Source organism: Oncorhynchus nerka, linkage group LG20 (assembly GCF_034236695.1).
Source record: "Oncorhynchus nerka isolate Pitt River linkage group LG20, Oner_Uvic_2.0, whole genome shotgun sequence".
Classification (NCBI taxonomy): Eukaryota; Metazoa; Chordata; class Actinopteri; order Salmoniformes; family Salmonidae; genus Oncorhynchus; species Oncorhynchus nerka.
This window is the reverse complement of record NC_088415.1, coordinates 8,143,679-8,287,857: the sequence shown is the minus strand read 5'-3', so window position 1 is coordinate 8,287,857 and position 144,179 is coordinate 8,143,679. Positions and strand designations below refer to the sequence as shown.

The window sequence follows — 144,179 nt, the reverse complement described above, 5'->3', positions numbered from 1 at the left end:
GTACTGCATCGTCTTCTGCGCTTCTGTCATTAGAAGGAAAAGTTTCCCGAATTACCTAGTGGATATTGACAGAATACGGTCGGGAGACAGACTAGGGAGTCGGGATCAACATTCAACGACACAAATGTTCATGGTATGTTCACAGTCAATTATTATATTTAAAAAGAAACATGGGAATGGGCATAAGGTAAGGAGAACTCCACCTATAATAAAACCATAATAAAACTCAGTCTTCATCTTTTGTGTCTTCATCATATAAATAAATATGTATGTGTGCATCATTATAATGCAACTCAGTGTTCATATTTTGTGAATTTGTTATATTTGCCTTCAAATACCTTCATTAATGATTATGGCGACTTATTCTTCTATTTGCACTGGGTTTACAAAATACCCTTTCATATAGGCCTCAAAATACCCCATCCATACAATCCATTTGGGAAGTTTTCAGACCCCTTCACTTTTTCCACATTTTGATACGTTACAGCCTTATTCCAAAATGTTTAAAAAAATCTAAATAATAATAATCTCATCAACCTAAACAAAATACCCCATAATGACAAAGCAAAAACAGGTTTTTAGAAAAATATATATGTATATATATATATATATTTATTTTAGAAATATCACATTTACATGAGTATTCAGACCCTTTACTCAGTACTTTGTTGAAGCTCCTTTGACAGTGATTACAGCCTTGAGTCTTCTTGGACATGATGCTACAAGCTTGGCACACCTGTATGTGGGGAATTTCTCCCATTTTTCTCTCAAGCTCTGTCAGGTTGGACGGGGAGTGTTGCTGCACAGCTATTCTCAAGTCTCTCCAGAGATGTTCGATTTGGTTCAAGTCCGTCTCTGGCTGGGCCACACAGGGCCATTCAGAGACTTGTCCCAATGCCACTCTTGCATTGTCTTGAATGTATGCTTAGGGTTGTTGTCCTGGTGGAAGGTGAACCTTCACCCCGGGCTGAGGTCCTGCACACTCTGGAGCAGGTTTTCATCAAGGATCTCTCTGTAATTTGCTCGGTTAATCTTTCCCTCAATCCTGAATAGTCTCCTAGTCCCTGCTGCTGAAAAACATTCCCATGCTGCCACCTCCATGCTTCACCGTAGGGATGGTGCCAGGTTTCCTCCAGATGTGATGCTTGGCATTCAGGCCAAAGAGTTCAATCTTGGTTTCATCAGACCAGAGAATCTTGTTTCTCATGGTCTGAAAGTACTTTAGGTGCCTTTTACTGAGGAGTGGCTTCCGTCTGGCCACTCTACCATAAAGGCCTGATTGGTGGAGTGCTGCAGAGATGGTTGTTGGTGGTTGAAGATATCCCTCTAGTGGTGTGGGGGCTGTGCTTTGGCAAAGTGGGTGGGGTTATATCCTTCCTGTTTGGCCCTGTCCGGGGGTGTCCTCAGATGGGGCCACAGTGTCTCCTGACCCCTCCTGTCTCAGCCTCCAGTATTTATGCTGCAGTAGTTCATGTGTCGGGGGGCTGGGTTCAGTTTGTTATATCTGGAGTACTTCTCCTGTCCTATTCGGTGTCCTGTGTGAATCTAAGTGTCCCAGGACTACCTGACATGATGACTCCTTGCTGTCCCCAGTCCACCTGGCCATGCTGCTGCTCCAGTTTCAACTTCCACCTGACTGTGCTGCTGCTCCAGTTTCAACTGTTCTGCCTTATTATTATTCGACCATGCTGGTCATTTTGAACATTTGAACATCTTGGCCATGTTCTGTTATAATCTCCACCCGGCACAGCCAGAAGAGGACTGGCCACCCCACATAGCCTGGTTCCTCTCTAGGTTTCTTCCTAGGTTTTGGCCTTTCTAGGGAGTTTTTCCTAGCCACCGTGCTTCTACACCTGCATTGCTTGCTGTTTGGGGTTTTAGGCTGGGTTTCTGTACAGCACTTTGAGATATCAGCTGATGTACGAAGGGCTATATAAATAAATTTGATTTGATTTGATGGTTGTCTTTCTGGAAGGTTCTCCCATCTCCACAGAGGAACTCTGAAGCTCTGTCACAGTGACCATCAGGTTCTTGGTTACCTCCCTGACCAAGGCCCTTCTCCCCTAATTGCTCAGTTTGGCTGGGCGGCCAGCTCTAGGAAGGTCTTGGTGGTTCCAAACTTCTTCCATTTAAGAATGATATAGGCCACTGTGTTCTTGGGGACCATCAATGCTGCAGGCATGTTTTTATACCCTTCCCCAGACCTGTGCCTCGACACAATCCTGTCTCGGAGCTCTACGGACAATTCCTTCGACCTCATGGCTTGGTGTTTGCTCTGACATGCACTGTCAACTGTGGGACCTTATATAGACAGGTGTGGCTTTCCAAATCATGTCAAATCAAATGAATGTACAATAGGTGGACTCCAGTCAAGTTGTAGAAACATCTCAAGGATGATCAATGGAAATAGGATGCACGTGAGCTCAATTTCAAATTTCATAGTGAAGGGTCTGAATACCAAAGATTTTCTAAAAGCCTGTTTTTGCCTTTTTCATGGTTCTCAATCAGAGGCAGGTGTCATTAGTTGTCTCTGATTGTGTAGATTGATGAGGAAATTGTTGTTGTTTTTTTTTAAAATCTATTTTAGAGGAAGGCTATATAGAAACAATGTGGAAAAAGTCTGAATAAAGCACTGTATACACCTCTATATATACACCTCCATATACACACCTCCATATATACACCTCCATATATACACCTCCATATATACACCTCCATATACACCTCCATATATACACCTCCATATACACCTCCATATATACACCTCCATGTATACACCTCCATATACACCTCCATATATACATATCCATGTATACACCTCCATATACACCTCCATATATACATATCCATATATACACCTCCATATATACATATCCATATATACACCTCCATATATACACACCTCCAAGAGGACCTCCATGTATACACCTCCATATATCCCATATCCATATATACACCTCCATATATACACACCTCCATATAGCCTCCATGTATACACCTCCATATATACACACCTCCATATATACCCCTCCATATATACACTCGCATATACATATATACATTACATTACATTACATTTAAGTCATTTAGCAGACGCTCTTATCCAGAGCCTTACAAATTGGTGCATTCACCTTATGACATCCAGTGGAGCAGCCACTTTACAATAGTGCATCTAAATCTTTTAAGGGGGGGTGAGAAGGATTACTTTATCCTATCCTAGGTATTCCTTAAAGAGGTGGGGTTTCAGGTGTCTCCGGAAGGTGGTGATTGACTCCGCTGTCCTGGCGTCGTGAGGGAGTTTGTTCCACCATTGGGGGGCCAGAGCAGCGAATATATATACACACCTCCATATATACACACCTCCATATATACACACCTCCATATATACACCGCCATATATACACATCTCCATATATACACCTCCATATATACATCTCCATATATACACACCTCCATATATACATCTCCATATATACACCTCCATATATACACCTCCATATATACATCTCCATATATACACACCTCCATATGCACACCTCCATATATACACCTCCATATATACACCTCCATATATACACCTCCATATATACACACCTCCATATATACACACCTCCATATATACACACACCTCCATATATACACACCTCCATATATACCCGCCATATGTCCACATCTCCATATATACACCTGTATACATCCCATATATACATCTCCATATATACACACCTCCATATATACATCTCCATATATACACCTCCATATATACACCTCCATATATACATCTCCATATATACACACCTCCATATGCACACCTCCATATATACACCTCCATATATACACCTCCATATATACACCTCCATATATACACACCTCCATATATACACACCTCCATATATACACACCTCCATATATACACCTCCATGTATACACCTCCTCCCACATGTATACACCTCCATATATACACCTCCATCTGTCCCTCCATATATACACACATCTCCATATATACACACATCCATATATACACCTTCATATATACACCTCCATGTATACACCCCTCCATATATACACCTCCATATATACACCTCCATATATACACACCTCCATATATACACACACCTCCATATATACACCTCCATATCCATATATACACACCTCCACACCTCCATGTATACATATATACCCACCTCCATATATACCCCTCCATATATACACCTCCATATATACACCTCCATATACACACCTCCATATACACACCTCCTCCATATACACACCTCCATATATACCCTCCATATATACCTCCACACCTCCATATATACACCTCCATGTATACACACCTCCATATATACACCTCCATATATACACCTCCATATATATATATACCCCTCCCCCTCCCATATATACACCTCCATATATACCCCTCCATATATACACCTCCATATATACCCCTCCATATATACCCCTCCATATATACCCCCCCTCCATATATACACCTCCATATATACACACCTCCATATATACATCCATATATACCCCTCCATATATACACCTCCATATATACCCCTCCATATATACCCCTCCATATATACACCTCCATATATACACACACCTGTATACACCTCCATATATACACCTCCATATATACCCCTCCATATATACACCTCCATGTATACACCTCCATATATACACCTCCATATATACCCCTCCATATGACCTCCATATATACCTCCTCCATGTATACACCTCCATCTATACACCTCCATATATACACCCCTGCATATACGCCTCCATTTATACGCCTCCATGTATACGCCTCCATGTATACACCTCCATGTATACATCTCCATGTATACACCTCATGTATACACCTATATACGCCTCCATGTATACCTCCATATATACACCTCCATATATACACCTCCATATACACACTTCCATATATACACCTCCATATATACACACCTCCATATATACACACCTCCATATACGCCTCCATGTATACACCTCCATGTATACATCTCCATATATACACCTCCATGTATACACCTCCATATATACACCTCCATGTATACCCCTCCATATATACACCGCCATATATACCTCCCCCTCCATATATACACCTCCATATATACACCTCCATGTATACACCTCCATATATACACACCTCCATATATACACCTCCATATATACACCTCCATATACAGTGGGGCAAAAAAGTATTTAGTCAGCCACCAATTGTGCAAGTTCTCCCACTTAATGTATACCCCTCCATATATACACCTCCATGTATACCCCTCCATGTATACCCCTCCATATATACCCCTCCATATACACCTCCATGTATACCCCTCCATGTATACACCTCCATATATACCCCTCCATGTATACACCTCCATGTATACACCTCCATGTATACACCTCCATATATACACCTCCATGTATACCCCTCCATGTATACACCTCCATATATACACCTCCATATATACACCTCCATATATACATCTCCATATATACCCCTCCATATACACGCCTCCATGTATATACACCTCCATGTATACACCTCCATATATACACCTCCATATATACCCCTCCATATACACGCCTCCATATATACACCTCCATGTATACACCTCCATCTATACACCTCCATATATACCCCTGCATATACGCCTCCATGTATACGCCTCCATGTATACGCCTCCATGTATACACCTCCATGTATACACCTCCATGTATACACCTCCATATACACGCCTCCATGTATACCTCCATATATACACCTCCATATATACACCTCCATGTATACACCTCCATGTATACACACCTCCATATATACCCCTCCATGTATACACCTCCATGTATACACCTCCATATATACCCCTCCATATATACCCCTCCATATATACACCTCCATATATACCCCTCCATATATACCCCTCCATATATACACCTCCATATATACCCCTCCATATATACACCTCCATATATACACCTCCATATATACACACTTCCATATATACACCTCCATATATACACACCTCCATATATACACACCTCCATATATACACCTCCATGTATACACCTCCATATATACACCTCCATATATACACCTCCATGTATACACCTCCATATATACACCTCCATGTATACCCCTCCATATATACACCTCCATATATACCCCTCCATATATACACCTCCATATATACACCTCCATGTATACACCTCCATATATACACACCTCCATATATACACCTCCATATATACACCTCCATATACAGTGGGGCAAAAAAGTATTTAGTCAGCCACCAATTGTGCAAGTTCTCCCACTTAATGTATACCCCTCCATATATACACCTCCATATATACCCCTCCATGTATACCCCTCCATATATACACCTCCATATATACACCTCCATGTATACACCTCCATATATACCCCTCCATATATACCCCTCCATGTATACACCTCCATGTATACACCTCCATATATACACCTCCATGTATACCCCTCCATATATACACCTCCATATATACACCTCCATGTATACACCTCCATATATACCCCCCTCCATATATACCCCTCCATGTATACACCTCCATGTATACCCCTCCATATATACACCTCCATATACACACCTCCATGTATACACCTCCATATATACACCTCCATATATACACCTCCATATATACCCCTCCATATATACACCTCCCCCTCCATGTATACACCTCCATATATACACCTCCATATATACACCTCCATGTATACCTCCATATATACACCTCCATATACACACCTCCATATATACACCTCCATATATACACCTCCATATATACACACCTCCATATATACCCTCCATATACACACCTCCATATATACACCTCCATATATACACCTCCATGTATACACCTCCATGTATACCCCTCCATATATACCCCTCCATGTATACACCTCCATATATACACCTCCATGTATACGCCTCCATGTATACACCTCCATATATACCCCTCCATATACACCCCTCCATATATACACCTCCATATATACACCTCCATGTATACACCTCCATATATACACATCCATGTATACCTCCATATATACACCTCCATGTATACACATCCATGTATTCACCTCCATATATACACATCCATGTATACCTCCATATATACACCTCCATATATACACCTCCATATACAGTGGGGCAAAAAAGTATTTAGTCAGCCACCAATTGTGCAAGTTCTCCCACTTAAAAAGATGAGAGAGGCCTGTAATTTTCATCTGACTAGGTCTTTCCCTTTACTAGGGAAGGTGTTATTACTACCCTATATTCAACAAGGTATATTCAAATTCAACTGTTTAATTATCAAGGGTACAAGTATGAGTATCCTGAGAGATTATTGTCTTTGGTCACCATCCTTGCTTGTTTGCACTGTGGAAATGTCGTGAAAAAGAGAGATTCTGTGGGTTGATAAAGACCTGAGACATGTCTGTAGACCCTACAGCCTACTTGCCCGGTATGGTGTTCTAATGCCTACAGCCTACTTGCCCGGTATGGTGTTCTAATGCCTACAACCTACTTGCCCGGTATGGTGTCCTAATGCCCATAGCCTACTTTCCCTGTAGGGTGACCAAATGTCTACAACCTACTTGCCCTGTAGGGTGACCGAATGTCTACAGCCTACTTGCCCTGTAGGGTGACCGAATGTCTACAGCCTTGTCTCGGGGGAAGGTTGATCGACTGTCTGAGACTCACCTGCCACAGAGATGATGAAGGAAGCATCCATGGCATCTATACCCAGGTTCCTGGCCCGGGCAGACAAGTGGAAGTAGGGGATGAAGTAAGCCAGCTGGCTGAATACCACGGACCAAGTGTAGATGCAGAAGAAGGGGTTCTTCAACAGGGAGAAGTCTAGGACTCTGTTACTTTTCACAGCTGGTGTGATGTGATCATCCACAGTGGTAGAACCATTAGGTGAGGAGAACCCAAACACAGCGGAACCGTTTAGGCTAATGGTACCGTTCTGTTCCATGAGGCTGGGGCTGTCTATGGTGGCTGTGGGAGGGGATGCCTCCTGAACGTGCCTGTTCACGCTGTTTTGTACCAGCTTGGTCAGTTCAGGGTTTGGTGGAGGTGGGGGGATGTAGTTGCTCTGACCCAACCCATGTGTGGAGACCTTCTCTGAGGTCTCAGTGTCCCAATGCAGGGGTTGTGGAGTGGAAGAGAAGAGTCTGATTTGGTGATGCCATTGGTTAACATTGTGGATCTGTTAAAGCAGCATCCATTCTGAGGGCGGGGCTTCTCCTTCTCTGGATCTATCAGAGGGCTTTTTTGGATGGATGAAGATGAAGATGAGGAAGGGGGTGGTGCAGGCTTAACGTGGATGGGTCTTAGCAGCATCCCAGAGGCCACCAGGTTTAACATCAGGCCTCCTAGGATCAGCAGAGCTCCTATGGGAGGAGCATAGGGGTGTTACGGGGTCATTCCAGAAGAGCATTATGATATGCCCTTAATAATTCAATCATTTTCACATGCCAATAACAGATGTGTGTATATATGTGTGTGTGTATATCTGTGTGTGTGTGTGTGTCAGTACCTTGCCAGGCATACTGATCCAGCAGCAGCTGAGTGAAAGGGGCGAGGGCAAAGGTCAAGCCCATCCCAGACCGCCCGATGGAGTATGCCGTCGCTAACCTCTTACGGAAATATGTTGCCGTGACAACAGAGGTGGCTTGGTACAGGAGTGCAAAGCCCAGGCCTGAGAGGAGATACATGACATACAGTATATAGACAGCAGTATGTTGACACCCCTTCAAATGAGTGGATTTGGGCTATTTTAGCCACACCCGTTGCTAGCAGGAGTATAAAACTGAGCACACCGCCATGCAATCTCCATAGACAAACATTGGCAGTAGAATGGCCGGTACTGAAGAGCTCAGTGACTTGGGCACTGTCATAGTTTCCAACAAGTCAGATTGTCAAATTTCTGCCCTGCTAGAGCTGCCCCAGTCAACTGTAAGTGCTGTTATTGTGAAGTGGAAACGTCGAGGAGCTCAGCCACAAAGTGGTAGGCCACACAAGCTCACAGAACTGGAATGACAAGTGCTGTAGCGAGTAAAAATCGTCTGTCAGTTGCAACACACACTACAGAGTTACAAACTGCCTCTGGAAGCAATGTCAGCACAAGAACTGTTAGTCGGGAGCTTCCTGAAATGGGTTCCTTGGCCGAGCAGCTGCGCACAAACCTAAGATCACCATGCCAAGCGTCAGCTGCATTGGTGTAAAGCTCAACGCCATCGGACTCTGGAGCAGTGGAAACGCATTCTCTGGAGTCACAATTCACACTTCAAATCAAATTTTATTGGTCACATACACATGGTTAGCAGATGTTAGTGCGAGTGTAGCGAAATGCTTGTGCTTCTAGTTCCGACCATGCAGTAATATCTAACAAGTAATCTAACAATTTCACAACTACCTTTTACACACAAGTGTAAAGGAATTAATATGTACATATAAATAAATGGATGAGCAATGGCCGAATGGCAAAGGCAAGATGCAGTAGATGGTATAGAGTACAGTATATACAGTATATACATATGAGATTAGTAATGTAGGGTATGTAAACATGATATAAAGTGGCATTGTTTAAAGTGACTAGTGATACATTTATTACATCCAAGATTTGAGTCAGTATGTTGGCAGCAGCCACTCAACTTCACCATCTGGCAGTCCGACGGACAAATCTGGGTTTGGCGGATGCCAGGAGAACACTACCTGCTTGAATGCATAGTCCAAACTGTAAAGTTTGGTGGAGGAGGAATAATGGTCTGGGGCTGTTTTTCATGGTCCGGGCTAGGACCCTTAGTTCCAGTGCAGGGAAATCTTAACGCTACAGCATACAATTACATGCTAGATGATTCTGTGCTTCCAACTTTGTGGCAACAGTTTGGGGAAGGCCCTTTCCTGTTTCAGCATTACAATGCCACTGTGCTCAAAGCGAGGTCCATATAGAAATGGTTAGTCGAGATCGGTGTGGAAGAACTTGACTAGTCTGCACAGAGCCTTGACCTCAACCTCATCAAACACCTTTGGGATGAATTGAAACACCGACTATGAGCCAGGCCTAATCGCCCAACATCAGTGCCTGACCTCACTAATGCTCTTGTGGCTGAATGGAATCAAGTCCCCGCAGCAATGTTCCACAATCTAGTGGAAAGCCTTCCCAGAAGAGTGCAGGCTGTTATTGCAGCAAAGGAGGGACCAACTCCGTATTAATGCTTATGATTTTGGAATTAGATGTTCCAAAAGCACATGTCCACATACTTTTGGTCATACAGTGTATTTATGATAATGTATTTTATGATCATCACAGATTCAGACACAGATTCCTATTTTTTTTCCATTAAAAACATGATTTGTCACCAAATACCCAAATAAAAATGCAAGACAGAAAAAAAAACACAGTTCAAGTATATCAGATACCTAAAGACAAGTACTTTCAAGTATTTTACACATATTGGACTCCAGCCTGGTCTGCTCTGTAGCTCTTTTAACCTCTTTTAACCTCTGATAACTTACCCACAATCAGCCCCATGCTGATGTATAGGAATACCACACTGGTGGCAAAGACACTCATGAGGAAGCCAACACTGACCAGCACAGCCCCAGCTATAGAGGTCACTCTGTTCCCCAGCTTTGCACACGATACAGCGGCCAGGGGACCTAACACAGGAACAAACAGAAAAACATGAAAATGTATCCCATAATTCATCCATTCACAAAGCTCTTAGTAGGACAGACAGGTGTCAGATGTTGTCAGTGATGCAACACAAGAGCCAGACCCCCAGACCCCAGACCCAGAGGGAAGAGTGATGTGGTCAGACTTTGGTTTTATGTGAACTCTGACCTCACACACACACACACACACACACACTGCACACATCTGAATTAAACATGCGTACACACACAGATACAGTACAGTGGGAGCTGCTGAGGAGAGGACGGCTCACAATAAGGTCTGGAATGGAGTAAGTAAATGGAATGGCATCATACACCTGGACACCATGCGTTTGTATTAGATACCGTTCCAATCATACACCTGGACACCATGCGTTTGTATTAGATACCGTTCCAATCATACACCTGGACACCATGCGTTTGTATTAGATACCGTTCCATCATACACCTGGACACCATGCGTTTGTATTAGATACCGTTCCAATCATACACCTGGACACCATGCGTTTGTATTAGATACCGTTCCAATCATACACCTGGACACCATGCGTTTGTATTTGTTCCATCATACACCTGGACACCATGCGTTTTAGATACCGTTCCAATCATACGCCTGGACACCATGCGTTTGTATTAGATACCGTTCCATCATACACCTGGACACCATGCGTTTGTATTAGATACCGTTCCAATCATACACCTGGACACCATGCGTTTGTATTAGATACCGTTCCAATCATACACCTGGACACCATGCGTTTGTATTAGATACCGTTCCAATCATACACCTGGACACCATGCGTTTGTATTAGATACCGTTCCAATCATACACCTGGACACCATGCGTTTGTATTAGATACCGTTCCAATCATACACCTGGACACCATGCGTTTGTATTAGATACCGTTCCAATCATTCCTCTCCAGCCGTTATCACGAGCCCATCCTCCCCAATTAAGGTGCCACCAAACTCCTGTAATACAGTAGTAGTCTGAGTGTTTTCATGTCATGTGAACGCTGACCTCCAGAGAGCCGCAGGCTAGACATGATCGAGCCGATCCAGCTGATACTCTCTGCCGACCCTCCGAACTCATCCTGGAATGTCACGAAGAAGATCCCAAACGTCTTCAGGGTCCCCATCACCAGCACATTCACCTGGAGTCAGACAGAAAGAGGGAGGCAGGTAGGCAGACGTGTACACACACACACACATGATCTGCCACACTACAAAATGCAGGGTTGGGGGGTCAGGGGTCGGGTCAATTCCCTTTCTATTGCAGTCAATTCAGGAAGTACACTGAAATTCCAAATTGGAATTCGGTTTACTTTTACGAATCGATTGGAATCTAAATTAAATTGACCCTAACTCTGCATAATTGTATAACATATGAACAATTATATATAAAAAATAATAATAATCTAGAAACATGTCCAATAGATAAACATTTGGTGAACCTCCAAACACTCAAAGATGAGGAAAGAAGAAGTCGTACCAGGAAGCAGTGAAGTACAACCATCCAGCCCCAGCCACCATCTGGGGAATCCTCATAATGAATCTCCTTCTCTTTATTCTCCTCTTTCTTCATACAAGCATTCAGGGCGTTATTTCTGTTGAACAGGCTGAGCTTGGCAGCCTTGGGCTCGCTGCAAACATACCACAACAATGCAACACTTTTCAAAGTAAACAATAGCTATGGAACACTTTCAAAGTAAACAATAGCTATGGAACACTTTCAAAGTAAACAATAGCTATGGAACACTTTCAAAGTAAACAATAGCTATGGAACACTTTCAAAGTAAACAATAGCTATGGAACACTTTCAAAGTAAACAATAGCTATGGAACACTTTCAAAGTAAAATGTTACAATGTAATGCTTACAAAAAAAACATAATGGAACACTTTCAAAGGACTGTAAACCACCACATCTATGGGCTTAGTTACTCAGCCTAGTGGGCTCAGCATTCTGATAATAATCCTAATCATGAGCCATACAGTAAATCTCAGCTAAACGCTTGATGAGAACGTAAGAAAAATGTTCGGTATAGAATTATATCATCTACTGTATACTGTACTGGTATATATTGTACATGAAAAGCTGTGGTCAGAAAAGCACTTTATTTATTTTATGAAATAAGTCATACTCCAAATGTACTGTATGTAATCAATACAAAAACCTCAAAGTAGTGGCTCATTTGATCTAATTTGACCTCTACTGACAAAGCTTTAGTTGTACAGTAGCTACCAGAGACATTGCAATGTCTTCATATGTTAAAGAATAGTTTTAAAGTAATCAACCGTGGCTACTATTTCATTTTTTCCCCCCACTCCGGTTGGTAATAGTGATGGATAAGGACAGGTTACTAACTCCTATTGGTTAGTGCAGACAGAGCCCCTGGGCAGATTATTTCAGGGTTGTTAACATTAAGGCCTGTGACGATACCAGTACCATATTATTTTTTTTCCATGGCAAAAATGGAAAAACACAAAGCAGACCAAACTCTTTGGTCCTTTAAAAAAGAAACTTCTGTATGTAACATATTGTGTTCTATAACCTGGAAAATAAATACATGTGACTCTGGATGACATCATAATGTCTGGATGACATCATAATGATGTTTGTTTGCCAACAATAGGGATGTTTCTTTAAGAAGTTAAGTCCGCTTCGTGTTTTATTTCTTTGCTAAGATACTAACGAGTATCGCGATACTGGTATCGTCCCGGCCCTAGTTAACAGGTTAACAAGCACTTTAGTGGTTTAGGTGTGTTTACAAAACGTGGTCCGACTGTCTGTGGGTGAATTTGAAGATTTCACACTCGGACCTATAGAATGGTCTAAATTAAAATGTGTAAACTCCTCCCACCCAGGGAACTCGGCCTGTATGTCGCAGCACACGTTAATATTTCAACACGCACCATCTATAGAGTCCCTTGAGTAAAAGCGCTGTCAGCAACACTATACTTGTCCCAGGATATTGTACATTTCCTATAGACACTGGCCAAGTGCAATGCTACTGACAGCGCTTTACTCAAGGGACTCTATAGATAGAGAGTTAAGGATACTGAGAGGTTGGGAGTTCTTCTTAGAGACTGTAAATTATCATTTATCACCCATCTAGCTACACATGATTTTATGTGTGTGTCATGGATCACCAGCAAGGACAAGGTCCCAGCTTTGTGTGTGTGTGTGTGTGTGTGTGTGTGTGTGTGTGTGTGTGTGTGTGTGTGTGTGTGTGTGTGTGTGTAAGTAAAACCCCAGCTTTGCTAACATGAATCCGTAGCCTTGTGTCGTGAGGTTCTCCCTGGAATTAGGAGTGGTTGAGGAGATTGACTTGTTCATGACTCTTTAAATCTGTCTAAGCCAACTGTGGGGTGATAATGACTGCCAGCCAGCTGTGGGGTGATAATGACTAGCAGTGCGTCCCAAATGGAGCCCTATTCCCTTTGGACCAGTGTACTATAAAGAGAATAGGCTGACATTTGGGACAAACACCCAAGCCGGGACTTGGTCACTCCATAAACCAGACAAAAAACACTTTAACATGCGAACAAACTTGACCTGAAACCAGTACCTTCCAACTACTTTGCAGACGCTGCATTGTTGGACATCCGATTGCTACAGATATAGGATCTTAATTTGATCACCCTGTTTCAGGAGAGCTTACCTGAGGTTTAAAAAGGCTTCTGAACTATGACATTTTACCCATTTTACCTATTTTACCCCTACAAAAATGTTGCTTAATTAAATTATAATCCACATTTTCTGTTGCTGCATGATTATTTTCTTGCTGTAGCAACCTGGCTCAAATTCAGATCCTACATCTGTATATCATATGATGTGGTTAGCTGGTATGTCAGTCTGCAATGTAGGTCAGCCTGGCCAATGTTTGGTTGTGTTGATGAAGCTCTGTAGATTAATCACAAAAGCATTCCAAGAAACACCTCCACATTTCCAAGATTCCTGCCAGCCCAACCCAGCTGCTAACAACGTCCTTCCTCAGGAACATATATCCCAGTTAGACAACAAGTCCTCAATAGCACCTAGCAGTTTGCACTTGTATTTTCTCACTAAATCAAATAAAATTTTATTGGTCACATACACATGGTTAGCAGATGTTAATGCAAGTGTAGCAAAATGCTTGTGCTTTGAGTTCCGACAATGCAGTAATATCTAACAAATAATCAAAGAAATTCACAACAACTACCTTATACACACAAATGTAAAGGGATGATATATATATATGGATGAGCGATGGCCGTGCGGGATAGGCAAAGATGCAGTAGATGGTATAGAGTACAGTATATACATATGAGATGAGTAGCACTAGCACTGACTGCTGCTTTATTAAGGAAAACATTTACTTACTGCCATTAATACAGGTAACGAGTGGAGGACAGAGGAGCCTCTTAAAGAAGAAGTTACAGGTCTGTGAGAGCCAGAAATCTTGCTTGTTTGTAGGTGACCAAATACTTATTTTCCACCATATTTTGCAAATAAATTCATTAAAAATCCTACAATGAGATTTTCTGGATTTTTTTTCTTCTCATTTTGTCTGTCATAGTTGAAGTGTACCTATGATGAAAATTACAGGCCTCTCTCATCTTTTTAAGTTGGAGAACTTGCAAAATTGGTGGCTGACTAAATACTTTTTTGCCCCACTGTAAGTGATGGATACTGTCTGATCCCTGACCACACTTCCTTTTGGTGTCTGTTGATCTGGGTTGGTACTTTGCCTCATGCGACCCTTATATAATTCAAGGCACTTTGATGAATAGACCATTTAAACACATTTTATGGAAAGGTCAGGACAAAAACGACCTGACGCATTACAGTAGTTAGGCCTAGGGTAAAGATATCCTATGGAGGGCTTGGTTTTTAATCATATGAAAGGGAAAAATATAAAATAAACATACACACGCATCCCTACTTGCAAACTTCATTTGGCTTGGTCAAGTATCCATCCCTACTTGCATGCTTCATTTGGCTTGGTCAAGTATCCATCCCTACTTGCATGCTTCATTTGGCTTGGTCAAGTATCCATCCCTACTTGCATGCTTCATTTGGCTTGGTCAAGTATCCATCCCTACTTGCATAGTTCATGTGGCTTGGTCAAGTATCCATCCCTACTTGCATAGTTCATTTGGCTTGGTCAAGTATCCATCCCTACTTGCATAGTTCATTTGGCTTGGTCAAGTATCCATCCCCATCAAAGAGAACCTCTCAAAATTGGTTACCAAAGATGCGCTTCTCCAAAGAAACACATTTGACTATTACTTACAGTACATTTGGAAAGTATTCAGACCCCTTGACTTTTTCCACATTTTGTTACCTTACAGCCTTATTCTAAAATGGACAAAAAAAAAATTCCCCTCATCAATCTACACACAATAAGTCATAATAACAAAACAAAAACATGTTTTTAGATAAAAAAATAAAAAAATGTATTAAACATACATAAGTATTCAGACCCTTTGCTATGAGACTCGAAATTGAGCTCGGGTACATCCTGTTTCCATTGATCATCCATGAGATGTTTCTACAACTTGATTGGAGTACACCTGTGGTAAATCAAATTGATTGGACATGATTTGGAAAGGCACCCACCTGTCTATATAAGGTCCCACAGTTGACAATGTATGTCAGCAAAAAAACTAAGCCATGAGGTTGAAGGGATTGTCCGTAGAGCTTCAAGACAGGATTGTGTCGAGGCACAGGTCTGGGGAAGGGGGCAACAAGTGGCCTGGCGGGTAGGAGTGTTGGGCCAGTAACCGAAAGGTGACAAGGTAAAAATCTGTCATTCTGCCCCTGAGTAAGGCAGCTAACCCACTGTTCCCTGGTCGCTGTGGATGTTGATTAAGGCAGCCCTCCACACCTCTCTGATTCAGCAGGGTTGGGTTAAATGCAGAAGACACATTTCAGTTGAATGCATTCAGCTGTACAACTGACTAGATATCCCCTTTCGTTTCTTAAATGAAAGAAGTTTGAAACTACCAAGACTCTTCCTAGAACTGGCCGCCCGGCTAAACTGAACAATCGGGAGAGAAGGGCCTTGGTCAGTGAGGTGACCAAGAACCCGATGGTCACTCTGATAGAGTGCAGCAGAGATGGTTGTCCTTCTGGAAGGTTCTCCCATCTCCACAACAACCTCTGCAACACTGTGTATGCCTTTTTACTGGGTACTTCAATAAATGTCATATTTCCTTTTTTATTTTTTTTTATAAATGTGTAAAAATGTACAATAACCATTTTTTTTCTCTGTCATTATGGGGTACTGTGTGTAGATTGATAAGGAAAAAAACAATTTAATACATTTTAGAATAATGCTGTAACGTAACAAAATGTGGAAAAAGTCAAGGGGTTTGAATACTTTCCGAATGCACTGTATACAAAATACTAGGCTCCTGTATTGTTGCCTATTTTTGTCCCCCATTAATATGGCATTATAGGAGGACTGAATAGTTTTAAGGAGCATATCTTTGGTAATCGGACGAGGGGCGCTCTTTGAAAATGGGGATGGATAACCTTCTTGAACAAGCAAAACCTTTCAAATTTCAAAGCACTTTCAGTAGACCATTTAAAACCCCTTTATTCATAGGCTACTTTCCTAATTTTGATGTTTTTGAAATACAACATCCACTTCCATGGGCCCTGTGTGTCACTGCTGGATTGGCTGCACTTCCACTCTCAACTGTGTTACCGTTAAAACCTGCTTTTTGTGAGTCTTAAAATTGTCACTTTTGCGATTGTTTTTAAGGACAAACCTCAAATATTACCGCCCCTCCCATCTCAGTACAAGCGAGCTGATGTAAATTGACGAAACTATCCAGGGTGTGCCAGTTTTTACATGACGGAACGGCAAACTAATGTGCGTTTGACACTAGCGCCTGAGCACCAGCTGAAAATAGAACCCTTTAGTGAGAGAGAGAGAGAGAGAGAAACAGAGAAAAAGAGAGAGAGGGGGAGAGAAAGAGAAACAGAGGAGAAAGACAGAGAAAAGAGAGAGAGAGGGGGAGAGAAAAAAGAGAAACAGAGGAGAAAGACAGAGAAAAAAGAGAGAGGGGGAGAGAAAGAGAGGAGAAAGACAGAGAAAAAAGAGAGAGAGGGGAGAGAAAGAGAAACAGAGGAGAAAGACAGAGAAAAAGAGAGAGAGGGGAGAGAAAGAGAAACAGAGGAGAAAGACAGAGAAAAAAAGAGAGAGAGAAAGAGAAACAGAGGAGAAAGACAGAGAAAAAAGAGAGAGGGGAGAGAAAGAGAAACAGAGGAGAAAGACAGAGAGAGAGAGGGGGAGAGAAAGAGAAACAGAGGAGAAAGACAGAGAAAAAGAGAGAGAGGGGGAGAGAAAGAGAAACAGAGGAGAAAGACAGAGAAAAAAGAGAGAGGGGGAGAGAAAGAGAAACAGAGGAGAAAGACAGAGAAAAAAGAGAGAGAGGGGGAGAGAAAGAGAAACAGAGGAGAAAGACAGAGAAAAAGAGAGAGAGGGGAGAGAAAGAGAAACAGAGGAGAAAGACAGAGAAAAAAGAGAGAGGGGGAGAGAAAGAGAAACAGAGGAGAAAGACAGAGAAAAAGAGAGAGAGGGAGAGAGAAAGAGAAACAGAGGAGAAAGACAGAGAAAAAGAGAGAGAGGGGGAGAGAAAGAGAAACAGAGGAGAAAGACAGAGAAAAAGAGAGAGAGGGGGAGAGAAAGAGAAACAGAGGAGAAAGACAGAGAAAAAGAGAGAGGGGAGAGAAAGAGAAACAGAGGAGAAAGACAGAGAAAAAAGAGGGAGAGAAAGAGAAACAGAGGAGAAAGACAGAGAAAAAAACAGAGGGGGAGAGAAAGAAACAGAGGAGAAAACAGAGAAAAAAGAGAGGGGAGAGAAAGAGAAACAGAGGAGAAAGACAGAGAAAAAGAGAGCGCAAACAGGTCGATCAAGCTGATCAGAACATGACGCTGGTTGAGCACGGGCGTTTCCTGTCTATAGGCTGGGAGAAACAAAATGGAGTCATGTTCAAATTTGCCGGAGGCAGTGCGGGGAGGGCTTTGTATGCATCACAGAAGTTAGAGTAGCAATGATCCAGAATGCTAGAGGCTTGCGTCACGCATTCGATATGCTGATAGAATTTAGGAAGTATTGTTCTCAGGTTAGCTTTGTTAAAATCCCCATCTTCAATAAATGCAGCATCAGGATGTATGGTTTCCAGTTTACATAGAGTCCAGTGAAGTCCTTTCAGGGTCGACTAGGTATCTGCTTAGGGGGGGGGTTACACGGCTGTGACTAATCAAAGAGAATTCTCTTGGAAGATAATGCGTCGGCATTCGACTGTAAGGAATTCTAGGTCAAGTGAACAAAGGGACTTGAGTTCCTGTATGTTGTTGTGATTACACCATGAATCGTTAATCATAAGGCATACACCCCCGTCCTTCTTCTTACCAGAGAGATGTTGGTTTCTGTCGGCGCGATGCGTGAAGAAACCAGGTGGCTGTACCGACTCTGACAACATATCCAGAGTGAGCCATGTTTCCATGAAACAGAGAATGTTACAATCTCTGGTGTCTCTCTGGAAGGCAACTCGTTCCCTAATTTCATCCACCTTGTTATCTAGAGATTGGACATTGGCGAGTAATATGCTCGGAAGCGGTGGATGGTGTGCTCGCCTTCTGAGTCTGACCAGTAGGCCGCTCCGTCTGCCTCTCCTGCGGCGACCACGTTGTTTTGGGTCAGCCTCTGAGATAAGATCCCATGTCCAGGGTGAAGCTCAGATGGGGCGGTAGGGTAGCCTAGTGGTTAGAGCGTTGGACTAGTGATTGAAAGGTTGCAAGTTCAAATCCCCGAGCTGACAAAATCTGTCATTCTGTCCTTGAACAAGGCAGCTATCCCACTGCTCCTAGGCTGTCATTGAAAATAAGAATTTGTTCTTAACTGACCTGCCTAGTTAAATAATGGTTAAAAAACAAAGGATCTGCTTTGGGAAAGACCAGTTCCTGGTTGGTAAGGTGACATCACTTTTATATCCAATAGTTCTTCCCGGTTGTATGTAAAAACATTTGAGATTTTCTGGGCTAACAATGTAATAAATAATAAAAAATAAAAAAATAAATAACTGCATAGTTTCCTAAGGACCTGATTTATACTGTTTTATACATATTATTATTGGTAATTAGATTCATTAAAAGCAGCCATAGGATCTCTACAGTCATTAGTGGGTACAGGTACAGATACAGGCGGAGGTGTCATTTTACCTGTTGTGTTCTTTAGGTAGCATGGTGAAAGCAGCAGCAGCAGAGAGAATTCAAAAGATCTGTTGTCTACTGTAGCGTCATCCTCTGGTGTGTCTGGATAGGGAGATACATCTACAGCTGTGTCAAGGTTAGCCTTGCACCTGTAACAACATACACACAAGTTAGAAATAACTTGAAAATCACCCTAGAAAATGTTTAACCTCAAGGTCTTTTATGGTTCGATAAAAGCTAAATGAAATGAAATTCATGGCATCCGTGTGACTTGTCTTGAGAGAAAAACTTTCCCTGACTGAAGTTGAAGTTAGCAACCGTTGTACACAGATAACCACCCATCAAAGCGTGAGCACGAAGACACAGTATTTAAATGAGATCCATTTGATTGAGTTCTCACAATGACCACCTTTGCAGAATGATGCAACTTTCTTCTTGCCTTTCCAGATTCCTTTCAGGGAGATCAAATAGATTTAACAGATCACGAAGGAGGAGACGGGGATCAGGACGAACTAGTCTTGAGATAATAAACGGGGCAAGAACCCCGTTTTCAAAAACACTCGGCTGGATGTCAACGATGACCACTAGCACAATGACCATCTTTCTTTGAGAAACTCTGAAAAAGCAGACATCTCTGGACAAACAGACAGAGAGACAGACATAAGGTAGGCGAGGGGGACAGACAGATCTAAAGCAATAGTCTGACCATAGCACTCTTTCATCAGCCAAAAAGGTTGGAAAATGATGATAATCTATAGATTGTGTTTTGTTATATTATTCAAATCAAATTGGAGAGTCAGTTGAAGCTGTCCTACAAAAACTGTCATGTCATTACAGTGCATCTTAATATTACTCTACATTTTGCTTTAAGAGCGCGAGCAGGTTCAAACTAGATCATGCCGGATTGGATTTCCTTCCTGCAAGCCAGGGCTGAAGTAAGCTAAATGTCACCTCTGGCATGCATGACATGTATTGAACCACCACAGACCTGGTGCTCAGTCTGTCGGGTTATACCAGGGAGGAGCTGTCTGTGTCAGGTTATACCAGGGAGGAGCTGTCTGTGTCAGGTTATACCAGGGAGGAGCTGTCTGTCAGGTTATACCAGGGAGGAGCTGTCTGTCAGGTTATACCAGGGAGGAGCTGTCTGTCGGGTTATACCAGGGAGGAGCTGTCTGTCGGGTTATACCAGGGAGGAGCTGTCTGTCGGGTTATACCAGGGAGGAGCTCAGAAGCAGGAGGATGAGCTATTGTGGGGGTGGGACTGTAGGGTGTGTGTCAGGGGTTTCCAGCCCTTATCATTATCTCTGAGTTTCTATGCAGTGCTAAGGGCCCTGATGTGGAGGCTGCTAGTATCTCTGGCCCTGAGCAATGCTAAGGGCCCTGATGTGGAGGCTGTTAGTATCTCTGGCCCCGAGCAGTGCTAAGGGCCCTGATGTGGAGGCTGTTAGTATCTCTGGCCCTGAGCAGTGCTAAGGGCCCTGATGTGGAGGCTGCTAGTATCTCTGGCCCTGAGCAGTGCTAAGGGCCCTGAGATTGAGACTGCTAGTATCTAGCAGAGCCCCATATAAAGCCCCATATACTACCCACCATTGCGACCTGTACGCTCTCGTTGGCTGGCCCTCGCTTCATACTCGTCGCCAAACCCACTGGCTCCATGTCATCTACAAGACCCTGCTAGGTAAAGTCCCCCCTTATCTCAGCTCGCTGGTCACCATAGCATCTCCCACCTGTAGCAAACGCTCCAGCAGGTATATCTCTCTAGTAACCCCCAAAACCAATTCTTTCTATGGCCGCCTCTCCTTCCAGTTCTCTGCTGCCAATGACTGGAACGAACTACAAAAATCTCTGAAACTGGAAACACTTATCTCCCTCACTAGCTTTAAGCACCAACTGTCAGAGCAGCTCACAGATTACTGCACCTGTACATAGCCCACCTATAATTTAGCCCAAACAACTACCTCTTTCCCAACTGTATTTAATTAATTAATTAATTTTGCTCCTTTGCACCCCATTATTTTTATTTCTACTTTGCACATTCTTCCATTGCAAAACTACCATTCCATGGCCTTTTTTTGCCTTTACCTCCCTTTGCTCCCTTTGCTCACATTGTATATAGACTTGTTTCTACTGTATTATTGACTGTATGTTTGTTTTACTCCATGTGTGACTCTGTGTCGTTGTATCTGTCGAACTGCTTTGCTTTATCTTGGCCAGGTCGCAATTGTAAATGAGAACTTGTTCTCAACTTGCCTACCTGGTTAAATAAAGGTGAAATAATAAATAAATAAACATCTCTGTCTCTGAGCAGTACTAAGGGCTTTGAGGTTGAGGCTGCTAGTATCTCTGTCTCTGAGCAGTGCTAAGGGCTTTGAGGTTGAGGCTGCTAGTATCTCTGTCTCTGAGCAGTGCTAGGGCCCCTGGGGTGGAGGCGTGCTAGTTATTGACACATACTATAGTATGTCACATTATACGCCACATAGCTAGCTGTGTGCTATGTCTGGACAGCTACCATATCAATCTTCTGTGTGAAGAGCTAGCATGTCTGGATAGCTAAGTTAGCATATTAATTTCCTATATTAAGACCAAGGGGCTCTGGTCTCATCTGTCTATCTATATAAGAACCCTATGATGGAAACCTTCAGGTCAGCCAAAATGTTAGTTAGAAGCTTTCTCGCTGGGCAGAAACTGGATGAATCGCTGTTGTTTCCACGTTGTTGTTTCAATTAAAATTCTATGTTTTTTTTCCTGAAAAATAAATTGGATATACCAAAAAGTCATCAAAGTAATCTCATTTCAAGAATTGTTAAAAAATCAAATAAAATTAATCACCCAACTTTTAACCGAAGTCCAATGATATGATTGGCATTTTTATTGCCTTCACTTTGTAATCACATAGACGTCGAGTTGACATTGGCTATGCCCAGTGGGTTCAATTACAGCATCCAACTCCCTTTGGAGTGTTGCGTCAACAATGGCTTAACAGGCAATTAATTACAATGAATTACTAGGCATGTTGATTGCTTTGTCCTGGAGTAGATCAGGTTGAAACAGGATATTGGTCAGGCGACCATAAAAGTTCAATTAAAAGAACAAAACCTGTTGAACTCATTGTTTCGTTGGAAAATGAAAGATTCTCTCATTTCAGAGTAATTGTTCTCATCTCAAGGGTTTTCCAATATTTGAGAGCAAACAACTCAAATTAAGATATTTGATCATTGTATGTTTTGAATAAAATAGCTTGAGACAATGTATCAGTTTCCTTTTAAGGATTTACTGTACGAACAAGCTCTGTGACCACAGATCTGTAGCCACAACTACTGTAGCTTTGCCTCCCCATATAACTCCATATTATAGTAATACAACACAATACTAATAGCAAACTCTCACATTCTTGAATCCGCATTAGTTATGAGGAATGGTGAGATTAAGTTGCTAAGAAGCTGCTTGGTGATTAGGTGAAAAAGATTTTGGCTTAGTTTATTATCCCTGAAAAGGAGAATGGAACGACCACACACCACAGTATTGTGAACTCATACGCCAAAGTATTCAAGTACTATTTGAAATCTTTAAAATACGTTGTGTTTGCATGTCCTCACCGGGGTTGCCAATTGGTCAGGGTTTTATATTGGTTCCACTTTTAGCGGCAGGTAGCCTAGTGGTTAGAGCGTTGGACTAGCAAGATCAAATCCCCGAGCTAACAAGGTAAAAAAAATAAAAATGGCCTTCTGCCCCTGAACAAGGCAGTTAGTATTTTTTTTAAAGGCTGTCATTGAAAATAACAATTTGTTCCTAACTGACTTGCCTGGTAAAATAATTAAATAAACTTGAAATGGGAGAGTTTAAAAAAAAAAAAAACGATTTGAACCGAGGTCTGGACCATACACCTCCGCAGTATTGTAAATATAAACTCATAGAGAGGTATCTTACCATATACAAATCTGCTGGACCAGTTGCTCTCTTTTAGATCAGAGTTTTATTGTTGCATTGTGGCCCCTCACTCACCCTACCTACAGTCACAACTCTGTTTGGGGGAGAAAAAAAACGAGATAAATCACTATCCACTAGCTGTTTGAATTCAGTTCGAGAAACACACAGGTCATAAACGTATGTTTGAATTCAGTTACAGTAACCTTATAACCACCAGGTGACCAGGTCAAGAACACAGAAATTAACTGAACATTAAATGGGCAATCTGGGATTGGCACATCACTTTTGGGACTTTTAAATTAATGACATTTAGACAGATCCCAGATTTCTTCATTAAGTTACTATGTAAGACCATATGAACATATATTTCGCCCCCAAAGTATTTCACACAAGATGGATAATCACGACTAATTGTCACCGCTAATTAATTTAATAAAGGACTTATGGGTTAATAGATTCGATCAAACTACATCGGCGCAGTGCCCGTGAACTCCAAATCGCACAAAATTGAAATTACAACAAATAAAACGTAGTGTGTAGCAGCAATCATTAATAGTAGGCTACAGCCAACAAGAAAACAAAATAGGCTAATATAAATGATTATGTATTTGTGACTTTTTTAAAAACAATATAACCATATCCCCAAAGCCCTATAAAAATAAATACAAAAATGCAAAAACACTTTAGTATAGAACACTTAGCTATTGATTCATGAAAACTGAAATTACCGTATTTAACATACTTATATGCATACCTTAATCTTCCATCAGATGTTGAAGTATTTTCCTCTTGATCTCCAATAGTAAGAAATATCGATGGTGTTCTGCGCTCGAAGAGCTAGATGGGAGATTCCTACATTTTAGGTGCACACTGTCCTTTTGATAGTGCACTTAATAGGCTGCTTCTACTTGAAGTTTCCTTGACATATACATCGACATAGCAGGACCCGTTCCTTTGAGGATGAATGAGCCATAACTTTATTTAACTGTGTGTATTCCCCCTCAGAGTTCAACAGAACATTTGCGATTTATTGAGAAGGGTCGCGTGAACCAAAGTCGCTCTCACAGGGGCTGACACGTGACTGGCACGTAACGATCGCCCTGAAAACCTCCCAAAGGGGTATAAAAACGTCCCACTGCTCTGTCAAAACATCATGTTAATAAAGGCTAAAAAATTGAGAATGAGCACGAACAATGTTAAGAGTTAGAGATTATAGAGATGATCGGAGATAGAGGTCTTTCTACAGGTTGACAGCCAACCTAGGCGTTATCGCTGACTGCAGTGGTCTCGCCGCATGTAACGGGACATCCCATCCACTGCAGAGGATCTTTGGCGCAAGGTCTGTATGACCTGAACTCCAATTGTGTAATGAGAGATTATTAAAATGGTATAAAACCATATAACGACTAGGTTTTAAAACTAATACGTTCCTTCCACACTTTGGCCTATTATTTGCACAGAATTACCTCAGGATGCCAAGAGAATCTAAAGGAGAAAATAATGGACCCATGACACGAAGGTCAGAAGATTAAACTGACCGGATCCCAGTTAAAGTTTAGAAATGCATTGAACTGGAAATGCGTTCACTGAAAGCATGTGCACCTGCTGGGACAGTGAAGAGATACACAGTTCACATGTCTGCTCACTGTAGTAAAACATAGATCGAATTAAAACGAGGGAGATAAAAAGAGCGAATGCGAGAGAGCTAAATGATAAAGCAGACCCATCTATAAACATCTCACACACAGAGGCATCATGCAACTCATTTTATGAAGGGAGCACGTGACCAAATTCCATCTGTTAACTCGGGGTAAATATTTTCTTTTTTCCAGTATTTGAATATGTAAAACTACAGGGAATGTGATGCATCACACACACCTAAGTTAATTCAGTGAGCAGTGTGCTAGTCAAGAACACGTTGTTCCAAATAGCGCCCCAGTGAACAACTTTTGACCAGGACCCATTATATAGGGAATAGAGTGCTATTTGGTACAGAGACAATGAATCACTGACAATGACCTCTGACATTAGCTGCATTAAAAAGGTCAGTGTGTTCCGAGTCTAGGGTGGCCTTTAGATTGGTGGGAGGTGAGGGTGGTGTAAGTCTTCTGGCTGTAATGGGGACTGGAGGCTTGGCCCAGAATCAATGTTCAACTCCTGTAGGTTTGTAGGTCATATTTACTTACTGGAATTCTTTGCATTTTGGTAGATCACCTGCCTAATGGGCCAATCACAGAGCAGGTTCAACTTGTATGACCACTAAGCTCACTTGCCCCAGGCAATAGGTGCAAACCCTTAATGTCAACCCTTTAGTGGGGGAACTGGAAAACTGACAAGACCAGCATCGGGGTGGGGGCAACTTATCCCTACAGTTAAAAATCCGAGAAGACTCAGTTCAGACATACCGTACGACACGAGTCCCCCATTTGACTTTACATTTAAAAACCAGATACTGCAGTACAATATAGAAGTACAGAGTAGCAACTACCACATTCGGCTCCTCTAGGCAAAGTTTACTGCAGTATCCCACGAGCGTGACATTCTTCATTATACTTGAAAACATACCACACTAAGAGTTTAAGTCCAGACACGCACAGTACAAAACAACCAAGTCCCCCCCGACTTTGCAGAAAACATAGACACCATTACAAACTGTGACATTGCTTTTAATATGAACATATACAATATTTCTACATGGATTGAAAAATAAGACCTGATTTCAGATGTCCAAAAAAAAGTATTAGCCAGTTATTGAATAAGAAATAAGTCACCCCCCAAAAACAGATCAGACCCTGTTTAACATATACAAAACACAACTCAAATAGTATGTAGGTACTTGACTTTTAAATATGACTCTTGGCCAAACGGTGAAAAGAAAACACACAAAAAAAATCTTCTGCAACTTCAATGTGACCTCTTAGATCCAGACTTTATATTGGGTATGATTCTTTAGCATTAGTGAACAAACAGATTTACAAAACAGCCTCGTCTATCTTCATTAAGTGACCTCATGACGCCATCTTGTGAACAGCTACGGTGATGGCTCCATGTGTTCTCACTAGAATATTCCTGTGTTGGGGGGGGAAGAGAAACAATCAATGAAAATGTTTACCATAGTAAAAAGCCTGTGGCCAATCAATTGCATTTCAAATCAAGACATGACTAAATAAAATAATGCAATATTCAAAATCACTAACCAACAAAAATACTCAACAGTATGCAAATAAACATCACTATTAAAAGCAGTATAGTATTACTACCATTCGCATTGTTTTAGAGATGAGGAAACAGTTGCCACAGCTAACATCTCATGTGACCTGCCTATGGTATTGAAAGACCAGGGCCCATATTAATGAAGAATCTTAAAGTAGGATAGCAGCTCCCACCTGTCCATTAGCGTTGCACAGTATAGCGAAACATAGGTACTTTAAAAACTGGAATTTGTTTTACGTTCGGTATTGCTGTTAAATGTCTCACGTGATTGAGAGGTTAGTCTGTCAGCACAGCCTCTTTATAGCGTGAAGAGCAAAGTGCCTGCTCCAAGTACTAATTTATTGCTAGAGTTGTCGGCGCTGCATTAGCTCCCCAAGTCCACTCCTGCAGCACAGCATCTTTTAATTTAATTTTAATTTAACCTTTATTTAACTAGGCAAGTCAGTTAAGAAAAATTCTTATTTTCAATGACGGCCTAGGAACAGTGGGTTAACTGCCTGTTCAGGGGCAGAACGACAGATTTGTACCTTCTCAGCTCAGGGGTTTGAACTTTCAACCTTTCGGTTACTAGTCCCACGCTCTAACCACTAGGCTACCCTGCCGCCTCTACACTCTAACCACTAGGCTACCCTGCCGCCTCTACACTCTAACCACTAGGCTACCCTGCCGCCTCTACACTCTAACCACTAGGCTACCCTGCCGCCTCTACACTCTAACCACTAGGCTACCCTGCCGCCTCTACACTCTAACCACTAGGCTACCCTGCCGCCTCTACACTCTAACCACTAGGCTACCCTGCCGCCTCTACACTCTAACCACTAGGCTACCCTGCCGCCTCTACACTCTAACCACTAGGCTACCCTGCCGCCTCTACACTCTAACCACTAGGCTACCCTGCCGCCTCTACACTCTAACCACTAGGCTACCCTGCCGCCTCTACACTCTAACCACTAGGCTACCCTGCCGCCTCTACACTCTAACCACTAGGCTACCCTGCCGCCTCTACACTCTAACCACTAGGCTACCCTGCCGCCTCTACACTCTAACCACTAGGCTACCCTGCCGCCTCTACACTCTAACCACTAGGCTACCCTGCCGCCTCTACACTCTAACCACTAGGCTACCCTGCCGCCTCTACACTCTAACCACTAGGCTACCCTGCCGCCTCTACACTCTAACCACTAGGCTACCCTGCCGCCTAACACTCGAATAAAGCTACATGAAATGTTGAAACAGTTCGCAAAAACAAAATGTCCATACAGGCTGGAACACTTATATAAATGTAAGACAATACCGGTAGCTAAGCTTCCAGCTTTAAAATTGTAGGCTAACTTTCCTTGCTAGCTTACAGTTGAATTCACTACCTAGTAATACTTTGTGATAATATGCAAACCATAGCGCATATAATACGTTGATTTCAAACCTGACCGTCACCAAAAACTGCTTCACTTGGTTTTCCTTTGCCTCGCGTCTGGTTTCCACTAGATTCCTTTATTTTTAGCTCTTTTTTTAAATTGCAGAAAACAAAGTATACATACAGGAAGTATACAAACACTAGGGGGGGGGGGTTACAAATGACTAACTATAACAAATACCTTAAAAGATGCACACACTGATTGGTATTTAACAGCTTTCTTATTAGAAGATCGTAGAACAGTCAAGAATATTAGCAATGATAAAACTATGAATATATTTCCATAAATTCTTTACATGTTGAGCAGGTATTCCCAAACTGGGGGTACGTGCAATACCATATTTTCTTTCTTCACATTTTCAAACAGTACATTTATATTTGCCAGTGGGGGTATACATTTGGGCGAGGTCCCCCCCCCGACAAGGCAGTTAACCCACTTTTCCTAAGCCGCCATTGTAAATAATTTGTTCTTAATAACCTGTTATGGCAAGGCAATCCCCGAGGGGAACTCCACCCCCCCCATTCAGCTGAAAAGGTGGCACAGAGAATTTAAAAAAATAAACATCTTGTTCATCTACCCATCATGTCCAATTTTTAAAATGTTTTACAGCGAAAACCCACTTTTCCTAAGCCGCCATTGTAAATAATATTTTGTTCTCTAACTGACTTGCCTAGTTAAGTTTAATAAATATGAAGCGGTGCACATACTTATGATATCCACAAGGTGGAAGCACAGTCAATGAACTGGACAAATCTACATTTTATTTGTCACATGTTTTGCAAACAAGTGTAGACTTAAATTTAACTAGGCAAGTCCGTTAAGAACAAATTCTTAATTACATTGACAGCCTACCGGGGAACAGTGGGTTAACTGCCTGGTTCAGTGGCAGAACGACAGATTTTTACCTTGTCAGCTCAGGGATTCGATCTTGCAACCTTCCGGTTACTGGCTCAACGCTCTAACAACTAGGCAACCTGCCGCCCCTTAATATTCATTTTGACAAAGAGACTGACTCCCAAGGACATTGAGTTTATGAATATTTTCAGCTCTATAGATTTATCCAACATGTTACTGGGCCCACCCTACCAAGGGGCTTCCATTGTTTGATGTTGCTTTATCTGATCACCACTGTGGATTTATTTTACTACCTTGTTGCCAATAGCACAGGGTAATACTGAACACGTTAAATGCCAGCTTACTTCTGAAGTTGCTACAGACTTGAGTATGAACAATACTCCATCACCTATTCTACCTTCCTCTTGTGATGATTTAGTTGATAACTGTAATAGCAAATGAAAGGCAACCATTAATGCCATAGCTCCAGTAAGGTTGAACAAGTCCACATCCAAACAGAGAGGCCCTTGGATGAGTGAGGAAACAAATAAATTAAGAGGGAAATTGTAGAAAGGCAGAGCGGAAGTGGAGAAAGTCAAAGTCGCAGGTCCATTATGATATTCTGAGTGAGCAACTTGGCGTATATAGCAAGTCAATTAGAAAGATTAGCCTGTCTGGCATATCGAACTGAATCACTAATAATCACAATAATTTGAGTGTGCTTCTCGACCATGGATAGCCAGATAAAATTCTACCACCGCAAACCTATTAGACAAACATTAGGCTGGGTATCAGTCAAACAAGACCTTATGAGAGGTTTAATAATGTCCTAACCTACCACGCAAAGGCACTATGGATCCCCCCCTCCCCCTGGTTGACACAGACATGCTCAGGAAAGTTATATCACAACTTAAGCCTTCAACTGCCTTCTCTATCCGATCCCCACCACCATATTCAAAACAGTTTTTATTTGCAAAACAGAAGAAGCGCAAGCTATTGTTCTTCAGCTCTTAACAATTGGTCGGGCAATCTCCAACCTTCCACTATATAGCAAAAATTCTAGAGAAACTGTTTGAACCAGTCTTTCTCGTAACCACCACAGCAAAACTAAAACGATTTTTTTTTAAATAGTCTGAGCCAAAGCAGAGAATCTGGCCGTACATTCACGGGCAATAAAGATAAAACACCAGCTAAAAAAAAACCTAGGTGTCATTTTATATCCTGGACTCAAATTTCAAACACCACATTAGGAATGTGACCAAAATAGCTTTTTACTCCCTGAGGAACATTGCCAAGGTGCAGCATTAAACTACTGTAATGTTCTCCTGTCTGGTCTACCAAAGAAAGCCATTGGTCAACTGCAAAACACAGAATGCTGCAGCACGGGTACTGACAAAGACCGGACGGAGAGCACACATTACACCGGTTTTAAGGTTTCTGGACTGGCTGCCTGTTAGAAGAATCTTAAAAATTCAAAACTATTGGTTTTCAAATCAATCCCAGATTGCACATCCCGATACATGTCAAGACATGCTTTTAAGTTATGTACCCAGTAAGTCCCTCAGGTCCTCTGGCACTGGCCTTTTAACTATCCCACAGCCCATGCCCAAGAGGTATGGAAAGGCAGCCTTTAATTATTACACCCCCAGCCTCTTGAATAGCCTGCTAGAGAACATGGTCCAAAACTGTGGACATCTTTAAAGATCTATTTTAAAACACCTTTTTAGACATTGTTTGTATTGTTATTATTTTGTTTTTAAATCCTCATGTTTGTTGTGTATTTGGTTTCTTTCTGTGAAGCACATTGCATTCCATGTCTGAAATGTGCTGTATAAAAACTTGATTTGATGCATTTACCACCCCCCAAAAAATGAAATACTAAATTAACTGCTAATGTGGCTGTCATCCTGAACTACAAATCCCATGATGATCTTAAAGTGAAATCCCACCCACCCGGGGCACCAAGCCATGCAAAACAAACTTGCCCTAATATTAACTGGATGTGATTCCTCACCCTGAATCTGACTCCAGGCACACTGTGGGACTGTCTGTAGGGTCTCTGGTGAGAGAGGCTGCCTGTCTGGCCAGTACAGATACCACTCCCCCATGCTCATCAGACAGAGAGCCACGACCTGAAATAAACACAAGGAGACAAAGTAGACTCCGATTCAGTCATATGGAAAGTCAAAATGTAGGCTGTTCTTGTGATAAGTTACCTAGTATCAAAAGTGGACCTGACAATTGCTAGGCATCACCAGAGAACAGGATTTAGCTCTAGCAAGCATGCTATTATTTGATGTGTTGCATTGTCTAATATTTGTTACTGTTGCCATTTCAAGGATATATTTTCATAGTTTTCAAACATTCAGTTAGTCTTCTGTTGAAGTGTTAAATGTTAGAGGCAGTTACCAGACACAGGCTGCAAAACAGTTTAGCTAGCTAGCAGCATTTCCCCAATGACGAATGATGGACTACTAGCTATGGAACCCTGAACTGTTCACCGGATGTGCTACTTAGTACCTTGTCCTGGAAGCCGACTGACAGTTACTCCTGAGGTGCTGATGTGTTGCACCCTCTATAACCACGGATTATTATTTGATCCTGCTGGTCACCTATGAACGTTTGAACGATCTGGCCTTAATGGCCATATACTCTATCGCCATAGCCTGAAAACGATTGGCCACTCCTCGGGGCCTGGTTCCTCTAGGTTGCTTCTAGGTTGCTTCCTAGGTTCCTGCCTTAATAGGGGGTTTGTCCATAGTCGCTGTGGTTCTCTGGGTATCTCTGTATAAGCACAGAGACAACTGCTGATACAGGGCATTGTGAAATAAATGTTATTGATTTGACGACGACTGCGTGTGGTCGGTCGGTCGTCAGTTAAACATTTTGTCTGCTGATTAATCAGATGCATAAAAAGACATCAACAAGAAATTAGGACTTTACTTACAGCCTAGAATATGTCCTTGTTGGTCCGTGCAGAGAACTCCGACAATGGCTGGATTCTTCATGCTATCATATCAAAACAACATTTGAGGAATATATTCACATAATTTAACGATTTGGTACAATCAAATAAGTTTCGATCAAATAATCACTTACGTATCATCCAGATGTTGCTCGAGAGTCGACTCCATGGTTATGATAGTGTTAGCTGCAATTAATAACTGGGACATTTGCCGATAATTTGTTTGTGATTGTCTGCTTTCTGACTTTTCTCTAGTCAGTCAGCTGATGCGCATTCCTACGGAAACCATCGAAGGCTAAATTACACCAAACGCGATTCCTTTTGATTTTTTTCTGGAATGGAAAGGAGGGTGAAGAACACAACTTTACAAAATAAGAACAGTTGCTTCTCTCCCAAAAGCAATAGACATACAACCACTTCTCAGCTGAACAAAAAAAAATCTCAACAAGCCGGCCTCTCGTGATCCTCACAGCCTTCACTTTACCCAAAACTCTCTCCACCTGTTTGGGTATATCAAATAGATTCTTCAAAATTGGTAATCCAATCAGCTGCTCCTCATTAAGAAAATGGATTCCTACGGGATAAGAAGGGACATTATCATCACTGTATGCTAATTGCTCAGTTTTCTAATCTTTTGGACAATATTCCAATTCTCCTTGATTACCCCGCCATTATATTCACGCTCCACATCACCATCCGCTTCCGTCATATTTTTCAGTCTCACTCTCCTCAGTCAGGATCCCCCAGCCGTTCCATGTATTTTATCTATTCCAGAGCTAGCACACCTGATTCAACTTGTTACCTAATCATCAAGCCCTTGAATTGGTGAATCGACTGAGCTTGTTCAGGGCTACAACAAAATTGTGAAAAGTCTGAGGCTCCCCGAGGAGAGGTTTGAGAACCAGTGAAGATTGATATCCTTTACCAACTAGGCCTTAAGTGATTGATAAATAAACAACATTTGCATACATCCCAGAGTGATTCACCCAGTGAAAATGATTCCAAACTCAAATTTGACCCTTTTTATTAAAATAGATAAGCATACTGTGTATATCCCACGCTGAGTTACAGCCTCGCTGACACTGTGCATTTAGCTACAGTAAGCAAAACAAGAAGAGCACTCTGGGACTGCAGTGCCATCAGCCACCCTGATGTATCGACTTTAGCCTAGGGGAGAGTGGGGTAAGATGAGCAAAATTTTCAGTATCACACCATCAAGGGAAATATAGTATTCTCTCCAAAAAAAATACATCTATAAATATTTCAGGATGTTGTGTATCCCTGGAAATAATCAGAATTCATGTAAACATTACAGTTTCGAAAATATAGCTTGTTCAAAAAAAGTTCTCTCTTGGCACAACTTATGGGGAAATGGGGAAAGTTGAGCCACGGGACAGGGTAAGTTATACCAACTACACTTTTCTGCACAGAAGGGAATATTACCACTACTTTTTTAAAACCATGTTTATCTTTATTTCTCTAACACAATTCAACACAATTATAATGGCTTTTTAAAAACGTTTAATCATCGTAAGCATCTTTTAACACAGGTTTAATTAGGTGATAACGCCCGAGAAGCCAGTGTTTGTAGGATATATTGGCACGGGTGTTATTAGGCCAGAGACGAAGTCGAGGGTCGGCAAACTGTGTCAATATATACTCCAAACACCCCGTTTTCAAGGGCATTATCACTTTCATACAATGGGTTACCAACATATTCAAATAATGATTGACATATCTTAATTAAAAATGTTATTTTGATTAATTTATTCATACTATTTCATTCTTATGTAACAGTGTAGACTTTATGCCCGTCACCCTCGCCCCGACCTGGGCGCGAACCAGGGACGCTCTGCACACGTCAACAGTCACCCTCGAAGCATCGTTACCCATCGCTCCACAAAAACCACGTCCCTTGCAGAGCAAGGGGAACCACTACTTCAAGGTCTCAGAGCAAGTGACGTCACCGATTGAAACGCCACTAGCGCTAACTAGCTAGCCATTTCACATCGGCTACATTTACACAAGATATAATCCCGACACAAATCTAGGTTTGCTACCCAAGCCGGCTGGTTGTTCGTTCTATCGGTTTGGTTGCCAGAGACGTGACCCAGGCGCTCAGTCTTTTTGTTCCGTATCTATGGACAAAATGTTCCATTGCCATACTGGCTTATCCCTTGCTTGCTAGCTAGCCAATTACAGCTAACTTACAGTCACATCAAACAGTGCAGACAATAACAACAGTAGCTTCATTTGTTTAAGCTGTTTTCTAGTGACATTTATTTGGATACATCCATAACAATGAGCTAATAAGGTGTGATTTAACCTGGCATAGAAAATGTGCTCTCTCATCAGGACACTGTTGTTCAGAGGAGCTAGCCAACATCACAGAAAACACAATCACTTCAAACTGAAGCTGGAAAGACTGCAAACTAGCTGCACTTCGTTTCATTTGACCTTTATTCCATTTGACCTTTTTCATTTGACCTTTATTCCAATAGACATTTCTTTGTATGTATCCATAAAAATGATGCCTTCAACTGGCTGAGAAAAGCTGCCTGCCTGTCTGTCTCGTCCAGACTCCCGACACTCTCGTTACTATGGGACAGCTAGAGATCGAATTTGAAAATTGAAACAATGGTGCAAATGTTGGAGCAACAGACAGCAAGATTTATACAAATCTCTGCTGTTGAAAACTAAATGTTAGTCTAAAATAAATATGAGATAATGTCCAAATGTTTTTATAGTGGAGATCAAGTTTATAAATTGCGACTGATGAGACAGTGTATTGCGCAGTCAAATGGAACAGAGCAAATAGGTATTTTAACGGAATAGATTTAGTCGGTGGTAACTTGTGGAATAGACAACGGCTGGAATGCGATTTTGACCAATCAGCTTTCAGGACTAGACCCACCCGTTGTATAACACCTAACAAACACTTTGTACTTAAAAAAAGATGTTTAACATAGGCCCTATTGCTAACCCATATCCCAGCGATAATGCATTATATTACGCCTGGGAAAAAAACACTTCAATTTGCTCAACTTGCTGTTTGCTCAACCATTGGCTCAACTTACCCCAAGGCAAACATTTTTACTATATTAGCCCACACAGCTACAAGGATGCACTTTCATGCTAGGTTTATGACCTTATAATGAAGCTTATAGAGACCCCAACTGATGTATAGAACAATCTTAAAAATATCTACTTTGGTTTAGATACAATCATGAAACCTCGAACACAAATACATTTGACTTGGCGAAAATACTTTTTGGGGACTTGAATTGCTTACCACTTTTCCCATGTGTTTTCTTCCTTCACAGACTCCATGAAATGATGGGCTCTTCCTAAATATTTGGTCAAATCAAACAAGGGTGGCTCAACATATGCCTTTGGCTCAACTTACCCCACTCTCCCCTACATAACATATTTCATTTACACTTATTTAATGTTTTAAAGTCTTCTCTCAACAAATCAATCTTTCAACATGACATGTGCATAATTATTTAGCCTATGTTTGGTGAGGGTGTAAAAATATCACCTGTGTTTGGCGAGGGAGGAAAAATATCACCTGTGTTTGGCGAGGGAGGAAAAATATCACCTATGATAGGCGAGGGAGGAAAAATATCATCTATGTTTGGTGAGGGAGGAATTATCTTCAACTGATGCTCGACAGGGCTTTTAGGTACAGGTAACTGCCAAAATAATGGAAACACTTGAGTAAATGAGGAATACAAAGTATATTGAAAGAAGATGCTTCCACACGGGTGTTGTTCCTGAGTTAATTAAGACACTTTATGTCGGTGTTTCCTTTATTTTGGCAGTTATCTTCTATGATAGGATCATATCTGAGCCACCACCAATCTGTGTCCTTATCATGGTGCTATAAAAACACATATTCTATTCAACTCAACAGAAGTGTCTGGTAAATATTTGAAAAGGGATGTTGATTCTTATCTGCAATCTGGACAAAGCCGGCTGGCCAAGCTAGCCAACTGCTGTGACACAGCCTGCTACGTCAACAATGTCTCTCTCTTTGTGTTCACTTACAGTATAAGCTCACACTGAAGAACTCTCATCTCAGGATTCAGGATTCAGCCTCCCTCAGATAATGGGATCTACATTAAATAATATAAATATATTGCTATTTATGAAGTCAATATCCATATAGGCTTTGCAAATTGATTCATGCATTCATGAGTAGCCTATAAATATGCAACAGTACTGCTATGCAAGGTTTCAAATCATATCATTCTTCCTGTAAAGATTGCGTCGACGGAGAAGAGCAACATTTCCACCAGGCTTGGGCTAGTTAGTTACTTTTTTTTCGTGTTTATCTTTACTTTTTACAGAAAGTTGTCCAGAAAGATAGGAGACTTTTGAACAAATCTCAGAATTGAATTGAAAGATTGAAAAGCTGCAATATTAACACGAGGGCCCATCAAATGTATTTTCAGTCCCCTCCTATACTACCTGTTCAGCCACGACTGTGTGGCCACGCACATCATCTAGTTTGCTGACACCACAACTGTGGTAGGCTTGATCTCCAACAATGATGAGACAGAGAGGAAAGAGATGATGAGACATGATGAGACAGAGAGGCCTACAGAGAGGAAAGCATAGACTTAGTAGTGTGGTGCCAGGACAACAACCTCTCCCTCAATGTCAGCAAGATCAAGGAGCTGATTGTGGACTATAGGAGAAAGGATAGCACGCCCCCATCCACATAGACAGGGCGTTAGTGTAGCGGGTCGAGAGCTTCAAGTTCTTTGGCATCCACATCACTAAGGACTTAACATGGTCCACACACCCGTGAAGAGGGCACGACAGCGCCTCTTCACCCTCAGAAGGCTGACAAGATTTGGCATGGGTCCTTGGATTCTCCAAAAAAATGTATACAGCTGCACCATCGAGAGCATCTTGACTGGCTGCATCACCGCTTGGTATGGAAAAGGCACCGCCCTCGACCACAAAGAGTTAGAGGGTGATGTGGCAGCCCAGTACATCACTGGGGCCGACCTCGCTGCTATCCAGGACCTTTATATCACGCGTGCCGAAAAATTTACAAAGACTCCAGCCACCCAAACCGTAGACTGTTCACTCTGCTACAGTCCGGCAAATGGTACCGGAGCATCGGCTCTCGGACCAACAGGCTCCGAGACAGCTTCTGCCCCCAAGCAATAAGACTTCTAAATAGCAATAAGACTGCTAAATAGTTAATTAAATGATTAACTGGACTATCTGCACTGACCCTATCTTTGCAAAGACTCTATGCACACTCACAAGACTATATATAAACACTATATTCACAGTCATTCACACACATACTACACTCTCACACAAAACACTAGATTTGCACACACACTTTTACACTCATCATACAGTGGGGCAAAAAAGTATTTAGTCAGCCACCAATTGTGCAAGTTCTCCAAAGATGAGAGGGGCCTGTAATTTTAATCATAGGTACACTTCAACTATGACAGACAAAATGAGAAAAAATCCAGAAAATCACATTGTAGGATTTTTAATGAATTTATTTTCAAATTATGGTGGAAAATAAGTATTTGGTCAATAACAAGAATTTATTCCAATACTTTGTTATATACCCTTTGTTGGCAATGACATAGGTCAAACTTGTTATTTAAGTCTTCACAAGGTTTTCACACAGTGTTTAAAAAAAAAAAAAATTTTAACCTTTATTTTACTAGGCAAGTCAGTTAAGAACAAATTCTTATTTTCAATGACGGCCTAGGAACAGTGGGTTAACTGCCTGTTCAGGGGTAGAACGACAGATTTGTACCATGTCAGCTCGGGGTTTGAACTTGCAACCTTCCGGTTACTAGTCCAATGCTCTAACCACTAGGCTACCCTGCCACCACACTGGTGCTGGTATTTTGGCCCATTCCTCTATGCAGATCTCCTCTAGAGCAGTGATGTTTTGGGGCTGTTGCTGGGCAACACAGACTTTCAACTCCCTCCAAAGATTTTCTATGGGGTTGAGATCTGGAGACTGGCTAGGCCACTCCAGGACCTTGAAATGCTTCTTACGAAGCCACTCCTTCGTTGCCCAGGCGGTGTGTTTGGGATCATTGTCATGCTGAAAGACCCAGTCACGTTTCATCTTCAATGCCCTTGCTGATGGAAGGAGGTTTTCACTCAAAATCTCATGATACATGGCCCCATTCATTGTTTCCTTTACACGGATCAGTCGTCCTGGTCCCTTTGCAGAAAAACAGCCCCAAAGCATGATGTTTCCACCCCCATGCTTCACAGTAGGTATGGTGTTCTTTGGATGCAACTCAGCATTCTTTATCCTTTATCATCTGACCATATGACATTCTCCCAATCTTCTTCTGGATCATCCAAATGCTCTCTAGCAAACTTCAGATGGGCCTGGACATGTACCGGCATAAGCAGGGGGACACGTCTGGCACTGCAGGATTTGAGTCCCTGGCGGCGTAATGTGTTACTTATGGTAGACTTTGTTACTTTGGTCCCAGCTCTCTGCAGGTCATTCACTAGGTCCCCCCGTGTGGTTCTGGAATTTTTGCTCACCGTTCTTGTGATCATTTTGACCCCACGGGGTGAGATCTTGCATGGAGCCCCAGATCGAGGGAGATTGTCAGTGGTCTTGTATGTCTTCCATTTCCTAATAATTGCTCCCACAGTTGATTTCTTCAAACCAAGCTGCTTATCTATTGCAGATTCAATCTTCCCAGCCTGGTGCAGGTCTACAATTTTGTTTCTGGTGTCCTTTGACAGCTTTTGGTTTTGGCCACAGTGGAGTTTGGAGTGTGACTGTTTGAGGTTGTGGACAGGTGTCTTTTATACTGATAACAAGTTCAAACAGGTGCCATTAATACAGGTAACAAGTGGAGGACAGAGGAGCCTCTTAAAGAAGAAGTTACAGGTCTGTGAGAGCCAGAAATCTTTTGCATGTGCTTAGCTCTATTCAGATGATTTTGTTACAAAAACAAAAACTCATTATCTTTGGCAAGCATACCCACAACATGATGCAGCCACATCATGCTTGAAAATATGAAGAGTGGTACTAAGTAATGTGTTATGTTAGATATGCCCCTAAACATAAAGCTTTGTATTGAGGACATAGAGTTCCCCATCCAAAGTGTAATTAATAACTTCACCGTGCTCAAACGGATATTCAATGTCTGTATTATTTTTATTATACATCTACCAATAGGTGCCCTTCTTTGCGAGACATTGGAAAACCTCTATGGTCCTTGCAGTTGGATCTCTGTTTAAAATTCTTATTTAGGCTTGCCATTACAAAGGGGTTGAAAGCGTCTTGACTCAAGACATTTCAGCTTTTCATTTTGAATTCATTTCAAAACATTTAAAAAAAACATAATTCCACTTTGACATCATGGGGTATTGTGTGTAGGTCAGTGACACAAAATATACATTTAATCCATTTTAAATTCAGGCTGTAACAACAACAAAATGGGGAAAAAGTAAAGGGGTGTGAAAACTTTATGAAGGCACCGTACCTAGTCACTTTAACATGTCTTTATTTACATATCTACCTCAATTACCTATTACCTAATGGGGCAGCAGGGTAGCTTAGTGGTTAGAGCGTTGGACTAGTAACCGGAAGGTTGCAAGTTCAAACCCCCAAGCTGACAAGGTACAAATCTGTCGTTCTACCCCTGAACCCATGTTTCCTAGGCCGTCATTGAAAATAACAAATTGTTCTTAACTGACTTGCCTAGTTAAATAAAAATACCTGGAATTGGTACTCTGTGTACGTAGCTCCATTTGTGTATATTTTATTTTATTCCTCTTGTATTCACCGTTTTTCTTTTTATTATAATTTTTTAAACTCTGTATCATTGGATCGTAAGCAAGCATTTTACTTTGAAGTCTACACTCGTTGTATTCGGCTCATGTGACACATAACGTGATTTAATGTGTCATTTCATTGAGTTGACCCATATAGTGTACACATCTCCTTCCGATTGATGTATAACTTTAATAAGCAATGATAATATATTTTTCTCCTGTGTCCTGTGAGAGTACTACTAAACATTAACCCGTAGAAGCCTCATCTTTGAAAATTATAAATTCATCACCAAGTCTTTGTTCATGCATGCCTATCCATTGGTTGGTTGGTTCTTCACCTTGTTTGTTAGAGATCACCCATTATGTCACGTAGACACATTCTGAGAAAAGTCACCGTTACCCAAGTTGAACCAGATGCTTTCAGGCAGACAGATGTCAACGTGCAGGGAAACAGACTGATGATTAGCGGCTGGAGTGAATGGTGATTGAAAAAAAGTACAACACATGATAATACACTTTGACCTCCAGCAGATATGTCACACGTTCCCCCATCAGATATCAGTTATGTTGGATGGTCAGATAGCTGGTGTGTCCATCCACTCAAGATTGAATGAAAATGTAGGACTTGAAGCTAAAACACTTATAACATGGGATGAGTCACTGGAGTTCAGTCAGGACATGAGTATATCCCGACTCCGCACATAAAGTCTCATAACAATGGTGAACAGTTTTCCTATCTACAAGTTTTATCTAACTATTCCCTATCTCCAAAATGCATGTGTTTGGCCTATAGTGTATAGCCTACAGCAGTCTATAGTGTATAGCCTACAGCAGTCTATACTGTGTAGGCTGCAGCAGTCTATAGTGTATAGCAGTGAAGGCTCTTCAGAGGAAGAGGGGGAGGACCATCCACCTCCGTGAATTTCATAAAAATAAAAATAGTGAAACATTAAAGTTATCCTTTTTAGATAAAACTATGCTTAATATTTACACATCACCAAATAATGTATTAAAACACACTGTTTTGCAATGAAGGTCTACAGTAGCTTCAACAGCAGTCTGTAGGGTAGCACCATTGTGTAGCTGGAGGACAGCTAGCTTCTGTCCTCCTCTGGGTACATTGACTTCTGTACAAAACCTAGGAGGCTCATGGTTCTCACCCCCTTCCATAGACTTTCATAGTAGTTATGATAGGTTGGAGGAAGTCCTCCAACCTATCAGAGCTCTTGCAGCATGAACTGACATGTTGTCCACCCAATCAAAGGATCAGAGAATGAGTCTAGTACTGAAAGCATAAGCTACAGCAAGCTAGCAGTGCATACATGTATTTTTAATTTTTTAATTTTTAATATTTTTATTTAACTAGGCAAGTCAGTTAAGAACAAATTCTTATTTAAAATGACATCCTACTGTAATAATTAAAATGTGGTGAGTAGTTGCCTCAAGAGAGAGAATGACAATTAGTCGAACATTTTATAACAAATTAATTTCTTCCAAAATTAAGGAAAAGAGAAGGTGAGAGGGAGAACTAGCTATATTTTGTAGTACTGTATATATACAGTTGAAGTCGGAAGTTTACATGCACCTTAGCCAAATACATTTAAACTCAGTTTTTCACAATTCCTGACATTTAATCAGAGTAAAAATTCCCTGTCTTAAGTCAGTTAGGATCACCACTTTATTTTAAGAATGTGAAATGTCAGAATAATTGTAGAGAGAATTTATTTCATGTTTTATTTCTTTCATCACATTCCCAGTGGGACAGAAGTTTACACACACTCAATTAGTATTTGGTAGCATTGCCTTTAAATTGTTTAACTTGGGTCAAACGTTTCGGGTAGCCTTCCACAAGCTTCCAACAATAAATTGGGGGAATTTTTGTCCCATTCCTCCTGACAGAGCTGGTGTAACTGTGTGATCACAGTCTCCGTTAGCTGATGTGAGCAAGACCTTTAAACAGGTCAACATTCACAAGGCTGCGGGGCCAGCTAGATTACCAGGACATGTAGTCAGCGCATGCGCTGACCAACTGGCAAGTGTATTCACTGACATTTTGACATACCTACATGTTTCAAGCAGACCACCATTGTCCATGTGGCCAAGAAAGCAAAGTTTTTTTTTAATTATTTAACTAAGCAGGCCAGTTAAGAACAAATTCCTATTTACAATGACGGCCTACCCCAGCCAAACCCTAACCCAGACGACGCTGGGACAATTGTGCGCTGCCCTATGGTACTCCCAATCACGGCCGGGTGTGATACAGCCTGGAACCTAACCAGGGTCTGTAGTGACGCCTCTAGCACTGGGATGCAGTGCCTTAGACTGCTGTGCCACTCGGGTAACCTGCCTAAATGTCTACTGCCCTGTAGCACTCATGTCGGTAGCCATGAAGTGCTTTGAAAGGCTGGTCATGGTTCACATCAACATCATCATCCCGGAAACCCTACACCCACTCCAATTCGCATACTGACCCAACAGATCCACAGATGACGCAATCTCAATCACACTCCACACTGCCCTTTCCCACCTGAACAAAATAAACACCTATGTGAGAATGCTGTTCATTGACTACAGCATAGTGTTCAACAACATAATGCCCACAATACTCATTATTAAGCTACGGACCCTGGGACTAAACACCTCCGTCTGCAACTGAATCCTGGACAACACATCTGCCTCACTGATCCTCAACACGGGGCCCCTCAGGGGTGCGAGCTTAGTCCCCTCCTGTACTCCCTGTTCACCCATGACTGCACGGCCAAGCACGACTCCATCATCATTAAGTTTGCTGACGGCACAACGATGGTAGGCCTGATCCCTGACAACGATGAGGTAGCCTATAGGGAGGTGAGGGACCTGGCAGTGTGGTGCCAGGACAACAATCTTTCCTCAATGTGAGCAAGACAAAGGAGATGATCGTGGACTACAGGAAAAGGAGGGCTGAACACACCCCCATTCACATCGACATGGCTGTAGTGGAGCGGGTCGAGAGTTTCAAGTTTCTTGGTGTCGTCATCACTCACAAACTATCATGGTCCAAACACACCAAGAAAGTTGTGAAGGGGACACAACAATGCCTTTACCCCCTCAGGAGAGGGGCATGGGTCCCCAAGTTTTACAGCTGCACCATTGAGAGCATCTTGACCAGTTGCATCACCCCCTGGGTATGGCAACTGCTCGGCATCCGACCGTAAGGCACTACAGAGGGTAGTGCATATGGCCCAGTATATCACTGGGGCCAAGCTTCCTGCCATCCAGGACCTTTAAACTAGGCGGTGTCCCAGGAAGGCCCCAAAAAAATGTCAGACTCCAGTCACCCATGTCATAGACTGTTCTCTCTGCTACCGCACAGCAAGCGGTACCGGAGCACCAAGTCTAGGTCCACGAGGCTTCTAAACAGGTTCTACCCCATAAGCCATAAGACTGCTGAACAACTAATCAAATGACCACCCAGACTATTTGCATTGACCCCCTGTTTTATGAATAATGACTAAATGATGTGTATATTTAACGTAGAACTATAGCTAAACAGAATACTACTCTGTCACTGTATGAATGTATGAATCTTATTATAATCATAACACTGAATATAATGTGTGTAGTTTTAGTCAAGAATTAGAACAAGGACTTTATATTCCTTGTTAGAAACTAATGGAGCTATCATCAGACCGGCTGGAATACTGTGTTCCTTATTCTGTCCCCACCCAGGGAGGGGAGAGACCTTGGACTTGTAGTATTAGTAGCTATTGGCACATTTTTGGTGGCTCTCTGTCCATTTTATGCAAATAAGAACCTTACAAATTCTTAGAAACAGACAGAGTGTTTTAATGGAATTGGTTAATGAACACATAAGAAATCAATTCATCCAACACCCCCCTTTGTTTTTACACTGTTGTCACTCGCTGTTTATTATCTATGCAAAGTCACTTTACCCCTACCTACATATACAAATGACCTCGACTAACCTTTACCACTGCACATTGACCCCTGTATACTCCCTCATTATTTTTATTTTTTTAAACTGCATTGTTGGTTCAGAGCTTGTTAGTAAGCATTTCATGGTAAGGTCTACCTACACCTGTTGTATTCGGCGCACGTGACAAATAAAATTAGATTTGATAAACATACCTGCATTTGTCCAATAGAAACTGTAGTTTGCAACTGTTGGACTAATGATTACAACCAAGATCAAATTCAATACCTGCACAGGCACCTTGATTACTCCATTTTCCTCGACCTGTGCACCTACTGTACGTTGTAGACTTTCATTCGTAGGCTTGGTTGTAAAACTCATTATTATGGGTTTAGGGAACATTTGAGTGTCATGTAGTAGCCTAAATCTATTGTTGTGACATTGAACTGGGTGAATGGAATATGAATTACAGTCATCCAATATGTTGTAATGGAAATAAAGCCAGGGTCATAATTTAAAAAACAAATGTCAGTAACATCTTCCTCCCTCGTCTTAAATGGCACCAAACGCCACTGGTGTATAGCCTACGGCAGTCTATGCCTCATGACTCAGTGTGTAAAGCATTTTGTTTTTGTCTAATCATAGCACTGTGTTTTTGCTATCGAGGTAGCCATTAGCCTTTAGGCAATGATTTGTTATGGTGATCCCTATCCTTCCTGTTATTCGACCTCTGCTCATATTGCTTGTGTTTACCCAGTAACCAGGACGACAGGGTTCACGTCTCTGGATGATTTCTGTTATTGCTGCGTTTTTCCTAAAGATAGACAGAGAGAGAGTATCCTTTCACCTAGAAGTCAGAGGGGTATCCTACGAATCAGTTTTGATTAACTTTTTATGGCTGCAGGGGCAGTATTGAGTAGCTTGGATGAAAGGTGCCCATATCAAACGGCCTGCTCCTCAGTCATAGTTGCTGATATTTGCATATTATTATTGGTATTTGATAGAAAACACTCTGACGTTTCTAAAACTGTTTGAATTATGTCTGTGAGTATAACAGAACTCATATTTCATATTTCTGTAGGGTTTCTGTACAGCACTTTGAGATGTCAGCTGATGTACGAAGGGCTATATAAATAAATTTGATTTGATTTGATATTGGCAGGCAAAATCCTGAGTTGAAATCAAAACAGGAAGTCAGAAATCTGAGCTTGTATGTATTCACCAGAGTCACCAATGAAATCCCCTTGAGATATGAATGATGTTGCACTGCCTAGGGGTCAACCATCAATAGAAATTATAATGAGGCTTCTATGTTGTTGTGGGAGTGAATGAGAGCAGAATATATCAGATGTCCATCAAGCAGCCATTTTGTGATAGCACTTTTTACTCATGGCTCACGAAGACAAGAAGGAATAGTCCGGTTGGAACTTTATTGAAGCTATATGTTAAAAACATCCTAATGATTGATTCTGTACTTAGTTTGAAATGTTTCTTCGACCGGTAATATCACTTTTTGAAGTTTTTGTCCGATATAACGCTGACCAGAGTTAGCGTTTGGATATGTATACCAAACGCGCTAACAAAAGAAGGTATTTGGACATAAATAGCGGACATTTTCGAACAAAACAAACATTTATTGTGGACCTGGGATTCCTGGAGTGCTTTCTGATGTAGATCATCAAAGGTAAGGGAATATTTATCATGTAATTTCTTGTTTATGTTGACGCCATCTAGCACTGGGATGCAGTGCCTTAGACTGCTGTGCCACTCGGGTAACCTGCCTAAATGTCTACTGCCCTGTAGCACTCATGTCGGTAGCCATGAAGTGCTTTGAAAGGCTGGTCATGGTTCACATCAACATCATCATCCCGGAAACCCTACACCCACTCCAATTCGCATACTGACCCAACAGATCCACAGATGACGCAATCTCAATCACACTCCACACTGCCCTTTCCCACCTGAACAAAATAAACACCTATGTGAGAATGCTGTTCATTGACTACAGCATAGTGTTCAACAACATAATGCCCACAATACTCATTATTAAGCTACGGACCCTGGGACTAAACACCTCCCTCTGCAACTGAATCCTGGACAACACATCTGCCTCACTGATCCTCAACACGGGGCCCCTCAGGGGTGCGAGCTTAGTCCCCTCCTGTACTCCCTGTTCACCCATGACTGCACGGCCAAGCACGACTCCATCATCATTAAGTTTGCTGACAGCACAACGATGGTAGGCCTGATCCCCGACAACGATGAGGTAGCCTATAGGGAGGTGAGGGACCTGGCAGTGTGGTGCCAGGACAACAATCTTTCCCTCAATGTGAGCAAGACAAAGGAGATGATCGTGGACTACAGGAAAAGGAGGGCTGAACACACCCCCCATTCACATCGACATGGCTGTAGTGGAGCGGGTCGAGAGTTTCAAGTTTCTTGGTGTCGTCATCACTCACAAACTATCATGGTCCAAACACACCAAGAAAGTTGTGAAGGGGACACAACAATGCCTTTACCCCCTCAGGAGAGGGGCATGGGTCCCCAAGTTTTACAGCTGCACCATTGAGAGCATCTTGACCAGTTGCATCACCCCTGGGTATGGCAACTGCTCGGCATCCGACCGTAAGGCACTACAGAGGGTAGTGCATATGGCCCAGTATATCACTGGGGCCAAGCTTCCTGCCATCCAGGACCTTTAAACTAGGCGGTGTCCCAGGAAGGCCCCAAAAAAATGTCAGACTCCAGTCACCCATGTCATAGACTGTTCTCTCTGCTACCGCACGGCAAGCGGTACCGGAGCACCAAGTCTAGGTCCACGAGGCTTCTAAACAGGTTCTACCCCATAAGCCATAAGACTGCTGAACAACTAATCAAATGACCACCCAGACTATTTGCATTGACCCCCTGTTATGGGATTTTTATGAATAATGACTAAATGATGTGTACATTTAACGTAGAACTATAGCTAAACAGAATACTACTCTGTCACTGTATGAATGTATGAATCTTATTATAATCATAACACTGAATATAATGTGTGTAGTTTTAGTCAAGAATTAGAACAAGGACTTTATATTCCTTGTTAGAAACTAATGGAGCTATCATCAGACCGGCTGGAATACTGTGTTCCTTATTCTGTCCCCACCCAGGGAGGAGAGACCTTGGACTTGTAGTATTAGTAGCTATTGGCACATTTTTGGTGGCTCTCTGTCCATTTTATGCAAATAAGAACCTTACAAATTCTTAGAAACAGACAGAGTGTTTTAATTGAATTGGTTAATGAACACATAAGAAATCAATTCATCTAACACCCCCCTTTGTTTTTACACTGTTGTCACTCGCTGTTTATTATCTATGCAAAGTCACTTTACCCCTACCTACATATACAAATGACCTCGACTAACCTTTACCACTGCACATTGACCCCCTGTATACTCCCTCATTATTTTTAATTTTTTTTAAACTGCATTGTTGGTTCAGAGCTTGTTAGTAAGCATTTCATGGTAAGGTCTACCTACACCTGTTGTATTCGGCGCACGTGACAAATAAAATTAGATTTGATAAACATACCTGCATTTGTCCAATAGAAACTGTAGTTTGCAACTGTTGGACTAATGATTACAACCAAGATCAAATTCAATACCTGCACAGGCACCTTGATTACTCCATTTTCCCTCGACCTGTGCACCTACTGTACGTTGTAGACTTTCATTCGTAGGCTTGGTTGTAAGCAACCTCATTATTATGGGTTTAGGGAACATTTGAGTGTCATGTAGTAGCCTAAATCTATTGTTGTTACATTGAACTGGGTGAATGGAATATGAATTACAGTCATCCAATATGTTGTAATGGAAATAAAGCCAGGGTCATAATTTAAAAAACAAATGTAAGTAACATCTTCCTCCCTCGTCTTAAATGGCACCAACCGCCACTGGTGTATAGCCTACGGCAGTCTATGCCTCATGACTCAGTGTGTAAAGCATTTTGTTTTTGTCTAATCATAGAACTGTGTTTTTGCTATCGAGGTAGCCATTAGCCTTTAGGCAATGATTTGTTATGGTGATCCCTATCCTTCCTGTTATTCGACCTCTGCTCATATTGCTTGTGTTTACCCAGTAACCAGGACGACAGGGTTCACGTCTCTGGATGATTTCTGTTATTGCTGCGTTTTTCCTAAAGATAGACAGAGAGAGAGTATCCTTTCACCTAGAAGTCAGAGGGGTATCCTACGAATCAGTTTTGATTAACTTTTTATGGCTGCAGGGGCAGTATTGAGTAGCTTAGATGAAAGGTGCCCATATCAAACGGCCTGCTCCTCAGTCATAGTTGCTGATATTTGCATATTATTATTAGTATTTGATAGAAAACACTCTGACGTTTCTAAAACTGTTTGAATTATGTCTGTGAGTATAACAGAACTCATATTTCATATTTCTGTAGGGTTTCTGTACAGCACTTTGAGATGTCAGCTGATGTACGAAGGGCTATATAAATAAATTTGATTTGATTTGATATTGGCAGGCAAAATCCTGAGTTGAAATCAAAACAGGAAGTCAGAAATCTGAGCTTGTATGTATTCACCAGAGTCACCAATGAAATCCCCTTGAGATATGAATGATGTTGCACTGCCTAGGGGTCAACCATCAATAGAAATTATAATGAGGCTTCTATGTTGTTGTGGGAGTGAATGAGAGCAGAATATATCAGATGTCCATCAAGCAGCCATTTTGTGATAGCACTTTTTACTCATGGCTCACGAAGACAAGAAGGAATAGTCCGGTTGGAACTTTATTGAAGCTATATGTTAAAAACATCCTAATGATTGATTCTGTACTTAGTTTGAAATGTTTCTTCGACCGGTAATATCACTTTTTGAAGTTTTTGTCCGATATAACGCTGACCAGAGTTAGCGTTTGGATATGTATACCAAACGCGCTAACAAAAGAAGGTATTTGGACATAAATAGCGGACATTTTCGAACAAAACAAACATTTATTGTGGACCTGGGATTCCTGGAGTGCTTTCTGATGTAGATCATCAAAGGTAAGGGAATATTTATCATGTAATTTCTTGTTTATGTTGACGCCATCTAGCACTGGGATGCAGTGCCTTAGACTGCTGTGCCACTCGGGTAACCTGCCTAAATGTCTACTGCCCTGTAGCACTCATGTCGGTAGCCATGAAGTGCTTTGAAAGGCTGGTCATGGTTCACATCAACATCATCATCCCGGAAACCCTACACCCACTCCAATTCGCATACTGACCCAACAGATCCACAGATGACGCAATCTCAATCACACTCCACACTGCCCTTTCCCACCTGAACAAAATAAACACCTATGTGAGAATGCTGTTCATTGACTACAGCATAGTGTTCAACAACATAATGCCCACAATACTCATTATTAAGCTACGGACCCTGGGACTAAACACCTCCCTCTGCAACTGAATCCTGGACAACACATCTGCCTCACTGATCCTCAACACGGGGGCCCCTCAGGGGTGCGAGCTTAGTCCCCTCCTGTACTCCCTGTTCACCCATGACTGCACGGCCAAGCACGACTCCATCATCATTAAGTTTGCTGACAGCACAACGATGGTAGGCCTGATCCCCGACAACGATGAGGTAGCCTATAGGGAGGTGAGGGACCTGGCAGTGTGGTGCCAGGACAACAATCTTTCCCTCAATGTGAGCAAGACAAAGGAGATGATCGTGGACTACAGGAAAAGGAGGGCTGAACACACCCCCCATTCACATCGACATGGCTGTAGTGGAGCGGGTCGAGAGTTTCAAGTTTCTTGGTGTCGTCATCACTCACAAACTATCATGGTCCAAACACACCAAGAAAGTTGTGAAGGGGACACAACAATGCCTTTACCCCCTCAGGAGAGGGGCATGGGTCCCCAAGTTTTACAGCTGCACCATTGAGAGCATCTTGACCAGTTGCATCACCCCCTGGGTATGGCAACTGCTCGGCATCCGACCGTAAGGCACTACAGAGGGTAGTGCATATGGCCCAGTATATCACTGGGGCCAAGCTTCCTGCCATCCAGGACCTTTAAACTAGGCGGTGTCCCAGGAAGGCCCCAAAAAAATGTCAGACTCCAGTCACCCATGTCATAGACTGTTCTCTCTGCTACCGCACGGCAAGCGGTACCGGAGCACCAAGTCTAGGTCCACGAGGCTTCTAAACAGGTTCTACCCCATAAGCCATAAGACTGCTGAACAACTAATCAAATGACCACCCAGACTATTTGCATTGACCCCCTGTTATGGGATTTTTATGAATAATGACTAAATGATGTGTACATTTAACGTAGAACTATAGCTAAACAGAATACTACTCTGTCACTGTATGAATGTATGAATCTTATTATAATCATAACACTGAATATAATGTGTGTAGTTTTAGTCAAGAATTAGAACAAGGACTTTATATTCCTTGTTAGAAACTAATGGAGCTATCATCAGACCGGCTGGAATACTGTGTTCCTTATTCTGTCCCCACCCAGGGAGGGGAGAGACCTTGGACTTGTAGTATTAGTAGCTATTGGCACATTTTTGGTGGCTCTCTGTCCATTTTATGCAAATAAGAACCTTACAAATTCTTAGAAACAGACAGAGTGTTTTAATTGAATTGGTTAATGAACACATAAGAAATCAATTCATCTAACACCCCCCCCTTTGTTTTTACACTGTTGTCACTCGCTGTTTATTATCTATGCAAAGTCACTTCACCCCTACCTACATATACAAATGACCTCGACTAACCTTTACCACTGCACATTGACCCCTGTATACTCCCTCATTATTTTTAATTTTTTTAAACTGCATTGTTGGTTCAGAGCTTGTTAGTAAGCATTTCATGGTAAGGTCTACCTACACCTGTTGTATTCGGCGCACGTGACAAATAAAATTAGATTTGATAAACATACCTGCATTTGTCCAATAGAAACTGTAGTTTGCAACTGTTGGACTAATGATTACAACCAAGATCAAATTCAATACCTGCACAGGCACCTTGATTACTCCATTTTCCCTCGACCTGTGCACCTACTGTACGTTGTAGACTTTCATTCGTAGGCTTGGTTGTAAGCAACCTCATTATTATGGGTTTAGGGAACATTTGAGTGTCATGTAGTAGCCTAAATCTATTGTTGTGACATTGAACTGGGTGAATGGAATATGAATTACAGTCATCCAATATGTTGTAATGGAAATAAAGCCAGGGTCATAATTTAAAAAACAAATGTCAGTAACATCTTCCTCCCTCGTCTTAAATGGCACCAACCGCCACTGGTGTATAGCCTACGGCAGTCTATGCCTCATGACTCAGTGTGTAAAGCATTTTGTTTTTGTCTAATCATAGCACTGTGTTTTTGCTATCGAGGTAGCCATTAGCCTTTAGGCAATGATTTGTTATGGTGATCCCTATCCTTCCTGTTATTCGACCTCTGCTCATATTGCATGTGTTTACCCAGTAACCAGGACGACAGGGTTCACGTCTCTGGATGATTTCTGTTATTGCTGCGTTTTTCCTAAAGATAGACAGAGAGAGAGTATCCTTTCACCTAGAAGTCAGAGGGGTATCCTACGAATCAGTTTTGATTAACTTTTTATGGCTGCAGGGGCAGTATTGAGTAGCTTAGATGAAAGGTGCCCATATCAAACGGCCTGCTCCTCAGTCATAGTTGCTGATATTTGCATATTATTATTAGTATTTGATAGAAAACACTCTGATGTTTCTAAAACTGTTTGAATTATGTCTGTGAGTATAACAGAACTCATATTTCATATTTCTGTAGGGTTTCTGTACAGCACTTTGAGATATCAGCTGATGTACGAAGGGCTATATAAATAAATGTGATTTGATTTGATATTGGCAGGCAAAATCCTGAGTTGAAATCAAAACAGGAAGTCAGAAATCTGAGCTTGTATGTATTCACCAGAGTCACCAATGAAATCCCCTTGAGATATGAATGATGTTGCACTGCCTAGGGGTCAACCATCAATAGAAATTATAATGAGGCTTCTATGTTGTTGTGGGAGTGAATGAGAGCAGAATATATCAGATGTCCATCAAGCAGCCATTTTGTGATAGCACTTTTTCCTCATGGCTCACGAAGACAAGAAGGAATAGTCCGGTTGGAACTTTATTGAAGCTATATGTTAAAAACATCCTAATGATTGATTCTGTACTTAGTTTGAAATGTTTCTTCGACCGGTAATATCACTTTTTGAAGTTTTTGTCCGATATAACGCTGACCAGAGTTAGCGTTTGGATATGTATACCAAACGCGCTAACAAAAGAAGGTATTTGGACATAAATAGCGGACATTTTCGAACAAAACAAACATTTATTGTGGACCTGGGATTCCTGGAGTGCTTTCTGATGTAGATCATCAAAGGTAAGGGAATATTTATCATGTAATTTCTTGTTTATGTTGACGCCATCTTTGCGGCTGTGGTGAAGTCCTATGAGTGTCATCTGATGAAGATAATTCAAGGTTAGTGATACATTTTATCTTTATTTCTTGTTTTTGTGAATGCTACATTTTGCTGGAAAATGGCTGTGCTTATTGTGGTTTGGTGGAGACCTAACATAATCGTTTGTAGTGCTTTCGCTGAAAAGCCTATTTGAAATCGGACACTTTGGTGGGATTAACAACGAGAATAGCTTTAAAATGATATGAGACACATGTACGTTTTAAGAATTGTAATTATGCGATTTCTGTGGTTTGAATTTGGCGCCCTCTATTTTCACTGGCAGTTGTCATAACGATCCCGGTATCGGGATTACAGCCATAACAGGTTAAGTACTTTGCTGTTGATTGTTTTCAATTAAAATGGTCAAAAGAAACATATCTTCTTAGCAAAGAACAATTTCTCAAACAAGGACTGTCTGAGTAGGGAGGGAACAACTGAAAACTAGCTGTTGGCAGAGAGGTTTGGAACTTTTTCTTTTTTGTCTATTTAACAATTTACCACCTGGTGATGTCACCAGGCAGGCCAAAACTCCATCCCACCACAACAGACTGAAATTTCAGCCGTCTTCTCGAACAGCATACACTAAAAGGCCATTATCATCGTCATTATTTTCACAATATCACAGGATTATTCCATCCTCGTAGTGGAAATATTCATTGAGTGTACAAAACATTAGGAACACTGTCCTAATATTCAGTTACACCCTCTTTTGGCCTCAGAACAGCCTCAGTTTCGTCGGGGCATGGTAGGCCGTCATTGTAAATAAGAATTTGTTCATAACTGACTTGCCTAGTTAGGTAAATGTTAAATAAATATAAAATAAATGCAAGGAGTTGAAAGCATTCCACAGGGATGCTGGCCCATGTTGACTCCAATGCTTCCCACAGTTGTATCAAGTTGGCTTTATGGACCATTCTTGATACACACAGGAAACCATTGTGTGAAAAACCCAACAGCGTTGCAGTTCCTGACACACTCAAACCGGTGCGCCTGGCACCTACTACCATATCCCGTTCAAAGGCACTTACATCTTTTTTCTTGCCTATTCACCCTCTGAATGGCACACATACACAATGCATGTTTCAAAGTCTTAAAAATCCTTCTTTAACCTGTCTCCTCCTCTTCATCTACACTGATTGAAGTGGATTTAACAAGTGACATCAATAAGGGATCATAGCTTTCACCTGGATTCAGCTGGTCAGTCTATGTCATGGAAAGAGCAGGTGTTTCTAATGTTTTATACACTCAGTGTATATAAAACACAGGCACATTTGGTTTTTGACTCCATTGGGAGTTTACAATTTGTATTAATCAAATGTTTTTTTTGTGTGTTAAAAAATTCTAAAATGTTAACATACCTATTACATTATTTAATAATGACAGAATGCATTTGAAACTTCATGCACAGTAAAACGTTTGTATGACAAATACAATTATTATTATGATAAAATTATTTTAAAACGACAGGAGGGGGAAAAACAAAAGGTGCTCGTGCTTTGACAAGGAGACAGAATGAACGATAAGTCGTCAAATAAAGCCAGATAACTTTTCTTTCATTTTCATTTCTCCTACCAATGAACATGTGGCACTGACTTACCCAGGGATTGATGTTTCAGCATTGTCTCAATGAAAAGTTCGTCGTTCGACTAGCCACGCGCGACATGCATACGCAGTTACAAGCAAAGTTCCCCCTCCTTTTTTTCAGCACTTATCAAATGTCAAACTTGAATGTTGTGAAAATTCTGTGCAACTTCCAGCGCACGTTTACTGTGAACACTGAGGCTGTACCTGCTTTAAGTTACAGTTTTACTGTGAACACTGAGGCTGTACCTGCTTTAAGTTACAGTTTTACTGTGAACACTGAGGCTGTACCCACTTTAAGTTACAGTTTTAACAGTGGCCAAGTAGGCTACTGTGGCTATTTGGTCATAATGTAGGCTTACCAGAGTGGCATACCATCAAAAACATTGGAGAAAATGCATCCCATAACATTTTAACATGGAAATAGCTGTTCTATCATTCAGCCTACAGTAGTAGCCAATGTGTGCTGTTCAATGTAGGCCTACATTCCATGAGACGTCTGGAAAAAAAACATGCAGGGCTTGGCATTAATCTGTTTATCCATGTGTCCTTCAGACAAGAAGAAGGCTTTAAATATTGTTGTTTGATGCAAAAAACTATTACAAAATAAAATGCATTATGATTCCCATAGCTTATTCAAGCCTGTCTCAAAATACAAGTGTCCCTTTAAGACAAAAAAAAAGCTCTTAGCTTTTCAAAGATGTTCGGAAATGTACACGTTTTGTGCTCTTATGGGGGAAGCAATCACTCAAATCAAATCACATTTTATTTGTCACATACACATGGTAAGCAGATGTGAATGCGAGTGTAGCGAAATGCTTATGCTTCTAGTTCCGACAATGCAGTAATAACCAACGAGTAATCTAACCTACCAATCCCACAACTACTACCTTATACACACAAGTGTAAAGGGATAAAGAATATGTACATAAAGATATATGAACGAGTGATGGTACAGAACGGCATAGGCAAGATGCAGTAGATGGTATCGAGTACAGTAGATACATATGAGATGAGTAATGTAGGGTATGTAAACAAAGTGGCATAGTTTAAAGTGGCTAGTGATACATGTATTACATAAAGATGCAGTAGATGATATAGAGTACAGTATATACATATACATATGAGATGAATAATGTAGGGTATGTAAACATTATATACTTTTGGTTTTATTAATTTATTGCCACCGGGGCCCAGTGGTGTAAATGTTAAACTGCTTACTGACTGCACACTGTAACGTTACTGCATGATTGTAGCAGGTTTACTAACGCATTAGTTCTATTAGCTATGTTGACTAGGACGTTACTTTAGCTAATATGGTGACAACGAAGCAGGTTTTTTTCTGATATTGTGCATTGAAGTCCACAAGCGACGGAGTGAAAAGGTGAGAGAAGGAATACAACGTGGCTGCTAAGAAAGTGAAATGTGTTTCACACGTGATCATGGGTCATTCCACCGATTCTGTTGAAAAACGTTTCTTAAACAAATTCAAATTTCTTAAGCAAATGAAACGGGGATAAAAAAAAATACCCGGAATTTGTTTAATAGAAACTCTCTCTGTTGGATTAATGATTACACACAAATCAGCTAGATGCAGGCAAGAGTGTGCAAGGCGGTATTGAATGTGTCACTCTCTGTCCATGTGTCACTGTCTGTCATCTCAAATTTTTCTCTTGACTTGTGTGTACGTTGTAAACTTTCATTCATAGGCTAGGTTGAAGCAACCTCATGATTGGTATTGGGAAAATACTACTACATGAGTATCATGTAGTAGCCTAAACCTATCAATGTTACATTGAACTGGGTGAATAGAATATGAATGACAGTCGTCCAATATGCTGTAATAGAAAAAAGGCCGTGCTTGTGATTTTTTTTGTTGTTGTCCTGCCTCATCATAAACGGCACTTTTTATTTTACCTTTATTTAACCAGGCAAGTCAGTTAAAGAACAAATTCTTATTTTCAATGACAGCCTAGGAACAACTGCCTGTTCAGGGGCAGAATGACAGATTTGTACCTTGTCAGCTCGGGGGTTTGAACTTGCAACCTTCCGGCTACTAGTCCAACGCTCTAACCACTAGGCTACCACTGACCGCCACTGCCACTAATATAATGAAACTCAAAACCTGTCAGTCTCCTGCAATAGGGAAGAGGATTTTGTGACAGATTACAATACAGTGTATACCAACTGTCATGACGTGGCCCTTTCTGCGTATAGATCGTGGCTTCCCCCTCTCTCTCTCCTACACCCAGGTTCTGTTATCTCAGGCCGTAAATTCCTGGAGGAGACTCTCTCCTCCTGGCCATGTAGTATAGAGAAAGAGAGAGTTTCACAGTAGAACAAAGGAACTTCTTCTACATCACAGAACTTGAGAACTGAACAATATCCATGTTTTGGAGAATGTGTAAACGGTCGGTGGAAAAGCCAGCTACGACTCAGTCCATTTTGTTTCATGTTTGTGACCTCATGAAGGACAATACAGCCACATTACCATAACTCTGTTTATACAGGTGCCTCCGTTATGAGGTTTGCATCTAATTCTTGTATAAAATGAATGAGTAATGATGAAACTATTTGTGAAATGATGTAAGGTAATGTTAAACCTTTGATGAAAGAGAGTTGTATTCCCTTTAAAGTTGAACCTAGTCATTGGCCCACCCCCGTGAGCACAGACATGATCTGGCGTCATGGAACAGCCCTTTTCCACTGTTACTAATAAAAAACCCTCCTGAAGAAATCCTCTTCAGACCACGCGTACCTCGATGGACACCGATGGGGCGCAGGTTGAGTTCAGACCACAAAAAAAATCAATGTCCGCTAAGGTTACAATGGTAGTTGAATTCCTAACCATACCACGTGGAGCATTGGCTACACAGGTGGAAATGGTTCAACTCTGAGACTATCAATCCCAACAGAATAAGAGCAAATCTTAGATACTAATTAAAAGTCTGCAGCTAGAAATGATGTCAACCTGGGATGCGAAGACCGACAACCGCCAAAAGTTATTCTATGAGAACATTTCTGAATGGTACTCTGAAGTATCCGTTCTAACCACGGAAATACTTTTGATCTTCAGGGAGGCAGAGAGAGAGAGACGATGATGAACTGACTCTCCAACAGAGATCATGACATATATATATTATTATACCCGAATGAGTGAGCGTTCATGTGCAAAGGATTAGCATTTCAATTAATAGAATTATCAACTGTGTAGTGACTCCTTCTGTACTTTCCTGCTTTTTCAGTCCACACCCACTTACCTTTGTCAACCAAGTCGTCCTATCGGCTTAGCCCACTAGGGAACCTCCCCTATCATTTCCTTGTAACCATATCTACTGTTTGTTTATGCATTTCTGTGATTATTTAGTTAGTAAATAAATGATTAAGACAATTGATGTATGAATGATTCATAGTAAAGGCTGGGTTCGTGCAGATAACCAACAATTTACAATGTTTGGAATGAGACTAACGTGAGGTAAAGAATAATTCATTAATAAGAATAATTGATCAGATATTAAAATATCTGAATAGTTATATTACGAAAATTATTACTTTAATCTGAAGATTTTCCTTGGTGCCTCGACTTCCTAGTTAATTACATTTACGTGTTTAGTTTAATCACGTAATATGAATTACAGAGAATTGATTTGATCAAATCAAATTTATTTATATAGCCCTCCGTACATCAGCTGATATCTCAAAGTGCTGTACAGAAACGCAGCCTAAAACCCCAAACAGCAAGCAATGCAGGTGTAGAAGCACGGTGGCTAGGAAAAACTGAGTATAGCCCACAAAGATCTCTGCCACGGCACAACCCAAGGGGGGGTCGCCAACCCAGACAAGACGATCACATCAGTGACTCAACCCACTCAGGTGACGCACCCCTCCCAGGGACGGTATGAGAGAGCCCCAGTAAGCCAGTGACTCAGCACCTGTAATAGGGTTAGAGGCAGAGAATCCCAGTGGAAAGAGGGGAACCGGCCAGGCAGAGACAGCAAGGGTGGTTCGTTGCTCCAGAGCCTTTCTGTTCACCTTCCCACTCCTGGGCCAGACTACACTCAATCAAATGACCCACTGAAGAGATGAGTCTTCAGTAAAGACTTAAAGGTTAAGACCGAGTTTGCGTCTCTCACATGGGTAGGCAGACCATTCCATAAAAATGGAGCTCTATAGGAGAAAGCCCTGCCTCCAGCTGTTTGCTTAGAAATTCTAGGGACAATTAGGAGGCCTGCGTCTTGTGACCATAGCGTACGTATAGGTATGTACGGCAGGACCAAATCAGAGAGATAGGTAGGAGCAAGCCCATGTAATGCTTTGCAGGTTAGCAGCAAAACCTTGAAATCAGCCCTTGCCTTGACAGGGAGCCAGTGTAGGGAGGCTAGCACTAGAGTAATATGATGCATTTTTTGGTTCTAGTCAGGATTCTAGCAGCCATATTTAGCACTAACTGAAGTTTATTTAGTGCTTTATCCGGGTAGCCGGAAAGTAGAGCATTGCAGTAGTCTAACCTAGAAGTGACAAAAGCATGGATTAATTTTTCTGCATCATTTTTTGGACAGAACGTTTCTGATTTTTGCAATGTTACGTAGATGGAAAAAAGCTGTCCTTGAAATGGTCTTGATATGTTCTTCAAAAGAGAGATCGGGGTCCAGAGTAACGCCGAGGTCCTTCACAGTTTTATTTGAGACGACTGTACAACCATTAAGATTAATTGTCAGATTCAACAGAAGATCTCTTTGTTTCTTGGGACCTAGAACAAGCATCTCTGTTTTGTCCGAGTTTAAAAGTAGAAAGTTTGCAGCCATCCACTTCCTTATGTCTGAAACACATGCTTCTAGCGAGAGCAATTTTGGGGCTTCACCATGTTTCATTGAAATGTACAGCTGTGTGTCATCCGCATAGCAGTGAAAGTTAACATTATGTTTTCGAATGACATCCCTAAGAGGTAAAATATATAGTGAAAACAATAGTGGTCCTAAAACAGAACCTTGAGGAACACTGAAATGTACAGTTGATTTGTCAGAGGACAAACCATTCACAGAGACAAACTGATATCTTTCCGACAGATAAGATCTAAACCAGGCCAGAACTTGTCCGTGTAGACCAATTTGGGTTTCCAATCTCTCCAGAAGAATGTGGTGATCGATGGTATCAAAAGCAGCACTAAGGTCTAGGAGCACTAGGACAGATGCAGAGCCTCGGTCTGATGCCATTAAAAGGTCATTTACCACCTTCACAGGTGAAGTCTCAGTGCTATGATGGGGTCTAAAACCAGACTGAAGCATTTCGTCTACATTGTTTGTCTTCAGGAAGGCAGTGAGTTGCTGCGCAACAGCCTTTTCTAAAAATTTTGAGAGGAATGGAAGTTTCGATATAGGCCGATAGTTTTTTATATTTTCTGGGTCAAGGTTTGGCTTTTTCAAGAGAGGCTTTATCACTGCCACTTTTAGTGAGTTTGGTACACATCCGGTGGATAGACAGCCGTTTATTATGTTCAACATAGGAGGGCCAAGCACAGGAAACAGCTCTTTCAGTAGTTTAGTTGGTCCAGTATGCAGCTTGAAGGTTTAGAGGCCATGATTATTTTCATCATTGTGTCAAGAGATATAGTACTAAAACACTTGAGCGTCTCTCTTGATCCTAGGTCCTGGCAGAGTTGTGCAGACTCAGGACAACTGAGCTTTGAAGGAATACGCAGATTTAAAGAGGAGTCCGTAATTTGCTTTCTAATAATCAATATCTTTTCCTCAAAGAAGTTCATGAATTTATAATAACAGCCTTCACTTTAATGATACCAAAGACACAACATACTTAAGAATGTGTGTGTCTTTAAATGATATCTTTAAAACACATTGTCAGGGACTACCTCTACACTGCCAGACATTATGTTTAATGAACTGATAACCAATGCCTGATTACAGACCAATTGTTCATTAATGACTTGTAGATACCTTTGTGCTATATTTGATCGGTCAATATATTTGTTAAGTACGCCTCTAGGAAGAGGGAACGCAACACCCTGCTACAACTCAACTCCCCGTGGAGTGAAAGAGGTGTGGGATTGTAAGTGACAGTAAGGATGACAAACGCAGAGAATTACCATTTACTGGGAATTTATTACTGCACATGGTAAATTTGGGGGAAGGGGGCTGAACGGAACAAGCAAAGAAAGTAAATATCAAAGCCCCCTCTTCTACTTTACCTGCCTACCCACTACTTATCTAACTTAGCACCACCTGGTGCGCTAACCAAAATACAGGGGGTGGTTTGCCCAGGTCTTACCTAGTGTGCATAGACAGTGACTACTACAGGTTATGTATGCCCGCGCGCCTCTTGCCTAAGCACTCCCTAGGAGCCTTCACGCCCAGGAACAAATTAAACACAATTTTCCAAACAATTTAACAAAAAAACAACACAGGTCATGAAATAAGTTCTATCTGACTGAGCAGCAAACTAACAAAAAACATAACCATCAGCTCTTCTCAGCAATAACTAGCATAGTACATACCAAATCTCTTTCTGAGAAACAACCAAAACAGGCTATCACCCTCAGCTCTATCTGAGAAACAACCAATGCCTCAGCTCTCTCCTAACAAAGGAACACTGGCTTTTCTAGCTTCTGAATGAGTCTGTAATTACAGACAGCTGTATCAATTGACGAGAGTGCGGGGTCAGCTCCAATTAGCAATCAGCTGCTTGAGGGAATTTCAGGAATCCATCCTGAAACACACACATAACAAAACCATAACACAGAAACTGGGGAACGTAACAATACTACATATTGTCTGGGACATTTAGGCCTAGCGCTAAGGCAATAGCAGACACTGGCATAGCACCAAGGTAAAATTTGTTTTATATTGGATATTCGGTTTTCTCTCGTCAATAGCTATTGAACCAAGCCTGCAATGACTAAGAAGATGGTATATTCTGAATTGGGTGGAACGAGAAAAATCCACCCAATTTTTTAAATAAGATTTCAGATTTTAATCTTCAATATCTCTTGCACAAAGCGCACCATGACTATGATAATGATATATTGTGAATCAGCGGAGGATGGACAAAATCAACAGCTTTTTTTTTGGGGGGGGCTTTCATTCTTCAATAGCTCTTTGACAAGCGTGCCATGACTATGAAAATGACAGAAATCCACTTTTATATCGAAGAACAACATATTTTAGGCATACAATCTTATAATCTTGCCATGACTATGAAAATGAAGGATAAGGCTGGACAAAATCCACTTATTTTTATAAAATGCATCATTTTCATAGACAGCACGCTTTGTGTAGGAGCTTATGAAGAGGGAAAACCACCCTAAAAAAAAATAATAGAAATGTCAACATCCTCCCCTGATTCCGAATATAACGTTTTCATAGTTATGGCACGCTATTGAAGAATGAAAGCTTTTTAAAATTTTAACAAAAGACATTTAAACAAATTAAGAGGATTTTTGTCCATCCTCCCCTGATTCAGAATATAGCATTTTCAGAGTCAAGTCTGGCTGGATTCAATAGCTATTGACAAGAGGACTGAATATCCACCAAATATCCAATATAAAACCAATTTGACCTCAGTTCACGTAGCTAATGTTTTGGAGGTGTATCTGCTTGAATCTGTCAAATCGTTAAGCAGCTGTGCTTGATCATTGTCGGGAAGCCACACCCGTCCAACTCACATAGGTTCAGAATGAGCAAGTGTGGGCTATAGGCCAGGGGTATACAACTCTTACTATGCTGGTTTTTTGTTCTACCTGCTTTGCATACACCTGGTGTTCTAGGTCTGAATCATTCCCTGATTAGAGGAGAACAATGAAACAATAGCAAAAAAAGCAGTGGAACTGACTTCAATGTCCAGAGTTGAATTTGAGGGCTTTAGACCTATAGAAATATTGACACTAAGATTGAAAATCATTAAACAAAACAATGAAGATTTCTGTCAGCCTAATCAAGGTGTAGGTTACATCTCACATTCTGCATGTTCCGTGCAGCCAATGGCAATTATTATTATTATTATTTTTTAACCTTTATTTAACCAGGCAAGTGAGTTAAGAACACATTCTTACTTTCAATGACGGCCTTGCCGGGGGCAGAACGACAGATTTGTACCTTGTCAGCTCAGGGGTTTGAACTCGCAACCTTCCGGTTACTAGTCCAACGCTCTAACCACTAGGCTACTCTGCCGCAATGTCCGCTTTAGGTATAGTGTCAGGAGCCGCTTGTGGATTTGACGGCAGTTCCACCTCCGACACCACCGAAACAACCGCCATGCGGATGTCAGCTACAGCGGATCTGATTTGAATAGAGCCCTAACTTTTTTTTTCATATGTTGATTGCCATGTTCTTGTGGAATGCTGTTATTAAATAACTTTGGCGATGGCAAGCTAGTCTACATAGTTTCCAAATGGAAACATGGGACATTTTGATAAGATAATGCAAACGGTCCACCTTTATAATAACGTGTTGTTCTGACAAGCGATGTCATTCGTTGAGTACTATGGGCGAGTGGGGTATGTTGAGCTATTCTTAACATTCAGCATCACTGAGCATAGGGCCACATTTCTAACACTTAGTACTTTTTAAAAACACAACATCGTCTCAGGCCCTGTTGTTACCTCATATCCCAGCGAAAAATGCCTTGCATTACGCCTGGAAGAAAACACTTGGCTTTTCATAATTTGAACCTGGCTAATCACACGAATGGGAGGTGTCTTCAAAATAGTATGCATAATATATATAAAATTGTCAAAATGTGATCATTTGTATGCGGTATACTGATTAGCCATTGGCTCAACTTGCCAAACAGCTACAAGGATGCACTTTCATGCTAGGTTTAGGACCTCATATTGTATCTTATAGAGACCCTAACTGATGTATAAAACAATCTTAAAACTACAATGCCTTCATAAAGTATTCACACCTGTTGACTTTTTCCACATTTTTGTGTTACAAAGTGGGATTAAAATGTATTTAATTATCTTTTTTTTTGTCAAAGATCTACACAAAATAATCTATAATGTGAAATTAAAACACTATATCTTGATAAGATAAGTATTCAACCCCCTGAGTCAATACATGTTAGAATCACCTTTGGCAGCGATGACAGCTGTGAGTCTTTTGGGGTAAGTCTCTAAGAGCTTTGCACAACTGGATTGTACAATATTTGCCCATTATTCCTTTTAAAATACTTCAAGCTCTGTCAAGTTGATTGTTGATCATTGCTAGACAGCCATTTTCAAGTCTTGCCATCTATTTTCAAGCTGATTTAAGTCGAAACGGTAACTAGGCCACTCAGGAACATTCAATGTCTTCTTGGTAAGTAACGCCAGTGCATATTTGGCCTCGTGTTTTAGGTTATTGTCCTGCTGAAAGGTGAATTCCTCTCCCAGTGTCTGTTGGAAAGCTGAACCAGGTTTTCCTCTAGGATTTTGCCTGTGCTTAGCTCTATTTTCTTTTTTTATCCTAAAAAACTTCCTAGTCCTTGCCAATGACAAGCATACCCATAACATGATGCAGCCACCACCATGCTTGAAAATTTGAAGAGTGGTTCTCAGTGATGTGTTCTGTTGGATTTGCCCCAAACATACCGCTTTTGTATTCAGGACAGAACATGCATTTCTTTGCCACATTTTCTGCATTACTTTAGTGCCTAATTGCAAACAGGATACATGTTTTGTAATATGTTTATTCTGTACAGGCTTCCTTATTTCACACTGTCATGCAGGTTAGTATTGTGGAGTAACTACAATGTTGTTGATCCATCCTCAGTTTTCTCCCATCACAGCCATTAAACTCTAACTGTTTTAAAATCATCATTGGCTCCATGGTGAAATTCTTAAGTGGTTTCCTTCCTCTCCGGCAACTGAGTTAGGAAGGACGCCTGTATCTTTGTAGTAGCTGGGTGTATTGATTTACCATCCAATGTGTAATTAATAACTTCACCATGCTCAAAGGGATATTCAGTATCTGCTTATTTTTTTTACCCATCTACCAATAGGTGCCCTTCTTCGTGAGGCATTGAGAAACCTCTCTGGTCTTTGACTGTGCTTGAAATTTATCACTCGACTGAGGTCCTTACAGACCTCGACTGACGGACCTTACCGTATGTGGGGTACAGAGATGGAGTAGTCATTCACAAATCATGTTAACCACTATTATTGCACACAGAGTGAATCCATGCAACATATTCTGTGACTTGTTAACCCATTGGCACAACTTACCTTACTCTCCCCTACATATACAGTATGTATAGAAAATTAAGTTATATTTACATGTGAAAAAAACCCAAACATGGAACACACTTTGGAATATTATTCCACTGTTTATGTTTTTGTTAATTTGTCCCTAAGACTATTTGATGATATACAAATGTAATTTTTGTTCAATTACGAAACAAGGGTGATGGTGACTCAGACTTGTATCAGCTATTTCCCAAGATTAGACAATGACTGTTCATTAACATTGTTCCAAAGCATATTTACTTTTTGCTACTAAGGTCTTTTATGTTTGTAACCATTGCACACTTTTCTTATCTGAAGTTCTGTTATCGCTGTGTTCCAAATGGCACCCTATTCCCTATATAGTGCACCACTTTAGACCATAGCCCTATGGCACCCTATTCCCTATATCAAATCAAATGTATTTATATAGCCCTTCGTACATCAGCTGATATGTCAAAGTGCTGTACAGAAACCCAGCCTAAAACCCCAAACAGCAAGCAATGCAGGAGTATATAGTGCACTACTTTAGACCAGAGTCCTATGGCACCCTATTCCCTATATAGTGCACAACTTTTGACCAGAGGCATATGGGTCCTGTTCAAAAGTAGTGGAGTAAGTTGGTGATAGCGTGCCATTTTGGGACGTATCCATTGCGTGATATTGTTTGCTAAGGGAAGTAATGGCATGGACAATTGGCTGTGGATTTGAGTCTTTACTGGCTGTGGATTGGGTCCTGGTGTACAGGATAACTGTATATAAGGCCTTGGTTCTCCTACTTCGCTCTCTGAATCCAAGAAGAACTAGAAGCACCCATGATGAAGTGGGCTATCGTCCTGTGTGCCATAGTGTCCCTCTCCGAGTGTCATACCAGGTAAGTCCTGTTCCTCTCCGAGTGTCATACCAAGTAAGTCCTGTTCCTCTCCGAGTGTCATACCAGGTAAGTCCTGTTCCTCTCCGAGTGTCATACCAAGTAAGTCCTGTTCCTCTCCGAGTGTCATACCAAGTAAGTCCTGTTCCTCTCCGAGTGTCATACCAAGTAAGTCCTGTTCCTCTCCGAGTGTCATACCAGGTAAGTCCTGTTCCTCTCCGAGTGTCATACCAAGTAAGTCCTGTTCCTCTCCGAGTGTCATACCAAGTAAGTCCTGTCATACCAAGTAAGTCCTCCGAGTGTCATACCAGGTAAGTCCTGTTCCTCTCCGAGTGTCATACCAAGTAAGTCCTGTTCCTCTCCGAGTGTCATACCAGGTAAGTGTCATACCTGTCCTGTTCCTCTCCGTAAGTGTCATACCAGGTAAGTCCTGTTCCTCTCCGAGTGTCATACCAAGTAAGTCCTGTTCCTCTCCGAGTGTCATACCAAGTAAGTCCTGTTCCTCTCCGAGTGTCAAACCAGGTAAGTCCTGTTCCTCTCCGGGTGTCATACCAAGTAAGTCCTGTTCCTCTCCGAGTGTCATACCAAGTAAGTCCTGTTCCTCTCCGAGTGTCATACCAGGTAAGTCCTGTTCCTCTCCGAGTGTCATACCAAGTAAGTCCTGTTCCTCTCCGAGTGTCATACCAGGTAAGTCCTGTTCCTCTCCGAGTGTCATACCAAGTAAGTCCTGTTCCTCTCCGAGTGTCATACCAAGTATGTCCTGTTCCTCTCCGAGTGTCATACAAAGTAAGTCCTGTTCCTCTCCGAGTGTCATACCAAGTAAGTCCTGTTCCTCTCCGAGTGTCATACCATGTAAGTCCATGTCAAATTCCTAGTACATGTAATTGTAGAATAACCGTGATTCAGATTTTGATTGTGTGTTTTCAGGATTTCTCTGATCAAGGGGAAGACTGCCAGAGAGACCCTGATGGAGAAAGGTATATGGGAGGAGACTAGGCAGAAGTACCCCTACAACCCTATGGCGAAGTTCATCCAGACTGGTGCAGATGAGGCAATGACCAACGATGCTGATGTAAGGCAGAGTCAGGAGCAGTATGGTCATATTCTGCATTAGCCTGGTGACTGATCTGTTTGTGCTATATAGCCAACGACCATTGGAGTTATATACCATTATATACAAACAGATGTGGTACCAGGCTAGTCACAAAGGCTATATTGTAGGATTCTTCTGATTTATACTGAACAAAAATGTAAATGCGTCATGCAACAACTTCAAAGATTTTACTGAGTTACAGTTCATATAAGGAAATCTGTTCATTGAAATAAATGCATTAGGCTTTAATCTATGAATTTCACATGACTGGGAATACAGATAAGCGTCTGTTAGTCACAGATATCTTTTTTTTTTAAAGGTATGTGCGTGTATCAGGAAACCAGTCAGTATCTGGTGTGACCACCATTTTCCTAATGCAGCGCGACTCATCTCCTTTGCATAGAGATGATCAGGCTGTTGATTGTGGCCTGTGGAAGGTTGTTGTCCCACTCCTATTCATTGGCTGTGTGAAGTTGCTGGATATTGATGGGAACTGGAACGCGCTGTCGTACACATCGATCCAGAGCATCCCAAACATGCTCAATTGGTGACATGTTCGGTGAGTATGCAGGCCATTGAAGAACAGGGACATTTTCAGCTTCCAGGAATTGTGTGCAGATCCTTGTGACATGGGGCTGTGCATTATCATGCTGAAACATGAGGTTATGGCGGCGGATGAATGGCACAACAATGGGCCTTAGAATCTCTTCACGGTATCTCTGTGCATTCAAATTGCCATCCATAAAATGCAATTGTGTTCGTTGTTCGTAGCTTATGCCTGCCCATACCATAACTCCACTGCCACCATGGGGCAGTCTGTTCACAACGTTGACATCAGTAAACCGCTCACTCATATGACGCAATACAGGTGGTCTATAGTTGTGAGGCCGGTTGGATGTACTGCCAAATTCTCTAAAACGATGTTGAAGGAGACATTTGGTAGAGAAATTAACATTAAATTATCTTGCAACAGCTCTGGTTGACATTCCTGCAATCAGCATGCCAATTGCATGCTGATCCACAACAAGGGGGCCCCTCAGGGGTGCCTGCTCAGTCCCCTCATGTACTCCCTGTTCACTCATGACTGCACGGCCAGGTACAACTCCAACACCACCATTAAGTTTGCTGATGACACAACAGTGGTAGGCCTGATCACCGAAAATGATGAGAGCCTACAGGGAGGAGGTCAGAGACCTGACAGTGTGGTGCAAGGACAACAACCTCTCCCTCAACGTGATAAAGACAAAGGAGATGATTGTGGACTACAGGAAAAGGAGGACCGAGCACGCCCCCATTCTCATCGACGGGGCTGTAGTGGAGCAGGTTGAGAGCTTCAAGTTCCTTGGTTTCCACTTCACCAACAAACTAACATGGTCCAAGCACATCAAGACAGTTGTGAAGAGGGCACAACAAAACCTATTCCCCCTCAGGAGACTGAAAAGATTTGGCATGGGTCCTCAGATTCTCAAAAGGTTTTACAGCTGCCTGGTATGACCGCAAGGCGCTACAGAGGGTATTGCGTACGGCCCAGTACATCACCGGGCCAGAGGAAGGCCCTAAAAATGGTCAAAGACTCTAGCCACCCGAGGCATAGACTGTTCTCTCTGCTACCGCACGGCAAGCGGTACTGGAACGCCAAGTCTAGGTCCAAGAGGTTTCTCAACAGCTTCTACCCCCAAGCCATAAGACTCCTGAACAGCTAATCAAATGGCTACCCAGACCGTTGCATTGCCTAGCCCCCACGCTGCTGCTACTACTCTGTTATATCTATGCATAGCCACTTTAATAACTCTACCTACATGCACATAATTACCTCAACACCGATGCCCCCCACACATTGACTCTGTACCGGTACCCCCTGTATATAGCCTCCACATTGAGTCTGTACCGGTACCCCCTGTATATAGCCTCCACATTGACTCTGTACCGGTACCCCCTGTATATAGCCTCCACATTGACTCTGTACCGGTACCCACTGTATATAGCCTCCACATTGACTCATTGACATTGACTGTACCGGTACCCCCTGTATATAGCCTCCACATTGACTCTGTACCGGTACCCCTGTATGCCTCCACATTGACTCTGTAGTACCCCCTCCACATTGACTCTGTACCGGTACACCCTGATTATAGCCCCGTTATTGTTATTTACTGCTGCTCTTTAATGATTTGTTATTCTTATTTCTGACTTTTTTAGGTGTTTTCTTAAAACTGTATTGTTGGTTAAGGGGTTGTAAGTAAGCATTTCACTGTAAGGTCTACCTGTTGTATTTGGTGCATGTGACAAATAACATTTCATATGATTTGATGCTCCCTCAACTTGAGATATCTGTGGCATTGTGTTGTGTGACAAAACTGCACATTTTAGAGTGGCCTTTTATGGTCCCCAGTACAAGGTGTACCTGTGTAATGACCATGCTGTTTAATCAGCTTCTTGATATGCCACACCTGTCAGATGGATGGATTATCATGGCAAAAGAGAAACGCTCACTAACAGGGATGTAAACAAATTTGTGCCCAGAATGTGAGAGAAATAAGCTTTTTTATGCGTTTGGAACATTTCAGGGATCTGTTATTTCAGCTCATGAAACATGGGACTAACACTTTACATGTTGCGTTTATATTTTCAAATCAAATTTAATTTGTCACATGCGCCGAATACAACAGGTGTAGACTTTTCTGTGAAGTGCTCACTTACAAGCCCTTAACCAACAATGCAGTTTAAAGAAAATAGAGTTGAGAAAATATTTACTTTTTAAAATGTTCTGTATTTATTTTATTTAGTAACATTGAAATAACAATAACGATGCAATATAAAGTGGGTACCGGTACCGAGTCAATGTGTGGGGGTACAGGTACCGAGTCAATGTGTGGGGGTACAGGTACCGAGTCAATGTGTGGGGGTACAGGTACCGAGTCAATGTGTGGGGGTACAGGTACCGAGTCAATGTGTGGGGGTACAGGTACCGAGTCAATGTGTGGGGGTACAGGTACCGAGTCAATGTGTGGGGTACAGGTACCGAGTCAATGTGTGGGGGTACAGGTACCGAGTCAATGTGTGAGGGTACAGGTACCGAGTCAATGTGTGGGGGTACAGGTACCGAGTCAATGTGTGGGGGTACAGGTACCGAGTCAATGTGTGGGGGTACAGGTACCGAGTCAATGTGTGGGGGTACAGGTACAGAGTCAATGTGTGGGGGTACAGGTTCGTCGAGGTCATTTGTACATGTTGTCACACCCTGATCTGTTTCACCTGTCTTTGTGCTCGTCTCCACCCCCCTGTTGCCAGTTAATTTTGTTTCGTCAAGCCTACCAGCATTTTTCCCCCGTGCTCCTGTCTCTCTCTAGTTCCTGTGTTCTAGATTTCCTGGTTTTCGACCATTCCGCCTGCCTTGACTCTGAGCCTGCCTTTCGTTCTGTATCTTTTGGACTCTGCTCTGGACAACTGATCTCTGCTTGCCTTTGATCTGTTCTCCCATTTTTTTTTTTGTAATAAGCTTTTGTTACATTGAAACTGTCTGCATCTGGGTCTTCCCCTGAGTCTTGACACATGTAGGTAAAGTGACTTGTGCATAGAAAATAAACAGCGAGCAGCAGCAGTGTAAAAACAGAGGGGGTCTGATTGAAACATGTAGGTATTACAGACTTGGTCAGGGAGAGGTTGAAAATGTCAGTGAAGACACTTGCCAGTTGGTCACCCCGTGTCTGAGTACACATCCTGGTAATCTGCCCCGCGGCCTTGTGAATGTTGACCTGTAAACGTCTTGCTCACGTCGGCTCACATCTGTATAGAAGACTGTTCAGTATATCAACATACCAGACAAACGACTGTTCAGTTCATACTGCAGTACTCTGACTTACAGTACATCTCTGTTTCACCGTCTCCCTGCAGTTGTCCTACTATGGAGTGATTTCCATTGGAACACCTCCCCAGTCCTTCAAGGTCATCTTTGACACTGGCTCCTCCAACCTGTGGGTTCCCTCTGTCTACTGCTCCAGTCAGGCCTGCCGTGAGTATACTCCAGGGGTCTGAGTAGTCTCTGGGTAGTCTCTCTGGATAGTCTCTCTAGGTAGTCTCACAGTGTAGTCTCTGAGTAGTCTCTCTGGATAGTCTCTCTAGGTAGTCTCACAGTGTAGTCTCTGAGTTCTCTCTCTGAGTCGTCTCTTGTGACAGTGTTGCACAAACAGTTTCATATTAAGTACCTAGCCAGAGAATGGGAGACTTGGTTATGGGTTGAGGTTTGTGTCTGAGGGTAGTACCTTGAGGTTTACTGCATAAGGGGGTTGGGCTCGACACAATAAAACATGAAATTGGATAAAGGTATTTACATTTTTTTCCCCTTTTATAGTGTGTATTGCAGAGAATAACTCAATGTTTGAAATACCAATGAATCAATTAATGAATGTTCAGTTTTGCAATGGTATGGTATGTGCTTGATTTGTAATAAACATGTTCATCATTTGAATAGAGAACCATGAGAAATTCAATCCTGGATTGTCCAGCACCTTCAAGTTGGGTAGCAAGACTGTTTCCATTCAGTATGGATCTGGCAGCATGACTGGAAAGCTGGCATACGACACTATTTCGGTAAGTATTGTGAATGAAGCTAGCTACCTATTATTGTCAGAAACGTCATGCCCATAGGGGGCACGTGCCCTCTCAGATTTGTCCTGCTTCAATATATATATATATATTTTTTTAAATAATCGCACTAGACTTTTCCCCCCCCGTACTAGCACTGACTTTGCTGATAGGTACTTTATTGAGGAAAAAATGATTTCCCGTGAATGAGAAGTGGTTGTTCCATTTAGATATCTGAAGCTGAATGCACAAACTGCAAGTCACTTTGGATAAGAGTGTCTGCTACATGACTAAAATGTTAATGATAACATATTCCTTCTTCTCTGTAATAGTACTAGCCACACATGTTATGAAGTTGGCTTTAGTTAGCCCAGACAGGTTCCCAACCTCAAAACTAGCTAATAAGAAGCCATTTCAGGTTATTAATCAAGTTAGAGTAGCTAGCTAGCTATCTTAGCTGGCATGCCTAATGGCAAGGTTGGCAGACTTTAGAAAAGCTAGCAATAACTAAAATGTACTGAATAAGACTCACATTCCATTCAATCTTTTACCCAGATTTGAACAGAGATGCAGAGAAGCATAAATTACACCAGTTAGACAGCTTAGATATGCTGGGATTTTTTTTTTTTACATGTAATTATTATGGCTCTAGTTTGCTGGAGAAAAAGCTGTTTCAGTTTAAATTTTTTATTGCTAAATTATCCAAAATGGCCGCAGGACCACACATCACAAAACAATTGAAATGTAATTATTATGGCTCTAGTTTGCTGGAGAAAAAGCTGTTTCAGTTTAAATTTTTTATTGCTAAATTATCCAAAATGGCCGCAGGACCACACATCACAAAACAATTGAATTGGAATTTCCGTTCTAGTAGTTCTATATCCATGTTCCTCAGGTGCACTCAATATGGCAGACTCAATTTGGCCCATCACAGTACATTTGACTTAAATGGGGATAACCATTCTAGTGTAATTCTATTTCTACGGTGCCAAGTGACTGACGTCTGCTGTTGTGTGTTTCCAGGTGGGAGGTATCTCTGTCACCCAGCAGATCTTTGGTGCCAGTGAGACCGAGTCTCCCTTCATGTCCTACATGGTTGCTGACGGTATCCTGGGCCTGGCTTTCCCCAACCTGGCGGCCTCTGGAGCCACACCCATATTTGACAGCATGATGACCCAGGGTCTCCTGTCCCAGTCCCTCTTCTCTGTCTACCTGAGCAGGTAACATAGTTACTGTACAAATACAACTGGACAGGGAGGTGGCATTTGGATGGCGAGAGTGGCATTTTGTCTTAGTTGTGATATAAATATCTAAGTACCAGTGCATTGATATTAAATACAATTAAACAATTACTTTAATGCCTTTGAAGGAGAGGTGGCCTCCATTTAAAAAATGTGTTGATGATTAAACAAACTTTTTTGACCATTTCTCCTCAACCAATAGAAACTCCGCAGAGGGTAGCATGTTGTCCTTCGGTGTCATCGAGCCTTCCTACTACACTGGACAGATCACCTGGATCCCCCTGTCCGTTATGACCTTCTGGCAGATCACCATGGACAGGTAGGTACACTAGTCCACACAGAGCCTATATCCTTGTCCTATATATCGCCTTTAGTCTCTACACAGAGCATTAAGTCCCTGTTCAACATGTTATCAACTTTTGGATCATCCCTTCATGCCACCTCCCATAACCTATAGACCAAGGGTGTCAAACTCATTCCATGGAGGGCCTAGTGTCTGCGGGTATTTTTTATTTTTTCCCCCCCTTTCAATTACGACCTAGACAACCAGAGTGAGGGGAGTTCTTTACTAATTAGTGACCTTAATTCATCAATCAAGTACAAGGGAAGATCGAAAACCCGCAGACACTCGGCCCCTCCGTGGAATGAGTTGGAAGCTTGCCATAGAATCATCAACCACATACACATTGTGTGTAGCAGTACATAAAATGAACATTCCTACAGACCAGCCTGGTCTTATAAACTAGATATAAATCCAGGACAATAAAATTAGTATATGGTACATAAGACAGATGGTTACTTAACGAAAAAAAACAAATTAGAATGGTTGGTTGGGGTGGATGGGTTGGCGTATAATGAGTTGGAATCTCATCATGGACAACTTTATCATTTTAGCTAATTATTAACTTTTCAACTACTTACTACTTTGCTACTACTTAGCATGTTAGCTAACCCTTCCCCTAACCTCAACCATTTGACCTAACTCGTAAACTTAACCTTAACCCCTAACCCCTAGCCTAGTTAACGTTAGCCACCTAGCTAACGTTAGCCACCTAGCTAACGTTAGCCACCTAGCTAACGTTAGTCACCTAGCTAACGTTAGCCACCTAGCTAACGTTAGCCACCTAGCTAACATTAGCCACCTAGCTAGAATTCATAACATATAAAACGTCTGCAAATTTGTAACATATAGTACGTTAAGCATTTTATTTTTTATTTTTTTACATATAGTACAATCGGCAAATTCGTAACATGTAATACAAATTGTAATTTGTAACATGTCATACGAAATGGGTGATGGACACATTAATACATACCATACGAAACGCCAAATATCATACTAAATGGAGTGTCTCCAGGTACTTCCAGTCTGGAGCCTATGACTGAATCTTACTTACCAAGTTCAAGATTATTTGCTCATTTAAAAAACACAATAACAGCAAGAAATGCATACAACAACAGTTAAATCCAGCTAATATTTGTCCTTCCAGTGTTACCATCAACGGCAACACCGTGGCTTGCAATGGTGGTTGTCAGGCTATCATAGATACTGGCACCTCCATGATCGTCGGTCCAACCGAAGACATCAAAAACATGAACTACTGGGCCGGAGCCACCATCAACCAGTACGGATATGTGAGTGACACGCACGCACACACACGCAAACGCACACACCGACCGGTACAGAGATGTGAGTCCAATTATAGGGCTTTTCAAACTACTGAGCCAAGCCAAGCCGAGCCAAACTGCCTGGCCTTGTTAACTGTTGGAACTAACTGTGTTGTTGGAACGTGTTGAACATGTGTGAACAGAAAATATCTGCGCAAGCATATTTAGGTTGGAGCCGGCGAAGTGTTTGTTGTTTTTCTCAAATCACCGGCTCCCCTTTCATTAACCACAGAATAAAGTTTAAAGGGTAACGTTATTATTTCTCTCCTAGACCACTGTGAACTGCAACAACATCCCCAACATGCCCGAGGTGACCTTCACCCTCAACGGAAACAACTTCACCATCCCTGCCTCTGCCTATACCATCCAGGTAGAGTCTACTGAAAGACATGTTGTTACATACAATCTATTACATCCCAGGTAGAGTCTACTGGAAGACATGTTGTTACATACAATATATTACATCCCAGGTAGAGTCTACTGAAAGACATGTTGTTACATACAATCTATTACATCCCAGGTAGAGTCTACTGAAAGACATGTTGTTACATACAATCTATACCATCCAGGTAGAGTCTACTGAAAGACATGTTGTTACATACAATCTATTACATCCCAGGTAGAGTCTACTGAAAGACATGTTGTTACATACAATCTATACCATCCAGGTAGAGTCTACTGAAAGACATGTTGTTACATACAATCTATTACATCCCAGGTAGAGTCTACTGAAAGACATGTTGTTACATACAATCTATACCATCCAGGTAGAGTCTACTGAAAGACATGTTGTTACATACAATCTATTACATCCCAGGTAGAGTCTACTGAAAGACATGTTGTTACATACAATCTATTACATCCCAGGTAGAGTCTACTGGAAGACATGTTGTTACATACAATCTATACCATCCAGGTAGAGTCTACTGAAAGACATGTTGTTACATACAATCTATTACATCCCAGGTAGAGTCTACTGGAAGACATGTTGTTACATACAATCTATACCATCCAGGTAGAGTCTACTGAAAGACATGTTGTTACATACAATCTATTACATCCCAGGTAGAGTCTACTGAAAGACATGTTGTTACATACAATCTATACCATCCAGGTAGAGTCTACTGAAAGACATGTTGTTACATACAATCTATTACATCCCAGGTAGAGTCTACTGAAAGACATGTTGTTACATACAATCTATTACATCCCAGGTAGAGTCTACTCCCAGGTAGAGTCTACTGAAAGACATGTTGTTACATACAATCTATACCATCCAGGTAGAGTCTACTGAAAGACATGTTGTTACATACAATCTATACCATCCAGGTAGAGTCTACTGAAAGACATGTTACATACAATCTATTACCTCCCAGATAGTCTACTGAAAGACATGTTGCAGACAACCTATCACCTCTCAGGTAGTCTACTGAAAGACATGTTGTTACATACAATCTATTACATCCCAGGTAGAGTCTACTGAAAGACATGTTACAGACAACCTATCACCTCTCAGGTAGTCTACTGAAAGACATGTTGTTACATACAATCTATTACATCCCAGGTAGAGTCTACTGAAAGACATGTTACAGACAACCTATCACCTCTCAGGTAGAGTCTACTGAAAAACATTTACATTTACATGGGCTTGCTCCTATCTTTTCGATTTGGTCCTGGTCCTGCCGTACAAAAACATGTTGCTACATCAATCAAATTCAATCAAATGTATTTATAAAGCCCTTTTTACATCAGCCGATGTCACAAAGTGTTATACAGAAACCCAGCCTAAAACCCCAAGCAATGCAGATATAGAAGCACAGTGGCCAGGCAAAACTCCCTAGAAAGGCAGAAACCCTGCCGGGTGGAGAGGAACCAGGCTCTGAGGGGTGGCCAGTCCTCTTCAGGCTGTGCCGGGTGGAGAGGAACCAGGCTCTGAGGGATGGCCAGTCCTCTTCTGGCTGTGCCGGGTGGAGAGAAACCAGGCTCTGAGGGGTTGCCAGTCCTCTTCTGGCTGTGCCGGGTGGAGAGAAACCAGGCTCTGAGGGGTTGCCAGTCCTCTTCTGGCTGTGCCGGGTGGAGAGAAACCAGGCTCTGAGGGGTTGCCATTCCTCTTCCGGCTGTGCTGGGTGGAGAGGAACCAGGCTCTGAGGGGTGGCCAGTCCTCTGGCTGTGCCGGGTGGAGAGGAACCAGGCTCTGAGGGGTGGCCAGTCCTCTTCTGGCTGTGCTGGGTGGAGAGCAACCAGGCTACGAGGGGTGGCCAGTCCTCTTCTGGCTGTGCCGGCCTGAGATTATAACAGTACATGGCCAAGATGTTCAAACGTTCATAGATGACCTGCAGGGTCAAATAATAATAGTCACAGTGGTTTGTAGAGGGTGCAACAGGTCAGCACCTCAAGAGTAAATGTCAGTTGGCTTTTCATAGCCGATCATTCAGAGTTAGAGACAGCAGGTGCGGTAGAGAGGAGAGAGTTGAAAACAGCAGGTCCGGGACAAGGTAGCACGTCCGGTGAATAGGTCAGGTATGTACGGCAGGACCAAATCGAAAAGATAGGAGCAAGCCCATGTAATACTTTGTAGGTTAGCAGTAAAACCTTGAAATCAGCCCTATTCTTAACAGGAGGCTAGCACTGGAGTCAAGATTCTAGCAGCCGTGTTTAGCACTAACTGAAGTTAATTTTGTGCTTTATCCGGGTAGCCGGAAAGTACAACATTGCGGTAGTCTAATCTAGAAGTGGCAGAAGCATAGATACATTTTTCTGCATCATTTTTGGACAGAAAGTTTCAGATTTTTGCAATGTGACGTAGATGGAAAGAGCTGTCCTTGAAACAGTCTTGATATGTTCGTCAAAAGAGAGATCAGAGTCCAGAGTAACGCCGAGGTCCTTCACAGTTTTATTTGAGACGACTGTACAACCGTCAAGATTAATTGTCAGATCCAACAGAAGATCACTTTGTTTCTTGGGACCTAGAACTAGCATCTCTGTTTTGTACGAGTTTAAAAGTAAAACATTTACCGCCATCCACTTCCAACACAGGCTTCCAGGATATAGGCTATAGGATATATAGGATATAGGCCAATAGTTTTAAAAATATTTTCTGGGTCAAGGTTTGGCTTTTTCAAGAGAGGCTTTTTTACTGTCACTTTTAGTGAGTTTGGTACACATCCGGTGGTTAAGGAGCCGTTTATTATGTTCAACATAGGTGGGCCAAGCACAGGAAGCAGCTCTTTCAGTAGTTTGGTTGTAATAGGGTCCAGTATGCAGCTTTTAGGTTTAGAGGCCAAGACTATTTTCATTAATGTGTCAAGAGATTTAGCATTAAAAAACTTGAGTGTCTCCCTTGATTCTAGGTCCTGTCTGTGTTGTGCAGACTCAGGACAACTGAGCTTTGAAGAGGAGTCAGTAATTTGCTTTCTAATGATCATGATCTTTTTGTCAAAGAAGTTCATGAATGTATTACTGCTGAAGTGAAAGCCATCCTCTCTTGGGGAATACTGCTTTTTAGTTCGCTTTGCGACAGTATCACAAATACATTTTGGATTGTTGTTATTCTCCTCAATTAAGTTGGAAAAATAGGATGATCGATCAACAGTGAGGTCTCTTCGATACTGCACGGTACTGTCTTTCCAAACTAGTCGGAAGACTTCCAATTTGGTGTAGCACCATTTCCGTTCCAATTTTCTGGAAGCTTGCTTCAGGGCTCGCTCGGGTATTATTCTGTATACTAGGGAGCTAGTTTCTTATGACAAATGTTTTCTGTTTTTAGGGGTGCGACTGCATATAGGTTATTACGCAAGGTTAAATTAAGTTCCTCAGTTAGGTGGTTAACCGATTGTTGTACTCTGATGTCCTTGGGCGGGTGGTGGGAGTCTGGAATGGCATCTGGGAATCTTTGGGTTGTCCGAGAATTTATAGCACGGCTTTTGATGATCCTTGGTTGGGGTCGCAAGCAGATTATTTGTTGCGATTGCAAACGTAATAAAATGGTGGTCCGTTAGGGTAGAATTATGAGGAAAAATATTAAGATCCACAATATTTAATCCACGAGACAAAACTAGGTCCATAGGATGACTGTGGCCGTGAGTAGGTCCGGAGACATGTTGGATAAAACCTACTAAGTCGATGATGGCTCCGAAAGCCTTTTGAGGTTGGTCTGTGGAATTTTCCATGAGAATATTAAAGTCACCAAAAAATGTGAATATTATCTACAAGGTCCAATAGGAATTACATACAACATATCACCTCCCAGGTAGAGTCTACTGAAAGACATGTTACATACAATCTATCTGATCTTTAATGATGATGTGTTTCAGAGCAAGCTCCTTCATCAGAGCTCCTGTACATCTGAGACTTGACTTCTTTCTTTAAGATCCTAGCGGAGCAAAGGGCCTCATATCTAAGAGGAAAAGTAATGGTATCAGAAAGAAATCCTGATTTTATCCCCCCCCCTCCTCTTCTTCTTCTTCTCTCTCTCTCTAGGACTCCTACGGCTGCAGGACTGGTTTTAGTTACGGTGGATATCAGCAGCTTTGGATTCTTGGAGATGTCTTCATCAGGCAGTACTATGCAATCTTCGACAGGGACAACAACAGGGTTGGTCTGGCTAATGCTGTGTAAGAGATCCACAGAGGTCCACTTCTCCCAGAGATCTTAAAAGATCCTTGAAATCCTGACAGCGGGAAAATCTGCGTAATAAGTGCGATTGAGCCGACATATGCAGCGTATACCATGAATGAAGTCTGGCAAATGCGGGAACATCACCTTTTACATTTATAGCGTGGTTTTCCACAGTCTGGATTGAATCGAGACCCTAGTTTTCCAGGTAATGACTAATATGTTGTATATGTGATTTATGCTCTTAACTGGTTGGGGAAATGTTGCAGATTGTTAAATGTAATCCAAGTTCTAATGTATTTTAGCATTGCAAATAAAGCCGTTGTTTCGTTGTCAGTAGCTTTTCTTCCCTGAAGTGAAACTATCCTCTTGTGGAGCCTCTTCATGAAAGAAAAGAATAGGGATAGAATATTGACCCGAACATAGTGGATGCAGGTAGGCCCAGAGACATAGACCCAAACATAGTGGAGGCAGGTAGGCCCAGAGACATAGCCCCGAACATAGTGGATGCAGGTAGGCCCAGAGACATAGACCCAAACATAGTGGAGGCAGGTAGGCCCAGAGACATAGACCCGAACATAGTGGATGCAGGTAGGCCCAGAGACATAGCCCCGAACATAGTGGATGCAGGTAGGCCCAGAGACATAGCCCCGAACATAGTGGATGCAGGTAGGCCCAGAGACATAGACCCGAACATAGTGGATGCAGGTAGGCCCAGAGACATAGACCTAAACATAGTGGAGGCAGGTAGGCCCAGAGACATAGACCCGAACATAGTGGAGGCAGGTAGGCCCAGAGACATAGCCCGAACATAGTGGATGCAGGTAGGCCCAGAGACATAGACCCGAACATAGTGGAGGCAGGTAGGCCCAGAGACATAGACCCGAACATAGTGGAGGCAGGTAGGCCCAGAGACATAGCCCCGAACATAGTGGATGCAGGTAGGCCCAGAGACATAGACCCGAACATAGTGGAGGCAGGTAGGCCCAGAGACATAGACCCGAACATAGTGGAGGCAGGTAGGCCCAGAGACATAGACCCGAACATAGTGGATGCAGGTAGGCCCAGAGACATAGACCCAAACATAGTGGAGGCAGGTAGGCCCAGAGACATAGACCCAAACATAGTGGAGGCAGGTAGGCCCAGAGACATAGAACCAAACATAGTGGATGCAAGTAGGCCCAGAGACATAGACCCGAACATAGTGGAGGCAGGTAGGCCCAGAGACATAGCCCCGAACATAGTGGATGCAGGTAGGCCCAGAGACATAGCCCCGAACATAGTGGAGGCAGGTAGGCCCAGAGACATAGACCCGAACATAGTGGAGGCAGGTAGACCCAGAGACATAGACCCGAACATAGTGGAGGCAGGTAGGCCCAGAGACATAGACCCGAACATAGTGGATGCAGGTAGGCCCAGAGACATAGACCCGAACATAGTGGATGCAAGTAGGCCCAGAGACATAGACCCGAACATAGTGGAGGCAGGTAGGCCCAGAGACATAGACCCAAACATAGTGGAGGCAGGTAGGCCCAGAGACATAGACCCAAACATAGTGGATGCAAGTAGGCCCAGAGACATAGACCCGAACATAGTGGAGGCAGGTAGGCCCAGAGACATAGACCCGAACATAGTGGGAGGCAGGTAGGCCCAGAGACATAGACCCAAACATAGTGGAGGCAGGTAGGCCCAGAGACATAGACCCAAACATAGTGGATGCAAGTAGGCCCAGAGACATAGACCCGAACATAGTGGAGGCAGGTAGGCCCAGAGACATAGACCCGAACATAGTGGATGCAGGTAGGCCCAGAGACATAGACCCGAACATAGTGGATGCAGGTAGGCCCAGAGACATAGACCCAAACATAGTGGAGGCAGGTAGGCCCAGAGACATAGACCCGAACATAGTGGATGCAGGTAGGCCCAGAGACATAGACCCAAACATAGTGGAGGCAGGTAGGCCCAGAGACATAGACCCGAACATAGTGGAGGCAGGTAGGCCCAGAGACATAGCCCCGAACATAGTGGATGCAGGTAGGCCCAGAGACATAGACCCGAACATAGTGGAGGCAGGTAGGCCCAGAGACATAGACCCGAACATAGTGGAGGCAGGTAGGCCCAGAGACATAGACCCGAACATAGTGGATGCAGGTAGGCCCAGAGACATAGACCCAAACATAGTGGAGGCAGGTAGGCCCAGAGACATAGACCCAAACATAGTGGAGGCAGGTAGGCCCAGAGACATAGACCCAAACATAGTGGATGCAAGTAGGCCCAGAGACATAGACCCGAACATAGTGGAGGCAGGTAGGCCCAGAGACATAGCCCCGAACATAGTGGATGCAGGTAGGCCCAGAGACATAGCCCCGAACATAGTGGAGGCAGGTAGGCCCAGAGACATAGACCCGAACATAGTGGAGGCAGGTAGGCCCAGAGACATAGACCCGAACATAGTGGATGCAGGTAGGCCCAGAGACATAGACCCGAACATAGTGGATGCAGGTAGGCCCAGAGACATAGACCCAAACATAGTGGATGCAGGTAGGCCCAGAGACATAGACCCGAACATAGTGGATGCAGGTAGGCCCAGAGACATAGACCCGAACATAGTGGATGCAGGTAGGCCCAGAGACATAGACCCAAACATAGTGGATGCAGGTAGGCCCAGAGACATAGACCCAAACATAGTGGATGCAAGTAGGCCCAGAGACATAGACCCGAACATAGTGGAGGCAGGTAGGCCCAGAGACATAGACACAAACATAGTGGAGGCAGGTAGGCCCAGAGACATAGACCCAAACATAGTGGATGCAAGTAGGCCCAGAGACATAGACCCGAACATAGTGGAGGCAGGTAGGCCCAGAGACATAGACCCGAACATAGTGGATGCAGGTAGGCCCAGAGACATAGCCCCGAACATAGTGGAGGCAGGTAGGCCCAGAGACATAGACCCGAACATAGTGGAGGCAGGTAGGCCCAGAGACATAGACCCGAACATAGTGGATGCAGGTAGGCCCAGAGACATAGACCCGAACATAGTGGATGCAGGTAGGCCCAGAGACATAGACCCGAACATAGTGGATGCAGGTAGGCCCAGAGACATAGCCCCGAACATAGTGGAGGCAGGTAGGCCCAGAGACATAGACCCGAAACATAGTGGAGGCAGGTAGGCCCAGAGACATAGACCCGAACATAGTGGATGCAGGTAGGCCCAGAGACATAGACCCGAACATAGTGGATGCAGGTAGGCCCAGAGACATAGCCCCGAACATAGTGGAGGCAGGTAGGCCCAGAGACATAGACCCAAACATAGTGGAGGCAGGTAGGCCCAGAGACATAGACCCGAACATAGTGGAGGCAGGTAGGCCCAGAGACATAGACCCAAACATAGTGGAGGCAGGTAGGCCCAGAGACATAGACCCAAACATAGTGGATGCAGGTAGGCCCAGAGACATAGACCCGAACATAGTGGAGGCAAGTAGGCCCAGAGACATAGACCCAAACATAGTGGATGCAGGTAGGCCCAGAGACATAGCCCCGAACATAGTGGATGCAGGTAGGCCCAGAGACATAGACCCAAACACAGTGGAGGCAGGTAGGCCCAGAGACATAGACCCGAACACAGTGGAGGCAGGTAGGCCCAGAGACATAGACCCAAACATAGTGGAGGCAGGTAGGCCCAGAGACATAGACCCAAACATAGGAGGCAGGTAGGCCCAGAGACATAGACCCAAACATAGTGGAGGCAGGTAGAACCCAGAGACATAGACCCAAACATAGTGGAGGCAGGTAGGCCCAGAGACATAGACCCAAACATAGTGGAGGCAGGTAGGCCCAGAGACATAGACCCGAACATAGTGGAGGCAGGTAGGCCCAGAGACATAGACCCGAACATAGTGGAGGCAGGTAGGCCCAAGACATAGACCCGAACATAGGAGGCAGGTAGGCCCAGAGACATAGACCCAAACATAGTGGAGGCAGGTAGGCCCAGAAACATAGACCCAAACATAGTGGAGGCAGGTAGGCCCAGAGACATAGACCCAAACATAGTGGAGGCAGGTAGGCCCAGAGACATAGACCCAAACATAGTGGAGGCAGGTAGGCCCAGAGACATAGACCCGAACATAGTGGAGGCAGGTAGGCCCAGAGACATAGACCCGAACATAGTGGAGGCAGATAGGCCCAGAGACATAGACCCAAACATAGTGGAGGCAGGTAGGCCCAGAGACATAGACCCGAACATAGTGGAGGCAGGTAGGCCCAGAGACATAGACCCAAACATAGTGGAGGCAGGTAGGCCCAGAGACATAGACCCAAACATAGTGGAGGCAGGTAGAACCCAGAGACATAGACCCAAACATAGTGGAGGCAGGTAGGCCGAGACATAGACCCGAACATAGTGGAGGCAGGTAGGCCCAGAGACATAGACCCAAACATAGTGGAGGCAGGTAGGCCCAGAGACACAGACCCAAACATAGTGGAGGCAGGTAGGCCCAGAGACATAGACCCAAACATAGTGGAGGCAGGTAGGCCCAGAGACATAGACCCAAACATAGTGGAGGCAGGTAGGCCCAGAGACATAGACCCAAACATAGTGGAGGCAGGTAGGCCCAGAGACATAGACCCAAACATAGTGTAGGCAGGTAGAACCCAGAGACATAGACCCAAACATAGGAGGCAGGTAGGCCCAGAGACATAGACCCAAACATAGTGGAGGCAGGTAGGCCCAGAGACATAGACCCAAACATAGTGGAGGCAGGTAGGCCCAGAGACATAGACCCAAACATAGTGGAGGCAGGTAGGCCGAGACATAGACCCAAACATAGTGGAGGCAGGTAGGCCCAGAGACATAGACCCAAACATAGTGGAGGCAGGTAGGCCCAGAGACACAGACCCAAACATAGTGGAGGCAGGTAGGCCCAGAGACATAGACCCAAACATAGTGGAGGCAGGTAGGCCCAGAGACACAGACCTAAACATAGTGGAGGCAGGTAGAACCCAGAGACATAGACCCAAACATAGTGGAGGCAGGTAGGCCCAGAGACACAGACCCAAACATAGTGGAGGCAGGTAGGCCCAGAGACATAGACCCAAACATAGTGGAGGCAGGTAGAACCCAGAGACATAGACCCAAACATAGTGGAGGCAGGTAGGCCCAGAGACATAGACCCAAACATAGTGGAGGCAGGTAGGCCCAGAGACATAGACCCGAACATATTGGAGGCAGGTAGGCCCAGAGACATAGACCCGAACATAGTGGAGGCAGGTAGGCCCAGAGACATAGACCCGAACATAGGAGGCAGGTAGGCCCAGAGACATAGACCCAAACATAGTGGAGGCAGGTAGGCCCAGAGACATAGACCCAAACATAGTGGAGGCAGGTAGGCCCAGAGACATAGACCCAAACATAGTGGAGGCAGGTAGGCCCAGAGACATAGACCCGAACATAGTGGAGGCAGGTAGGCCCAGAGACATAGACCCGAACATAGTGGAGGCAGATAGGCCCAGAGACATAGACCCAAACATAGTGGAGGCAGGTAGGCCCAGAGACATAGACCCGAACATAGTGGAGGCAGGTAGGCCCAGAGACATAGACCCAAACATAGTGGAGGCAGGTAGGCCCAGAGACATAGACCCAAACATAGTGGAGGCAGGTAGAACCCAGAGACATAGACCCAAACATAGTGGAGGCAGGTAGGCCCAGAGACATAGACCCAAACATAGTGGAGGCAGGTAGAACCCAGAGACATAGACCCAAACATAGTGGAGGCAGGTAGGCCGAGACATAGACCCAAACATAGTGGAGGCAGGTAGGCCCAGAGACACAGACCCAAACATAGTGGAGGCAGGTAGGCCCAGAGACATAGACCCAAACATAGTGGAGGCAGGTAGGCCCAGAGACATAGACCCAAACATAGTGGAGGCAGGTAGGCCCAGAGACATAGACCCAAACATAGTGGAGGCAGGTAGGCCCAGAGACATAGACCCAAACATAGTGTAGGCAGGTAGAACCCAGAGACATAGACCCAAACATAGGAGGCAGGTAGGCCCAGAGACATAGACCCAAACATAGTGGAGGCAGGTAGGCCCAGAGACATAAACCCAAACATAGTGTAGGCAGGTAGGCCCAGAGACATAGACCCGAACATAGTGGAGGCAGGTAGGCCCAGAGACATAGACCCAAACATAGTGGAGGCAGGTAGGCCCAGAGACATAGACCCAAACATAGTGGAGGCAGGTAGGCCCAGAGACATAGACCCAAATATAGTGGAGGCAGGTAGGCCCAGAGACATAGACCCAAACATAGTGGAGGCAGGTAGGCCCAGAGACATAGACCCAAACATAGTGGAGGCAGGTAGGCCCAGAGACATAGACCCAAACATAGTGGAGGCAGGTAGGCCCAGAGACATAGACCCCAACATAGTGGAGGCAGGTAGGCCCAGAGACATAGACCCAAACATAGTGGAGGCAGGTAGAACCCAGAGACATAGACCCAAACATAGTGGAGGCAGGTAGGCCGAGACATAGACCCAAACATAGTGGAGGCAGGTAGGCCCAGAGACATAGACCCAAACATAGTGGAGGCAGGTAGGCCCAGAGACACAGACCCAAACATAGTGGAGGCAGGTAGGCCCAGAGACATAGACCCAAACATAGTGGAGGCAGGTAGGCCCAGAGACATAGACCCAAACATAGTGGAGGCAGGTAGGCCCAGAGACATAGACCCAAACATAGTGGAGGCAGGTAGGCCCAGAGACATAGACCCAAACATAGTGTAGGCAGGTAGAACCCAGAGACATAGACCCAAACATAGGAGGCAGGTAGGCACAGAGACATAGACCCAAACATAGTGGAGGCAGGTAGGCCCAGAGACATAGACCCAAACATAGTGGAGGCAGGTAGGCCCAGAGATAGACCCAAACATAGTGGAGGCAGGTAGGCCGAGACATAGACCCAAACATAGTGGAGGCAGGTAGGCCCAGAGACATAGACCCAAACATAGTGGAGGCAGGTAGGCCCAGAGACACAGACCCAAACATAGTGGAGGCAGGTAGGCCCAGAGACATAGACACAAACATAGTGGAGGCAGGTAGGCCCAGAGACACAGACCTAAACATAGTGGAGGCAGGTAGAACCCAGAGACATAGACCCAAACATAGTGGAGGCAGGTAGGCCCAGAGACATAGACCCAAACATAGTGGAGGCAGGTAGGCCCAGAGACATAGACCCAAACATAGTGGAGGCAGGTAGGCCCAGAGACATAGACCCAAACATAGTGGAGGCAGGTAGGCCCAGATACATATACCCAAACATAGTGGAGGCAGGTAGGCCCAGAGACATAGACCCAAACATAGTGGAGGCAGGTAGGCCCAGAGACATAGACCCAAACATAGTGGAGGCAGGTAGGCCCAGAGACATAGACCCAAACATAGTGGAGGCAGGTAGGCCCAGAGACATAGACCCGAACATAGTGGAGGCAGGTAGGCCCAGAGACATAGACCCGAACATAGTGGAGGCAGATAGGCCCAGAGACATAGACCCAAACATAGTGGAGGCAGGTAGGCCCAGAGACATAGACCCGAACATAGTGGAGGCAGGTAGGCCCAGAGACATAGACCCAAACATAGTGGAGGCAGGTAGGCCCAGAGACATAGACCCAAACATAGTGGAGGCAGGTAGAACCCAGAGACATACACCCAAACATAGTGGAGGCAGGTAGGCCGAGACATAGACCCAAACATAGTGGAGGCAGGTAGGCCCAGAGACACAGACCCAAACATAGTGGAGGCAGGTAGGCCCAGAGACATAGACCCAAACATAGTGGAGGCAGGTAGGCCCAGAGACATAGACCCAAACATAGTGGAGGCAGGTAGGCCCAGAGACATAGACCCAAACATAGTGGAGGCAGGTAGGCCCAGAGACATAGACCCAAACATAGTGTAGGCAGGTAGAACCCAGAGACATAGACCCAAACATAGGAGGCAGGTAGGCCCAGAGACATAGACCCAAACATAGTGGAGGCAGGTAGGCCCAGAGACATAAACCCGAACATAGTGTAGGCAGGTAGGCCCAGAGACATAGACCCGAACATAGTGGAGGCAGGTAGGCCCAGAGACATAGACCCAAACATAGTGGAGGCAGGTAGGCCCAGAGACATAGACCCGAACATAGTGGAGGCAGGTAGGCCCAGAGACATAGACCCGAACATAGTGGAGGCAGATAGGCCCAGAGACATAGACCCAAACATAGTGGAGGCAGGTAGAACCCAGAGACATAGACCCAAACATAGTGGAGGCAGGTAGGCCGAGACATAGACCCAAACATAGTGGAGGCAGGTAGGCCCAGAGACATAGACCCAAACATAGTGGAGGCAGGTAGGCCCAGAGACACAGACCCAAACATAGTGGAGGCAGGTAGGCCCAGAGACATAGACCCAAACATAGTGGAGGCAGGTAGGCCCAGAGACATAGACCCAAACATAGTGGAGGCAGGTAGGCCCAGAGACATAGACCCAAACATAGTGGAGGCAGGTAGGCCCAGAGACATAGACCCAAACATAGTGTAGGCAGGTAGAACCCAGAGACATAGACCCAAACATAGGAGGCAGGTAGGCACAGAGACATAGACCCAAACATAGTGGAGGCAGGTAGGCCCAGAGACATAGACCCAAACATAGTGGAGGCAGGTAGGCCCAGAGATAGACCCAAACATAGTGGAGGCAGGTAGGCCGAGACATAGACCCAAACATAGTGGAGGCAGGTAGGCCCAGAGACATAGACCCAAACATAGTGGAGGCAGGTAGGCCCAGAGACACAGACCCAAACATAGTGGAGGCAGGTAGGCCCAGAGACATAGACCCAAACATAGTGGAGGCAGGTAGGCCCAGAGACACAGACCTAAACATAGTGGAGGCAGGTAGAACCCAGAGACATAGACCCAAACATAGTGGAGGCAGGTAGGCCCAGAGACATAGACCCAAACATAGTGGAGGCAGGTAGGCCCAGAGACATAGACCCAAACATAGTGGAGGCAGGTAGGCCCAGAGACATAGACCCAAACATAGTGGAGGCAGGTAGGCCCAGAGACATAGACCCAAACATAGTGGAGGCAGGTAGGCCCAGATACATATACCCAAACATAGTGGAGGCAGGTAGGCCCAGAGACATAGACCCAAACATAGTGGAGGCAGGTAGGCCCAGAGACATAAACCCAAACATAGTGGAGGCAGGTAGGCCCAGAGACATAGACCCGAACATAGTGGAGGCAGGTAGGCCCAGAGACATAGACCCAAACATAGTGGAGGCAGGTAGGCCCAGAGACATAGACCCAAACATAGTGGAGGCAGGTAGGCCCAGAGACATAGACCCAAACATAGTGGAGGCAGGTAGGCCCAGAGACATAGACCCAAACATAGTGGAGGCAGGTAGGCCCAGAGACATAGACCCAAACATAGTGGAGGCAGGTAGGCCCAGAGACATAGACCCAAACATAGTGGAGGCAGGTAGGCCCAGAGACATAGACCCAAACATAGTGGAGGCAGGTAGGCCCAGAGACATAGACCCAAACATAGTGGAGGCAGGTAGGCCCAGATTCATAGACCCAAACATGGTGGAGGCAGGTAGGCCCAGAGACATAGACCCAAACATAGTGGAGGCAGGTAGGCCCAGAGACATAGACCCAAACATAGGAGGCAGGTAGGCCCAGAGACATAGACCCAAACATAGTGGAGGCAGGTAGGCCCAGAGACATAGACCCCAACATAGTGGAGGCAGGTAGGGCCAGAGACATAGACCCAAACATAGTGGAGGCAGGTAGAACCCAGAGACATAGACCCAAACATAGTGGAGGCAGGTAGGCCGAGACATAGACCCAAACATAGTGGAGGCAGGTAGGCCCAGAGACATAGACCCAAACATAGTGGAGGCAGGTAGGCCCAGAGACACAGACCCAAACATAGTGGAGGCAGGTAGGCCCAGAGACATAGACCCAAACATAGTGGAGGCAGGTAGGCCCAGAGACACAGACCTAAACATAGTGGAGGCAGGTAGAACCCAGAGACATAGACCCAAACATAGTGGAGGCAGGTAGGCCCAGAGACATAGACCCAAACATAGTGGAGGCAGGTAGGCCCAGAGACATAGACCCAAACATAGTGGAGGCAGGTAGGCCCAGAGACATAGACCCAAACATAGTGGAGGCAGGTAGGCCCAGAGACATAGACCCAAACATAGTGGAGGCAGGTAGGCCCAGAGACATAGACCCAAACATAGTGGAGGCAGGTAGGCCCAGAGACATAGACCCAAACATAGTGGAGGCAGGTAGGCCCAGAGACATAAACCCAAACATAGTGGAGGCAGGTAGGCCTAGAGACATAGACCCAAACATAGTGGAGGCAGGTAGGCCCAGAGACATAGACCCAAACATAGTGGAGGCAGGTAGGCCCAGAGACATAGACCCAAACATAGTGGAGGCAGGTAGGCCCAGAGACATATACCCAAACATAGTGGAGGCAGGTAGGCCCAGAGACATAGACCCAAACATAGTGGAGGCAGGTAGGCCCAGAGACATAGACCCAAACATAGTGGAGGCAGGTAGGCCCAGAGACATAGACCCAAACATAGTGGAGGCAGGTAGGCCCAGAGACATAGACCCAAACATAGTGGAGGCAGGTAGGCCCAGAGACATAGACCCCAACATAGTGGAGGCAGGTAGGCCCAGAGACATAGACCCAAACATAGTGGAGGCAGGTAGGCCCAGAGACATAGACCCAAACATAGTGGAGGCAGGTAGGCCCAGAGACATAGACCCAAACATAGTGGAGGCAGGTAGGCCCAGAGACATAGACCCAAACATAGTGGAGGCAGGTAGGCCCAGAGACATAGACCCAAACATAGTGGAGGCAGGTAGGCCCAGAGACATAGACCCAAACATAGTGGAGGCAGGTAGGCCCAGAGACATAGACCCAAACATAGTGGAGGCAGGTAGGCCCAGAGACATAGACCCGAACATAGTGGAGGCAGGTAGGCCCAGAGACATAGACCCAAACATAGTGGAGGCAGGTAGGCCCAGAGACAACCATCTCGTATATGAATGGGTAGGGAACTCTGTGTCTGTAAGGTTTTATCCAGAGGAAACTGATAAGGACATGGTGATTGGATGCCAGATAGTGTCTCTGAGCCTGTCAATAGAGCCAGCTTGTTGAAAGACAGTCAGAGTAAATCATGGTGTAGTTGAGTTATTTTATTTGTATAGTTCTTAAGTCAAAAGAATATAGACAAATCAATCATCTTAAAGCTAGAAACCAAAGTGGCACCACGCCGCTGTTTTGGTAAGAAGCGGAAGGATGGGCGTCTCTCTATCCTAGACAGAGCTATGGATAAAAGAACTGACCATCCATGATATTTATTTATTTATTTAACCTTTATTTAACCAGGTAGGCAAGTTGAGAACAAGTTCTCATTTACAATTGCGACCTGGCCAAGATAAAGCAAAGCAGTTCGACAGATACAACGACACAGAGTTACACATGGAGGAAAACAAACATACAGTCAATAATACAGTATAAACAAGTCTATATACAACACTATATATCAACACTATAGTTTTAACCATGTGTTGAGGGTATAATGTGTTTGATTACATTTACTTTGTTTACAAACATTGGAGTAAAACAAGCTTATATTTTGGGTTCTGATGGGGGTACGACAGATGAACTAAGCTCATGAGGCATTTATAAGTATATATCATTAATAAAAAATAAAAAAATGTAGCAACTAAGGATTATACAGATAGCCTGGTCATGATAGCATATCAAGACAGCACAAACAGATCTGTGACCACCAGGCTAAGAAAGATACAGATACGTAACAATCCGGTTCAGCGTTGGTTGCTAGCCAGCGTGGAGTACACCACCGTCCCAGCAGGCTCTCTGTGTGTGTCAGGGTCATGACCTCTGGGGCTGCTGAGTGTCTGTAGGTTAGCATACAGCTCAGTGGTATGGTTCTCCTGAGGTTTGAAGTCCACTGTGGCGTAGACAATACTGCTCTCCTTTTGAGGGACGTGCTGCAGGAGACATATTATATATATATACATATTAAATATTATTTGGTAACACTTTATATTAAGGTATATAACTATTAGAATTTGTCTTTATACGTATGTATAAGTTTTTTTTCTAAACTGTTTATTACGGGGCCCACTGCAGAAGACATATCGACAGATATTACAGGGACGTCAAACTCAAACACTAGTATTACTCTTTGTTGTTTCTGGGACAAAACAGGACATTTGACAGTGAGTCACGGAGACAACGTCTAAGTTTAGCACTTACTGAGAGGACGTGGGCTGCTGAGTCACTGGAAGTTGCTCCACATTTCTCTGTGAAGAACATGAAAATGACATCCACTTAAAGAAAGGACACTGTGCGACAATGTCAGAAATCATTGAACGTCTACTGGCTAAAAGGTCGTAGCCTGTGTATTTGAAAGACAATTTAACACGAACAGCAAGTCATGTATGAAACACTGAAAGCTGTAACTGAAAAGCGGGACCTCTTACTTTTTGCCCTGACTTTGCGATGAACCACAGCAACTATGATTGAACAGATAACGATCCCCATGGAGATGCAGAGACCTGCAGCCAGTGGTATACTAACACTCCGGGAAATACTAACAGGTGAATAGGACAAAGATGACAAAATACTGACATAAGCATTACACCACTCCCACAACTATTATCAACTAGAAGGAATAATTAACCTGAATGTGTGTGTGTGTGTGTGTGAGAGAGAGATTGCACCTGGGGAAAAAAGGCACAGAGGTGTCTGATGATGATGAGGAGATGGAGGGTCTGATGGTTGATCTGACACGAGGGCGAGGGGGTGCAGGACCGCTACGTCGACCACTATCTAAACAGAAACCGAATTTAATAAGCACTCATTTCAACAGCGATCTGTTATTTTACAAGTTGACTTAGTGTAGGCCGTCATTGTAAATAAGAATTTGTTCTTAACTGACTTGCCTAGTTAAATAATGGTTAAATAAACGTAATCTTCCTCCTACTGTACATGCTTACAGATTTCCTTGGCCTTAACACATTGGTTTACCTACAGTATGCATTCCAGTTTCTAATATCAGTTCCTAGAATAGAACAAAAATATTCTTTACTTCATTTTAAAAAGATGGTTTGATTTATCTACGAGGGTTCTTACCAATCTGGAGGTGAAAGTCAGAGTAGATATGATTCACACTGCTGACAACACACCTGTAGTCGCCAGCGTCCACAGGTTTTAAATTCCATATCATATAACGTACATCTCACCGTTGTATTCCGTTCTCGATATTCGTCCCTTGTACAAGTTGTTGACATATCCTCTGGTATTCACAACAGGAAATGGCCCAGGATATAGTTTAGAACATAACTTCTCATAACCATTGTAGAAGGGAGGAAAGATAAATCTCAGCAGAACGTGTCCGTATACTCGTCCATTCACCTCCGTCCACTGTTGTGCTTCTATCTCAGGGTCATCTATCAAACAAACAAGCGGACACACACACACACTTAGAAATGACCAAATATGGCACAAAGAAATCTCTTCCTACATTTTTAAATTTTTTAATCTCAGACAAACCTGGATAAAATCTCACCTAATAGAAGAAGCAAGAGAAAGATAGTCATTTTCATCCTCAGTGAGATACTCACAGAGGCTGGGCAGCTGTCCCCATACATCTTACTCACCCCCCCAAGTTGATAGCGGTTTGACTGCACTGTTCTGACATCAGCCTTGTGATTAACTTCCTTCATTTGGGGGAGAGGATCTCTCTAACTTGCAATTACAAGCATTTCGCTACACTCGCTTTAATATTTGCTAACCATGTGTATGTGACAAATAAAATGTGATTTTTACAGGTTTTAGGACACGCTCATTATCGGCTTAGAGTATGAAGATGACAGGTTGTCACGGTACCAGCTCGGCCATCATGGGTCCAAGTAGTATCACAATACCTCTGTTTTGGTCATAGAAAAACAAATGATCTGGACCAAAATAAAAACATAAAAAAACTAAATCACAAAATGAGAAGTGAAAGATCTTAGACAATATATCAGTGATTTATTTGGTATCAGCTTTTAGTTATTCAGACATTTTCATTCAAGCATATCCTTGATCACTCTTTATCCACGAATCGCAATCAATCCTGTAGTCACACAGTCAGTCATCCGATCCTCCATAGGCATCGATTGGATGCTGTGCTCTATTCTGAATTATAAACTGGGTGGGTCAAGCCCCCTGAATTCTGATTGGCTGACAGCCGTGGTATTTCAGACCGTATACCACTCTTATGACAAAACATGTATTTTTTGTGCTCTAATTATATTGGTAACCAATTTATGTTAGCAATAATGCACCTCGGGAGTTTGTGATATATAGCCAATATACCACGGCTTAGCGTGTTGTGTCGTGCCTAAGAACAGTCCTTAGCCTTTGTATATTGGCCATAATACCACACCTCCTCGGGCCTTATTGCTTAAATATAATCAGCCATTTAATTCCCTCTTCTTCTTCTTCGTCTTGCAAGTCAAAGCAGGTATTGAGGCACACGCAGAAAGATCATTTAAATAATTACAGAGTGGGGTTACGTACCAAATGGCAACCAATAACTGATTCAGGGCACTACTTTTGACCAGGGCTCTGGTCAAAAGTAGTGCCCTATGTGGGGAATAGGGTGTCATTTGGGACTCACCCTAGACCAACCAACCTCTCGTGTAACTTTGTTCCTTAAAATGTACAGCAGCCCCTATGATCAACTTAGAATTTGCAACATTTTAGAATTTACAGAAGCTTTTTGTATACCGGTATGTATTTAACAGTGAGAGTTCATCTATTTGAACACTGAAAAGATGAGATAGCTAGCAGCCACTTAAATCCTCCCTACTACGGTTCCTATCAACTCATATCTGAAGATACACCACATGACAAAAAAGTATGTGGACACCTGCTAGTCAAACATCTCATTCCAAAAATCATGGGTCTCTCTCCCCAAACCATTTCTGTATTGACCTCGCTCTGGGCACAGTCATGCTGAAACAGGAAAGGGCCTTCCCCCAAACAATTTTCACAAAGTTGGAAGAACAGAATCATCTAGAATGTAATTGTATGCTGCAGCGCAAGTTTTACACCACTCCAGCTGACGCTGGATCTTAGGCTTGTGTGCGGCTGCACAGCCATGAAAACCCATTTCATGAAGCTCCCAAAGAACAGTTCTTGTGCTGACGTTGCTTCCAGAGACAGTTTGGAACTCGGTAGTGAGTGTTGCAACTGAGGACAGATGACTTTTACACCCTTCAGAACTCGGCGGTCCCGTTCTGTGAGCTTAAGTAGCCTACCACTTCGCAGCTTAGCCGTTGTTGCTCCTAGACATTTCCACTTCACAATAACACCACTTACAGTTGACTGGGGCAGCTCCAGCAGGGCAGAAATTTGATGAGCTGACTTGTTGGAAAGGTGGCATCCTGTGATGGTGCCACGTTGAACGTCGCTGAGCTCTTTAGTAAGGCCATTCTACTGCCAATGTTTGTCTATGGAGATTGCATGGAGGTGTGCTCAATTTTATACACCTGTCAGCAACGGGTGTGGCTGAAATAGCCGAACCCACTAATTCGAAGGGGTGGCCATATCAGAGTAGAGCACCGTGTTCGGGGGGGGGATCAGCTTGAGCAAGGCGCTGCCCAGAATTGCTACTCCTGATCATGTAATGTAGTAGTTTGGGATACAAGATGATTTGTAGCTTGGGTGCAGAGCCTTGCTTTGGCTGATCTTCCTAAACCATGGCTACTAGGGGGGTGGCGGCAGGTAGCCTAGTTGTTAGAGCGTTGGGCCAGTAACCGAAAGGTTGCTAGATCGAATCCAAGAGCTGACGGGGGGGGGGAGCAGTTAACCCACTGTTCCTAGGTCAACATCGTAAATAAGAATTTGTTCTTAACCGACTTGCCTAGTTAAAAGGTTAAATCAATAAAATAAAATAAACAATGTATGTCACTGGCCCCACTGTCAGCTCATATGGTTCCATCACACTGGGTCCTGCACTGCAGGCCCGTCTCTCTGTCCTTTAAAGCAGTGGCATCACATCCAACATTAGTGTCTGAAGGTGATGATGTCATCTCTGCTCGTCGGTGAACGTGACGACATCATACTGGATGCCCTGCTGTTGTAGCAGCTCCAGCTGTTCTTGTGTGGCCTCAGTGTAGACGGTCTGTGTCTGCTGCGTGGCGGCATCTGCTATGACTAGAACACAGATAGAGAGAGTAAGTACTGATTCAACTTATCATCTAGTCCAGGAGTGGACAACTCCTGTCCTCGAGGGCCTGATTGGTGTCACAGTTTTGCCTCAGCAAACACACCCGACTCCAATAATCACCTAATCATGATCTTCATTTTAGAATGCAATTTGATTAATCAGGTGTGTTTGGATGGATGAGATGAGAGGGGTGGATAAGCAGTGTGACACCAATCATGCCCCAAAGACTGGAGTTGCCCACCCATGATCTAATCCTTGATTCATTTATTTATTAAATGTTTATATGAAGGATGTACAGCGAGTGTACAGAACATTAGGAACACCTTCCTAATATGGAGTTGTGTGTGTTTGGATGATCGCCCTCAGAACAGCCTCGTTTCCTTGGGGGAAATGGACATTACAAGCAACGTTCCCTCTAAGCTGTGCACGCACGAGGCTCCCCCCGGGACTTCAGCGAAGAAGAAATATCAGCCTGCGCAGAGAAACACGAAATTGAACACTCAACTTTCTATAGTTTTCTCCCTTCGTTGACACTATGAACGTTTCCCTTTACTGTGGGAATTGTGATCGATTCAACGCAATTAGTCTCTTTCAATGCAACATACCAAAACAAAACAAAAACTATGCAAGACTTATTAGTTTACAAGAGATTTTTTTGTGGCAGAACTTTTTTTTAAATTTAACCTTTATTTAACCAGGTTAAAGTTGAGAACAAGTTCTCATTTGGAACTGCAACTAGGGTTGCTAACATTACGGTAAATTTCTGGAAATATTCCATGGGGCGTTAAACCCGGGAATTGTGGGAATTTTGCTTAAATTAATTAAAAAATAAAGTTTGCTTTCAACAGTGAACTTTTTTTGGGATACACATAAGGTAATTCTAGGTCTTGTGGCATATTTTGGTTAAACTATCCCCAATTCAATGGAATTGCAGCCCTCTGCATGCACAGTGCATTCTTCCATCACATATACAGCTGATTCTCAAGATCTTGCACACTAATGAGATGCTATTGAACCCACACTACTACACTGTCTGAGCAAAGGACTACATGCTTTCTGGGAAGTTTTGATTACAATACTGTGTGGGTGAATATATTTTATGTGACATACATTATTTTTTTGTTGGTAAATAGTAGCCTATAGCAAAATGTGTTTAAATAATTTCTAACTTAACAATTTTTGCTAGTTAGTTTTTGCTACAATGTGGGTTTGATCTTGTTTGAGCCTGCTCAAATGGAGCAGTGTTAATTCACCTGTTTCCATACATTTCATTTTAAAACAATTATCTTACAAAGAAGTTGTTTAATCTAACTGCTTAACTATTTATCTTGTACATGGAATTGTATTTTTTTTTTTACTCATTTTTTCTCAAATCTTACAGGAAAATGCCACGGGCACTATCTGACGTATGGACACATTTCACTGCAGCTAATGTAGAAGGAAAAGCTGTGTACTTTTGAAAATACTGTGCCAAATCATATGTGAACAATGCAACAAAGATGCAGAATCATCTGGCCAAGTGCATAAAGTTCCCTTACAAGCGCTTACAACAAGCAACCTCTGACCAAAGTACCTCTACTTCTATTCGAGGTGAAAAGATGAATCGGACATCTTATCGATACCAACAGCTCATGGCCCTTCTGGAATCAGAAGTTTTTTTTGACTCAATGGAGGAACGTAGTCAGAGATGCTGATGAATGTCTTGCTCGAGCCCTGTATGCAACTGGTTCACCTCTGATGCTCACAGCCAACAAGAGATGCTTTATCTACTCATTTGCTGGATGCAGAATTCAACAGAGTTCAATTGAAGGTCTAGCAAATCATAGAGAAAGCAGACTGCATTGCAATCATCTCTGATGGATGGTCAAATGTTCCTGGGCAAGGAATAATTAACTACACCTCCACCCCTCAACCGGTATTCTACAAGAGGACAGACACAAGGGACAACAGAGACACCGGTCTCTACATTGCAGACGAGCTGAAGGCAGTCATCATTGACCTTAGACCACAGAAGGTATTTGCACTAGTGACAGACAATGCTGTGAACATGAAGGCTGCTTGGTCTAAAGCGGAGCCCTCCTACCCTCCACACTACACCCATTGTCTGTGCTGCTAATGCATGGAATCTGCTTCTGAAGGACATCATGGCACTGAAAACAATGGATACACTCTACAAGAGAGACAAGGAAATGGTTAGGTATGTGAAGGGTTATAAAGTTATAGCAGCAATCTACCTCACCAAGGAAAGTGAGGTAGATTGAATAAGAACACTACATTGAAGCTGCCCAGCAACACCCATTGGGGTGGTGTTGTCATCATGTTTGACAGCCTCCTGGAGGGGAAGGACTCTCTCCAAGAAATGGTCATATCACAGTCTGCCAATATGGACAGCCCCATCAAGAGGATGTTCCTGGGTGATGCATTTTGGGAGAGAGTGGTAAGCAGCCTGAAACCTATAGCAGTAGCCATCGCACGGATTGAGGGAGACAATGCCATCCTGTCTGATGTTCAGACTCTGCTTGCAGATGTAAGATAAGAAATCCATACTGCCCTGCCCACTTCACTGTTGCTCCATGCTGAGGAAACTGCAGTTCTGAAATACATCAAAAACGTGAAGCCCATACACGCTGCAGTGTACGTGTTGGCAAGAGCATCCTGTCTGGTGCAGAGATCAACAAGGCCTATGGTGTCATCACTACCATGTCTCGCCACATTGGCCTGGATCAGGGCAAGGTTATTGGCTGTCTGGCGAAGTACACTTCCAAGCAAGTGCCTTGGGATGGAGATGCAATATGGCAGTCGTGCCAACATATCTCATCAGCCACCTGGTGGAAGGGACTTTGTGGATCTGAGGCTCTTTCCTCTGTTGCCAAATCCCACCAACATCAGCCGCCTCAGAGTGCAATTGGTCCTTGTTTGGGAACACACACACACACACACACACACACACACACACACACAGGCTATGCAATAGGAGAGTTGAAAAATTGGGGCTTTTTGTGCCTGACAACGAGCCATCCTCAACAAGGTTGGAAAGTGACAGTGAAGATGGGGCCTCAGTCTGATATTCAAGAGGTGGACATTGAGGAGGTCCAGGGAGAAGACATGGAAGCCTGAGAGGAAGACAACCAAAGCTTTAGTTTCTAGACTATCATTTTACAGATGTATGTTGAAAATGTTTTTGGGAGATGCGATGGTTCATTGGGATCATTCAATAATCCCTTTCTTTTGTTGTTCAGTGAAATCATCCCATGTGAAGAGTCAAATCATTTAATTAAAGTTACATTCGTAACAAATTATTAATATTTTTTTTCTATTGGAAGGATTTAACCAATTATGTCCACTTATGAAAAGGTTTATGTTTCTGTCTCCATATGATATGGTAAATATATACAATGCAAAAAGCGTCTACATTTAAATGGTTTTAATATGCATATATTTCCGTTAATTTCCCAGGCTTGAATAAGCCAAGTAGCCAATAGGCAGAGGGTAGCATCCTTTATCTGATTCTCTGTAATTATGGTATGGGAATAACAATGCATTTTATTTTGTAAAGTGGTTTCTTACGTCAAACAACAACACTTTCAGTCACTTCCTTGTCTGGAGGACAAGTGGATCGACAGGTTAATGCCAAGCCCTGCTTGTTTATTTCAAAAGTCTCACGGAATGTAGGCCTACATTGAACAGCACACATTGGCTGCTACTGTAGGCTGAATGATAGAACAGTTCTATTTCCATGTTAAAATGTTATGTGATGCATTTTCTCCATTGTTTTTGATGGTAGGCCACTCTGGTAGGCCTACATTATGATCCAATAGCCACATTAGCCTACTTTACTAATGTAAAGCGGGTACAGCCTCAGTGTTCAAAGTAAACGCATTCTGGAAGTTGCACAGAATTTTCACACATTTCAAGTTAGCGCTTAGCAGACTTGAAATTTGCTCAGTGACTAAAAAACAATTGAGGGAACATTGTTTATAAGGTGTTGAAAGTGTTCCACAGGGATGCTGGCCCATGTTGACTCCAATGCGTTCCACAGGGATGCTGGCCCATGCTGGCTCCAATGCGTTCCACAGGGATGCTGGCCCACGTTGACCATGCGTTCCACAGGGATGCTGGCCCACGTTGACTCCAATGCGTTCCACAGGGATGCTGGCGTTGACCAATGCGTTCCACAGGGACTCCAATGCGTTCCACAGGGATGCTGGCCCACGTTGACTCCAATGCGTTCCACAGGGATGTTCCACAGGGATGCTGGCCCAGGGATGCTGTGACTCCAATGCGTTCCACAGGGATGCTGGCCCATGTTGACTCCAATGCGTTCCACAGGGATGCTGGCCCATGTTGACTCCAATGCGTTCCAAGGGATGCTGGCCCATCCATGCGTTCCACAGGGATGCTGGCCCCATGTTGACTCCATGTTGATGCTGGCCCATGTTGTTCCACAGGGATGCTGGCCCATGTTGACTCCAATGTGTTCCACAGGGGGATCCTGGCCCATGTTGACTCCAATGCTTCCCACAGGGATGCTGGCCCATGTTGACTCCAATGCTTCCCACAGGGATGCTGGCCCATGTTGACTCCAATGCTTCCCACAGGGATGCTGGCCCATGTTGACTCCAATGCTTCCCACAGGGATGCTGGCCCATGTTGACTCCAATGCGTTCCACAGGGATGCTGGCCCATGTTGACTCCAATGCTTCCCACAGTTGTGTCAAGTTGGCTGGATGTCCTTTGGGTGGTGGACCATTCTTAATACACACAGGAAACTGTTGAGCGTGAAAAACCCAGCAGCATTGCAGTTCTTGACGCACTTAAACCGGTGCGCCGGTCACCTACTACCATACCCCGTTCAAAGCCACTTAAAATCATTTGTCTTGCCCATTCACCCTCTGAATAGCACACATACACAATCCATGTTTCAAGGCTTAAAAAAAAATCCTTATTTAACCTATCTCCTCCCCTTCTTCTACACTGATCGAAGTGGATTTAACAAGTGACATCAATAAGGGATTCTAGCTTTCATCTGGATTCACCTGGTCAGTCTATGTCATGGAAAGAGAAGGTGTTCATAATGTTTTGTATACTCGGTGTACAACAAAAACACAAGTCTCAGTACAATTGAGAAATGATAGCTAAATCTGGTTTAATGTAACAGCTAATTTCCATCTGCAGTCCCCTGATAAGGTGAGCCAGGTGTCCTACCACTGTCATAGATCACATACTGCCTCTGATCAGGTGTCCTACCACTGTCATATAGAACATACTGCCTCTGATCAGGTGTCCTACCACTGTCATATAGAACATACTGCCTCTGATCAGGTGTCCTACCACTGTCATATAGAACATACTGCCTCTGATCAGGTGTCCTACCACTGTCATATAGAACATACTGCCTTTGATCAGGTGTCCTACAGCTGTCATATAGAACATACTGCCTCTGATTAGGTGTCCTACCACTGTCATATGTCAGATACTGCCTCTGATCAGGTGTCCTACCACTGTCATATGTCACATACTGCCTTTGATCAGGTGTCCTACCACTGTCATATAGAACATACTGCCTCTGATCAGGTGTCCTACAGCTGTCATATAGAACATACTGCCTCTGATCAGGTGTCCTACCACTGTCATATAGAACATACTGCCTCTGATCAGGTGTCCTACCACTGTCATATAGAACATACTGCCTCTGATCAGGTGTCCTACCACTGTCATATAGAACATACTGCCTCTGATCAGGTGTCCTACCACTGTCATATAGAACATACTGCCTCTGATCAGGTGTCCTACAGCTGTCATATAGAACATACTGCCTCTGATCAGGTGTCCTACCACTGTCATATAGAACATACTGCCTCTGATCAGGTGTCCTACCACTGTCATATAGAACATACTGCCTTTGATCAGGTGTCCTACCAGCTGTCCATACTGTCATATAGAACATACTGCCTCTGATCAGGTGTCCTACCACTGTCATATAGAACATACTGCCTTTGATCAGGTGTCCTACAGCTGTCATATAGAACATACTGCCTCTGATTAGGTGTCCTACCACTGTCATATGTCAGATACTGCCTCTGATCAGGTGTCCTACCACTGTCATATGTCACATACTGCCTTTGATCAGGTGTCCTACCACTGTCATATAGAACATACTGCCTCTGATCAGGTGTCCTACAGCTGTCATAGATCACATACTGCCTCTGATCAGGTGTCCTACCACTGTCATATATCACATACTGCCTTTGATCAGGTGTCCTACCACTGTCATATAGAACATACTGCCTCTGATCAGGTGTCCTACCACTGTCATATAGAACATACTGCCTCTGATCAGGTGTCCTACCACTGTCATATAGAACATACTGCCTCTGATCAGGTGTCCTACCGCTGTCATATAGAACATACTGCCTCTGATCAGGTGTCCTACCACTGTCATATAGAACATACTGCCTCTGATCAGGTGTCCTACCACTGTCATATAGAACATACTGCCTCTGATCAGGTGTCCTACCTCTGTCATAGATCAGATCATAGATCACTTACACAGTGTAAGTGGAATGGTTGAAGACAGTAGAGTAGAGCTTTGGGAAACACTGCTGTAATGTATGAAGCAGAAAGTGGGTTAACATACCAGTCACAGCAGTGTTCAGCAACCTCCAATCTTCCAAGTGTTCAGGACTGACTATCTGCTGCCGCTGTTAATACCTACACCCTCCTGAACCTCCCAGGGAATACTTTATGCTACTGTCCTCCAGGCCCTCGACTGAAGCAGACGGTGTGTTATCATACCGGTGACAGCAGAGTGTTCAGCAACCTCCAAGTCTTCAGGTCTGACTATCTGTTGTTCTGAACTGACGGGAAGATACTGGATCTGGCTGTCATGACTCAGGGAAATCTGAAAAGAGAGCCAAGGAAGTTAAACACTTAACCTTCCATCTTACTCTGTGTCACAGGGAACATTTAAATTCCTTATCCCAAAACACAGCAGTATTCTGGTTTGACTGTTTTGGGGGTTGAATATTTCTAGGAGTGATTCTTTTGGAGCTTGATTGTTTTGTGATGGGAGTGTTTTTGGGATCCTCTCGCTCACCTGATGCTCCTGTAGGAAGGCCCCATCATTCTCATATTGGATGATCTGGCCATCTGACATCTGGATGTGGTTCCCGTCTGCTAGCACCACGTACTCCTGGGGTAGGAAGTGTTGGACTCCATCCTGCGAGATGACATACTGGACCTGGGAGGGTGAAGGAGGAGAATTAGACCCCTGAAGGGTGAAGGAGGAGAATTAGACCCCAGGAGGGTGAAGGAGGAGAATTAGACCCCAGGAGGGTGAAGGAGGAGAATTAGACCCCTGAAGGGTGAAGGAGGAGAATTAGACCCCGGGAGGGTGAAGGAGGAGAATTAGACCCCGGGAGGGTGAAGGAGGAGAATTAGACCCTGGGAGGGTGAAGGAGGAGAATTAGACCCGGGAGGGTGAAGGAGGAGAATTAGACCCCGGAAGGGTGAAGGAGGAGAATTAGACCCGGGAGGGTGAAGGAGGAGAATTAGACCCCGGGAGGGTGAAGGAGGAGAATTAGACCCCGGGAGGGTGAAGGAGGAGAATTAGACCCCGGGAGGGTGAAGGAGGAGAATTAGACCCCAGGAGGGTGAAGGAGGAGAATTAGACCCCGGGAGGGTGAAGGAGGAGAATTACCACAATATCTTCACTGTCTGTCCACACTTCTTTATAGTCAAAGTAAAACTTATTTGAATTATTATTATTTATTTTTTTAATCTACTTGAAAGTAATTTTATCTATAAGTATCTTTATGTTGCTAATTGGAAATGTGAGGGGGATTGACGGGGGGTAGAGGACGGGGATGAGATCTTCATTGTTTACCTACATGGATCCATATTAAAAGTCTATAAGTATCTGTACATCTCTGGCTCCCTGTGTACCTCAGTCGCCTGGTTGTCTCCTGTCATGTACCATAACATCACCTGGTTGTCTCCTGTCATGTACCGTAACGTCACCTGGTTGTCTCCTGCCATGTACCCGAAACATCGCCTGGTTGTCTCCTGTCATGTGCCGCAACGTCGCCTGGTTGTCTCCTGTCATGTACCATAACATCACCTGGTTGTCTCCTGTCATGTACCTCAACGTCGCCTGGTTGTCTCCTGTCATGTACCGCAACGTCGCCTGGTTGTCTCCTGTCATGTACCTCAGTCGCCTGGTTGTCTCCTGTCATGTACCTCAGTCACCTGGTTGTCTCCTGTCATGTACCTCAGTCACCTGGTTGTCTCCTGTCATGTACCTCAGTCGCCTGGTTGTCTCCTGTCATGTACCGTAACGTCTCCTGGTTGTCTCCTGTCATGTGCTGTAACGTCGCCTGGTTATCTCCTGTAACGTCACCTGGTTGTCTCCTGTCATGTACCGTAACGTCACCTGGTTGTCTCCTGTCATGTGCCGCAACGTCGCCTGGTTGTCTCCTGTCATGTGCCGTAACGTCGCCTGGTTGTCTCCTGTCATGTACCGCAACGTCGCCTGGTTATCTCCTGTCATGTACCGCAACGTCGCCTGGTTGTCTCCTGTCATGTACCGCAACGTCGCCTGGTTGTCTCCTGTCATGTACCGCAACGTCGCCTGGTTATCTCCTGTAACGTCACCTGGTTGTCTCCTGTAACGTCACCTGGTTGTCTCCTGTAACGTCACCTGGTTGTCTCCTGTAACGTCACCTGGTTGTCTCCTGTCATGTACCGCAACGTCACCTGGTTTTCTCCTGTCATGTACCGTAACGTCACCTGGTTGTCTCCTGTAACGTCACCTGGTTGTCTCCTGTTATGTACTGTAACGTCTGTCCGTCCGCTGTGGTGATCTGCTGGATGTACGTGGCCTCCTCCTTGTCTTCCAGGCCCTGTTCCTGGGACACTATAATGTGGTCCTGACCCAGGGCCTTCTGTAGCTGCTCCGGACTGATGGTCTGTCCTGCCTGCAGGGCTGTAACAAAGAGAGAAACAACAGCATCTCAGACAATAGCCAATAACAACACAAGTGGTTAACATTTCAAACAAACTGTAGCTGAAACAAAAATGTCCTCCAAATGGTATGGATGGAAATAGAGGACATCAGTGATTTATTCACCCAGTGAAATGACCTACAAGTTGGTGTAAACGTGTGTGTGTTCCTTACACTGTAGCATGGAGAGAGCCTCCTCGTCATTGCCGACTATAAAGGCCTGCTGCTGGGAGCCTCCTCCAGAATGGGTCTTCTTTGTCGGAGGGTCCTGGCTGTGGAGTCGCTCCAAATGGAACTTGAGGTGGCCGTTACGATTAAACCTGATAGGTGGGACAGACCATAATGGTTACCTCAGGCGCTTTCAAAACATATTCTGTACAACAAAAAAACAAACACAAAACATTCTAAGCTGGCGTCACCATCCCAACACTTCATAACAAAGTTTATTCTCACAACCTCAAGATGCCCTAATTGGTTGAATTACCTCTGTCCACAGATCTTGCAGGTGAAGGGCTTCTCGTTGGTATGAGTCATCATGTGTCTCCTCAGGTCCTTCCTGTTTTTGGAGGCAAAGCTGCAGCTGGGGCACTTGTGAGGCCGCAGGTAGGTATGCATGCCCATGTGGGTCTGGGAAAGGAATGGTACATTGATAACCAAATGATAACATGCTTTGGATAGAGACAAACTGTAATTCGCTACTAGGGGTCAATGCTGCCTTTCAATACCAAAAACATTTTTTGGGGGGCAAATTTATTAAAAGGGTTCATCTCAAAATCCTTCCTCAATTTATTGGGTGTGCTCTCCTCACCACCTTCTGAAAACGTCAGACGGTAGAGAATCAAATCAATCAAATTGATTTATAAAGTTCTTCTTACATCAGCTGATGTCACAAAGGGCTGTACAGAAACCCAGCCTAAAACCCCAAACAGCAAGCAATGCAGGTATAGAAGACCAGAGATCTGAGGGGAGGGTCCTCTACGCTTCCAAAGCCCTCCTCTAGAGAGGGCACAAGAAATCAAGGAAATATTGTTTTGAGATTTACACCCTGGCTGAGAAATGATAAAAGACCCACCTTGACGTCTGGCCAGGAGGAGGCAGTGAAGTCACAGTCAGGACACTTGAAGGTGGAGGGGTCAATATGGGCCCTCTTGTGGTTCTCCATGTCACTGCGGCCTTGGAACGACTCTGAGCAGATACGACAGGAGAACCTCTTTGGGTTGAGCTGGTTCTGGTCCAGGGGGGATGCCATCATGGAGGGGGAACCGGGGACCTCACTGCTTAGCTGAAGAGAGGGAGAGATGGAGGAAGAGACAGCAGATTACCTTCTCAGACATCTACAGTTCAACAGAACAGGGATGAGTTTCCCGAGAGTTTCAGAGCATTAACATCATCTTAGATACAGGAATTGTATTCCTGTGGAAACTGTTCTCTAACACCCCCTGCTACAGTATGTGGTATTCCTGTAGAAACTGTTCTCCAACACCCCCTGCTACAGTATGTGGTATTCCTGTATAAACTGTTCTGTAACACCCCCTGCTACAGTATGTGGTATTCCTGTAGAAACTGTCCTGTAACACCCCCTGCTACAGTATGTAGTATTCCTGTAGAAACTGTTCTGTAACACCCCCTGCTATAGTATGTGGTATTCCTGTAGAAACTGTTCTCCAACACCCCCTGCTACAGTATGTGGTATTCCTGTAGAAACTGTTCTGTAACACCCCCTGCTACAGTATGTAGTATTCCTGTAGAAACTGTTCTGTAACACCCCCTGCTATAGTATGTGGTATTCCTGTAGAAACTGTTCTGTAACACCCCCTGCTACAGTATGTGGTATTCCTGTAGAAACTGTTCTGTAACACCCCCTGCTATAGTATGTGGTATTCCTGTAGAAACGGTTCTGTAACACCCCCTGCTACAGTATGTGGTATTCCTGTAGAAACTGTTCTCCAACACCCCCTGCTACAGTATGTGGTATTCCTGTAGAAACTGTTCTGTAACACCCCCTGCTACAGTATGTGGTATTCCTGTAGAAACTGTTCTGTAACACCCCCTGCTACAGTATGTGGTATTCCTATAGAAACTGTTCTGTAACACCCCCTGCTACTGTATTTGGTATTCCTGTGGCTGGCTTACCTCTACCTGCTGTAGAACTCCATCCTCCACACCAGAGGTCAGGTAGTACTGGGTGTCTCTGTTCTCTTTGAGTGTTCTTGTTCCCTCCTGCTCTTCCTCCATGGGCTGGGGACTGCCCACGTCACTACTGAAAACACAACACATTGGAACACTGAAGTGGAAGTCAACTAAGTGTTTGATACTTTTTTGTAATGGGAGAAGAAGGTTATTTCAGCGCTTCAAAAATCATGTTAAAATATCGTCAAGAAATGCAAATTGTATAGCAGATCAGACAGAATGTCGCTCATTAGCTAATGGCCAGTGCCGCGTTGGCCAGGTGAGGCCAGGTTCTACAGTACCTGTATCCAGGTCCAGTGCTTTGTTCCATCTGTTCCACCACACTGAAGCCCTCTGCCCCCTCATAGGCCTGGATGGCTATCTGGGTAATCTCTCCATTCTCATTGGTCCCAGCCTCATAGACCTCCTGGACCTCTTGCACCAGGGTCTCCCCATTCTCAGACATGTGGAACGTCACAACCTAAAGGACCACAGCAGAAATGAAAAGGACTATACTTTATACTTACATTTATTTTTTTATATATATTTTTTTTACAAATGGGGAGGAGGGGGGGGGGCTACTTTTACATGTTTATTTAGCCATGGATATCATTAAAAATAAGCGGGGAGACGGAGGGAAAAGGAAATGCAGGACAGTGGTGTGATTGGGATTAGTGCTCACACTGGGGGGTTGGTACTGTATGTGCCTTAGGTGCGTCATTATCCTCGTTGTGCGGTACGGGGGGGATGCGACTCTGAAACACATCCTTTTAGAAAAAGGAAAAGCTCTCGATATAGTGTTTTTTCAGAGACCCCATACTGCACAACAAGGATGAGGAAATTAAATCGCTGGCTGGGGTAAATTGATACAAAAACTATTGGAATCGCAAAACAACAACAACAAGTGTCTGGCCCCTTCAAATGCAAAGGGAAATTTGGTTAAAAAAAAGGAAAAAAAGAAAAGAAAACACATTTCTCCTTTAATAGAATCTTCTGCAAAATCATTCGCAAGGAGATTCCTGCAAAAATATTATTTGAAGAAGGGGTCATCTTTTTTGCTTTTTCCCCTTCTACTCAGACACTTGATTCAAATAATCAACTCTTCACCAAGCCTTTGATTCCAATCAGGTGTGTGAGTGCTAAGGCAACGACTAAAAACTTGCATCCCTTTGGTTACCCAGGACCGGGATTAAGAAATTCTGATCTACCGGGTAATGACACTTCCTAAAGCACATATATACAGTACTAATCTAAATTGTGTCTGGACCCTCTTTATAACATGCAATTTACATACCGATTGAGATCTGGTGGTAAATAAGAAACATTACACTACACCAGCCTCAAATAAATAAACATCAAATAAACCTTTTGGGCTCCCCCGGTCGCCGAGGTAACCGCTGTCCAGGAGCCCGCTTTTAGAACCTCGGAGTCCGATGATTTCAACATCTGTACCTGAGGAGTACACACAGACAGACTGCTCATCCAATACACAACCTAGTCTGTCCCAATCACGAAGAGCTGTGTAGCAGTCCTGTAGGAATCATTACATAGGTCAGTAAAACACCAGAGGTCTACTCAATGAGCCAATGTGTGAACCAGCCAGTACCTGTAGTGCGTTTTCCACCAACTGTCTGGCGTTGCTCATATTCAACAGCAGATCCAGAGCATTCTGGGCTGACAGGTCCGAATTCCCGGCTGTGAAGATGGAAAGAGATGAAGACATTATTGTGTCATGCTTCTCAATGCATTATAAAACGTTACCATTGGGCTTGGTAGAGATCTTAGGCCATACGAAAGAGTCTGTTAATCTGTCCTTGGTGGGGCAGTTGGTCACTGAAGAAGGAAGAAAGAATATTGGAGGAGTGAAGACGAAAAATAACTGACCCTGTTCGTAAGTGATGGTGGTGTTTCCCATTGCATCTTGGGAGACTGAGGCGTTCTGCATTGTCTGCATGGCTTGTAGTGTGTCAGAATCCACTGCTACCTAACACGTGGGGGAAAAACAGTCAAACACTCCCTATCCAAAAACTATCCATTAGATATGATTCATTCCAAGTTACTAGCTTCTACTCTTCTTCCCTTAGAAGACCCACACAAACTCCTGTTCATCTCTGTATTTAGAGGCATATAGATATTTAAAGTATAATATATCTCTTCCCCAGGCGTACTATAGTGTTCTGTAGGCCCGCTGTGTCGTCGTGTTGCTGTTTGAGTTCCTCTATCTGTTTCTGGGTGAAGAAGGGTCTCCTCCTCCGCCTGACGGGCTCCTCAGGGTGCGTAGCGCTCCACTCCTCAAACGCCTCCGGGTGGCGACACTGGACGTGCAGACCCAGGTTCTTACGGTGCTTCGTCATGAAGTGGCACATCTCACAGGAGAACGGCTTTTCTCCTAGAGGGTGAAAGGAAGGCAGTGATCCTAAATGCTTCTGCTCCTAGTTACTCAACACCTTGAAGAGCTGAATAGGGGCGGCAGATATCCTAGAGAGGTTAGAGAAGAGAGCCATTGACCGAAGGGTCACTGGTTCAAACCCCAGGTTTTGGGGGGGGGGACGACGACTGGTGGAGAGTGAACCTGGCCTTGTGCTACCAATTTCTGTACTTACAGCATTCATATAAATAGGTTTTTCCCTTTAGCGTTAATTTTTTTTTTTTTTTACATTTGAATGCAACTGTTTATTAGGGCTGTCCATGACTAAAAATGACTTGGTCGATCAAAAGTCGTCTGTTCTTTCGATCCAACCGACTGGTAGAAATGTAAAACGTGTATTTTTCCATACATTGGGTATGTCTATGTGTTAAGAAAATAAACCATGTATGCATTGAGCTTGTCTGATGGTTTAAGCGCACTGTTCGATGAAATAAGCCAAAATGACTCAAGAGGGAGCCAGAGATCTAGATAATCAGAAGAAAAACAATTTCACCCAACCCGGTTGTCACCCTCCTGCTCCTACTGGCTTTGGCAGATTCTGCCGTTACCCTCTCCTGAAGTTGTAGGTAATAGGCTACATGAGGAGTCTGTAACCTTTCTCACGTGGAATGACCATTTGTGGTTTTATATATATAATACATATGCACATTTATGGTTTTATATATTATACATGTACATTTATGGTTTTATATATATTTTACATATGCACATTTTCCTGGAACAGTTTCATGTCATTTATAATAACATAACATAGTATCTGAAAATCATTGTTGGGTGGTCAATCAAAATGTATATCCAAATCTAAATGAAAATGATGAACCTAGAAAAGTAACTTTTATTGCATTGCCAACTATGTAAAAAATTGCCTTATGAAGCCAAAAAAATATATAATGTAAAACAGTGCAGCCTGCAGGTAGAAAACATCCTGATGAAAATAAATATCCTATAAATCACATTGGCTACACATGGCCTGTCTGCAATGAACTTAAAACATTGTATCAACTCTTAACTTGGGTCTGGCTCAAAGCTCTCACTAGCAAACTTTATTTATTTTATTTTTATTTCACCTTTATTTAACCAGGTAGGCTAGTTGAGAACAAGTTCTCATTTGCAACTGCGACCTGGCCAAGATAAAGCATATCAGTGTGAACAGACAACACAGAGTTACACATGGAGTAACTTACAACATTGTATAAAATATTCTGGGCCTTCAGCATGTCCTGTGCCAGTGAGCTCAGGACAGACACAGCTGTAGGCTATTTGAGCAAAAGATCAGAAGTAATCAAGTAGGTCTATTTTATGACGTTTCCACTGGATCAGATCATTTCCCCCCTTTTCACGCTGAGTGGTTATCGACAGGGGGAGAGAGAGATGGAGAGATTTTTCTAATACATTTGAGGAACTATTGTCATTCTCAATGTGATGTAAAAACAGACTTTGTTTGCTTGCTGTTTGAGATGAAGAAAACATTACTTTTGAGAAGCTCCACAGCTCATTAGTGGAGATATGTTAGACCAATCAGAAATACTATCAGGGCACATTTATATGCCAAGCTTTGCACGCAGGCTAGGTTAGCCTATAGGCCTACTGCTATGCGTAATCAGGTGTGTGTCCTTACTCAACAAGAGTAGCATAAGTTGTGGGATCTGTGAAAAACGTGTCATCTCCGACAATGAGAACGATAAAAGACTGGAATAATAATACCTTGAATGCATTAACAGACATTAACGTAATCAAACAAACATTGCAGATTAGAATTTATAGGAATTAACATGTAAATATACTACTGGTGATATATGTAATGGAGAATTGATAGACACGAACAATCAAAAGCAAACAATTCACACAATAAGTTATGAAACAATGAACGTGCACAAATTGGTCGGGAGAGAGCCCATTCTGGAGAGTGAAGTACATTGTGCATCCACAATCCTCTTCTTCTTTGTGCCGTCCCGCAGCCTCCACAATGGATTAGTTCACTGACATGGGCACGAATAAAATAATCTTGTGTGCCGTAAAAAAATTATATTTAAATAATAATATATACAAAATGTTGGTCGACAAAACAACTTATCGATCAAACAATCGACCAGTGGACTAATTGGGGTCAGCCCTACTGTTTATGTCAAATTGTTTTGTAGCTAGCTCTGGTTGTCCTGAACAGAACATGGTAAAACACATCATTGTGAGGATAAATATAAGGGCTGGACATGCAGATCAATGGAAGTCATAAATGACTTGGGGTCTCGGGAATGACAAGGTTTTAAGAGTCGGGATTAGGTGTAGAACTTACCTGTGTGTTTGATGGCCAGGTGAGAGACCAGGAAGTCCTCTTTAGAGGTTGAGTATTTACAGTAGTCACACTTAAAGGGCCGGTCGTTGGCGTGGGACAGCTGGTGGTTGAGCAGGAGCTTCTTGTTGTCACAGTCATAGTCACAGAACTCACACTTGAACCTGGTAGACAGACACATTAGACAGGCATTAGTTAGAGGATATTAACACTGTGTAGCGTATGATAAGGAGAAAACCTTTTGAAACAGGGAGGTACTAACTGAACTTCACAGTGCAAATTGCTACAGTGTGTAATGAATACCACCCTGGTTTCACAGGACTGACGATGTGTATGTTCTGCTGAGAGGCTATGTTCTGCTGAGAGGCGCAATGAAAATTGCGCTACTTCCTGTACTGACCTGCTGTTGTCAACACTCTGGATGTGTGTGAGGAGATGCATCTTGAACGTATATCTCTTCTTGAAGGACTTCCCACACTGGGAAGTCAAAACACAAACAGATATTTATAAAGATTTCAAAGAAAATCAGGAGATTAAAACTAGAACCCTGATTGATTTGAGTGGATTATTGGAATTGTTAATCAAGGTCAGATGGTGTGTTACCTTGTCACACATGTGTGGTTTCTCAGCACTGTGTGTCTTCATGTGCTGAGTGAGTCTCTTCTGCATGGGGTAGACTCTATGGCACACTGGACACGGGAACGACAACACCTTAGATACCTGCTGAGAGTCAGACAGACCACACTGGACACGGGAACGACAACACCTTAGATACCTGCTGAGAGTCAGACAGACCACACTGGACACGGGAACGACAACACCTTAGGTACCTGCTGAGAGTCAGACAGACCTGTGCAAATACATCTGGCTTGTACAGACAGACCATACGACTTCTATGGGATAACAAGATATCTTACTGGGTTTAAAACCTTTAATACATATTTCATAAACCTGCTGTGGCATAAAAACAAGATATGGCACTAGGTTTATAACATGTTTTTACATGGGATGACCTGGATAGAAAAAGTCTATCTAGGGTGGCCAACTATAGTAACTCAACATTTTATAGATTTAAAAAGGTGAAAATACTTACAGACTCAGACTTTGTTTTCCTGTGAAAGGATGAAAAATAAGTTACTGGAGCGAATGATTTGATTTGATGAATTAAAATCGATTAAGCTTAGATCGGTCTCCAGCTTTAAATAAAACAAAAAAACAATTAAGGTTAATGTGCCATTTTGGTCTGGTGATGTGAGTTGTAGGACACTCACATGTGAATGTCCCACACATGGTGTCAGGAGAGAACATATTGCTCCTGGTTACATACTGCTGAGTGTATGATAACGTCCTGTGTGTGTGTGTGTGTGTGTGTGTACATACTTGTCCTTGTTGTGTATTGCAGAGTGTCTAATGACGTCCTTCTTATACACACTGCTGTAGTCACACTCCTCACACTTAAAGGGCTTGTTCCCCTGGTGGTTAAACATGTGTTCCTGTTTAACACAGCAGAGAAAACAGGCTCTTACCATTCCACTGTGATTATTACAGACAGTACAGGGAACAGACCAGGCCTGAGATACAAGAGAAAAACTGAAGACTGATTCAATGATTAAAAAAAGCAGTGTAATTCATTTGCAATAAAGATGATGCTGTAATGAAGGCTATATACATTTGACTGACTGATCGGACTGTATGCCCCCGGGCCCCACTCACCTTGAGCGAGGACCAGCGTTTGCAACGGTAGTTACACTGCAGGCACTTGAAGCACTCTGGGTCGTTTCCTTGGTGAGAGTCTACATGGAACCTCAAGTCATCCTGGGACAGGAAGCGAGAGCCACAAATCCAACAGTTGTGAGGCCTCAGGAGGGGCTTCAGAGACGTGTAATATCTGGCGATACACACCGGTAGGGGGAGTGAAGGTATTTAGTTAGAAGATCTCTGTATGCGGCTACATCATGTAATATCCTTTCCAACAGTACAGATCTGTGCCGTATGCAATCACCATAGTTGCTGGAAGGAACAATGTAAAATGTTAAAATCCAGGTTATCCCAGGACAGTACAGGCATTCAGAGATACAGTAGTTCGTTTCAGGTGTCAGTAACATTGAGTCTTACTTCATGTACTTCTTGCATTTCTTGCGGAGAAACCTCTTGGAGGGTCGACCTCGTTTCCTGGGGAAAAACTCTGCCTCCTCCGGCCTCCCATTGGGTGACGGGTCTTTGTTCTCAGAGTCTGACTGGCTGATGCCGGCTTCCACTGCTTTTCCATTGGCCAAGGAATCTGGTCCGTTTCCCAGGTCTGAGGAACTGGCTTCCTCGGAGCCTTGAGGGTCCACACTCCCGATACGCTGCTTGAATGCACCCTCAGCTTCTGGACTCAGCCGAAACAAGGAAAATGCAGAGCAGGGATAAGAAACCTATTCAATAACAGCTTAGTGAATGAAAACAGCACACAATTGTCTTCTTGCGGTGATCTTTGGAAAAGGCCTTCAATTAAAAATTGAGAAGATGTGCAGAAACAGCGGAGTTTATTTGTCCAGTGAATGTGAGCATGGTGAGTGTATTGTTCCTTCAGTAGTACCCACCCTTGCTGTTGTAACTGCCCTCTGTGTAGGTGAACTTCCTGGGGCGTCCCACCCTGCGTCGGGGACGGTCTGTGGAGGAGCAGGGAGGAGGGGCAGGTTGTCTCAGCAGGGCAGGCTGTCTGCCCCTACAATCCTCATCTGCTGGGTTATAGTCACTGTCCTCTGGAGAGAAAAGAGGGAGGGAGAGAGTGAGTGTGTGAATCCCAAATCGACCACTAGCCGCTACACCCAAGTAACCAACCGACTGACCGACTGCCCAGCTGACCGACCGGCTATCGGTTTCATGTGACAAGTGCTTATATATTTAAAAAAAACTTGACATGGATCTCAACGTACCTTCAGAGTCATGGAGGGCCCCAGCGTCTACGATGTCTTCGTCCTCTGGCTCCTCAGGCTGTGGCTCTGGTTTCACCTCAGCCTGCTGACGGGCCAACGTATCACTACGCCTGGGCCGACCACGCTTCTTAGGAGGGGGGCCACCTGGAAGTCACAGCACACCACCAATCAGATCATTGTATTCCATACAGGACCATCAATCAGCTCAATCAAATCCAAATTTTACCTTTGGGGATTGATTTAGGCATATTCCTTTTAGTTTCTAGTGGAGCACAGAACCTCAGTTTAGGAGTTAATAAAGCACTCTTGTTTTATTTTATCATATTCCATACAGGCCTCGTTGGCAGAGCGCACGTTCGGTAAATGATAAAAGGGTTGTATTAGTCTATTTTCCCCAGGGGGATAAATAAAAGTTGTAACCTAATTAATTCAGCTGAGGATAAATAGTTTTAATCCAATTGTTTCAATTGAGGATGAATAAAGTTTGATTCCATTTGAATTCAGTTTCTGCCCTCAGATGTGTCTAGGTCTAAACCGAGGATCAATACTAGTGATTCATTTATAGATGGCTGCCTCCTGTACAGTATGTTTATGTGTCTTTCTTCCCTCAGTTCTCTCTAGATGGGATGGGGCTACTGTACCTGTGGGTTTGAAGTGCCTGTCTCTCAGTTCTCTCTAGATGGGATGGGGCTACTGTACCTGTGGGTTTGAAGTGCCTGTCTCTCAGTTCTCTCTAGATGGGATGGGGCTACTGTACCTGTGGGTTTGAAGTGCCTGTCTCTCAGTTCTCTCTAGATGGGATGGGGCTACTGTACCTGTGGGTTTGAAGTGCCTGTCTCTCATGTGGTTGATGAGGGTGTCTTTGGAGACGCTTTTGTAGGGACACATCTTGCATTTGAACTGCTGAACGATCACCACCTCCATCATCTCCTCCAGTTCAGCCATGGTGTGGGGGACGGTGACCCCTGGTCCTCTTCCAGCCCCGGCCCCCCCCTCCACGGCTAAAGTTCCAGACCCCCCCACCACGCCACCCTCCTCTCCCCTGAAAGGCCTCCCCAGACTGGGGGACCACTGAGGCTCAGGGGCCCCCTCAACCTCAGGCTCCAGGCGGGAGGAGTAGGTCCCACTGCTGCTGATGTAAGGGCCAGGCTGGCTCTCTGTGCACTCCATAGCCTCTGCTGAGCCCGCTGTGTCTGCCTGGGGGTGGTGGTGGACTGATCCCACAGTGTCTGCCTGGGGGTGGTGGTGGACTGATCCCACAGTGTCTGCCTGGGGGTGGTGGTGGACTGATCCCACAGTGTCTGCCTGGGGGTGGTGGTGGTCTGTGGAGGAGCCCTCGCCTCCCTCCCCTATCCCAGTGTACCACCCCGGGGAGGCCTCTGGGCCAGTGCTGCTGCTGGTGGTCTCCATGTAGTGGGAGTGCTGGGGCTGCTGCTGGTCAGAGTGCTGTGGCTGGTCTGGGTCCTGGTTCTGGTCTGGGCTCTTGTTTGGGTCCTCCCTTTGCCCTTCCCGATCCTGGTAGTTGGAACAACCGGGCTGCTCTGAATCTGCAGCAACAAACTCCACATACTGCTGTAGGGTTCGGTGACCCTGGGAGTGGTTAGACAGGGTTCGGTGACCCTGGGAGTGGTTAGGCAGGATTAAGTGACCCTGGGAGTGGTTAGCTCTGCTGCTGCTGTTGATGTAGCTCTGAGAGTGCTGCGGCCTCAAATCCTCTTCACACTCCAGGTACACCTCCGTCCCCGCACTGCAGTCCACAACATAGTGAGTATGGCTTCGTCGAATGCCGGGGGACGAGGGGTTGGAGTCGGCAGCTCCGCTACCCTCCACGTACCCCCGCAGGTCCTGGTCAGAGTTGTCGACTACACCGTACTCCGGGAAGCGGGACAGAGACCGGGACGAGATCCTAGTCTGGTCAGATTCCTCGTCGTCTACATACGAGGAGGACGACTCTCCAGTCTGGTCAAATCAAATAGTCAAACTTTATTTAAAAATGCATTTAAAAACACACTTTACCATAGAACAATGGAATAAAAGAAAGTGAAAAGCCATAAAGGAGATAAAACGAGAACGATTTTTAAAATAACAATTAAATCCTTGACTGAAAAGGTGTGTTTTCAAACGTGACTCAAAAAAACCTAAATTGTGTCTGCCCCTTACCTGGTCAGGTCCGTCTGCATCTCCACTGCTACAGTCCATGTACTGAGATGCGTGGGAGTGCTGGGGCTGGTTCTCCTGGTCTGGGTAATGGCTGCCAGAGGGCTGGTCTGGCTGGTCAGGGTTATCTAGCATGTCATAAAACATTTGATGAAAAAAAGAGGGACAGCGTTCACTTGAAATCTCTATGTTTCAATGTTCTGTCATGGCAACCCACTGGCATACATATTTCATACCCTGCATGTCTCCCTGGTCGTGGCAGGTGGAGGTAGGACCCTCTCCCAGAGCCTCGATGGTGATGCGGTGATGGCTGGACAGGGCCGAGGATGACGTGTGGGCTACCATAGGAGGGAGAAACAACACGGGTCAGACCTGGATAACTCTAGTTTTAACTCTGCTTTGTGGAAAGTAACTCTCTGTCTGGGTCTGGTACAAACCTGGATAACTCTAGTTTTAACGGTGCTTTGTGGAAAGTAATTATCTTTCCAGGGGACAAATAGTAACTACAACTATCTGAATACAGATGTCAGGAAGTGACTCCTTTTCTGAAACTATTGGATTGGCTGCCTTCAACTAATGGCAGGGCTGTGCCTGGAACTGCATGTTGGATTGGCTGCCTTCAACTAATGGCAGGGCTGTGCCTGGAACTGCATGTTGGATTGGCTGTCTTCAACCAATGGCAGGGCTGTATCTGGAACTGCATGTTGGATTGGCTGTCTTCAACCAATGGCAGGGCTGTATCTGGAACTGCATGTTGGATTGGCTGCCTTCAACTAATGGCAGGGCTGTGCCTGGCATGTTGGGCTGTGCCAATGGAACTGCATGCATGTTGGATTGGCTGCCTTCAACTGCAATTGGCTGCCTTCAACTAATGGCAGGGCTGTGCCTGGAACTGCATGTTGGATTGGCTGCCTTCAACCAATGGCAGGGCTGTATCTGGAACTGCATGTTGGATTGGCTGCCTTCAACTAATGGCAGGGCTGTGCCTGGAACTGCATGTTGGATTGGCTGCCTTCAACTAATGGCAGGGCTGTGCCTGGAACTGCATGTTGGATTGGCTGCCTTCAACCAATGGCAGGGCTGTATCTGGAACTGCATGTCAACCAATGGCTGCCTTCAACCAATGGCAGGGCTGTATCTGGAACTGCATGTTGGATTGGCTGTCTTCAACCAATGGCAGGGCTGTATCTGGAACTGCATGTTGGATTGGCTGCCTTCACTAATTGCAGGGATGTATCTGGAACTGCATGTTGGATATAGAAATAGAATGAATAGAGCACCTACAATCTCCCATCTTGACAGTTATAGTTGATCTACGCAATAAATGTATATCTGAACATTGTGTAAATGTCCATTCTCTTGAATGTCCATTGCCCCAGGTGTACATTATCAAGTCAAACCAATTAACTAATTATATTTTTGTACAGAGAAGTATAAATAAGTTGTGATGCTCAACTATTCCAATCTGACAGTCATTTCTTTAGAGCTTCTGTCCAAAGCGCGACATACACACATTCTTCCCATTTGTGTTTTTTTTTAATCAGAAATAATTGCTTATGCGTACCTTCACGTGTGTATGTGCAAAATACTACTGTTCTCAGATTCTTAATTTGATAGATTTTAGATATAAAAATGGGGTTTGGTTGCAAAACGCTATATATCAATAGTGTGCTGAAACGGAATGTTCGTGTCCTGTACACACACAAAACAATGGTTCTAAATAGTATCAGATAGGGGTTCTTCGGCTTGTAACTATAGCGGAACCCTTTTTGGTGATTTATAGAACCCTTTTGAAGGTTCAATAAAGAACCATTCTCATAAGTTTATATATGGAACCTTTGATTTGTGGTTGTTTCACCTAGCTATCTTAAGATAAATGCACTAACTAAGTCGCTCTAGATAAGAGCATCTACTAAATGACTAACATGTCAAACGTAAATCCTTGACATACATAATCTCATATTACTGTATTGATAAAGGTTTCATTTAAAAAAAATCTCATATATACACCGAGTGTACAAAACATTAAGGACGCCTTCCTAATATTGAGTTGCATCCCCTCAGAACACACTCAATCCGTCAGGGCATGGACTCTACAAGGTGTTGTAAACGTTCCACAGAGATGCTGTCCCATGTTGACTCCAATGCTTCCCACAGTTGTGTCAAGTTGGCTGGATGTTCTTTGGGTTATGGACCATTCTTGATACACACGGGAAACTGTTGAGCGTGAAAAACCCAGCAGCGTTGCAGTTCTTGACACAAACCGGTGCGCCTGGCCCCTACTACCATACCCCGTTCAAAGCCACTTAAATCATTCTTGCCCAATCACCCGCTGAATAGCACACATACACAATCCATGTCTCAATTGTCTCAAGGCTTTAAAATCCTTCTTTATCCTGTCTCCTCCCCTTAATCTACACTGATTGAAGTGGATTTAACAATTGACATCAATAAGGGATCATGGCTTTCACTTGGATTTGCCTGGTCAGTCTATGTCATGGAAAGAGCAGGTGTCCTTAATGTTTTGTATACTTAGTGTATATTGATGTCACAAAATGTATCATTTGTACAGTTCTTTATTAAAAGTGTAGTTATTTGTCACATTTGACTGTAAAATCAAGCAGTACTACCCATTTCTCTGCGAATGAGGTGGATATATAACGTTTTGCAACAAAACATGATTATTTGTCTCTGAAATAAAACCATCAAGCGACAGATTTCCAACTAATATAGGTCTGTCATTGAACAACACGATAAGATGGTGAAAAAACATCTCTTTCATAAGTTCTTTAAACAACAAAAGCTAATTTACCAACATTTCCTAATATATAGCTTTTTGAAATTAAACTTAATTTGATCTACCCAATACAATTTCTATCTTTACATTCTGTAAATGTCCATTCTCCTGAATGTCCATCACTCCAGGTGTACCTAATCAAGTCAAACCAATGACCCAGTGATATTTTGTACAGATAAGTGTTCTTGATCCAAAAACACACTATACCACCATTAAAGGGATAGTTTATTCAGAATACAAACATGATGTTCAACCTGCCTTGGCTGCGTTTGCTTCTGACTTCTTGACTTATGAAATATACTTATTAATTTCACTGAGGGAAAGGTGGGGAATGTATAACGTTTACATTCTGTCAGGATATGTTATTGTTAGCCATCAGGGATCCTCTGGGAGGAGAACAGACACAGTCTGGTACCAGTCACCATATCAGCCGTGAGTTTGGGAGGAGTGTTGCACTTTGGGGCAGGTCAGGTCAGATGAAGTGAGGAAGAACAGATATCACGAAAGGTTCTGTCTAGCAACAGAGATGCATTGGCTGTTCAGACGTGTAAGGAGGAGACTCAGCATAGGAGAAAGGGTTAAATATCAGTGCTTGTGTATTTTGTCTGTTCAGCTGTTCGACCCTTTGGGGTGAATAAACTTGATTTATGCTTTCATAGAGTCCGTCCAGTTCTTACTCTGACATTTAGACCCTAACAGCTGCATTAGCTGCATTCTCGCGAACACTCAACATTAAAACACTATTGGGCCTGTGTAAAAAAAAAATGTATTTACTTTTGAAGCAACATTTTCTTAGCGTGTTGTTCCATAATACTTTAGTAATATCATTTTAATTGTAACTTAATTGCAATGAGCGGAGAGTTTATGTAACTACTGTACACAGAAAAGCTCACCATCATCTGATCCTTGTAGTATCAAATACTGACCCTCACTGGTCTCTGCAGCTCCGTCCTCTGCACTGGTCACTGCTATACAACCTGGAGAACAAGGATACATAGATATTGACTGTGATGGACAGACTACATTACCCGAATGGAGTATGTTGGTACTGACATTGATTGTTACGCTTGTGTCTAATGTTTTATATATTTTCACGATTGACAGGAATCAAATTTCCTTCGGGGAAAATGTTTTCATTCCCTCACCATTCATGATGTCGGGTCCGATGGTAGACTCTATGATCTTGTCTATGGCTGATCCCAGATCTGAGGAGGTGGAGGCTGTCGAGTCAGACACCGCCGCGCTGGAATGAACCATCACCTGTAATAAAATATATGATATGACGTTTTTAAAAATGTATTTTTTTACCTTAATTTAACTAGGCAAGTCAGTTAAGAAAAAAAACTATCAGTGACATTCAACTAAAGTAGGTAAAATAACCATATATCAGTCAATCCAAGTCAAACCTAAAAGAAACACCACAGCTATTAGCTAAATCAATGCTAGTAAGGGGGGGGGGGTACTATGGGGTGAACCAAGGTGCGCTTGAATATTAGAGATGCTCACCTGGGCTGACCCAGACACCAGGATGGACTGTGTTACAGTGGAGACGCTGGTGGACTGGGCCACAGAGGAGGAGTCTGGGAGGTGGACGGTGGCCCTGTGGTGGGTGACATCCGTACTGGAACTAGTCTCTGGTAGGAACACCTGGAAACAGAAACACGGGTGAGAGGCATGGACACGGAGACTAACTCAAACATTAAGGTCACTCTGTGGATAGTCCCATATAGATGCTCTACAGATGGTCATACTGTCAACAAACTATCTGTTGATAAGCAACTGCTTGTTATGGCTACAGTTAGGGTTAGGTTGAGAATAAGGGTTAAGGTTAGTAGATAGTTAGTTGAAATGTTGTTGACATTTATTGAACATCTATAAACCATCTATTTGGAACTGTCCAAAAATAAAAGTGTTACTAAAACACTAGAGCCCCTACCAGGACAACCAAACATAGTGTTACTAAAACACTAGAGCCCCTACCAGGACAACCAAACATAGTGTTACTAAAACACTAGAGCCCCTACCAGGACAACCAAACATAGTGTTGATAAAACACTAGAGCCCCTACCAGGACAACCAAACATAGTGTTGATAAAACACTAGAGCCCCTACCAGGACAACCAAACATAGTGTTACTAAAACACTAGAGCCCCTACCAGGACAACCAAACATAGTGTTACTAAAACACTAGAGCCCCTACCAGGACAACCAAACATAGTGTTACTAAAACACTAGAGCCCCTACCAGGACAACCAAACATAGTGTTACTAAAACACTAGAGCCCCTACCAGGACAACCAAACATAGTGTTGCTAAAACACTAGAGCCCCTACCAGGACAACCAAACATAGTGTTACTAAAACACTAGAGCCCCTACCAGGACAACCAAACATAGTGTTACTAAAACACTAGAGCCCCTACCAGGACAACCAAACATAGTGTTGCTAAAACACTAGAGCCCCTACCAGGACAACCAAACACAAACGTCTTTGGATCCTTGAAAAAGTGCTTTATAAAATGTATTATGATTATCATTACAAACACACTGTACCATTAAGTATCTCTTGTATGTTTACATAGCATTAAAGGTTGATGATCCTGAACAGTTCAGATAGTGTTGTTGTTAATACCGGGACCCCCTCTGAGCTCTGTCCCACGTGGCAGTCTGACTCTGGGGCAATGCCGTGGTGGTGCTGGCTGTGATGGTGGGATGCTGCATCACTGCTGTCTGCCGACATGGCCTCTGAGGACTCCATGGCCATACCGCTCTCCGACGGCTCCTCCATTCCGGACCCCGACGGACCCACATCACTGCTGCTCTCCACCTCTATCTCCCCTTCCATCTAGCATAGAAAATAATATGGTCCATAGCAGAGCTTTTAGAATAGAATGTTCATTTTCCCCAGAGGGAACTTCAGTATCCAAAGAGAGACTGGGTGACATGTTCAGTGTGTGAGGGAATCAAACCCACAAGAGCATTGGACTAGTAACCAGAAGGTTGCAAGTTCAAACCCCTGAGCTGACAAGGTACAAATCTGTCGTTCTGCCCCTGAACAGGCAGTTAACCCACTGTTCCTAGGCTGTCATTGAAAATAAGAATTTGTTCTTAACTGACTTGCCAAGTTAAATAAAGGTAAAATAAAAAAATAAAAAACCTTGGCAGGTGTTGAGGGGCGACAGGGTAGCCTAGTGGTTAGCGTGTTGGACTAGCAGCCGAAAGGTTGAAAGTTCAAATCCCTGAGCTGACAAGGTACAAATCTGTTGTTCTGCCCCTGAACAGGCAGTTAACCCACTGTTCCTAGGCTGTCATTGAAAATAAGAATTTGTTCTTAACTGTCTTGCCTAGTTAAATAAAATAAATTGTCAACATAATACTGTAACTCTTGGGCCATCTGACCCATTTCCATGCTTAGGAATGGTCACACACTACACTAGAGATATCTATATTGATGATGGATACCAGTTTTCAACTATCATACGTCTATCGAATAGACTAAGAATAGGCTAATGCCAGAAGATGGATGGATATGTAGATATATCCATCCATCTTCTGGCATTAGCCTATTCTTTCACAGGGAGTGTACTTTTAATTGGATATTGATTGTGTGAAATGCCCTTAAAAAAATAATTGCAGTTTATTGCATATCAGTTTAGAGGTGTTTCTCTAGAGTAGCATTCGTGAGGGTGCTTTGTTGAACGGACTCCTTTCTGTGGGTCTTTGAGTGTGAAGGTAAACAATACCACTGATGAACATACAGTAGCTATCGAGCTAGTTAGCTAGCTACATGGCTAACTGTAACTTAACCACATTGGACGTGGTTTCTTCTTCTTTGTGCTTAGATAGCCAAAGTGAAAGCCACGTTTACTAGCAAGTAGCTAAACCAGCTAATAATAGTAGCTTTGCTAGGAAGACAGCAAGGTTAGTTAGCCAGCTAACGTTAGTTCTTCGATAAGCCAGTCAGATCCTGATAAAATAATACTGCTGACACGAGGTCGCACAACACATGCAACAAGGTCGGGTGGCATAACAGGTCAAATATAGCCATTTATTATCGTTTTTAGTTTTTGACGGCTATAGCTAAACACACCTGGAGTCGAGCGTGTAGCTAATAACGACCCCACTCTTTATGATTTAAACAAGCCTAGCTGCCCTCCCTCTTGCCTGCTCCGCCATTTTCCCGACCAGCCTTGGTTTTGCATTCAGGCATTATAGAACCTACCAAAGCGTGGGGCCTCAAGGGCCTCAGCAAAAACAGATTGTCCAACGCTCGTTCCTGAAGAAAATGTAATTAATTTATCTATATAAACACGAGATCCTGTGGGATATTTTTTCACTTACCGTGTATTGCGAGTTGAATTCGTTTATGACTTAGTAGACACGACAAACAGTATAAGAAGTTGTACGCGATAATTGCTACTCCATTCTAGTCGGGCGCCATCAGTATCTCCTTGCTTCCTGTTCGACAAAAACCGGATCTTATTTCTCTGTTTTGCTAAAGTGGAAGCCGCTTTAGAAGGTGCTCCTTGCATTTTTATTATGTTAAGGGCAGCTTTCCCCTCCAATTAATCGTATTAAACGATTATATTCAATAAAGAGAATGAAGAGTATATTTAGATGTTTGGGGAAAGTATATGATTATTGTTTCCAGAGGAATATTACAGAATTTGACTACGAGCAGCGCAGTTAATTTTCAAGTGTAATATCGAGGTTCTTACGATGTTGCATCAAGCTGCTTCTTACGATTGTAAAATACCATCTTGATGATTGTATAACCATGGTTAGATGTTACAATGTATCTATTTACTTAGATTTCTTATAATGTGGCAGTGGCACCTTAATAACGCTGGATGTTTGGCTCTGTCAGCTGTGTGGACATTCAACAACGACAAAAACAGGCATAGCTCCCAACTATTATGCGGAACCTCATTGTGTTGACAGCAGAGAGGAAGAGGCCTGGTGACCGCTGCACAATATGATTAGTTAGCTATATAGTTAAAATGACAACAACTAATAATGAAGTGCTATTTGTTTATTGAATTTCCAGTTCTAATACAAAACATTGATTTACTTACGAAATAACTTAAACGTGATGGAGACACCATTGCGTGACATCCAGTGCAAAAATACATGGCTTTTTGAGCCAGTTCAGAAATATAAAATAACACCAAATAAACCAACATTGCATTGTTGAACACAAAAATAAGACTAGAGGGTAATAATACATACAAATTCATGGCTCATCAAAAAATATCTGCGCCAGGCAGATAGGCTTAAGCACCAACAGATTGTGAATCGGATCTGCTGGTGCTGAAATCGTTATTTCAGGGCAGTGGTTATGTGTCTCTAGACCCTACACTAGAGGACAATAAATCCATTTACTCACACAGTTAGAAGGAAATTGCCCGTACATGTGTATCATTTGGTTTGACCTGAATCAACTGGACGGGGGGCAATATTTCACCGTCTTAAAAAGCACACAAAGTGGGGCGTCGTTTCAACTTTACAAACGGCACCCCATACACCAACAGTACCACAAGCACGCATCTGCATAATTCTCGCATCAGAGATCCCCTTTTATAGCCTCAGGAGAGACAGAGAATGGCATAGCAATACGTTGGCAAGACAGCACAAACAAATCTGGGACTCTAAGAATGAACATCCTGTTGGAAAGGTTCTTAAAATATTCAGCCCAGAAACAGTGCCATAGAAATATTCATACTAGAACCAAGATGGCCCCTTAGACCGTCACGAAATACTGACTTGAATGGGGATACTCATTCTAGTATGTCAATTTCTATGGGTAAAGTAGCTCAGTAGCGGAAGTTGGAGGAGTCGGTACACTTCAGGATGTCGTACTTCACGTATCCCACACGGTCTACCTGTCTCCTAGAGTTCATTCGCCAGTAGAAACGATCCCGACAGAAGTAGATGTGGCCTAGAGTAGGAACAATCACAATAGGTTATGAGGAGTTAAACATGATTGTGAGTTATAACGTGATTGTGAGTTACTACATGATTGTAATGTGTCTAACTTTGATAAGAAAGTACATACTAAACTGACAGTTTGCTGTAATATTTTTTGCTTTGTGTAGAATAAAATATAAGGCCCTTTTTAAAGGTCTACACACAGAGTAAATTAATAATTTAATATTTACCCTTGAAGTGGAAGACATCATGAGCATCATTGGGAACACCCCCGAAGACGATGTCTGTGAAGCGGGGATATCCCTTGTCGATATTCTGGCCCTTCACATCCAGCCTGTAAGGATCAGATACATTTGGTTTGGTTATTACAAAACATAGACCTACAGATACAGTAAATAGTTAGAGGTTGAACCTTGATCCTTGAGCTCTTCTGATCCTCTTCATCGTCTAGTTACTTTTTAGGTCAGTATTCTCTAGGTTATGATAATATATCTTATAACAATATTCTACTGCTTAGCAGTCACTTTTATCCAAAGCAATTTACAATAGTAAATACAATACAATGAGTGCATGCATTTGACGCGATGACGATCCCTTCAGAACTTGAACCCACAACCTTATCTCAACACCCCCTACTTCCTAAACTCAGGCTTTTATTTCTCATGTGTTTTTGTTCTACCTTATGTTCTTTTTAGTACTACATTGATATTGATTACTGCATTTTTTTGTGTGTTTTAGAGCTTGCAAGAAAGGTATTTCACTGTACTTGTATACGGGACATTGAAACTTGACTCACCTCCAGTAGTTCTCTCCACTGAAGAGCAGCACCTTGCCTTTCCCTCTCTGCAGTGCTCCCTCCACCTTCTCTACAGTAGAGGGCAGACCCAGTTTGTCAATGCTGCGGGGTCCCAGGAGACTCTGTCCTGTATACACCCAGAACCTGGTGCCTGTGGGATAACAGAGACAAAGCTTAGAGTCTGTGTGTTTTTGTGTGTGTGTGTGTGTGTGTAAAAATCAGAATTCTGTTTACCTGAGAAGAAGTAGATTTTCTTTGTCACAAGGTCCTCAAAGGCTGTGTCAATGACGGCCGGCAGAGCTGGCCACCTCTCAGACATGGAGAACGGACCCTTCAGTCCACCGTCAGTCTTGCTTGACAACCTCCAATATTGCCTGTTGAATCAGCAAAAATACATCACAATTATGAATTTAGCAACAATGTATAATTATTTTTTACATTGTAAGATAATGGGCTAAAATTTCATAAGAAATTGTCGCTATAATGGTTCAAAAAGTGTTCATGAGCGCTTATGGTCCTTGTGGTGTAGCTGTTCTTAGTAGTGAAAAGGTAATCCAGTGTAAGGAATATGTGAATCCTTGGCTTGTTTATTTACATTCTGTCCTGTACTCTTACATTGTATATCCTGTTTTTCTCTCAGGTTATCTCTCCCTTAGCCCATAACTCTATCTTGTATCTCTCTCCAGTTATCTCTCCCTTAGCCCTTAACTCTATCCTGTATCTATCTCCAAGTTATCTCTCCCTTAGCCTATAACTCTATCCTGTATCTCTCTCCAAGTTATCTCTCCCTTAGCCTATAACTCTATCCTGTATCTCTCTCCAAGTTATCTCTCCCTTAGCCCATAACTCTGTCCTGTATCTCTCCAAGTTATCTCTCCCTTAGCCCATAACTCTGTCCTGTATCTCTCTACAGTTATCTCTCCTTTATCTAACAACTCTTGTTGTGAGGGGCACAACACCCATTTAACATCAAAGCCCTCAAAAAGGTTCTACTGTCGGACCGCAAAGCAACCTTCTTTTTTAAAAGGTTGCTCACCCATCCTTGAAGAAGTGCAGGTCTCCATCGATCTCTGTGATGGCGTCGAACTTGTTGATCTGGCAGGCGTCCTGGGATGGGTCCACAGGGTGTGTAGTGGTGGGGCTGGTAGTGGTGGTAGTGGAGGTGTTTGGCTCAGGCTCGTCGCTGGGACCAGGTGTAGGGATGGTGGGCCCAGGGGGTGTGGGGTCAGGGCCTGTCTTGGATCCTGGGTGGGAAGATAGTGGGAAGGAATGCAATGAATAACATTTAACTATTGTCATTGTTGTTCCATTACCAACGGGTCTCTGTTGTGATAGGGGGAAATACTGCGTTGTTGTATGTATGTTGTGAATTCTGTGGGATCACATGATATTGCAGCCTGGTGCAAGGTCTGTTTGTTTCGCCAACTCCTATGGTAGTTGTCAGTCAAGAAAGCGCGAACAGATCTAGGACCAGACTAGGGATATTGTGTAATCATGTCATATTGTGATAATATCATACCATAGAGATACTGAATGCCCTCAACATCATCTTCATGCAGGGAGAAGTCTTCCACGTAGCTGTACATGGGATACATGAGGGCGTCTCTGATGTTGGAGTGGTCCAGACCCAGGGCATGACCAAACTCGTGGGCCGCAACCAGGAACAGACTGTAGCCTGAGAGAGGAGAGGGTGAGTAGAAACACGTCATTAAGTCAGTTGTGGTGTGCACCTATGACCTGAGTGTCAGTCTGCTATCATGCCAACTACCCGTCAATCATTGTCACGTTTGGCTGTAAAATTACAGTAATGGAGTTGGCTCGAGCACAAACAGATCTGGGATTAGGCTATAGAAGGAGACAACAGATCTGGGACCAGGGTATAGAAGGAGACAACAGATCTGGGACCAGGCTATAGAAGGAGACAACAGATCTAGGACCAGGCTATAGAAGGAGACAACAGATCTAGGACCAGGCTATAGAACGAGACAACAGATCTGGGACCAGGCTATAGAAGGAGACAACAGATCTAGGACCAGGCTATAGAATGGGACAACAGATCTGGGACCAGGCTAGTGCACCTACAGTAATATACATTTTCCACACTATTGAACCAAGATGAGCTACACTGCACTAGCCTGGTTATGTATATACCTAGAATCGTGCTTGAAAGGGCAATTTCAAAGTAAATGATCTGAGCCAGCAGTTTGAGTCAGCATGGTAGGTGCCCTGACGTTGTCTCTGACTGTCAGCCAGCAGTTTGAGTCGGCATGGTAGGTGCCTGACGTTGTCTCTGACTGTCAGCCAGCAGTTTGAGTCGGCATGGTAGGTGCCCTGACGTTGTCTCTGACTGTCAGCCAGCAGTTTGAGTCGGCATGGTAGGTGCCCTGACGTTGTCTCTGACTGTCAGCCAGCAGTTTGAGTCGGCATGGTAGGTGCCCTGACGTTGTCTCTGACTGTCAGCCAGCAGTTTGAGTCGGCATGGTAGGTGCCCTGACGTTGTCTCTGACTGTCAGCCAACAGTTTGAGTCAGCATGGTAGGTGCACTTACGCTGTCTATGTCACTCACCCCTATCTGGGCAGAAGCCCCATTTCGTGTCTGCGTCAAAGTCGCTGGTGGTAGCGCACCACAGCCTGCCGTCTCCCCGTCCCTCGCTGGTGCATGAGTCATACTTCTTCCCCAGGAAGACAAAGGGGAACTGGCACGGCTCTCCCTCAGAGTTTCCACCAATCACAGCCGTATCTGTCATAACACAGACACAACACTATTAGGGAACATGTGTCACTCTAGCTGTACTTGATTGTGGTTTCCTGGAGCAATGGAAACATTGGAATAGTCCCAAAAATGCAAACCCCGCCCATCTGACTCTCCAGACAGGATCAATAAAACATTAAAAGTATTTGAAAGAAAAATAATACTATTTGAACCCAGGTCTGGTAGTTGTGACAGTGAATCTCCCTCACCTCTGTTGGGACAGAAGCCATACTTCTTATCCTTGTCAAAGTTGTCTGTGGTGGAACACCAGCGGTATCCATCACTGCGACCCTCTGTCGTGCAACCTTCATATGTCTCCCCCAGGAACACGAAGGGGAACACACATTCTTTGCCGTTGCTGTTTCCGTCGAATGTGTACAGAACTGTGCGTGAGAAAAAGGAGAGAGGGAGCGAGAGAGAGAAAGAGGGAGAGAAAGAGGTAGAGAGAGAGGGGCATATGATTAGAGGCATGTCAAAGAAAACTCGGTCTAAAATACTTTCTGACCAATCATTCCTCTCAAGTATTAACTGTCAATCTTACGTTCACTTGGACAGAAGCCAAATTTCTTGTCTCTGCCGTAGTCGGCTGTGGTGGCACACCAGGGCAGGTTGTCAGAGCGCCCCTCTGTGGTGCAGGTGGAGTACTCTTTGCCCTCGAAGGAAAAAGGGAAGTGGCACAGGGCACCCTCTGCGTTGCCAAAGCTAGTCTTCACAGCTGGAACAAAAAAAGTGATGTTTTTATTGGGAGCAATTGGGGAACAATGTGCTATGTCAAACATGATTAAATACATATAGTAAGATGGTTCACTGGAGCTCAAGATTTCAATCCTACAGATGACGTGGAGAATTTGGCAGAGGCACATAGTTCAGTTCAATCTCAGTCAATAAGATGCTTCAAATGGGCACTACGGGGTGACCTAGCACCATCAAGTACTGACTGACTGAAACAGCCAGGATTGACTATACACCTCCATGCTGACCTGCTCCTTTGCCGAGGGTCCAGTTTTCGTCGTCGTCAAAGTGGGCGTCTCCCTGTAGGCCCTCACCAGGGGGGAAGGCGTGGGCCAGAAGGCCGTCCTTACCATCGAAGGGGTAGCCGTCTCCATGATCTGGAAAATAACAAGGCAATGAATTAATGCCATTAATTTCATGCAGGGTTGGGGTTAATCGTATTTCAATTTGGTCAGTTCAGTTCCTTCCTTTCATGTTTCTTCAATAAAGATTCATTTGGATGTGTATTCTTCAACTTAGATATTAAAAATGTAAATGTTCTGGGAGGCCCGAGGCTGTTTAATTGATGCTTTCAGAGATTGTATGACACATATTGCATAGCCTTGAAATCCAAAACTGACATGCGCCGTTTCACTGAAGTGAAACAATGGGTGAAAAACAGCGCGTCCGTTTGAATCTCAGGCTGTGTACAGTTACTGCAGCCCTTCTTACCTGCTTTTCCAAAGGACACCATGATGTCAGCGGTGCCGTCGAAGAGTCGCGTGAAGGTGAGAGGGGTGACATCACTCCACACCTTGAAGGCTCTGGCGAAGGCGTCGTCTATCAGAGAGGCTTCCATGTCTGGAGAGTAGTTCAGGATCCTAGAGAGAAAAGCAAATCACCTATGAAGGACACTGAGGCTTGAACGACCACATGTTTAGCTACTTGCTCTGTTTGCTATAAATCATATAGTATTTCCAGGCCATTGTTACACGGTGCACACCTGCCTTTAACGTCTCCCCACACTATACTTGTAACCCTAACCTCGTCCACACGCTCAATTGCTACCGACTGGGTGGATGAGATTAGCCTCAACCCTAATGCTTAGAACCCTAAACCAGTCCCACATAATCCCCTTCACAGTACCTGTATGTAACATCATGATGATCCCATTTCAGGTCCCCGTCAAAGGTCTGGTAGGAGCGTATATCAGGGACCCCACAGCGAGGTGCCTTCATTGCTGCAACCGTAGACTTGTCCAGCGTCCCTGTCTCCTCCAACCCCATCTGCCTCTGCATTCTCATCAGAGCCTTGGAGGTGGACACCATAGACTGGAAACCACTGCGGTGCTGAACATTCATGTAGCCAAACCTCTTCAGGTAGCTCTGGAGGTAGGAAATAATGAATGCAATGAGATTTAATAGATAATTAGATCATTGCAAATAAGGAGATTGCAACTGTTGAGATGATTGCATATAAATAGAAATTACTCCATTTAGATTGATTGACTTTAGGTTTATATTATGTCATGACATTGACACACGATGGACAATTCGCCAAATGTATTTTAGCAATCCTCCACACACAGCCCAGGCTGTATGTTTTATTTTCAGGACAAATGAAATCTGTTTATAGATTTAAAAAGCTGGAACATTTAATGCGTCTCTATGCATCTGCTACTCACTTCTGCCAGCTCCATATCCGTCATGTTCTTGAGGACATCTCCAGGGAAGGTGACAGACACGGTTTTCTCCAGGGGAACGCACCATCCACCTACCGTGCACATAGCCAACACTAGGAAAACCAGAACTCTATGGTGAGATCTCATGGTGAGACCAAGGTAAGATGAAAGTTGCCCAAAGTAATAGAGAAGATACGATGTGATGTGCCAGACAGCCAATGAAGAGACTCTTAGTGACAATAACAAAGCTTGCAGTGGATCACTGTTCCTTGAAGTTTAGTGGATAGGATGTTCTTCTTTGGTGCTTTGTGCTTTGGGTTCAGTATTTATGCTCTCAGTCTTAGTCACCCTCTTAACCTCCACCCCCTTTCTCTCTCTCTCTCTTTCTCTCTCTCTCTCTCTCTCTCTCTCTCTCTCTCTCTCTCTCTCTCTCTCTCTGTCTGTCTGTCTATCTCTCTCCCGGTCATTACTCCTCCCTATGGGAGTGAGCATTATGTTATTGTTCAGGGGGTTTCCAAAATGTAGTAATCTACAAATGTATCCCAATATCTAACTTTTTTTGTTCCGTTTTGACATGTACAGGAGATTGGTGTAACCTTAATTAGGGAGGACGGGGGCTCGAGGTAATGACTGGAGTGGAATTAGTGGAATGATATCAAATACATCAAACACATGGTTTCCATGAGTTTGATGCCGTTGCATTCGCTCTGTTCCAGCCATTATTATGAGCTGTCCTCCCGTCACCAGCCTCCACTGACGAGGATAACATACACAGTTGACTGCTGAACAGGTAATCAAATGGCTACCCGGTCTATTTGCATTGTGTGCCCCCCTCACCCCCCCAATCCCTTTTTTATGCTGCTGCTACTCTCTGTTTATCATATATGCATAGTCACTTTATCTATACATTCATGTGCATACTACCTGAATTGGGCCGACCAACCAGTGCTCCCGTACATTGGCTAACCGGGGTATCTGCATTGTGTCCCACCACCCACCAACCCATCTTTTACGCTACTGCTACTCTCTGTTTATCATATATGCATAGTCACTTTATCTATACATTCATGTGCATACTACCTGAATTGGGCCGACCAACCAGTGCTCCCGCACATTGGCTAACCGGGGTATCTGCATTGTGTCCCACCACCCACCAACCCATCTTTTACGCTACTGCTACTCTCTGTTCATCATATATGCATAGTCACTTTATCTATACATTCATGTGCATACTACCTGAATTGGGCCGACCAACCAGTGCTCCCGCACATTGGCTAACCGGGGTATCTGCATTGTGTCCCACCACCCGCCAACCCATCTTTTACACTACTGCTACTCTCCGTTCATCATATATGCATAGTCACTTTAACCCTATCTACATGTACATACTACCTCAATCAGCCTGACTAACCGGTGTCTGTATGTAGCCTCGCTACATTTATAGCCTCGCTACTGTATATAGCCTGTCTTTTTACTGTTGTTTTATTTCTTTACCTACCTATTGTTCATCTAACACCTTTTTTTGCACTATTGGTTAGAGCCTGTAAGTAAGCATTTCACTGTAAGACTGTACACCTGTTGTATTCAGCGCCCGTGACAGATAAACTTTGATTTGATTTGATTTGAACAGGGTATGCCGTAATGGCCCAGAAATCCATTGTTTTCATTTCCTGTACGAGGTTTATGGGAAAAGCACCTGCTTGACATGTTTATTCAATGGTCATATTCATCTGTGAGGTTTAACCAGAGGTTGTGTAACTGTGACACATGTGGAAGATAAATGTAAAATGTAAAATAATACACACACTTCTGTTATCTAAAATAATACATTGTAGCCTCAAAAAAATAAAAATGGTCTTTAAATAAAGATTGCTTCCACTTTTCTATTTTCAGACTTGGAAAACTGTGACTGACTGGGTCAAGCTATAACTACTGCACTGACAACTGTCTTAAGATTTACAGGTGTAGCCTAGTGGTTAGAGCATTGGAATAGTAACCGAAAGGTTGCAAGTTCAAATCTCTGAGCTGACAAGTTAAAAAAAATCTGTCGTTCTGCCCCTGAACAAGGCAGTTAACCCACTGGTCCCCTGAACAAGGCAGTTAACCCACTGTTCCCCTGAACAAGGCAGTTAACCCACTGGTCCCCTGAACAAGGCAGGTAACCCACTGTTCCCCTGAACAAGGCAGTTAACCCACTGGTCCCCTGAACAAGGCAGTTAACCCACTGGTCCCCTGAACAAGGCAGTTAACCCACTGTTCCCCTGAACAAGGCAGTTAACCCACTGTTCCCCTGAACAAGGCAGTTAACCCACTGGTCCCCTGAACAAGGCAGTTAACCCACTGGTCCCCTGAACAAGGCAGTTAATCCACTGTTCCCCTGAACAAGGCAGTTAACCCACTGTTCCCCTGAACAAGGCAGTTAACCCACTGGTCCCCTGAACAAGGCAGTTAATCCACTGTTCCTAGGCTGTCGTTGAAAATAAGAATTTGTTCATAGCTGACATGTCTAGTGAAATAAAGGTAAGAAATAACGTTCTCTGTCTTTCCCCACAGATCAATGAGGTAAGGGTCATCATGATATGACTGAAAGTTGTCATTGAACTAAATCCAAATGATACAAACTTCATAAATTGTTACAGAAAGTCATGTTTTTATATATATATATATATAATACACAAATAAAATGCTTCTAACAACACAATTAATTTCACAACACGGCTTACTGAACATGTCCATGTAATAACGACGTTGCAATACGGTCTGTGGTCAATTTGTTTTAGGTAACGAGCTACATTAATGTCACCATAACAGGTGACAGATCATCACCTAAATCATTGTGATCAAACTGCCCCATATTAGGTCATAGGAGTATCAGTAGTGTGTGTTTCCCAACTAAGGAGATCTTTCATCATTCAAGAGTGGGTTTTATTTCCAGTCCAAGCATCTTACATAGGCCTATGTAGTCTCAGTGCAACAGCTTTACACATACAGAGTAGAGTATTGGTTTGGTCTTCTGCTCTCCAAAACAAAATGGAGACAATGACCCCCGAAAGACCAGATACAACGTAACCTATTATTATGATGTGGTTATGTGGTTAATTTCTTCTGTATATAGCAGCATTTCAGTGAAGCAGGAAGAATGACTCAAACCTGCATGAGGGGCTTTTTTTTCTATGAGCACACAGCTGACAACACCCCCTCTGTCCCCATATACACTAGACCAGATGTGATGAGAAGCGGTCTACAGCTGGGAATGATCCAGGTGAGGATACAACTATAGACATTGAATAATCACATTCGTTCTAGTTCTGTAGGCAGGACGTGAGGCAAGGGACTGATGGGAAGCGTTGTCCTACTTTCTGCCAGTGGTTGGTGACAGGCTGGTTGGTTTTTCTCAGAATTATTGGTAAAGGGATATGACAAACAACACCAAAGAAAAGTTGCCATATCCGTTAGGATATTGTATGAGCATATCTTGTGTCTTATCATGATAGCTGTCCAAGATGAAAAAATATATTTACTCGATCAACATACACAATTCACTTCAGTTTACAGTATATACAGTAGCTTTGATGCATCTGGTATACACATACAGTAACAGCCTAAAAAAATTATACTGCTCCAGTCAACATACTGCTCCAGTCAATATACTGCTCCAGTCAACATACTGTTCCAGTCAACATACTGCTCCAGTCAACTAACTGCTCCAGTCAACATACTGCTCCAGTCAACATACTGCTCCAGTCAACATACTGTTCCAGTCAACATACTGTTCCAGTCAACATACTGTTCCAGTCAACATACTGTTCCAGTCAACATACTGTTCCAGTCAACATACTGTTCCAGTCAACATACTGCTCCAGTCAACATACTGCTCCAGTCAACATACTGTTCCAGTCAACATACTGTTCCAGTCAACATACTGTTCCAGCTCCAGTCAACATACTGTTCCAGTCAATATACTGCTCCAGTCAGCATACTGCTCCAGTCAATATACTGCTCCAGTCAGCATACTGCTCCAGTCAATATACTGCTCCAGTCAACATACTGCTCCAGTCAATATACTGCTCCAGTCAGCATACTGCTCCAGTCAATATACTGCTCCAGTCAACATACTGCTCCAGTCAATATACTGCTCCAGTCAGCATACTGCTCCAGTCAACATACTGCTCCAGTCAACATACTGTTCCAGTCAACATACTGCTCCAGTCAACATACTGTTCCAGTCAATATACTGCTCCAGTCAACATACTGCTCCAGTCAACATACTGCTCCAGTCAACATACTGTTCCAGTCAACATACTGCTCCAGTCAACATACTGCTCCAGTCAACATACTGCTCCAGTCAACATACTGTTCCAGTCAATATACTGCTCCAGTCAATATACTGTTCCAGTCAATATACTGTTCCAGTCAACATACTGCTCCAGTCAACATACTGCTCCAGTCAACATACTGTTCCAGTCAATATACTGCTCCAGTCAACATACTGTTCCAGTCAACATACTGCTCCAGTCAACATACTGTTCCAGTCAATATACTGCTCCAGTCAATATATTGCTCCAGTCAACATACTGCTCCAGTCAACATACTGTTCCAGTCAATATACTGCTCCAGTCAACATACTGCTCCAGTCAATATACTGCTCCAGTCAACATACTGCTCCAGTCAACATACTGTTCCAGTCAATATACTGCTCCAGTCAGCATACTGCTCCAGTCAATATACTGCTCCAGTCAACATACTGCTCCAGTCAACATACTGCTCCAGTCAACATACTGCTCCAGTCAACATACTGTTCCAGTCAACATACTGCTCCAGTCAACATACTGTTCCAGTCAATATACTGCTCCAGTCAGCATACTGTTCCAGTCAATATACTGCTCCAGTCAGCATACTGCTCCAGTCAATATACTGCTCCAGTCAACATACTGCTCCAGTCAATATACTGCTCCAGTCAACATACTGCTCCAGTCAACATACTGCTCCAGTCAATATACTGCTCCAGTCAATATATTGCTCCAGTCAACATACTGCTCTAGTCAACATACTGCTCCAGTCAACTAACTGCTCCAGTCAACATACTGCTCCAGTCAATATACTGCTCCAGTCAACATACTGCTCCAGTCAACATACTGCTCCAGTCAATATACTGCTCTAGTCAACATACTGCTCCAGTCAATATACTGCTCCAGTCAACATAGTGCTCCAGTCAATATACTGCTCCAGTCAACATACTGCTCCAGTCAACATACTGCTCTAGTCAACATACTGCTCCAGTCAACATACTGCTCCAGTCAACATACTGCTCCAGTCAATATACTGCTCCAGTCAACATACTGCTCTAGTCAATATACTGCTCCAGTCAACATACTGCTCCAGTCAATATACTGCTCCAGTCAATATACTGCTCCAGTCAACATACTGCTCCAGTCAACATACTGCTCCAGTCAACATACTGCTCCAGTCATTATACTGCTCTAGTCAATATACTGCTCCAGTCAAAATACTGCTCCATGCAACATACTGCTCCAGTCAATATACTGCTCCAGTCAACATACTGCTCCAGTCAACATACTGCTCCAGTCAACATACTACTCCAGTCAACATACTGCTCCAGTCATTATACTGCTCCAGTCAATATACTGCTCCAGTCAACATACTGCTCCAGTCCAGGAACATACATTGGCCAATGCTCAATGTAGGCCTGATTCCATAAAGGTCCAGTTAAGAAGAGCCGGTTGAGTAAAAGAATGTCTGTGTAAAATGGAGGTCAGGAAAAGGTAACAAGTACCATAAAACAAAGGAAATTAAAAAAACATAGAAACATCTCTTGAAAATCTCTTACTGTAAAACCACAACAGGAGTCATTGTCTGCATATATAAACTGGGTGGTTCGAGCCCTGAATGCTGATTGGCTAACAGCCATGGTATATCAATCGTATACTACGGGTACAACAAGTCATTTATTTTTTTCCTGCTCTAATTATGTTGGTAACCAGTTTATAATAGCAATAAGGCCTCGTGGGTTTGTGATATATGGCCGAAATATACCACGGCTAAGGGCTGTGTCCAGGCACTCCGCGTTGCGTCGCGCATAAAGAACAGCCCTTAGCCGTGTTATATTGGTCACATACCACACTCCCCGGGGACCTATTTCTTAATTATACCAGCAGAGTTAAGGGAAATTGTCAGAACCTTGTTCGCTTGATGCTTTAGAGAAAACCTGAAGACTTGTGTTGGCTCTCGAAGCTAATGCCTCAGCCTTTAGCTCAGCGTAATTACACAGTCTTGTAAATTGTTCAAACCCAGTCAATCATCTACTAACTTGCTCCTCAAAAGTTGTTTGTCAGACTCAGCACAGTTGAGACTGACAGAGATCAAATATCAGATAAATAGACTGTTTTGATGAAGTCTGGTCTAATGGACCAGAAATAACTACTTCTGATTGGCTGTTGTCCTTGGGACTGATGAGTCAAATCAGTCTGGCTCCAGTCCTCTGTTAAGGGAAGTGTTTCCACCTGCCTGCAGGAAGGTCTTATACAATACACATGACTCACCTTCAGCAGGTATGTTTTTCTGTATTCTTAATTTTATTTTACCTTTATTTAACCAGGCAAGTCAGTTAAGAACAAATTCTTATTTTCAATGACGGCCTGGGAACAGTGAGTTAACTGCCTGTTCAGGGGCAGAACGACAGATCTGTACCTTGTCAGCTCAGGGGTTTGAACTCGCAACCTCCCGCTCTAACCACTAGGCTACCCTGCCGCCCCATGTGTATGTGTGTGTACTTGACATACTGTTACACTACATGGCCAAAAGTAAACATCTCATTCCAAAATAATGGGCATTAATATGGAGTTGGTCCCCCCCTTTGCTGCTATAACAGACTCCACTCTTCTGGGAAGGCTTTCCACTAGATGCTGGAACATTTCTGCGGGGACTCGCTCCCATTCAGCCACAAGAGCATTAGTGAGGTCAGTCACAGATGTTGGCCCGATTAGGCCTGGCTCGCAGTCAGCGTTCCAATTCATCCCCAATGTGTTTGATGGGGTTGAGGTCAGGGCTCTGTGCAGGTCAGTCAAGTTCTTCCACACCAACCTTGAAAAACCTGTATGGACCTCGCTTTGTGCATGGGGGCATTGTCATGCTGAAACAGGGAAGGACCTTCCCCGTAGCGTTAAGATTTCCCTTCACTGGAACTAAGGGGCCTAACCTGAACTATGAAAAACAGCCCCATACCATTATTCCTCCTCCACCAAACATTACAGTTGGCACTATGGATTGGGGCAGGTAGCGTTCTCCTGGCATCTGCCAAACCCAGATTTGTCCGTCAGACTGCCACATTGTAAAGCATGATTCATCCCTCCAGAGAACATGTTTCCAATGGTGGCGAGTTATACACCACTCAAGCCGACGCTTGGCATTGTGGTGATCTTAGGCTTGTGTGCAGCTGCTTAGCCATGGAAACCCATTTCTTGAAGCTCCCGACAAACAGTTCTTGCTTGTGCTGACGTTGCTTCCAGAGGCAGGTTGGAACTCGGTAGTGAGTGTTGCAACCGAGGAGAGATGATTTTTACTCGCTACGCGTTTCAGCACTGGGAGATTCTGTTATGTGAGGTTGGGCGGCCTACTACCAATGTTTGTCTGTAGTGATTCCATGGCTGTGTGCTCAATTTTATAACCTGTCAGCAACGGGTGTGGCTGAAACAGCTGAATACACTAATTTGAAGGGCTGTCCACACACCCCTGGTAAGAGGAGAAAAACACACAGAACCTTTTCAGGTGTGTTCTAAACAATGTAAATCAATTCAGATTTGTTTTTAGTTTTGAGTAGAACAGAACGATGGCTGTTTCAGAGGCCAGTCAGCCAACTGTTGCTTGGCGTGTGGGAGTTTGAATTGACCTTGAACCCTCATTATTTTCCCTCAACTGTACTAAAGTTACCAGATGTATCATTTTTTTTGTAACAATACAAATGTGAAATCACTGCTTTTGTTTTTTTACTGTTTCTAAAAAAATCATTTTGGATAATTGTCACGGTAGTAATAATAGGAACAATAAAAAATAGTTTTAATCCCGAAAGAGGAAGCATAAAAGAAAAACAAGAAATGTTTTGTCAGTGAGGAGAAAAATGATGTCAGGACACCAACCCTAACCTAGTATAAAAACAACAACTTTTCCCAGAAAAGCCCCACAACACAGCCTGTTCAGCAAGGCCTGGGTAAAGTACACATTCTCCACATCAAAACGTAGATGAACTGCTGTGCGGACCACTAGATCAACAAACCAATGGTACCAAAGTACAGTTCAGCTGAAGGCTTTTTGAAGTGGAGAGCCACGGCATTCTTCACTCTTAGAGAGAGAGAGAGAGAGAGAGAGAGAGAGAGAGAGAGAGAGAGAGAGAGAGAACAAAAAAAACAGGAAGTGAGTTTGGTGAATTTAACCACCACTCCCACCTTCTATAAACAATGTACAAGACATAAACAGTTTGCTTACATTTAACAAGCCGGTCTGAAACCAAACAGGCCATGTCATAATTAAACCCAAAGACTGATGACTTGTTGTTAAACAAAAGTGGTGAGTTGTAAACATTTGAGAAGGAAGAAAGCTTGGCCATAGCCTGGTCCCAGATCTTTGTGCTATCATTCCACTCCTTGCCACTCCATGTCATGCCAAACTGCATTATGACACAGAGTACAAGAAGTTAAGTGTCAGCACAAGCAGACTAGGCTAGGCTAGGCTAGTCCAAGGCACCAGACGGAGTTATCCTGAATCCCATCAGGCCCTATGCATGCAGGGTAAATGCTGAACAGTGGGCTCCAACTCCAATGTGGATTAAAGCTACATGAGATAGTTTTGGCACACAGCTGTGGTTGAATATAAAATGTAAAAATACAAGAGACAATATTGTACAATTTTGTAAGGCTTTTGTGTTCTCTGTCTCTCTCTCTCTTTCTCTCTCTCTCTCTCTCTCTCTCTCTCTCTCTCTCTCTCTCTCTCTCTCTCTCTCTATCTATCTATCTATCTATCTATCTATCTATCTATCTATCTATCTATTTATCTCTCTCTCTCTCTCTCTCTCTCTCTCTTTCCCTCTCTCTTTCCCTCTCTCTCTCTCTCTCTCTCTCTCTCTCTCTCTCTCTCTTTCTCTCTCTCTCTCTCTCTCTCTCTCTCTCTCTCTCTCTCTCTCTCTCTCTCTCTCTCTCTCTCTCTCTCTCTCAAATCAATACAATTCAAAAGTCTTTATTGGCATGGGAAACATATGTCTACATTGCCAAAGCAAGTGAAATAAGCAAGTGAGATAATAAACCAATGTGAAATAAACAATTAAAAATGAACAGTAAACATTACACTCTCAAAAGTTCAAAAGGAATAGAGACGTTTCAAATGTCATATTATGTCAATATACAGTGTTGTAACGATGTGCAAATAGTTAAAGTACAAAAGGGAAAATAAATAAACATAGACATGAGTTGTATTTACAGTGGTGTTTGTTCTTCACTGGTTGCCCTTTTTTTGTGGCAACAGGTCACACATTTTGCTGCTGTGATGTCACACTGTGGTATTTCACCCAGTAGATATGGGAGTTTAATAAAATTGGATTTGTTTTCCATTTTTTTGTGGATCTGTGTAATCTGAGGGAAATATGTGTCTCTAATATGGTCATACATTTGAGCAGGAGGTTTGGCAGCTCAGTTCCCACCTCATTTTGTGGGCAGTGTGCACATGGCTTGTCTTCTCTTGAGAGCCAGGCCTGCCTACGGCAGCCTCTCAATAGCAAGGCTATGCTCACTGAGTCTGTACATAGTCAAAGCTTTCCTTAATGTTGGGTCGGTCACAGTGGTCAGGTATTCTGCCATTTGTTTAGGGCCAAATAGCATTCTAGTTTGCTCAGTTTTTTTGTAGATTTTTTTCCAATGTGTCAAGTAATTATCTTTTTGTTTTCTCATGATTTGGTTAGGTCTAATTGTGTTGCTGTCCTGGGGCGCTGTGGGGTCTGTTTGTGTTTGTGAACAGAGCCCCAGCTTGCTTAGGAGACTCTCCAGGTTCATCTCTCTGTAGGTGACTGCTTTGTTATGGAAGGTTTGGGAATCGCTTCCTTTTAGGTGGTTGTGGAATTTAACATCTCTTTTCTGGATTTTGATAATTAGCCGGTGTCAGTCTAATTCTGCTCTGCATGCATTATTTGGTGTTCTCTCTTTCTTGGCTCACAGTAACAGAGACTGGTCACAGATCATTTTGTGAGGCTTATCTTTAAAGAGATTATCCAGTACTTTTGTATACTTTTTAGCCAGTAGTTCTGAAAGTAGCCCGCTCTCTCGCTCTGCTAAGATTTGGCCCACATGGTGCATCAATAAAGGGCTTGTTGATGGACGAGCACCATGATATCATCTACTCTATATCTGTCCCATGCGGGAATCAAACCCACAACCCTGATGACCGTAGTTGTTATATCTATTTCACCGCTTCATATGACAACATACAGTATGGCCTGTGACAGGATACTACTAGGTGACTGATGTAATGTTTACTCTTCATTTTTTATTGTTTATTTCACTTTTGTTTATTTTATATTTCACTTGGGTTTGGCAATGTAGACATATGTTTCCATATGTTTTCATGCAATAAAGCCCTTGAATTGAAATTGAATTGAATTGAGAGAGAGCAGAGAGAGTGAGCGAGCGAGCGAGAGAGAGAGAGAGAGAGAGAGAGAGAGAGAGAGAGAGAGAGAGAGAGCAGAAAGACAGAGAGAGAGTGAGAGAGCAGAGAGCAGAAAGAGATAGAGAGAGAGAGAAACGGCTAAATAAATAAAACGTTGGCCTTTCTTACTTAACATCCACAGAGCCGTGTTCATTTGACGCCATGTTAAATCTGTGGCAGGTGTTTTCAAATGAAGGTCTGTGGATTGTCTGAGGGGCCACACATAAACAGAAATAACCATATGATTGTGTCTGAATGAGCATAGAGCGTGAAACCAGACAGGGGTTTGATGTTGACAGACTATGTCGTTTGAAGAAAAACAGAGCTCTTGCTGCAAAACCAGTGTGTGCAATCCAAGGTCTCTCTGAGTGAGGTTTGGTAATACACATGGACAGTATAACAGGCTGTTATGTGACCTGTTCATTGAGAAACTTCGCCAATCCAATCCTTGAAAACAGCACCAAAAACAGCACTATTTCAAAGGTCTGTTTTATATTTAATAAATTCATGGACAATGTGTGGGTCTAGTACAGCAACGAGGTGTATCTGTCTGCTGTTTAGCTCGGGGGGGGGGGGGGTGATGAGTTCCATTTTATTGTGTGTTTTTGTGTGACAAAATGTTTATTTTTCACCTACTTCTTAAATGAGCCTCAAATGCATACAGTATATGAAGATGGGAGGGTGAAGGTTTTCCAACGAAAGATTGAAACTTTATGTACATTATTAAGTTGAGCTCCAAAAGTATTGGGACAGTGACACATGTGCTGTTGTTTTGGCTCTGTACTCCAGCACTCTGGATTTGAAAGGACACAATGACTATGAGGTTATAGACTGTCAGCTTTCATTTTGAACATAGTCTCCCCATTTTAAGGGACCAAATGTATAACGACAAATTAACTTATACTGTATACATATTCATATACAGTACAGTTAAATTAGATCTACAGAAAGAGCTAAAAGAGGAACCTCTGGTGGCAGAGCATTCCACAATGGCATGGCTCTATACATAACTGAGCGACGCATTAAATCTTTTTGTGGTTTAGGTACTGTGAAGAAACCCATTGTGGCGTGTCTGGTAGGGTATGTATGTCTGTTTGAAGTGTATGCAATTAGATTATACAAGGGGTTAGGTATTTTCAACACACGAATGTTTCTTAAAAAGATGAGAAGAGAAGTAGTCCATTTCTCCTCAACCCTCAACCATGAAATACTGCATGTTGTTGATGTTAATTCTGTGTGTGCAGTTGAGGGTCAAGGCATACTGCTTCGTTTTGAGCCCGCTGCAGCTTTGCTAGGTGTTTGTTTGCTGCACCCGACCAGTAATCGAGATGGGACAAGACCAGGGCCTGAACAACTACTACAGTTGATTCTTGTGTCAAAAAAACGCAGAACATCTTCTTAGAACAGACCGGTCCACATCGTCGCAACAAATTTGTCTTTAAACCGTGATAACTGACCATCCAACGTTACTACGATTCTTCAACTTTCTCAATGGTCACACCCTTATTAATGCACAACTCCAGCTGAGGTTTAGGTCTAAGAGAACGCTTTGACGCAAATACAATACTTTTGGTTTTATATGTATTTAAGAACAGTTTATTTTTAATGACCCATTCTGATACTGACTGTAACTCCTTGCTAAGAGTCTCAGTGAGATCACTAGCTGTAGGTGCTGATGTGTAGAGTGTGCAATCATCAGCATACTTAGTCATTTTAGCTTCTTGCAAGACAAGCAGGATTTTTTTTTGTAAATATAGAGAAGAGTAACGGCCCAAGGCAACTGAGGGATACCACAAAGTACATATCTGATGTTAGAGAAGCTTCCATTGAAGGATACTCTCTGGGTTATACTGGATAAGTTACTCTCCAACCATTTGATGGCAGGTGATGTAAAGCCATAACAATAACAAATGATGATCAATAACATCAAAGGCTGCTCAGAAATCTAATACAGCTCCAACTACCATCTTATTATCCATGTATTTTAGCCAATCATCAGTCATCTGAGTCAGTGCAGTACAAGTTGAGTGCACTTCTCTATATGCATGCTGAAAGTCAGTAGTTAACTTGTTCTTTGAAAAAAAATCACCACCAGTTTATTAAGAACAGGGTGGGTGGCTGTTAGGGCCAGCTAAGGGTGCTTTACTATTAATAGGTAGTGGAATTACTTTAGCTTCATTCCACGCCTGTGGACACACACACTCCTTTAGTCTTTGGTTAAAGACATGGCAAATAGGGGTGGTAATACATTCTGCTACCATTCTCAGTAGTTTCCCATTTAGGTTGAAGGAAAAGGATGGGTAAAAAGAAATGCTGTAGCAGCGAAACTAAAACCACGATAACCACTATTGTTTCTATAGGAGTTGTATACTGTACTATCTTCAACATCTTCAGAAGAGACAGGAATGCCAATGGAGGAGGTGTTGCCTTTTTATGTTCAGAGTCTTATTCATGTAAAGCTTAGAGATGATCTCATGTCAAATGCTGTTGAAGTAATATGGCTACAGGTTCATCTGCCTCCCCTAAAGCCTATTCTTGTGGGAAGCTGCTATAGACCACCAAGTGCTAACAGTCAGTATCTGGATAATATGTGTGAAATACTTGATCTTGTATGTGAAATCAACAGACGTATATTTTCTGGGTGCCCAAATATTGACTGGCTTTCATCAGTCAACCTACCAGGGTATTTACAAATAGCACAGGAATGAAATCCTTCACATGTATTGATCACATCTTTATTAACGCTGCTGAAATTTGCTCTAAAGCAGTATCCATCAGATGTAGTGATCATAATATAGTAGCCATATCTAGGAAAACCAAAGTTCCAAAGGCTGGGCCTAATATAGTGTATAAGAGGTCATACAATACGTTTTGTAGTGATTACTGTGTTGAAGAATATTTGCTGGTTTCTAATGAGGAGCAAGCAGACGCTGGACTTGACACATTTATGAAATAGCTTATTCCAGTTACTAAAAAGCATGCTCCCACTAAGAAAATGACTGTAAAAAAACAGTTAAATCCCTGTGGATTAATGAGGAATTGAAACATTGTATGGTTGACAAGGATGAGGCAAATGGAATGGCAAATAATTCTGGCTGTACAACCGATTGGCAAACGTACTGTAAATTGAGAAATCATGTTACTAAACTTAACAAAAAGAAGAAGAAACTGTACTATGAAAAAAAGGTG

At 43.3% G+C, this 144,179-nt stretch overlaps 5 protein-coding genes across 18 annotated transcripts in view; 1 reads left to right on the top strand and 4 right to left on the bottom strand.

Annotated features, from left to right (window-relative positions):
• LOC115101929 (monocarboxylate transporter 5-like) overlaps positions 1–25,180 on the bottom strand; it is a 56,371-nt gene extending 31,191 nt beyond the window's left edge. Inside the window, 8 exon segments of the mRNA XM_029621383.2 lie at positions 7,749–8,222; positions 8,225–8,443; positions 8,590–8,751; positions 10,572–10,715; positions 11,752–11,884; positions 12,223–12,373; positions 19,950–20,089; positions 24,622–25,180. Of these exon segments, the coding sequence (XP_029477243.2) occupies positions 7,749–8,222; positions 8,225–8,443; positions 8,590–8,751; positions 10,572–10,715; positions 11,752–11,884; positions 12,223–12,373; positions 19,950–19,972 (1,306 nt within the window). The 5' untranslated portion in view covers positions 19,973–20,089; positions 24,622–25,180.
• Positions 25,181–26,517: 1,337 nt separating this feature from the next.
• On the bottom strand, positions 26,518–33,038 carry LOC115101930 (ragulator complex protein LAMTOR5-like). Its single transcript, XM_029621385.2, has 6 exons — positions 32,959–33,038; positions 32,779–32,868; positions 32,429–32,626; positions 32,277–32,338; positions 31,344–31,461; positions 26,518–26,936 (listed from the first exon to the last, which is right to left on the bottom strand). The coding sequence occupies exons 3-6, from the start codon at positions 32,500–32,502 to the stop codon at positions 26,876–26,878; spliced, it is 315 nt and encodes a 104-aa protein (XP_029477245.1). The 5' UTR covers positions 32,503–32,626; positions 32,779–32,868; positions 32,959–33,038; the 3' UTR covers positions 26,518–26,875.
• Positions 33,039–65,060: 32,022 nt separating this feature from the next.
• Positions 65,061–78,699, top strand: LOC115101932 (pepsin A-like). Of its 2 annotated transcripts, none has more exons than XM_029621386.2 (9): positions 65,061–65,166; positions 66,091–66,235; positions 70,151–70,268; positions 70,728–70,846; positions 71,864–72,060; positions 72,284–72,400; positions 73,572–73,716; positions 74,021–74,119; positions 78,229–78,699. In XM_029621386.2, the coding sequence occupies exons 1-9, from the start codon at positions 65,108–65,110 to the stop codon at positions 78,364–78,366; spliced, it is 1,137 nt and encodes a 378-aa protein (XP_029477246.1). In that variant the 5' UTR covers positions 65,061–65,107; the 3' UTR covers positions 78,367–78,699. The 2 variants fall into 2 exon arrangements, with proteins under 2 accessions (XP_029477246.1, XP_029477248.1); XM_029621388.2 differs by lacking the exon at positions 65,061–65,166 and adding an exon at positions 65,815–65,850.
• A 10,890-nt stretch (positions 78,700–89,589) lies between these two features.
• On the bottom strand, positions 89,590–122,873 carry LOC115101844 (zinc finger protein 335-like). 13 transcript variants are annotated; one of them, XM_065005179.1, is made up of 35 exons: positions 122,760–122,873; positions 121,051–121,263; positions 119,928–120,068; positions 119,567–119,681; positions 119,315–119,398; positions 115,861–115,962; positions 115,628–115,752; positions 114,283–115,426; positions 113,468–113,611; positions 113,132–113,293; positions 112,662–112,917; positions 112,260–112,434; positions 111,927–112,039; positions 111,640–111,658; positions 111,150–111,290; positions 110,947–111,023; positions 110,550–110,710; positions 107,997–108,217; positions 107,713–107,812; positions 107,435–107,523; positions 107,194–107,280; positions 106,131–106,309; positions 105,793–105,919; positions 104,732–104,941; positions 104,144–104,286; positions 103,834–103,979; positions 103,469–103,641; positions 101,755–101,898; positions 101,454–101,559; positions 92,010–94,645; positions 91,574–91,890; positions 91,162–91,270; positions 90,922–91,031; positions 90,695–90,741; positions 89,590–90,426 (listed from the first exon to the last, which is right to left on the bottom strand). In XM_065005179.1, exons 2-30 carry the CDS (start codon positions 121,261–121,263, stop codon positions 94,518–94,520), a joined length of 5,025 nt encoding a protein of 1,674 aa, XP_064861251.1. In that variant the 5' UTR covers positions 122,760–122,873; the 3' UTR covers positions 89,590–90,426; positions 90,695–90,741; positions 90,922–91,031; positions 91,162–91,270; positions 91,574–91,890; positions 92,010–94,517. The 13 variants fall into 13 exon arrangements, with proteins under 13 accessions (XP_064861251.1, XP_064861253.1, XP_064861255.1 ...); XM_065005181.1 differs by having other exon boundaries at positions 91,162–91,266; XM_065005183.1 differs by having other exon boundaries at positions 91,677–91,890.
• Positions 122,874–123,435: 562 nt separating this feature from the next.
• mmp9 (matrix metallopeptidase 9) lies at positions 123,436–130,599 on the bottom strand. The gene is made up of 13 exons (XM_029621390.2): positions 130,290–130,599; positions 129,752–129,990; positions 129,338–129,486; positions 128,875–129,003; positions 128,436–128,609; positions 128,104–128,277; positions 127,709–127,882; positions 126,662–126,817; positions 126,179–126,386; positions 125,377–125,516; positions 125,143–125,293; positions 124,577–124,680; positions 123,436–124,356 (listed from the first exon to the last, which is right to left on the bottom strand). Exons 1-13 carry the CDS (start codon positions 130,431–130,433, stop codon positions 124,232–124,234), a joined length of 2,067 nt encoding a protein of 688 aa, XP_029477250.1. The 5' UTR covers positions 130,434–130,599; the 3' UTR covers positions 123,436–124,231.
• Positions 130,600–144,179: the final 13,580 nt, after the last annotated feature.

Coding starts and splice junctions, on each gene's coding strand:
- LOC115101930 (XM_029621385.2), bottom strand. CDS start 32,502: ATGTCCCAGTTATTAATTGCAGCTAACACTATCATAACCATGGAGTCG. Junction 31,462..32,276: donor ACAAGGACATATTCTAGGCT/GTAAGTAAAGTC, acceptor TGTTTATTTCAG/GTCGTGGCTCTCTGTCTGAT. Junction 26,937..31,343: donor TGCCTGGAGTCAGATTCAGG/GTGAGGAATCAC, acceptor CCCCCAACACAG/GAATATTCTAGTGAGAACAC.
- LOC115101844 (XM_065005177.1), bottom strand. CDS start 121,263: ATGGAAGGGGAGATAGAGGTGGAGAGCAGCAGTGATGTGGGTCCGTCG. Junction 115,753..115,860: donor CGACCAGGGAGACATGCAGG/GTATGAAATATG, acceptor ATGACATGCTAG/ATAACCCTGACCAGCCAGAC. Junction 105,920..106,130: donor AGCACTGGACCTGGATACAG/GTACTGTAGAAC, acceptor TTGTGTTTTCAG/TAGTGACGTGGGCAGTCCCC.
- LOC115101932 (XM_029621386.2), top strand. CDS start 65,108: ATGATGAAGTGGGCTATCGTCCTGTGTGCCATAGTGTCCCTCTCCGAG. Junction 65,167..66,090: donor CTCTCCGAGTGTCATACCAG/GTAAGTCCTGTT, acceptor GTGTGTTTTCAG/GATTTCTCTGATCAAGGGGA. Junction 70,269..70,727: donor CTGCTCCAGTCAGGCCTGCC/GTGAGTATACTC, acceptor TCATTTGAATAG/AGAACCATGAGAAATTCAAT.
- mmp9 (XM_029621390.2), bottom strand. CDS start 130,433: ATGAGATCTCACCATAGAGTTCTGGTTTTCCTAGTGTTGGCTATGTGC. Junction 128,610..128,874: donor GACCCTCGGCAAAGGAGCAG/GTCAGCATGGAG, acceptor TTTTTGTTCCAG/CTGTGAAGACTAGCTTTGGC. Junction 125,517..126,178: donor CTGCACTTCTTCAAGGATGG/GTGAGCAACCTT, acceptor CTGATTCAACAG/GCAATATTGGAGGTTGTCAA.